This window comes from Monodon monoceros, unplaced genomic scaffold, assembly GCF_005190385.1.
Source record: "Monodon monoceros isolate NGI ecotype Baffin Bay Population unplaced genomic scaffold, NGI_Narwhal_1 Super_Scaffold_3, whole genome shotgun sequence".
Classification (NCBI taxonomy): Eukaryota; Metazoa; Chordata; class Mammalia; order Artiodactyla; family Monodontidae; genus Monodon; species Monodon monoceros.
Window position 1 is genome coordinate 32,167,725 of NW_021703780.1, and position 136,840 is coordinate 32,304,564.

The 136,840-nt window shown below is 52.6% G+C and overlaps 7 protein-coding genes and 2 pseudogenes across 14 annotated transcripts; 4 read left to right on the top strand and 5 right to left on the bottom strand.

Moving 5' to 3' along the window:
• Positions 1 to 5,020: 5,020 nt before the first annotated feature.
• Positions 5,021 to 64,367, bottom strand: PTK7 (protein tyrosine kinase 7 (inactive)). Of its 2 annotated transcripts, XM_029243143.1 has the most exons (20): positions 64,116 to 64,367; positions 28,000 to 28,287; positions 27,514 to 27,616; positions 26,956 to 27,146; positions 26,710 to 26,860; positions 25,590 to 25,738; positions 25,074 to 25,340; positions 21,374 to 21,507; positions 21,079 to 21,214; positions 20,848 to 20,967; positions 19,402 to 19,551; positions 19,134 to 19,284; positions 18,909 to 19,036; positions 17,371 to 17,574; positions 16,358 to 16,513; positions 15,508 to 15,740; positions 14,527 to 14,607; positions 7,507 to 7,658; positions 6,513 to 6,691; positions 5,021 to 6,019 (listed from the first exon to the last, which is right to left on the bottom strand). In XM_029243143.1, the coding sequence occupies exons 1-20, from the start codon at positions 64,192 to 64,194 to the stop codon at positions 5,859 to 5,861; spliced, it is 3,213 nt and encodes a 1,070-aa protein (XP_029098976.1). In that variant the 5' UTR covers positions 64,195 to 64,367; the 3' UTR covers positions 5,021 to 5,858. The 2 variants fall into 2 exon arrangements, with proteins under 2 accessions (XP_029098976.1, XP_029098977.1); XM_029243144.1 differs by lacking the exons at positions 5,021 to 6,019; positions 6,513 to 6,691; positions 7,507 to 7,658; positions 14,527 to 14,607 and adding an exon at positions 15,076 to 15,149 and having other exon boundaries at positions 64,116 to 64,344.
• On the bottom strand, positions 41,008 to 41,987 carry LOC114907457 (annotated as a pseudogene). Its single transcript, XR_003796742.1, has one exon. The product of XR_003796742.1 is annotated as a 60S acidic ribosomal protein P0 pseudogene (transcript).
• A 1,225-nt stretch (positions 64,368 to 65,592) lies between the features above and the next one.
• Positions 65,593 to 77,559, bottom strand: KLC4 (kinesin light chain 4). Its single transcript, XM_029242610.1, has 17 exons — positions 77,518 to 77,559; positions 77,037 to 77,184; positions 75,629 to 75,910; positions 74,396 to 74,626; positions 72,703 to 72,784; positions 71,886 to 72,096; positions 71,348 to 71,435; positions 70,153 to 70,254; positions 69,756 to 69,929; positions 69,337 to 69,436; positions 69,085 to 69,137; positions 68,801 to 68,871; positions 68,511 to 68,619; positions 67,774 to 67,914; positions 67,357 to 67,472; positions 66,933 to 66,996; positions 65,593 to 66,065 (listed from the first exon to the last, which is right to left on the bottom strand). Exons 3-17 carry the CDS (start codon positions 75,884 to 75,886, stop codon positions 66,015 to 66,017), a joined length of 1,851 nt encoding a protein of 616 aa, XP_029098443.1. The 5' UTR covers positions 75,887 to 75,910; positions 77,037 to 77,184; positions 77,518 to 77,559; the 3' UTR covers positions 65,593 to 66,014.
• Positions 77,560 to 77,727: 168 nt separating this feature from the next.
• MRPL2 (mitochondrial ribosomal protein L2) lies at positions 77,728 to 81,314 on the top strand. The gene is made up of 7 exons (XM_029242611.1): positions 77,728 to 77,942; positions 79,069 to 79,237; positions 79,797 to 79,938; positions 80,048 to 80,163; positions 80,240 to 80,350; positions 80,629 to 80,702; positions 81,061 to 81,314. Exons 1-7 carry the CDS (start codon positions 77,847 to 77,849, stop codon positions 81,271 to 81,273), a joined length of 921 nt encoding a protein of 306 aa, XP_029098444.1. The 5' UTR covers positions 77,728 to 77,846; the 3' UTR covers positions 81,274 to 81,314.
• Positions 81,315 to 81,864: 550 nt separating this feature from the next.
• Positions 81,865 to 96,293, top strand: CUL7 (cullin 7). The gene is made up of 26 exons (XM_029242612.1): positions 81,865 to 82,024; positions 82,864 to 83,451; positions 83,900 to 84,051; positions 84,192 to 84,689; positions 85,225 to 85,363; positions 85,461 to 85,657; positions 85,929 to 86,157; positions 86,933 to 87,170; positions 87,257 to 87,362; positions 88,369 to 88,596; positions 88,873 to 88,963; positions 89,059 to 89,230; positions 89,405 to 89,510; positions 89,819 to 89,914; positions 90,049 to 90,224; positions 90,357 to 90,490; positions 90,830 to 91,012; positions 91,272 to 91,378; positions 91,479 to 91,661; positions 93,244 to 93,404; positions 93,571 to 93,787; positions 93,902 to 94,187; positions 94,864 to 95,009; positions 95,126 to 95,252; positions 95,343 to 95,548; positions 95,774 to 96,293. Exons 2-26 carry the CDS (start codon positions 82,872 to 82,874, stop codon positions 96,095 to 96,097), a joined length of 5,082 nt encoding a protein of 1,693 aa, XP_029098445.1. The 5' UTR covers positions 81,865 to 82,024; positions 82,864 to 82,871; the 3' UTR covers positions 96,098 to 96,293.
• A 3,461-nt stretch (positions 96,294 to 99,754) lies between these two features.
• KLHDC3 (kelch domain containing 3) lies at positions 99,755 to 111,220 on the bottom strand. Of its 4 annotated transcripts, XM_029242303.1 has the most exons (15): positions 109,837 to 110,973; positions 108,670 to 108,882; positions 108,315 to 108,491; positions 108,047 to 108,162; positions 107,787 to 107,858; positions 107,464 to 107,677; positions 107,299 to 107,385; positions 107,044 to 107,152; positions 106,843 to 106,916; positions 102,213 to 102,360; positions 102,015 to 102,081; positions 101,831 to 101,935; positions 101,467 to 101,541; positions 101,236 to 101,353; positions 99,755 to 100,801 (listed from the first exon to the last, which is right to left on the bottom strand). In XM_029242303.1, the coding sequence occupies exons 2-15, from the start codon at positions 108,821 to 108,823 to the stop codon at positions 100,665 to 100,667; spliced, it is 1,653 nt and encodes a 550-aa protein (XP_029098136.1). In that variant the 5' UTR covers positions 108,824 to 108,882; positions 109,837 to 110,973; the 3' UTR covers positions 99,755 to 100,664. The 4 variants fall into 4 exon arrangements, with proteins under 4 accessions (XP_029098136.1, XP_029098134.1, XP_029098135.1 ...); XM_029242300.1 differs by lacking the exons at positions 99,755 to 100,801; positions 101,236 to 101,353; positions 101,467 to 101,541; ... (2 more) ...; positions 102,213 to 102,360; positions 109,837 to 110,973 and adding exons at positions 104,889 to 105,515; positions 106,641 to 106,719; positions 111,085 to 111,220; XM_029242301.1 differs by lacking the exons at positions 106,843 to 106,916; positions 107,044 to 107,152; positions 107,299 to 107,385; ... (4 more) ...; positions 108,670 to 108,882; positions 109,837 to 110,973 and adding an exon at positions 104,413 to 104,600 and having other exon boundaries at positions 102,213 to 102,578.
• Positions 111,221 to 111,696: 476 nt separating this feature from the next.
• On the top strand, positions 111,697 to 113,441 carry MEA1 (male-enhanced antigen 1). 2 transcript variants are annotated; one of them, XM_029242306.1, is made up of 4 exons: positions 111,697 to 111,793; positions 112,275 to 112,554; positions 112,638 to 112,740; positions 113,046 to 113,441. In XM_029242306.1, the coding sequence occupies exons 2-4, from the start codon at positions 112,285 to 112,287 to the stop codon at positions 113,195 to 113,197; spliced, it is 525 nt and encodes a 174-aa protein (XP_029098139.1). In that variant the 5' UTR covers positions 111,697 to 111,793; positions 112,275 to 112,284; the 3' UTR covers positions 113,198 to 113,441. The 2 variants fall into 2 exon arrangements, with proteins under 2 accessions (XP_029098139.1, XP_029098138.1); XM_029242305.1 differs by having other exon boundaries at positions 111,777 to 111,902; positions 113,046 to 113,436.
• Positions 113,442 to 113,557: 116 nt separating this feature from the next.
• On the bottom strand, positions 113,558 to 133,132 carry PPP2R5D (protein phosphatase 2 regulatory subunit B'delta). 2 transcript variants are annotated; one of them, XM_029242299.1, is made up of 16 exons: positions 133,008 to 133,132; positions 128,027 to 128,104; positions 118,765 to 118,981; positions 118,310 to 118,509; positions 118,101 to 118,211; positions 117,887 to 117,979; positions 117,338 to 117,468; positions 117,141 to 117,200; positions 116,926 to 117,034; positions 116,658 to 116,711; positions 116,179 to 116,349; positions 115,945 to 116,072; positions 115,196 to 115,297; positions 115,029 to 115,101; positions 114,769 to 114,885; positions 113,558 to 114,622 (listed from the first exon to the last, which is right to left on the bottom strand). In XM_029242299.1, exons 1-16 carry the CDS (start codon positions 133,032 to 133,034, stop codon positions 114,485 to 114,487), a joined length of 1,809 nt encoding a protein of 602 aa, XP_029098132.1. In that variant the 5' UTR covers positions 133,035 to 133,132; the 3' UTR covers positions 113,558 to 114,484. The 2 variants fall into 2 exon arrangements, with proteins under 2 accessions (XP_029098132.1, XP_029098131.1); XM_029242298.1 differs by lacking the exon at positions 133,008 to 133,132 and having other exon boundaries at positions 128,027 to 128,470.
• A 1,279-nt stretch (positions 133,133 to 134,411) lies between these two features.
• On the top strand, positions 134,412 to 135,215 carry LOC114907551 (annotated as a pseudogene).
• Positions 135,216 to 136,840: the final 1,625 nt, after the last annotated feature.

Below are 136,840 nucleotides of genomic sequence, written 5' to 3' on the forward strand. Positions count from 1 at the left end.
AATTGCACAGCAGCATTAGTGCCACAGCTCCTTCACAGCCCTTTATCACCGGCGGGGGAAGGGGGCACCACCCTACCCACACCACATTACTGCAGGTTCAGGAAACAACACTGCTGACGTGGATAGTTACGATCAAAAACTGGCTCATAGGTGTGTCTTCTTTGGACCATAGAATATTTTAAAATCAGGAGATTTTACATAGAAATCTGATTATCTGGCCTCTCTCAAAAAATTGGAATTTTTAGCAACCCTGGGCCTACGTGCCTGCAGGAGCCCAATATTATGGAGCAGAGTTGAATGGTGGCCAGAGAAGAGGCATCTGCTCCCAGGTTCACTATAGACTCTGCACAGCCCACTGAACTCAGATAAGTCCCCTGCCTGGCCTCCCTGGAATGTGAGTTTGGTGCTTCTCCGATAAGGCCTCAATCGCAGTAGCCCCCTGTCCATCCAGACCATGAAGGACCTCCAGAAGGGCATCAGAATTTCAGCCAGATCCCCTCATTCTACACCATTCCCACCCTGAACTTTCTTTCTCCTCATTTTTATCACCCAAATAAAATCGGAACAAAAATTTATTACTTTTTTAAAAAATTAATTTATTTTTTGGCTGTGTTGGGTCTTTGTGGCTGCATGCGGGCTTTCTCTAGTTGCAGCGAGCGGGGGCTAATCTTCGTTGCGGTGCACAGGCCTCTCATTGCAGTGGCTTCTTTTGTTGTGCAGCACGGGCTCTAGGCCGCGGGCTTCAGTAGTTGTGGCACATGGGCTTCAGTAGTTGTGGCTCTCGGGCTCTAGAGTGCAGACTCAGTAGCTGTGGTGCGCGGGCTTAGGTGCTCTGCGGCATGTGGGATCTTCCCGGACCAGGGCTCGAACCCTTGTCCCCTGCATTGGCAGGTGGATTCTTAACAACTGCGACACCAGGGAAGTCCAAGATTGCTTTTAAAAAAATTGCTATCACCAAAAAAAAAAAAAATTTGTAACACTCTAAAACTGTTTTCATTGGGAAATAACCAATTAACAACGTTGTGATAGTTTCAGGTGCACAGCAAAACGACTCAGCCATACATATACACATATCCATTCTCCCCCAGACCCCCCTCCCATCCAGGCTGCCACATAAGATTGAGCAGAATTCTACACAGGGATTCTTAACTTCACATAGAAGAAAAGAGGTCTCAATGGTGATGGCAGCATTAGGGGGAATGGAAAGGTCATGAGTCAGTGTGCCCAGGAAATTTCAGGAAAAGCCACACTGCAAACACTCATCGTGCTTTCCATCAGACAAGAGGAATGTGTTTAATTTTTACTGGCGTATAGTTGCTTTACGATGTCGTGTTAATTTCTGCTGTACAGTAATGTGAATCAGTTATACGTAAAAATATATCCCTTCTTTTTTTTTTTTTTTTTTGGCGGTACGCCGGCCTCTCACTGTTGTGGCCTCTCCCGTTGCAGAGCACAGGCTCCGGATGCGCAGGCCCAGCGGCCATGGCCCACGGGCCCAGCCACTCCGCGGCACGCGGGATCCTCCCGGACCGGGGCATGAACCCGCGTCCCCTGCATCGGTAGGCGGACCCTCAACCACTGCGCCACCAGGGAAGACCTATCCCTTCTTTTTTAAGAGTTCTTTCCCATTTAGGTTACCAGAGAGCATTGAGTAGAATTCCCTGTGCTATACAGTAGGTTCTCATTAGTTATCTATTTTACACATAGTAGTGTATATATGTCAATCCCAATCTCCAAATTCATCCCACCCCCCTCTTCAGCCCTTAGTATCCATGAGTTTGTTCTCTACATCTGTGTCTCTATTTCTGCTTTGCAAATAAGTTCATTTTTTGGACTCCTTTTATTTCTTTTTCTTCTCTGATTGCCATGGCTAGGACTTCCAGAACTATGTGGAATAATAGTGGCGAGAGTGGACATTCTTGTCTTGTTCCTGATCTTAGAGGAAATGCTTTCAGTTTTTCACCTTTGAGAATGATGTTTGCTGTGGGCTTGTCATATATGGCCTTTATTATGTTGAGGTAGTTTCCCTCTGTGTCCACTATCTGGAGAGTTTTTAATCATAAAACGGTGTTAAATTTTGTCAAAAGCTTTTTCTGCATCTATTGAGATGATCACATGGTTTTTATTCTTCAATTTGTTAATATGGTGTATCACATTGATTGATTTGCGTATATTGAAGAATCCTTGCATCCCTTGGATAAATCCCACTTGATCATGGTATATGATCCTTTTAATGTGTTGCTGGATTCTGTTTGCTAGTATTTTGTTGAGGATTTTTGTGTCTATGTTCATCAGTGATGTTGGCCTGTAATTTTCTTTTTTTGTGAAATCTTTGTCTGGTTTTGGTATCAGGGTGATAGTGGTCTTGTAGAATGAGCTTGGGTGTGTTCCTTCTAGAGGAATGTATTTTTTGCTTTATGCAAGTCTGTACCACTTGACTACTTCCATGATCAGTATTACTTCTATGCGAAAATTTTTCTCTTAAAATTAAGCAAAGGGCTTCCCTGGTGGCGCAGTGGTTGAGAATCTGCCTGCCAATGCAGGGAACACGGGTTCGGGCCCTGGTCTGGGAGGATCCCTCATGCTGCGGAGCAACTAGGCCCGTGAGCCACAACTACTGAGCCTGTGCGTCTGGAGCTTGTGCTCCGCAACAAGAGAGGCCGCAACAGTGAGAGGCCCGCACACTGCAATGAAGAGTGGCCCCCGCTCGCCACAACTAGAGAAAGCCCTCGCACAGAAACGAAGACCCAACACAGCCATAAATAATTAATTAATTAACCAAAGATAGAAACAGGGCAGAGGTAGAATAAATGGATCTTGGTGATGGCCTGCATGGGAAGGGGGTGCACAGAGAAGAGGGCTCATGATGGGTTGAGATTCTAAGTAAGGGTGACTATTCTCCACCAATAATGGGAACAGGGAACTTGGCTTAAAGAACAGGTTTGGGAGAGAGGTAAGTTCAGTTTGGGCCCAGGGAAACAGGTAGAGAGAAATGTCCTGTAGAAAAAGGGGAGTGTGAGTCTGAGGCTTGAGGTAGAGGCTGGAACTGGAGCTAATGCTTTGGGAACTGTCCACACTGAAGGGCCAGTTAAAGTCACATGAAGTAAGATGAGATTCCTGAGGGTGAGAATGTCGAGAGAGGAAGGCCAAGGACAGAAGCCAGTGGAACAGCCATCTCTGGGGCAGGCAGAAGAAGGAAGCCACAACCAGGGATGGAGAAGGCCTGGTCAGAGAAGGTGGATACGGCGTACCATCACCAAAGGCAAGAGAGGAGAATTTGAAAAGGCAGATGTGGCCAGCAGTGTTAGCCACTGCAGAGCGGTCAAGGAAGACCAGGCATCTTCCTTGATGCCTCTAAGAAGAGGCTTAGTGATAAATGACCTTCTACAGTACTGCCTTCCCAGTACTTCTGAGTGCATCCCACAGGAGGAAATAATTTTTACATCACAACATCGAGTGAATTCAATTATTGTATCCCATTTTTACACCCTGTGTTGGAATAAGATATCCACATCCTTTGCAGTCACATCCTACTAGTGCTGATGTTGGGTTTTGACATGTGACTTGCTTTGGCTGATAAAATGTTAATAGACCGACGCTTTTAAATGTGCTGGCATGATCTGGCGGGACTTCTTGTGCTCCTACTACTGCATGAGAGCATGCTCTGGGGGCCAGCAGAGTAGACCCAAACCAGACCTACCACCTGGTGCCAAGCCCGCCTGAACTCAGCTAAGTCCAGCCAAGATCAGCCAAACCTCACCAACTTGCAGATGTGTGAGAAAAATAAATTGTTGTTGTGAGATTTGGGGTTTTTATGCCGCAGCACCACCCCCATAGTTGACATAAGCTAACATACCCAAACACATATCAAATATAATAAACAAAATTTTGTAAAACAATACTTACCCATAAGGTATACAATGTACTCAGATAGTTTTTTATTGTTTCATATTTTTAAAATGATGGTTACAACCCACAATTTGAAAAGCACTGCTCTAGAGAAATTGTTCTTATGGGTTTTTCTTGTTTTTGTTTTTGTTTTTTTACACTCCAACACACCTGAGGGATGTACCACACTGTATATCTACAACAGTGGCTCAGTTACCATTTAACCTTAGGGAAACTACCTGACCTCCCTGAGCCTTGGTTTCCTAATCTGTGAAATGGGAACAATAATATCTGGCTAACAGAGTGGTCACAGAAGTTCAATAAGATAATGCATGCTAAGTGCTTAGCAAAGTGACTGGTACAGAGCAAGTATTTAATAAAAGCTGTTCTTTTCATTACTGAGAAATTTGGTGAGGAAAAGAAGGAACTAGGGCAATTCCAGAGGTCAGGACTTATCTCTTTAGGATGGGGAACCATGCTGAAGTTACGATATGGTAGAGTGTAACTGATGACACAAGGTCTAGGTAATGAAGAGGCAGGAATCAAACCAGCTGAGGGCTGAAAGCCCTGGAGCAGTGAGGCATTAAGCGCATCTCTGCTCAGCCTTATCTCCTCCATCACCTTCCTAGAGTCTTAAAGGGATTCAGAGACCTGAATCTGTCACTAACTCCTTCTCCAATCCCACTCTGACTAGTTCCCTCCTCACACTTCTATGCTCAATACCTGAGTGTGAGTACCAGGCCAGCCAAAAGAGAATAATTAGTTGGCATCAAAGAGCAACACAGGGTCACATGAACAAGAGGTGGCCTCACCTCCTCTGAGCCCACATTCTCAACTTCCCCAGGAGGAAACTCCCTGGCAGTCCAGTGGTTAGGACTCTGTGTTTTCACTGCTGTGGCCCGGATTCAATCCCTGGTTGGGGAACTAAGACCCCGCAAGCCACACAGTGTGGCCAAAAAAAAAAAAGTATTCAACTGCTCCACAAACCAGAGAGAAGGACCAGTGTCTGCCAGTTATCCCTGCCCAAGCACCCCCCAAGTCTCCGGGAAGGCACATGGCTCCTTCTGATAAGCGAGGGAAGAAGGCACATCATTTATGGGCAAAAAGTAGGGAATGAGCATCAGAAGCAGGTTGTAAAAAAGGCTTCTTTATTGAGAGCAGCGAGTGTAAAAAAAAAAAACAAAACAAACAAACAAACAACAACCACAACAATAAAGGTGTGAGGCAGGGGTGGCCCACTGTCCCATCTCCTCCAGGACCCACCCCTACGTCCCATGCCCTCCCACCCCACGCTGCAATTACATACAAAAGCCGCCCACGGTGCATACAAAAAGGGCGGGTTATATAGTGTCAAAAGCTCCTGAAAACTCCTTCATCTGCCAGGCACTTAGGATGAGAAAAGGAGAGAAGGGTGGGTAGGAGGCGCAGGTCTGGGTCAGCGTGCACATGTCCATGGCAGGGGTGGGGGTGGGGGGGGACTCGCTGGCTGGGTCCTCCATGATCCTAGTGCAGACCCCAAAGTGGTCCCCAGAGGCCAGAACAATCCAGGACTTGAGTATATTAAGGAACTCCCCTTGAAGCCAGCTCACCTCCAGCCTAGCCCTCCCCCGATGAAGTTGGCAGGTGAGTGGCAGAACTGGACCTGGTGGAAGGGAGGAGACCCAGGCCAGAAATTGGGTTTACCTGAGGCACCCACACTTCCCCTGATGGGGGAAGGGGTGGTAGAGAAAGCTGCCCAGCCCAAAGCCCCAGTCACCCAGTCTGGGTCCAAATCAGCCTCCCCAAGGGCTGAGGGTGAGGAAGAGGAAGAAAGCCCAGGCCCTGCCTGACCTCAGCAGTGCCTGTGGTGCCCGGGCGGGGCCCCTAGGGCCCAAGAGGACCAGGATCTTGCCCATCATGCTGTGGGCACCCCTCAGGAGGTCCTCCCCTGCCCACGCCATCCTGAGGCACAGCCTGCCTGGGCTCCCTCCTCACGGCTTGTTATCCGCGGGGTTGTCTCCCAGGGTGTTGGCGATCTCGCTGAAGGAGGGCCGGTCCTTGGGGCTGAGGGCCCAGCAGCGCTGCATCAGCCGGTAGAGCTTGGAAGGGCAGCCCTCAGGCTGCGGGAGTCTGGCCTTCCCAGCCTGCAAGTCTGCAGAAAGACGGTGGGAAGAGGGTCAGTCAAAATATTTAACCACCTGTCCAATACTCTGTGGAGCCTGCAGTTCCCACAGGCAGCCACGTGAGGGAGACTCTGAGGGACGCTGGCCAGTGTGGATGAGCAAGGATTCAGGGAGTTTATAGAAAGCATCTTGCAAGCAAAGGGGAGGACTCCCCTGATCCCAGCTCTCTCTGGCTGGCGGGGGCAGGGTCCAAGCAGCACAAGAAGCAGCCAATACACAGGGGCTGAAGTGGGGTCAATAGGCAGGCACCAGAGTAGCTGGAGTGAACGCTGGGGACAAGGGCTATTTACCAACCAGTATGAAGGTATTTCGGTAATCTAACAAGTGGAGTGGCCATATCCATGTACGTGCTGATACCAGCCCTGAGAGAGGAGGGCGGGGGCTGAAATGGCCCCGGGACCCTGAGCAAGCTCTCCACCTAGAGAACATCTGGAACTGTCTCTCGGAAACAGAGCTGCCTACCTGCCAGCACTTCGTCGTCTGCCTGCCCTCCGTGGGGCATTTCCCCGTGAGTGAACACTTCCCACATCAGCACGCCGAAGGCCCAGACATCAGACTTGGTGGAGAAGTCGCCCTCCAGGATGGCCTCAGGGGACATCCAGCGCAGCGGCACCCAGGCCTGGCGGAAGTGGTAGTACTCACTGTGGGACAAGAGGACACACACAGGCATGGGGGTGGAGGGGTGAGGGGCACAGCCTGGGATCCCCACCTCATCCCAGGTCTGGGTCTCATACCCAAGCTACAGCCCAGATTTTCTGTATCAAGGCATTCAGGGAAATTGGAAACATTTTTGCTTAGCAAGGGGTGGGGTGGGGGGGTTGTATACTGGATGAAATCTGGAGGCATCCACATGGGGTCTGATGGTTAAAAAATTCCCTTAAGAATCAGACTTCGCCTAATGTCAATATTTAAAAGCTAATAATCATACATACTTTCTATATTAGTTTAAAAGTGTGAAAAATGAACACGTTAAATGGAAAGAAATCTTAAAGAGCTTTACTAGTGATAACCCAATCATGACTAAAGCAACAGTCAGACAAACCAGGGTGAGTCAAAACTGGGATGACTCGAGGGGAAGTTCCCGGAGGCACTAGGTAATGTATATTCCAGCGCGATCTCTGGCTATGGGTGCTGAGCTTTAAGTCTTAGCCTTAAAAATAACTACTGAATTCAGGAAGTTACAGAGAGAACCATATGAATAGTTAAATTCTATAGAAAACTATATAAAGTGTGACTAGTTACTTTTGAAAAAGGTTTATAATTTTTTTATCCCTAGAGAAAATGTGTAAGATGAGGGAGCTGTGGTCCACTGGCTGGGACGTCTACTGCACCCTTGGGAGAGGGTGGGAAGGTTCTGCCCCTCCAGGGGCCTCCAGCTTTGGACTAAGCCCTTTCCCACCCCCCCACCAGCTGTGTCTGCCCTCTGCCCCTCGCCCACTCCACCTGTGCCCCCTACCTGTTGTACACGTCCTTGCTGAGCCCCAGGGCCGACACCTTCACCTGTCTCTGAGCGCTGACCAGGCAGTTTCGAGCGGCCAGGTCCTTGTGCACAAAGCGGTTGTTGGACAGGTGCTCCATTCCCAGGGCCACTTGGGTACACAGAGCCACCTGGAACGAGAAAGGGGGCTGTCAGAGCACATCAGGACCGGGGTACTGGCGGACCGCCCTTGACACAGCTCTTGGTGGGGTCTCAGCACCATCAATGTGATGCTGAAGGAAGCCCCAAAACAAAGGCACAACAGCCTGTTCCCTTCTCTGTAAAATGGGAATAACAGGACCTGCGCCTCCTGGGTTGTTGGAGAACTGAATTGAATGAAATAAAGTTTTCGGCCCCACTCCTATGCACAGCAGGTGCTAGATTAAGTGAGTGGCAGGTGGGGTGGGGAGACCACATAGTGACCACCTGCTGAGTGAAAAATAACTGGGCAGTAAGTATAGCTCACATCTTTATGGGCTGCTCCTCTTTTTTTTTTTTACTTCAAAGTTACATATTTTCTACTAGTTGCATTTCATAAAAAACAAAATAAACAATCATATATATCTATATATAAAATATATGTGTGAGCGAAGGTAGAGACACACACACACACACACACACACACACACACACACACACACACACTGGTTACCTCTGAGAAGGGTAGCTGGAGGCCAGAGAGAAAAGGCAGGGAAACTTTTGGTTTATATTTTGGTGTGAACTACATATAGAAAAGTTCATAAAATATGTCTACTTTCACGAATAACTAGAACGCCCACACCCAGGTAACAGTCATCAAGTTAAAAAAAGAAACCAATGATAGGCCCCCAGAAGCTCCTCACTGGCTCCTTCCCCATCACAAATCCTCCTCTCTCCTCAAGAGGTAATCACTATCCTGACTTGTACGAAAATAATGTCTTGTCTGTTCGTTACAGTTTTACCGCTGATGCGTTATGTTCCTAAACAAACAATACAATTCCATTTTGCCTGTTTTAGAGCCAGATAAGGCTGCAATCATACAAATACGTATATTCCTTTGTGCCTTGATTCTGTCACTTAACGTTGCAAGGTTCATCCTTTTTTGGGGATATCATTGTACTGAGTTCTTTCTCATCATAAACACATCATAATTTATTCCTTCTAATGTCAGTGGAAATTTGTTTCCCCCGCCCCCCGCCAGATTTTCGCTATTAAGAACAGTGCTGGGCAACTACTGAGCCCACGTGCCACAACTACTGAAGCGCCTAGAGCCCGTGCTCCACAACAAGAGAACCCACCACAATGAGAAGCCTACGCACCGCAACAAAGAGTAGCCCCCGCTCGCCACAACCAGAGAAAAGCCCACGTGCAGCAACGAAGACCCAACGCAGCCAAAAATAAAATTTAAAAAAAAAAAAAAAGAACAGCGCTGGGTGCTTCCCTGGTGGCACAGTGGTTAGACTCCGAGCTCCCAATGCAGGGGGCCCGGGTTCTATCCCTGGTCAGGGAACTAGATCCTACATGCATGCCACAACTAAGGAGCCCACGTGCCACAACTAAGGAGCTGGCAAGCCTCAACTAAGGAGCCCACAAGCCACAATTAAGGAGCCCACCGGCCACAACTAAGACACGGCACAACTAAATAAATAAATAAGAGCATGACCTCTCTCTTCCTCCCTCCCTTCCTCCCTCTTTAAAAAAAAAAACAAACAGTGCTGTTATGAATGTTCTTATGAGTGTATATATGCATGAGTTTCTCTAAGATACCTCGTGGGGGGTCATGGACTGTGAGTAGCTCTAGCATTACAAAATAATGCAATACTGTTTTCCAAAGTGTAAGAGAGTTGGGGAGATTTTTCACTGATACCTTTTAAAAGTTTTTGAGCCATGTGAATGTATTACATATAATACATTATATAACATATTAAGTGTAATTATAATTAAGAAATATTAACATTTAAAAAATATACACCAATGCACTGAACAAATATCAACTGAGCATCTACTATACACCACATACAATTGGGTGCTGATGGAATATAACAGGGACGGCAAGACTGGGCTCCTGGTGAGAGGGCAGTCTAGAAGGGAGGTAAGAATTGTACCTGCAGAAGGGTGCCACCAATTGGGGGAAGGTGAGCCATGCCAAACAGAGGTAAAATCAGAGCACCAGGAGAGTGCTTGTAAAGACCAATGGTCCCTATGCCTCTGTCACCTTATCCAATCCTTGGGAGCAACACCAAGGGACACAGGACATGTAGCATTTCCTTGTATATAAAAACAAGGCAAACAGAAATGCAAAGAGGTCCGTGTGGAAGGTTATTTAACAAGTTACTGGCCAGCTGTGTATTTCTTCCAGCACACAGACTCACTTTCAGGATCCATAAGGGAGAAGCCACCCACCACATACTAAATCACGGAGAGACAAATGTGGCTAATGACCAGTATCATGGGTGATCAAGAAAATACTAATCAAGACCTGACAAGGTATCATTTGCCACACATCTGATTGCAAAAGGTCAAAAGTCGGCCTCTAACCTACCTCCAATGGTTCCGAAAAATGCATAATAATAATAATATACAGACACAGAGAATAATAAAGCAAATGGGGCAAAATGTAAACAACTGAATCTGGCTAAAGGGTTTGTAGGAGCTCCTTGAACCATTCTTACAGTCTTTTAAGTTTGAAATAACAAAATGAAACAAACATACACACATACATACACACGTCAATAAACACATTAAAAAAATAACAATAAGTAAGTAAAAGCAGCCTGTGTGTGGACCAATGACAGTATGTCACCGATTAACCAAGATTATGGTTTATCTGATTCTATGTCCCTGAAGTTCAAAAAGGAACAAAGGTGAATGTGAGTGGTAGAAGGGCTGCTCCCACATTACCCAGGGCAAGGAGGAGACCAAGCAGTCAGAGAGAAGGGGGTGGGAACACTTGTTGTACACCTACTGTGTGCCCGGGCCCTGAGCCAAGCTAGCCGCTCCCCTTCTTGCTCTCTGTGAGGTGGGCTCCTCCTCAGCTTTGCCCACAGTCCCAGCCGAATGCCAAAGCCTGGCTCTTTCCTCAACACTGCAGCCGCCTTTCCTGGGTCACCTCACTGTGGATGGGGGCACAGGAAGGGCTGTCTGCCATTAGTGACCCCAGGGGTGGGGTGCTGGCTGTGGACTGGCCCTTCGGCATCCCTGGCTGGCTCCGAGCAGCTTCACTGGCCTGACTCCCAGGGTCATGGAAAGGCCAGGAGAGGAGCTGAGTCCAAACACTGGGAGAGGGGTCACTCCAAAAACAGATCTTCTCAGCCTGTGTGCTCTGACCAGTGAGATCCCTGCAGGCCCCACTGCCTCCACTGGAGAGTTGCTAATTGTGGTCACAACCTACTAGTATGGCATAAAACCCATTTAGTGAATCTTAACCAGCATTTTTTTTTTTAAAGGAATAGAAAATATCAGAGTGTATCACACGTGGTAAGGATAACTATCATTCATGGAACTTTTTTCATTTTTTAAATATACACGTCTGGGACTTCCCTGGTGGCGCAGTGGTTAAGAATCCACCTGCTAATGCAGGGGACAACGGTTCAAGCCCTGATCCAGGAAGATCCCACATGCCGAGGAGCAACTAAGTCCGTGTGCCACAACTACTGAGCCTGCGCTCTAGAGCCCGCGAGCCACAACTACTGAGCCCACGTGCCACAACTACTGGAGCCCGTGCGCCTAGAGCCTGTGCTCGGCAACTAGAGAAGCCACCGCAATGAGAAGCCCGTGCACCACAATGAAGAGCAGCCACCACTCATCACAACTAGAGAAAGCCCGCACGCAGCAACAAAGACCCAACGCAACCAAAAATAAATTAATTAATTTTTAAAAAGTGATACTTTAGAATATTTAAAATAAATAAATAAATATGCACGTCTGTGTTGCACTGTGATGTAAAATGTGCTCTCTTTTCTTTCTTTTTTTTTCTTTTTTGCTACTGTGGGTCTCAGTCAAAAAAAGTTTAAAAACAATGGTCTACACCTGCGCTGTCCAAAACAGTAGCCCCCTAGACCCGTGTGGCTATTTCAGTTAATTAAAACTTAATAAAATAAAAAATTCAGCTCCTCCGTCTCTCTAGCCACATGCTAAGTACTCAGTAGCCACGTGGGGCTGGTGACCACTGCACTGGACAGCACAGGTATGGAATGTTTCCACCACCTCGGGAAGTTCTATTAGGCAGCACTGATCCCAACCACGACCAGTCTGGACCCATTACATATCCAATATATCGACTGACACTGCATATGCAGACGGGCTGAACGCGGGCCACTACCAAGAGTTAGGGGAAATCTCATCTTTTTGGTGCATTTTCTTTATCAAAAGTGAAGCCACAAAATCTCCGGAGAGCTTCCAACCAAATGCATGAGCCAATGAGAAGAGGTCAGGTGAACAGGTCCACCAGGATTACTGAGCCGTCCCTGGGTGCAGAGCCAGGCACTGGATCTCCAAAGAAAAGTAGAGGTCATGCTCCCAAAAGAGCTCCCAGGCTGCCATCCTCAGGAAGCCCCAAGTGGCACTGGTGGTAAAAGGCGTTATAAACGGACACACTCTACTTCAGTCTTCAAAACGCCAGGGCAGGGGCTTCCCTGATGGTGCAGTGGTTGAGAGTCCGCCTGCCGATGCATGGGACGCGGGTTCGTGCCCCGGTCCTGGAGGATCCCACATGCCGCGGAGCGGCTGCGCCCGTGAGCCATGGCCGCTGAGCCTGCGCGTCGGGAGCCTGTGCTCCACAACGGGAGAGGCCACAACAGTGAGAGGCCCGCCTACGGCAAAAAAAAAACAAAAAAAAACGAAACGCCAGGGCATTGTCCAGCCTTGCCCCGTTGTCTGTAAGGGGCAGACAAAGGCTTTTGTAACAAGCCCTCATCAGACTTGGCTTTCCCCTCAGCCTGCCCTCTCTGCTCTGGCTCACAAGCTAAACAATCTGCTGCTAGTCATGGGAACAGAAGACAGAGGTCTTGGCCCAGTGACTAACTTGCTATCTTTCCAAAGAAGCAGTGCTTCTGGAAATACTGGCTAAGCGAGGACAGTAAAAGGGAATTCTGTTAACCCAAGCCAGTTAAGTGTTTCCTTACTGCTGGGCAAGCCGCCATCAGATGGCCACGGGATTAATTTTCAAATGCTGTTATAAACACCTGCACTTTGGTAAAGACCAGATCCACCCCTCCTTTCCAACTTTAACACCCTGGGGGCTCGCCCGAGTTCTGGCTAAGCCACCGTGATGCTTCCCTGCTCTTCCCAAACAGGCTGCTGCTTCCTATCCGGCATCTGACCGCTTAAAGCAAAGCGTTGTCCACCAGGTGTGCTAAGCTGCCCCTGCTCCTGGTCCCATCATTAGCTCGCAGGTGATCCATGGAGAGATCACAGGTTACAGTGCTCCAACTGCAAAATCTCCATCATCTTATCAGCGACTCTAACAAGCATCACCTACAATTATGCCACCACCCAGGGCCTGTGTCTTTGATTGCCATCACGATCCCACAGCTATCCTGGAATCCTCCTGAGGCTCCTCCCCGTCCAGGCACAGCACCCTCGTTCCAGCTCTAGCTGGCCAGGGAGCACCCTGCTTACCACTCCACCTCCCTTTAAAAACTGAACGTTGGGCTTCCCTGGTGGCGCAGTGGTTGAGAGGCCGCCTGCCGATGCAGGGGACACGGGTTCGCGCCCCGGTCCGGGAAGAGCCCACATGCCGCGGTGCGGCTGGGCCCGTGAGCCATGGCCGCTGAGCCTGCGCGTCCGGAGCCTGTGCTCCCCAACGGGAGAGGCCACAGCAGTGAGAGGCCCGCGTACCGCAAAAAAAAAAAAAAAAAAAGGCAGATCGTCAGACCCCACTCTCACAGATTCCGCAAGTCTGAGGTACGGTCCATAAATCTCCAATTTTTTTTTAAAGCAATGCCCTTCCCCCACCATCCAATGCAGAATATTGTCCTTGGAGAGTATGAAACCCAACTTACTGAATTTTCCCCATCCAGTTCAAGACACTTGGGCAAAAAAGTGTGGAGAGATCTTCAGCAACAGTGGTGACGACTCTCAGCCAGAGTCCCTCGGATCACGTGACGGAAATAACTTCCTGTCACCTGCCTACGCCCCTGTCCCAGCCAAAGCAACATACCTAAACTCCTCTTCTTCCCACCATTCACCTACTTCTTGTCCTTGAGACTTGAACTCGAATGCCTTTCTCTACCAGGAGACCTTCTTTGTTAACCACACTGTCTGTCCACCTAAAGGACGTGGACGTCTTCAACGTCTCTTACTTTATGTCTCTCACTTGCTTTCTGTGTCTTACCTGAAGTCTGTAAGGCACACGCCATACTCACTTACCCAAGCTCTCCCACTAGATCCTAAGTGCCCCAAGGACATGCACAGTCTCAATTTTGCATCCCCAAGGGCCCATCATGCCAGATTCACTGACTCCACACGTGCCCTGATTTGTGAGCTCTGGGGTCCTGACATCCCACCCAGCTGGAGAAGCACGTCCTGTCCTGTGGCTTTCCATATACAGCCATAGCAGACAATCCTGTGGATTCTCGGAGATGGAGGCAGGGGCACCATGTCAGGAGGCCAGTTCACACGCGGAGGATGAAGAAACACGCTCAGGGCCACGCCCAGCCCCGAAGGCCCCTAGGCGCCCAGGCTGCCTGCTGCTCCTCCAGCTCAGCGTCCAAGGCAGGCGACAGAAGTCCTGCTCCAGCGGCCAAGGTGAAGGGCAGCTCTTCTCTCCGAAAGCAACATGGCCACACAAAGGCACTCACAGGCTCCATGACTGGGACAAGTCACCTAATCTCTCTAAACCTTGGCGTCTTCACCCACAACTCGAACAGCGACATGTATCGCAGAGGATCACCGTGATCGCTGAGGTAAGTACTTACACGGGGCCTGGCCCACAGGATGCATTCAACCAGTGCACTGCTGTTAGGTAACTGCCCCGAGTCCTGGCCCACCTTGGGGGCCTCGACCCGCCCCCGTCCTCACCTTCTGCTTCGTGCTGAGGGGCTGCGACTTCAACTTTTCATCCTTGCTCTTGGAAATCCTCAGGAACTGTTTGAGGTCTCCCTGAGGAAAAGCCAAGCGTCTCTGTCAAGTCAGAGTCCAGCCGGTATCTCCAAAACATCCAACCCAGCAGGTGCTCACAAGGTACCCGCCCCAGGGGGATGGCGGGTGGGTGGGGGGGTTGAGGAGCTCTGACCTGAATGCCCAATCCCCAGCCCAGACCCCCTCCCATGGGGAGTGTCCAGTGGGAATTAAAAACTATAGGAAGTGCCTCCTAGAAGCTCTCACGTCGGAAAGGGAGGAGGACGGTCATTGCGACCCTCAGGGGAGGCCCCAGATGGGCAGGTGAGGAAGCCCCTGCCCTGAGGGAGCCAGGAGAGGAAAACCCCACAGCCCCCAACCCTCCGTCTTCACGGGGTCTTCACGGACCCCAGACAGGAAGGCTGTGTCCTCCAGACATAACGAAGAGGGGACACCAGCGGCAAAAACATGCACAAAGTGCTCACGAGCACTCACTAACGGAAAGACGAGGGTCACTCCGCCCCCTTCCTGCCCCGAGCTGGGGAGTTTGACAAGCAGCAGCTCGAAGACCAAGGGGATTAGGCCTAGATGGGCGAGGGAATGAAGGGTGAGGGGTGGAGCTGGGCGTGCCAAGCAGGGTGGAAAGAGAAGGCTAGTGGCTGGGTTAACACTGTCCCTCAAGTGGTGCGGGCTGCAGGGAAAGAAGGAAAGCCAGTTTCTGAGCAGCAGGCAGAGGGAGAAGCCGGAAGAACCTGGGCCCCACCCCCAGACCTGGGGCTGGCAGACGGGGTGCGGGTCAATGAAAGGTGGGTGTCGGAGAGCTGGGGGGACAGGAGGCTGAGCATCTCAAGGTGGTGACAGCAGGTTCCCGCGGTGCCCCCCGCCCCCCAGGTCAGAGCACTGCCCAGCCCGAGACAAGCAGAGCCCCGGCCAGCAGCATACCAGGTCCACATACTCCAGCACCATGTAGTGGGGCTCGGCCTCCCGGCACAGTCCCAGCAGCCTCACCACGTTGGCGTGGTTCAGCTTCCCAAACATCTCGAACTCCCTCCGGAAGTCCAGCTGCTGCTGCTCGTCCCGGCTCTGCAGGCTCTTCACAAGCACCAGGGTCTCTGGCACCCCCTCCTCCAAGCCCTGCGCCTTTGCCAGGAACACCTCCCCAAACTCGCTCTTCCCTGCGGGCACACGTCTGAGTCGGCCAGCAGCCTTCCCCGGAGCAGAGAAAGCCCCTGACTTGGGAGGCACCTGGCCTGTGTCACACAGCAGGGAGTCTCTCTGCTCCACCACCTGGACCGGGCGGTGGCCCCAGCTGTGTGGGCGACCCTGAGCAAACCACTTCCCCTTCTGCCCTGGGCTTGGCAGATGCTAACAGAGGGGTCAGATTAATAGTACTTTCTAGAGGGTGGTCTGTATGAGAATTTTAGGTCATTCACCATAAACAGATCTTAGTTCCACATTCTAACCTATGCTCAGAAAACATTTAACTAGCACAGATCCGTAACTTCTCAGAGTTATTCCTAAAACAAAGCTAACTTTAGTTGATTTCTTTTTAAAGGTGAGGGAGAGTCGATCTAAATAAAACATCAAGTGAATAATACACAGGAATGACAAAATCTGTGGAGGTGGGGTGTGGACAACAGGTGGGGGACACACTGGACCGGGCCTCTCCAAAGCTCCCTCCATTTCTGATGTTCTGGGCCTCAGGGACTCCAGAGCCACCAGCCCTAGCGCAGCCCCAAGACAGACCAGAGCCTGTAGTTAAGCAGGGGTGATGATGGCCAAGGCAACACACCCAGTGTGGTGATGGGCTGCAGGCTGGCCCGAGGGAAGTGCATCTTGTCACTTGTGCTGTGGCGTTTGTTGGTGGCCGCGGAGCTGGAGCCCAAGCTGGTCAAGGCCACTTCCTCTTGGATCTCTGCTGAGGGCTGTCCGTTCTGCAGAGGCCCGCCTGGGAAGAAGGGGCAGGGAGGGTGTCAGGATAAGACCTGACACTCTGGCCACCATGGCGGGGACTGCAGTTCTTTTCCACAATCTCCCACTTCCACCAAAGGGGTCCAATCCTGGGGTCCCACACAAAATCCACACACAATCCAACCGATGAACTGATGGGGCTGGGGCGAGGGAGACAGGCATCCCTTAGGGTATGACCACTTATTGACACAGCCGATTACAACTTTCAAAATGGAAAAAACTGCACAAGTCTTATCTGAGTCAATGGTCCCTGGACAGCATGGTGACATAAGGGTTTTTGCTTTCATAGGGTCTCCTACAGGCACAAAGGGAAAATCACAACAAGGGAAACCCAGGCCCTGCTCCTGAACTCCTAAACTGAGAGGGGAGACCCAGCAATGTCCCCAGGGGGCTCCCAGTCGGAGGAGAGAATGGCAGGAGGAGGGAAACAGGCAGACAGATCGCCCCTGGGGAAACTCAAAGACTAATGGGGGGAGACAAGGTGTGCAAAGAAACATGAACACATATACTTAAATTATGTCTGTGGTTTCGAACTGCAGGGAGAAGGCAGGGAAACGTAGGAGGCTGGCCCAAGAGGCTCCAATGAGCAAGATGTAAGCCAGGTTGCGCAGAAGCCAAGGCCCAGGGAATCGGCCAACTCCAGGCTTCCAGCTGGGATTGGGGCGGGGGGCGGCGGGGGAAGGGGAGGGGGGCGGTGCGGAGCGGCTCTGCCCTGGCTCCAGCAGTTCCCTCCAGCGCCACAGCGCTGTCCTCCGTGGCCACGGGAGGGCGCTCAGCACCTGCGCACAGCACCGCCTCCCTCTTCCTGGGCCTCCCTCCTCCAGGGCCCCTCACCGTTGAGGCACTCCATCTCTGGCTCCTCGCCCTCCGGCTGCTTCTGAAGCCGCTTGGCCTTGCAGCGCTTCTTGCAGTAGAACATGAGGCCCAGCACGGCAATGATGTAGGCCACGGCGGCGCCCACCGACAGCCCGATAGTCTGGATCATCTTGTAAGGTGGAGGGCTGCCCAGGCCCTCCGACTCCTCCAGCACCGGCTTGTCTGAGAGACATACAGATAGGTGTGAGCAGGGGCCGCTGAAGCAAGCCCAGCCCTACTTCTCTACTGGCCGCTCCCTACTGCACACATAAGACAACCTCCCAGACACTTGGCCTGACCAAGCCAGAGCGACCCAGGGAGGGTCACCACCAGCAATGGCGTCAACAAGGGCCAGGTCCTCAGGGCCCCACCAAGGCCAGAGGGAGCTCTGCAGGAGTTGAGGCCAGTGATTCCCAAGCTGGCTCTGCATCTGGACACGAGACCAGGGACACACCTAAGAGGCACATCTTTCGGCCCCACCACAAACCCACACTGTTTGCTAACAAGCTTCCTTAATGACCTAACATCATGAGTCAGGCTCTGAAGAGCTGCATCTGGGAACTTTTGGTTTAGAATCCCAGCCATCGCCCAGCACAGAGTGGTTCTTCTAGAAAAGTATTGGTAGGGACTTCCCTGGCGGTCCAGTGGTTAGGGCTCTGCACTTCCACTGCAGGGGGCACGGGTTCAATCCCTGGTCAGGGAACTAAAATCTTTCATGTGCGGCATGGCCAAAAAAAAAAATAATTAAAAAAAGAGAAACGTATTTGCAGAAGGGATCTTCTAGTCTAGGGGCTTTCAGTGGCCTCGGGTCCCATGGAGAAAGAGGTGTCTGGAGGGAGAGAGGCCCAAGGGGGAGGCCATGCAGGATTCCCCAACTCTCACACACACCCAGTGGCTTCAACCAAGGAGGCTGTCACTTCACCTTACTCATTTAAAGTTCCACATAAAACTTTGTCTAGAAAACCAGTTCTGCTGCTAAACCAAAAAAAGTTTGAAACCTCTCATTTAAACCACGTCCACCTTACAGACAGAGAAAAAAGCCCCTGGGGAGGAAATAACACCTGCAAGGGCACAGAAGTGGTTAACAAGAGAGGCCAGACCCAAACCCCAAGTCCCTGACCCTAGTCAGGGTGTTTCCCCTGACACACCATCCTCTCTGGGCCTCCAGGGTAAAGGAAACTTGTGCCGCTGCTTCCTGGCCTGATCCCCTCCCTGCCCCACCCAGGGACCTGTAGGGAGACCTGGGAGGAAGCATTTTAGGACAAGGGCACCATCCCGACTTCCCCGGAACAGGCACACACCCACTAGCCGTGGAATGTTTAAGGGAGAGCCCAGGTCCAGGCAAGGAACCTGAGACTGACGGTGAGGTGGCCTGGTGGAGGGGACACAGCTGAATGCCCGCGCCCACCGCAAAAATGGTTTCGTGCCTTCTGTGTACAGGGGCCGATGAGCACAAGGATGAGAAAGAAGTGAGGTGCCCCCACTTCCTGTGCAGGACACCCCTCCGGGTCCCATACCCACGACATAGAGGGGGGCCTCCGTGTGCTTGATGTTGCAGCTGTTGCCCGCGATGCAGGTGTAGCGGCCCGAGTCCTCGGGGGCAACATCGTGGATCACCAGGGAGCCGTTCTGGAAGATGTGCATCCTGCCAGGAGAGAAGTCACAGCGCTGCCCGCCAGGCCAGCTCCAGGGAGACTGGGATGCAGGAGAGGCAGGGTGGGTGTGGGAGGGAGACAGCCTACCTGGGTCCCAGCTTGGTGGGGTCCAGGATACGGTCTTTGCCCTTCCACTGAATGAGTGGCTTGGGGTCCCCCTGGGCCTCGCACCGCAGCAGGGCCGTGTGGCCCTGGTACACGGTCGTGCGCTCTGGCTCCACCTTGAAGGTGATGAACACTGGATGGGAAGAGCCCGGTGAGGGGCAGGGAGCACTGAGCAAAGGGGCTGGCGGGGTGCAGGCAGCTGTCCCACAGGGCCCGCCAGCCCCAGCCCCAGCCCCCTGCACGGTCGCACCTGCCACGGTGAGCTGGACGTGGGCACGGATCTGGCCCTGTAGCCCATTGGAGGCGATGCAAGTGTAGTTGCCAGCATCATTGCGGGTCACCCTGGAGAAGTGCAAGGTCCCAGCGTTGTCCGTCACCCACTCTGGAAGGCTGCTCCCATCTACAGGGGCAACATTGGGGAATGATGGGATGGACCAGAGTCCCATGAGTGGCCAGCAACGCCCTCAGTCACTCACCTCTACTGAAAAACACGCCATCGCTCCTGGCTATTCACAGACAAGATCTAAACGCCTGAGCCAGGCATTGGGAGTCCCTGTTACTTACTCCTTTTCTAATTTTTCAGTCTCATGTCCTTCTACTGCCCTGTGTAACGTTCCACTTCCACCAAACTGGACTTCTGGTTGGGCTTGGAATTTGCCTTGCTCTCACCCTCACTGCCTGTCACTCTCCACTCCTAGAACCCATTCCTGCTCTTTGCCATCGTCCCGCCCATTCTGAGTCCCACCCCCCCAGAGACAGCTCCCCCAGACACCTGAGCAGAGACAGCCCACTTGCTGCTCAGAATCTACAACCCCCCTCTCTCTCACTGTTAATGGGAATGTAAAAACGTTTTAAAAAACAATTTGGCCATTCGCATCAAGGGTTGTAAAAATGTGCATACCCTTTTATACATAATTATTCCATTTCTGGGAATCTTTCCCAAAGGAAATAAACCCAAGTCCAGAAAAAACTCTGCCTCAAGATGTTTACTGCAGCAATAAAAAGACAGAGAGAGAGAGAGAGAGACAGAAAGAGGCAGAGAAAGGGAGGGAGGAAGGGAGGGTGGTTAACAACCCAAATGTCCAACATTTAGGGGATATTTAAGTAAATTACAGTGAATCCAATCATTGGAATATTATTGCAATCATCAAAACCAATGTTTATGTACAAAACCACGGGGAAATGCTTGATAATGTTAAGTAAAAAAAGATAAAATTACATACAGTTATCTGCATCTTCCATTTCTATAGTAAGCATGACTCAACTCATGGAAGTATAATAAGTGAAAATTATATGTACAGTAAAACTGCTATGTAAAAACAAAAAGATGTACACAGAAAAAGGTACACACCCAGAGATGACTGATGGTGGGATTCTGCATTATTTTCTGCCCAAATTTTCTAAAGGATTACCTTTACATTGGAAAGGATGACTATTTTGAAAAGAGGGAAAGGACTTTACAGCCCTGTCTGGACCAATCCAATCATTTGTTGCCTTGAGTCGTCTTATATGTTGTCTAATGCTGTAACCTGACCTCTTTTGTGTCTGGCTTTTTTTTTTCTAACTGGACCATAAATCGGCCCCTACATTTCTTGTCTACCCCAAAGTTTCGGGCACTCAGCTGGTCCTCAGACAGGCATACATCTGACCAGTGGACTGCCTGCTGCCCCCCACCCCATGCTCACACAGTACCCACCTGCCCGGACCCACTTAATAGTGGGCTTCTCTCGGCCTGTGGCTGAGCAGGGAACCGTGGCCTCCTTGTCAAACTCCATGCACTGCTGCGGCCGGGGCGGTGGTGTGAACTTGAGCTTTTCTGTTTCAGTAGCAGAAAAGGGGAGGAATTGAGGCGGCAGGCCTGAAGATTCTGGACGCTGCTGCTCCCTCCCTGGTCCTCTCCTGCCCAGGAGGCCAGGCGCCAGCTCACCCAGCACTTGGACGCGGGCCTGGGCCTCGATGCTGCCAGCGGGGGTGCTGCTCACGCAGCGGTACCACGTCCCGTCGTACACCTCCACGCTGTTGATGCGCAAGGTCCCGTTCTTGAAGACCTCGAACCGCGAGTCCTGCAGCACAGGAGATGTGCCTGAGAGCGGGTCTCGGCCTGCCCCCCACCATCATCTCCCTGGGGGACAGCCTCGGGGTGGGGGGAAGCGAGCCTTGGAGGTGAGCATAGAGGACTCCGTGTCCCTGCCCACCCCCCCAGCAGTAATCCCTGTTCTCACCTCCGAGATGAGCATCTGGTTTCTGTACCAGGAGACTGTGGGTTTGGGTGTGGCCTGGGTCAGGCAATGCAAGTAGCCTGGCTTGCCCTCCTCCAGCTGGCTGTCTTGGGGCTTCTCCAGCCACGTGGGCACAGCTTAGAGGGACAGGGAGGAAACAGAAGGTTGACCAACACATCTGCAAAACCAACAGATCCAATCCCAAGAAATTCTAATACCCTCCCCCACAACCCCGGCCCTGAGTTTAGAAACCCTTGTCTGCTCCGGCGATAACTGCAGCCATGACCCCTTAGTGAAGGCCCATGCGCCGGTACCTTTTGAACATTATCCTAGCTAATGATCACAATATACCCCCAAGGCATTTATTTTTATACCCATTTTATAGATAAGACAACAGAGGTTCAAAGAAGTAATGGTGATTTATTAATCCATGATAGAGAGAGGATTGAAAACCCTGGTCTGCGTGACTCCAAAATCCTTGCTTTCTTTATTACACCATAACGTTCCGAGGCTCGGTCCCTGAATCTCTGTTCCGTTTTAGCCATGCTCATCCCCTGAATGATCTCATCCAGTCCACGGCCTTCAGTACTATCCAAGTGGATGAGTCCCAAATACACAGCCTGGCTCCTGACCTCCCCCCAATGAACTTCAGACCTGCAAATCCTACCGGCATTTCCAATTGGATATCTAATAGGCACTCCAGGCTTTATACGTGCAAAAGAGAATGCTCAATTTCTCCCCAAACCTGCTCATCACAGTTTTCTCTATCTCAGTAAATAGCACCACTATCCAGCCAACTGTATAAGCCAAAAACTTAGTTGACTTCTCTCTCTACGTCTCCCCCCGCCATCACATTCATTCTATACAAACCTCATCTACCTCAGCTCTAAGATGTATCCTGAATTTCACCACCTCCCACCTCCACCGCTACCACCTCTGTTCAAGCCCCTAAAACACCGCCCCTACATGATTACAGTCATCTATTAACTGTCAACTATTAACTCTTGCCCCTAACAGTCTAGTCTTCTCAGAATAGCCAGAGTCACCTTTTGAAAATGTCACTCTCACACTCAGTCCCTGCGAGGACTTCTCATCCTCTGACTTGGTGGGGCAGACTTAGCAACGATGGCTTTAAACAGTCCTCCCATCTCTTGCTTCTCTTTGTAATGTGGCGTTGCCACTTTCCCATCCAGAGGCAGGGTCTATTTCTCTACTGCCTGGAATCTGGGTGGCCTGAGACTTGCCCTGTCCAATAGAATATAGTGGACAATGTCTAAGCTAATGCCTTGAGAAGGCTTGCAGCATCCACTTTTGCACTCTTGGGACCCAGCCTCCACGTGAGAAGCCTGAGCTAGTCTGTTGGAGTGGCTGTGTGGAAGGGAACCAAGGCACCCTGGTCGATATCCTCCCTCAGCTGCCAGACTGAGCGAGGCACCTGAGGGAGGACATCAGGGAACAGCCAGCCACCAGCTGACGTATCAGCTGCCGCCAACAGCACGTGGAGCTGAACCATACCCACAGAATCAACCATGAGCAAATCAGTGGCTATTGTTTCAAGTTTTGGACTGGTTTGTTACACAGCAGTAGCTAACTGGTACACTTGTACTACAAACCAAAGTCCTTACCATTTTCTTACAAAGCTTCATATGATCCAATCTCTGCCTCTCAGACAACCTCAACCACACTCACCATCACTTATTCAACACAAGCCACACAGGCTACTGCTGTCCCTTCAATTTACAAGCCCATTTCTTGCTCAGGGCCCATCCACGTGGTTCCCTCTTTAATTTAAGCATCAGCTCAAATACCACCTTCTAAAGAAGTCTTGTCTAAACTCCCCCTGGCCCGCATGCCATCTCTCTGTCACTTACCCTATTTTATTTTTCTTCATGGCTCTGCTGCCACCTAAAATCATATATTTGTTCATTCAATTGTTTTCCTTGCTTGCTTTGTTGCTATTAGACTACGAACTCCAAAAGGGGAAGGATTTTTGTCTGCTTTGTTCATTGCTGCATTCCCAGTACTGGGAGCAGTGCCTAGCACAAAGAAGGCACTCGATAAATCTGTTGATGGAATGCAGGGATGGAGTCCTCCCTCCTCCGAACTGCACCCACTACCCCTTCGCACCTGTCCAGCCCTGCGTGCGTCACGCACTCTCTCTAATTCCACAGGTCTTCTTCTCAGGGAGCAGTGCAGGCACAGGGCACTGTTGGTGCCTGTCAAAAGACTGATCAAAGCCAGCACTCCCACTTCCAGCAAGCATATGCCTCACTTGGAGCATGTGCTGAACGCTCTTTGTCTGGGCCCACCCCCAGAGAGGCCGGGGGCAGGAGATGTGGAGTGTGGTCCCAGATTCTGTATTTTTAAAAGCATCCCCAGGACTTCCCTGGTGGCGCAGTGGTTAAGAATCCGCCTGCCAATGCAGGGGACATGGGTTCGATCCTGGTCCAGGAAGATGCCACATGCCGCGGAACAACTAAGCCCATGAGCCACAACTACTGAGCCCACGTGCCACACTACTGAAGCCCGCATGCCTAGAGCCTGTGCTCTGCAACAAGAGAAGTCACCACAATGAGAAGCCTGCACACCACAATGAAGAGTAGCCCCTGCTCTCTGCAGCTAGAGAAAGCCCGCAAACAGTAACGAAGTAACAAAGATCCAACGCAGCCAAAAATAATTAAAAATAAATAAATAAATAAAATGCAAAATTAAAAAATAATAATAAAAAAATAAAAGTGTCCCCAATGAAACAGGTGAACAACAGACCCCGACTGGAGAAAGGCTGATCATGGCTGCTTGCATTTGTCTGCACGTCGCTGTGGAAGTGTCCTGAGCGCATGTTACCTGGATGCTGCAGCTTCCCACCCAAACCAGGTACCTGAGCACGAAAGTGCATGTCTCCTAGGTTTTAGTATCTTAATGGGAATAATACCATCACAACTTACAAGTGTACAAAGCTCTCTTCATGTTTGAAATCTTTTTGAATTTTTGCAATTTACCTACTTGGAAAGATGTAGAGGTAAATGGAAGAAGGAGGTTGCAAAATGGTATGTGTGTGTGTATGAATTTGTCTCGGATATCCTTTTAAATTATCACAAACGTTTGACACAGGCATGGTGTAAATAAGTAAATCTCTATGCCTGTAGCAAGGGTATATAGGTCTTTATCATTTATTTCACAAGTCATATGTTCACTGTAGAAATTTAGAAAGTGTAACAACAAATAAAATAATTACTACCTATAACTCTGACACATCACCTTCCCCAAAAAGAAAAGGAAAAATCTTTTTTATCTACTTCACTGGTCTTTCTGGCCATCTAGTAGGGAAGGTAGTGAGTTATTAAGCCCTATTTTATGGATGAGGAAACTGACCCCTGGCAAGGCAGGTGACTTTCTACCCATGGTCATTCCATGCACTGGGGACGGAGTGGGACCTGGGTCTCAAGACTCCCACTCCGTTGCTTTGTCCTCTGCAGCCAGAGGACCACTTTACTGGCACCGCAACCTCTGTGCCTGACTCACCACTGTCCACTCCAATATCACCTCCCAATGGCTGACTGGTTCCCAAGCCGACAGGGCTCAGAGCTGAGGCGGGGCCTCAGGTGAGCACCAGGGAAGCCTCTATCCATCACACCCAGAGCCCAAGACCTCCTGGGACCTGGGCTCCCCTCCTCGCCTCGCCCTTCAGGGCAAAGGTGCTCACTGGCCACGGTGATGTTGACATCCTGTCTCCGCCAACCAGCCAGGTTGGCTGCATGGCAGGTATAGACACCAGCATCGCTCTCGGCAGTGCTAGCAAATACCAGCTCATGGCCCTGCTGGTAGACTCTGCCGTGGGCAGGCAGACGGGCTCCCGCGTGCTCCCACCACACACTGGGCTCCGGCAGACCCTGGGGGGGCGGGCAGGCCACACGCTCCTCGCTGCCAGCCGTGAACACCTGTGGCTCAAATGGTGGCATATCTTCAATCCCTGCAGGGATGGGAGCAGACAGCCTGGTTACTGTAGGGCCCAGGGTACCTGACGTTCTCCCGCAGCAAGCCTTGCCCTTTCCAGCACGAGCCCTCCCCGTGACCTTCAGCATTTCCTCTTCCAACCCCAGCATCCTCTTCCTCCCTCTGCCCTCCAAGCTGCTCTGAGTGGAAACAGGAGCCTAAATCTCTACATGCCCACAACGTTGAAGGCGGCTCCCACCTCGGCACCCCAGACCCAGGGACCTACCTGCCAGGTGGAGAGTGGCCTCCAGGATGACAGGAGGGCCCCTCTGGCCCTGGCCTACACAGCGGTAGACCCCTGCATTGCGCGGCCGGACCTGGGTCAGCAGCAGGGACCCGTTGGCAAACACCGTGGCTCTGCGGACGTGCGGGGGGCTGTGGAGGGGAGAGAGTGCTCTTTGAAAGGAGTGGCCCACAGGCCTCCTTCTGGAGGGCAGCCAGGGGAACCCCATCCTGCACAGGTCAGATATGCAGGAAGGAATCAACCAGGAACAGGGCAGAGAGAAGGAAGCCAACACGCCACTCTGGTGTGTGCGTGTGTGCCTGTGTGTGCACGTGTGTGCGTGCGCTTGTTCGCGTGTATGTGGAGGTGTGTATCCTAATTACAAGAGACGCAGCTTTGGGGCAGCCAGGCGAGCAGCAGTGCAAGTGGGAGGCAGCAAGCAATCAATGTGGAGACAGAGTCAAGATACGCCTGCTGGTAAAGCAGCAACTCCAGCACCAGAAGTCCCTCAGACGCACCAGATGGACTACTGATGATGTCCTCAGGGCTGCAGCCAGGCGGGATCCCAGCCCACAGCCTAGGGAGCCACACCTCCAAAGGACCATGGCCACACCTGGCACCACACAGGTGGTATGGTCTCTGCTCTCATAGGGCCTGGATGAGGACAGAAGTCCCTATAGAGGGCCTGACACCTCCTGGTAAGGTTCGCTTCTTCCAAAAAATGTGTGTGTGTGTGCATGTGTGTGAGTAAGGTATCCTTGCCCTCCAGGACCTTCCTGTGCAGACTGTGATCCCCGAGGTCCCCTGTGTCCCTCCATCCTTGGGTCTCTACCCCCCATCCCAGAGGACCCATGTGGGCAGAAGGGGAGGGGAGAAAGTAGCAGAACCATCGCTGGCTCACACAGTGTGTCTGTGGGAACTGGAAAAAGATGCCCTTCCTGGAGACCCTTCCCTTTGTTGGAATCATTTTGTAACAGGAAGACATTCTACTGCCATCTGCTGGAAAGTCGAAGCAGTACATGTATAGATCTATGATATCTGTGATAAGAACTTCGTTCCCTTTTAGAGAACCATACACAACTTCTATCACCATATACTGCAAAGCTGCTGCCAGATGCCTTACCGGCTGCGGTTAGTGATGGGAGTCTCATCCTCAAAGACCCACTGCAGGCTCGGGGGCGGGTGGGCTGAGAACTGACAGTGGAACATGGCCTCCTCGTTCCTTGCCACTACCACGTCCTGGGGGGCCAGTACCACCCTGGCAAAGCTCTCATCTGGGGTGAGGGAGGCACAGACACATGAGCAGGCAAGGTGGGGAGGCCCCTCCCCCATCCCCAACTCACCTTCTCCATCCCCGCCCCAGGCTCACCAGCAATGCTCAAGGTGAAGTTCTGACTGCTGCAGGCCTGGCCAAAGGCATTGTGGGCACAGCAGGAGTAGATGCCACTGTGCTCAGGGCCGGCTGGCCGGAGGGTCAGGTTCTTCTCCTTACTGCTGACTGTGTGGTTGCTCTGACCATCAGAGAGGGCGCTCCCATCTTGGAACCACTGGTAGGTGGGCCTGAGGGGCCGAGGGGGTCAGCAGCAAGGGGGCAGGGGGGTCTCAGGTGGCCGGCAGGGAGGGCCAGAATCAGAGGGTCAGGGCTAGACCCCTCAGTTTACAAATGGGGAAACTGAGGCCTGGAGAGGGACCGTGACTTGCACAAAGGCACACAATTCAGGGGCAGAATCTGGCTGAGATTCTAGATTTCTCAGCTCCCAGAATCCAGGATCACTCCACAGCACAATGCTGCCCCTTCTCTGGTGACCAGGGCCCAGTGTGGAGCAGCATGGGGCAGGGGCGGTGGCAGAGTCCACAGTTTGGGGAGACAGCTCTTGATATCAGTCCAGAATAATCCTTTCCCTCCCCACCCTCAATGTCTCCTTACCGAGGGTGCCCGTCAATGTGACAACGCAACATGACCTGGGTCTGTGGCTGGATCTCGGCTTCCGAGGCTGGATGCTTCAGGACCACAGGACCGGACTCAATCCCTGGAGCAGAGGCCATGGTTGCAGAGTGAGGGGCAGGGCAGAGCAAGGGTGAGAAAGCAGAGGAGGAGGACAAGCAGGAAACCATGGAACCTGGAGGCTCTGGAGCCAAGAGACACTGGGGCACACTGCCTCACTGCTCCTGCCATTTGCAAAAGTATCTGGCAGGTCAACGGGTTCAAGACTTGAAGGGGAAAAAAAATAAATTCTGGAAAAATTAAAACTTTTTAACTTCCTCTTATCCACACAAGCAGAGAGCTGACCCCAACTGCATTCTCCCTGCCCCATTCAACTGGAAATGGGAGAAGCTGAGGCAAAGGAGGGGTCCCACAGGGCTCAGGAGTTGAGGGTCTAGAGGGAGGGCGGGCACAGCTCCCGGCTCTCACATTTGATGTTGAAGGAGGCATTGGCACTGTGGGCCTCCTCTCCGGTGGCATCATCCCGAGCCACGCACTGGAAGGCTCCCGAGTCCTGCAGCCGGTCCACAGCTGCGAAGCTCAGGCTGCTGCCCTGGGCGAAGCGCCGCTCAGTGTCCTGGACAGGGGCCCCATCCAGCAGCCAGTACACGTGCACTGGGCCCGGGGCCTCGACCTCACAGCGGAGCAGCGCCCGGCGGCCCTGCAGCGCATCCTGGGAGGATGGCTCCTTGATGAAGACAATGGTTGCCTGGGCACCTGCAGATGGAGAACACGGGAGAGGCAGGGTCAGGGGGAGCTGCAGCCACTGTTCTAACACAGGTCACCCACTGTCCTGTGCACAGGAGACGTCCAGTAAGTGCAAGTGAGAAGGATCATGAGACCACAATTGCCAAGTGTCCACTGAGGAACGTTTACACTGTGCTGGGCGCTCCGCAGGATACAAAGATGCAGTACCCTCCAGGACGCTAGTCTGGAGGCGGACCCAGGATAAGGCAAAGCTCGTGCCAAATGAATGATGTGGGCAGTCGGTGCCTCTAGAACACCGAAGAGGGAGGGAGCCCCAAGGGCTAGGGGAAGGAGGGGATTAATGCCACGTGGGACACTCCCTAGAGGAAGAGGGCCTTGGAGCTACGGGACCAGATCATAGGAAATGCCAGACCAAGGAGCGGGGAACATTAGCAAGCAACCCTCCCACCATCTTCAGAATGCAGGACACTGAGCAAAGTTAAATCATGATCCAAAGAGCTTCTTGGAAGGATTACTGGCACTCACATACCCGCTGAGGGTCCAGCATCAGAGGTGGCCACAGGTCAGGGAGGCGGCTTTGAATCCCATCCACAGACCGCTCTGCAGCCCAGCATTCCCCAGGGGCGTCTTTGGGAGAACCCATCCCATCACAGGAGAAGCCAATATTCTCTTGAACTGGCATTATTCCCAAAGACATGCCAGGGCCACCCCCCACGTCCTTCTCTCCATCCTTAAGGATCCGTCTGTGGCCAAGGCTGGCTCTTCTGTGCTAGGTGAGAGGTGAGCTAAGTGGTCCCAGGTTTTCACCAGAATCCACTCCTCCTCCTGCATGACTACAGTTCAGCTCTGGCAGGGGTCAGGGGGGCACCCTCGGAGGAAGGGACCCTGCAATCAAATGTGGAACTATAGCCAAACAAAGGGGAAAGTGAAGAGCCTGTGCAGAGTGGCAGATGGGCTGGGGAGGCGGAGGGCAGGGCCAGGCAGGTGGCATAGTTACCAAGCAGGAATAATACACCGGGCTTTGTTCCTGGTCCATGTGGGCGCCCTGCAGAGGCCCGGAGCTGCAGAGCCCGGGACACCAGCCACCTGGGGAGTTTGGGTGGGGGGGCGGTGATGGCACAGAGTAGGATGTGCTACCCCTCCAGGAAGAAGGAACAGGCCACCTGGGGCTGCTACGTGAAGAAGCAGGCTCTGCCTCTGGCCAAACTGGGCCCAGCAAGGGCAGGAAGGAAGAGGCTAATGGGGTCCTGCCCATCCCATCCCAAACCACCGGAGACTGATCTTGGCCCAAAGAGCACCCTTCCCAGTCCCTGGGCGGAGCAGGGGGAGGGGGGGTTTGGTTCTTTAGGGCACAAGAACCTGTCTCCTCATAAAGTCAGTTTCAAGACAAGTTCAGGATCCCCCAGGGCTGGGTCCAGAGGAGGGGCTGACCCGATGTTGGTCCGCTTCCCAGCATTCCAGAGGGGCCGGCCCACAAGACACACAGAGCTGAAAGGGGCTGGGAGCTCCCGCATTACTTCTCATTGGGTTCCTGCTGGCTCTTTGGATGGGACAATTCTCCACCACGCTGGGCTACCCCACCCACTATGCAAGTTAGCAAATCTGCACCCAGTCACCCTAACAATCCAAACAACCCCGCTCAGTTCCAATCTCTGCCCAGGAGTGCGGTCCTGCCCCCGCTGAGCAACGTGGTACAACCCCTGTGTAGTACAGATGGGTGGGTCAACTGAGGTCCAGAGAGATGAAGGGATTTGCCCAAGATCAAACAGCTAATTGGTGGCAGAGCCAGGACCATAACCCAAGGAGGCCAACTCCATACCCCACCCTCTTCCCAGCCCCGCCCAGGAACTCAAGACCAATCCTGGAAGTATCTGATCTCAGAATGGGTCTCACTCCCCACAGCCAGGTGGAAAGATAGACACGCCTCCTGCAGACAACGCCAGGCTCACAAAAGCACTCAGCGAACACTAGCTGAACTGAGGTGACCTCAGAGGAAGTGTGGGGCAAGAGCTGGCGGACACAGGGGCGTCCGGAACACTTCCCGACCCCCACTCCTGACACAGACGGGCAGCCTCGCACCGAGGCCTCAGCAGGCCTCTGCAAATGTGACTCACCCAAATCTTGGGACCCTCGACCCAGAACTAAAGATGCTCATCAAAGACCCGAGAGAGATCATCCGCCTCAAAGTGTAGCTGACTCCCCACTTCCCAGCTCAGCTTCTCCAGACACAGTGGGGGCCAGGAGTCTTGTCCATACACAGCAGCGTTAGTTAAGCGTTTGCAGTCAGGTCCGACTCAATCCTGACCCTCACACTCGGTGTGCCTGACCTTGGGTAAGGAACACAGACCGTGCGCCAGCTTCCTCTGCCTCTCCCATGAGGCTGTCGTGACTTGAAAACGCAGTAACACATGTGAAGTGCCTTGGATGAGTTCGCTCAGCGGGCGGCTACCGTGATCCTTACCACTATCACCCATCCTGCCCAAGGACTCGAGTTTTAGGGATATTAGAAAGCTCCCCCCAGGCAAGGCCCAGCACCATCTCAGACCCCAGATGGGAAAGGGATAATCAGGTGGGGGGTAGGATGGAGGGAAAGGGGCTGTGGGGTTGCAGGAACCACAGACCACTTGCCACAGAAACCTAAGCTGGGAGAAGAGATGGCATGACTCAGAGGGACCCCAGCTCAGCCTCCAGCATCCCGTCCTGTCCCGGGGCTGGAGCTGCAGGAGCTGTGGTGAGACGCTGCATTCCCAGACTGCCACTCAGAGCCCCCGCCGCACCCCCAAGACAGGGCCTGGGAAACATCAAAGCCGGCCCCGCGGGGCCCTCTGTCCTGACGTCAGCTCACAGCAGGTCCTGGTTAGTGCTTGGCTGGGGCAGACTTTAGATGTAACAAAAGGCAGGGAGGGCAGCCACCAGGCCTCCTCTAAGACCCCGGCCCCTGCTCTGAGCGCACACCCCTGGCCACCAGGCTTCTCACGCAGGAGCCTGGCCCAGTGCTGTGGCACCCACGTTTACTGCGCCCAGTCTGGCCATCTGCATGGTCTGCAGGACAGGCTGGTCTGTTGTTTTGTTTGAGGGGAAACGGGCAGGCCGAGGAGCCCCTGGCAGATATGCCAGACTCCAGACAGGGAGGGGCTGGGAAGTGAGGGACTCTTCAGAAGCTTCAGCTGAATGACAGAGAAGGAGGAAGCCTCTGGGGATCGAGGCGGTACCTGCCTCGAGGTGGCACGGTCCCCAGCACATCCCTGTCCCTGCACCTCCTGACTTGAGGATGCCCCCAGGGCTGTGGTCCGGGGAAGGCCCGCTCTGGAAGCACACCGGTCCTGGGCTTCCCAAAGCCTCCCCCCTTTCAGAGTCCGGTCCTCCGTGCATGACACCTTCTACACCCTCACGGAACACCTGGCCCACGTGCTCCTCAAGGAAGCCGCTCAGCATAGCAGCAGCCAGTGGCCCTGCCGCTCCCTAGCAATGCCACCTCTGCTGGCCTCTCCCTTGACATGAAATGAGGACCCCAAGCCTACCACTCAGGGGCTGTGTGAGGCTAAGTGGGTTCATAAACGCAAAGCCCGAAGCACAGAGAGGGCATGGTGGGCTCAGGAAGCACTGGCACCGTGACCGGCAGGCAGAGTCATCTGCCCACATCAGGCACGACCCCAACAGAGCTGGCGCTGCAAATACCCAATAAGGACATTTTCCAAGCCATTTCCTTGGCTCCTCGACAGCCATCTACATGCAGACACTCACTCTGCCTGCGCCCTGGCCCCAGCCCCCTGAGAAAGGGCTGTGTGGGCAGCAGCCCAACTCCCGCCCCCCACTCACCAGCAAGCGGCTGGTCTGGTGCCCACCTTCCTTGATGCTCTCTGGGCTCCAGGCCCAGTCGACCCACGTGTATATACGTGTGCATCTGCGCACACACATGTGTAAACATGATTTGGTGGAGAGCAGAGAGCAGCAGGAAGTTTTTCTGCTCTGATAATTTCAGCTACTTCGGTCCAAGCAACCATCTGGGCCACTCAACTACCTGTCTCCCAGAGACCAGTCCTCTTGGTCTTGGAAAGACAACCCCTGAATCTGTACAGGTCCCAGAACCTGCCAAACCTGACCAGTTGATTCCATCTACCTTCTCTCCCTCCTACTAAAGAAATTCCATCCTTCGGACAGCTGCCTTGGGACCAGGCAGAGGTACCAAGATGACCCTGGGTGGCCCGGGCATGGGCATTCTGCACGGATGTGTGTAATCACGAGTGACTGTGACCTTTCTCACGCACGAGGCCAACGAGCCACAGGCAGGAAGCTGACTCCTCCATACCCGAGACTCAGTCCTTGGTTCCAGGGCCCACGTCCCTGTGGGGACATCCTGCCTCCCGGATGACCTCGAGAGCACAGGCCAAGACAGCTCCTATTGGGCATATGGTCCTCTGAGGGAGAGGTTTGCCAACTTCCTGTGTCCCATGTGGGGTGACAGCATCAGGACACAGGCCAGGAGAGACAGCCCTCAACCCAAGAGGCACAAATGCTCTGTTCCAGGAAAGAGAGCAGCCCCAGGCCTCCTCACCCACACGAGGATGGCCCTGCTCACAGGTCCCCTCCATGTGGAAACTCTAAGGACACCAAATGAGAGGCCCCAGGGGTACCAGGGTCCCTGCCCCACTTCTCCTCCCCAAGGGGCCAATGCACCACAGGACTTTGGCCTTCAGGGTCTAACTGGTGCACTTTCAGCTGCCCTGGGACACCCCAAGGGTCCACGGCTCATAGGCGTGCGTCACTTCTCTGAGGGACAAATCTCAGTCTCTGTAAGAACAAGTCGTTTGCATGAACAGCAAGCCCAGTCACCTCCCCAGTTCACCTGGGCCGGCAGGAACACAAAATGCTGCAGTGGGGCTTGTGAATCTGGGGATCTGGAATGTCCCCCTCCCCACCACCAGTCCACCACCAATATACCACATGTGCTTTTAGCACCAACAACCCTGTATGATGATAAGCCCCAGAAAATCAGGGTTCAGAGGGTTGCTGAAAATCCACCACAGCTGACTCAGAGACCCAGAGGCAGAGCACAAAGCTCTAGCTGCCCCCACCTCGGCCCCATCTCACGAGTATCTACAGAAGGCCCCAGGTTCGCTGACAGCAGCCCCGCAGCCCCCCACAAGCCATCACAGCCCTCGCTTGGAGCCACGCGGGAGGGAGCAGAGCCAGGGACCCAGCTGAGTTTTCCTGTCCTGGGATTTAACTGTAAATATCTGGAGAGGCTCCCACGTCCGGATTAGAGAAACAGAACAAAATCACCAGGGATTAGCACAGAAACAACCTAGCGGGCCAGCTCTTCTACCTTAGATGAAAACCACAACTCAGCCTTGCCCCGCCCACTCCTGGGAGGCCCTGGAGGGGGAAGATCAACCTCTGATGGCAGAAGCGGGTCCTCGTGTCCAGTATCACGTGGCATCCAAGCCCAGAGGGGCAGATACACCGGCTGGGAGATGTGCTTTAAGAAGCTCCTCAGCCAGCAGCCACACCACCTGATCCTCGAACCAGCCTGTCTTCTGCTGGGGCTCAGAGGGCCACACCTAGGACACATCTCTCGCCCTTAGTAACCCTCAGATGGCTGCGATGTCTCCAAGGAAGCGGCAATAAATTAAAAGCTCAGCCAGAGTGACGTGGTGTGATCGGGCAGAAGGAACATGGGGTAGAGAGACCTGGGTTCTAGTCTCAATACAATCCCTCACAAGTAGGGTGACCCTGACCAACCACCACCCCCTGACACCAGGTAGTTTTATTATATGTAAAATTAGAGAACTGAAAGGATGTGACTGGACAGTCACCAAGACCTAGTCCTGGATTCGCTGGCACTGAGCCTGAGAGGCAGTTACAGAAACAAAGGGCTCACTCCCCAGAGTCCCCTTCCTGCCCCCCAGCCTCCAGCTGCACAGCTGGCCCCTAAAGCCCACACACCACATGTAGGGCCAGCCCCGGGAGGGATTAAAAGTGATGCTATAAATGGCAGGTGTGCAGTTAGAGGCAGCTGGGAGTCGCAAACTGGGACCCAGCATCACTGCTGATGAGCTACTCCCATTCCTGCGGCTCAGCTTGCATCCTGCCTCCCCAGGAGATCCCGCCTCTGCCTCGGCCACACACTCGCACTGCCAGCTCACTGCCCGTGACACCCCTGATATGCCCGCCTGTGCTGTGACCAAGAGCCATATCTTCCAAGCTAGACTGCAAGCTCAAGGTGAGCTTGAATGGGCACCTTCTATGCCCATTCTCAGCTCCAAGGAGAGAGAGACAGCAGCCAGCTGTCTCCTGAAGACGCCAGTGAGCGGCCTGCAGAAATACTCTACACTGCGGGAAGGCAGTGGGGCTGCTAGACCACGAGACTGAGAAATGATCCAGGAGCTCAGGCCCAGGAAGACTTTTGGGATGCTCAGATGGTGTGCTCAAAGAGTCCGCCCTCATCATCCAAAGATGGAAAGGGACTCGCTGCAGGTTCCACAGCCATTCATCAGGCGGGCCCAGACCCAGGCCCCAACCAGGTCTTCCTCCCAGGTGCAGTGGGGAGGGGCCCAGGGACACCACAGCAAGAACAGTGCCAGGGTGAGCCCGGGGGTGAGCTTCCCACGGTCTTTCTTGGGCAAGCAGAGGGCAAACTAAATGACAGTCTGGGGACTGGTTGGACCTGACTTCATTTATTAATTTTCAAGACAGGCTCAGAAAACTCTGGGAGACTCTGTTTTCTGAGCTCTTTTTACTCATCTCTGAGGCACACACCCTAAACTCCCTATGCAGGGAGAACATGATTCCCTGCCCTTTAGGTGGAGTGGCCTCAACTGCACTCAATGAGGGAAAATCCTCCCTGGCTCCTAAAGACAGTAAAACATCTCTTTGGCCTGTTCTGTCCAATATGGCAGCCACTAGCCACATGGAGCTATTCAAATGTAACTTAATTAAAATGAAACAAAACTGAAAACTCATTGCCTCTGTTCCACTAGCCATATTTTTAGTGCTCGGGAGCCACACGTGGCTAGCGGCCACCGTACTGAACAGCGCCGATGCAGAACAGTTCTGTCCCCACAAAAAGTTCCATCAGTCAGCGCTGCCTTAGCTACTCTGACCGTCTGTTTCTTGCCGGCCCTTATTACATGGACGCATTATTTCTCATCCAAAGAACCCTCCACACAGACCAGCCTCATTTCACAGAGGAGGAAACTGGGGTCAAGGCTATCCCAGTAATGGCAGGGTCGGGAACTGCCCCTGGATCTGTCTGGCTCCCACATCTGTGTTTCCACGCTGCCACGCTAGCTGCTCTTCATTTCTTTCACTTTACTCCCTTTTATCCAAGTCCCCCCAACAACCATTCTGTCCTGTTTAAGGTAGGTCCTCTCTTTGTATGTGCTCTGGTCAAATGTGATGTTGTTTCGTGCGCAGCTATTTTTAACCCATATAAATGATCTTGCATGCTCTCTCATTCTGCCTCTCACTTTATTCCATTTAGCACTATGTTTTGAAGTGCCTTCCCTGGGGCCGTCACCTACATCCTGCTGTTTTTCCCAGTAGAAGAACATACTGTTGGGTCTGGGGAAGCAAGAAGCAAATGAAATTTTTGAAAACAAGTTAAGTGGCTGAACATAGCTGCCCACAGTTTGAAAATCAGTCTTTGAGCCTACACCCTCCTCTCTGTCTGCCCCGGCACCCTGCCCGGGCCTCCAGCACTGCACCTAGCCTCACGCTGTGCCCCGGCACGCATATGGGTATCAGCAGAGCCTGGGGAAACACGCATGCAGGCGCACCCCCCCAGCTTCTCCCGTGCCCCTTCCTCCTCCCACCAAACCCCAAAAGTGACTAAAGAGGTTGGTCCTCAGCTGGTTCCAAAGGGATAAGAGAAAGAGGCAGTCTCATACTTTTATATTTAGAAGTGCTCTGCAAACCACTTCCTGGAGCAGACAAGAGTGGGGAATGTGAGGACATCGCTTTGCTATGTGTGATGTGGAAAGCACGAGCCACCCAGGGCCTGGAGCAATGGGCTGCCTGTACCACACACCCGATGACATGCGGCGATGCCGAACACATGTGCAGGAGATGAACGTGGCCCTCGGCAGCCTGGCCATCCCCTCGGGGCCAGGGCACAAGGCAGGGCCCAGGAGTCGGAGCCGCACACGGTCCTCCAAGTGCCCCTCTCCCAGCCTTCCTTTCTTTCCTTCTCCACCTGTCTGACCAACAGCTGCTTCTGGAAACCAACCCTTCTCTCCAGGGAAAGGGTTGCTCCAGGCTTTAAGCCTCAATCTGAAACACAAAGAGAAGAATCCCGACTGAAGGAGGCGGTTTGGAAGAGCCAGTGTCTTCCAGAGGCAAGGGTGCCCTCCTCGCCTCTAGGCTGCTGCGGGGGGAGGGGGGCAGGATTTTGCACAGTGTCCACTGCCTTCTTCTGAAGGTAGACCTGCTGCTGCCATCAAAGGCCCTCCCCTCAGCCACCTCTGCTACCACGTGTGGCTGGAAAAAATGTCGGAGGGGGAAGCTATCTGGAGGTGGGGATCGACTACTGTGGCCATGGTCACTGCTCCGACATCACTCAGATGTAACTGATGCTTGCCCAGTTGGGGGAGGGCGTGGTCAGGGGACAGAGAGGGGGAGGGGAAGGCAGGCCAGCTGCTTAATTAGAGTCAAAGCATCAGGCTCCTTATAAACTTCACTTCACGGCTTAAAATATAAACTCTCCAGCAAGATGAAACCAATTTCATTCTTTTATTTCTTAACTGCATCACTGATGATTTGCTCCTTTATTGTTTAAAAGAACAAAACCAAAAGAGAGTCGTTTTTGAAAAATCAGCTGTTCTGAAAAAGCATTCTGGCTAAAGATGGCAAAATATGTATTTCAATCTCCAAATCAGTAACAACAGATGAAAAAAATACAATCTGATGAATAACAGACAGAAACAATTCCTTGTAAGTTATTTTTAAAAGCACCAAAAACTTGCAACACATTACCAGATGCTTAAAGCCTAGGGATAACTGACTTTTGGGGGCCGGGGGGCGGGGTGGTGTTATAAAACATAAAGCACACACAAATAGCTGAAGAAAAAAAAAAGCCCCTAGGAGTGGCTGATGCAATAACTGAATAGCCAAAAAAAATGACAAAGACCTAAAGTTTACTTTATGCCTACTCTGTCGATCTTGAAGTCAGGGTCTGGAAGGTACCAAGATCTGGCTTCACTTAAGTCTGGAACTGGCTGCCCCTCCATCCCAGGAGGTGCCTCTTACAGGCCTCTAAAGTCACGCAGAGAGAGAGAGAGAGAGAGAGAGAGAGAGAGAAGCAGACACTGATGGAGAAAGACAGAGGGAGACAGGAAGATGAGAAAAAGGGGGCTGGAGGGAGATTGATGGTGTGGGCGGGGGAAGGGAGGGAGGAGCAGAGGAAGGGAGGGAGTGGGGAGGGACGGGGACAGAGAGACACAGAGACCCAGATCAACAGAGAGACACGGACAAACTGAGAGACAGAGAGTAACATACAGTCCTAGAGAGACCCAGAGAAAGGGACAAGAAAAACAAAGACCCAGAGCACACATATGTGCACACACACATGTAAGCACACAAAAGGCTCCCCATGCCTGTAGAGCAGCCCCCAGCCCCACATTGACCCCAGCTTCCCCCCCCAACCCCCGGCCAAGTAAACCCCCCACAGGGCTTTCCCTGCATCTCTAGTAGGGAGGGTCCTCCCCGCTCCCTCCTGCCATCCAACCCAGTGGCCACAGGGACTCCAAACTCAAGAGAGTCCCTGGGTACAGGCCACGGGGCTGCCCAGTGTAACACCAGACACGGAAGGTTACAGCAAACCTGTAGCTGGGAGACCGGGGGAGTGAGAGGAGTCAGGAGGGGCTCTAGATTCAGACCACTCATAGTGGAGAGCCTCAAATTAGAGGCTCCTGGTAAATAATTAACCAGGAAAAATACAGTACCTTCCCTGCGCTCATCCATTATTCACCAAGATAAATGTACCATATTGTTACACTTCCTGACATCTAAAAATGGTCTGAGCCATTAGGCCAGGAGCAAGAAGACAGCAGGGCACTTTCTACCCAACTTTTTCAGAACCCCTGACCCAGCAGTCCTGGTGCTCTTGGAACACACTCTGTTGCTCCTCACACAAGGGCAAAGACGTCAACTTCCAGAAACGGCCGCAGCCTGGGCTCAGACCATGAGATCCCGAGAGCAGGCCCGCCTCCACAGCCCTCAGGAGCCCAGCAAAGTCCTAAGTAAGACGCCCCCTGTTCACCAGACCCCGGAGGGGTCAGCCCTCTCAAAGGGAAAAAAGCAACCACTGTCTGTACCTGTCTAAGAGCAATTCTGTCCCTAGGAGGTTCAAAGAGCTTGACTTTGATGCCAAATGAGTGTCACCTACAGAAAGGCCTGCATCTGACTTGCACAGACGGCTCTGAGCAAATCACTCTGTCCTTCAGGCCTCAGTTTCCCCATCTGTAAAGCCAGCTGCTCCTTATCCTGCAGGGACGAAATGCCCCCGGGGAAGTCTGAAGAGCTGCACCACTTTAAGGCCCTGGCTCACAGTGTACAGGCAGGACCGAGATGCGACAAGAGCTCAGAGTCTGGAGTCAGACTGTCTGCACTTCAGTTCTCCTCTCCCACTTACCAAGCGTATGACCTTGGGCAAGCTGTTTATCCTCTCGGTGTCTCCGTTTCTGTAGCTATAAAATGGTGCTAATAACAGTATCTACCTCCTAGGCTTGCGAAAAGTAAATTCACATGTTAACCAATGTAGCGTGTTTGGAACAGTGCCTGGCACGTATTAAGTATCATATGAGTTTGGGCTCTTAGCCATTCTTGCTCGTCATTATTATGTTCAAGATTTTTTTTTTCATCTTTTTAGGGCCTCTGTCCCATGACAACCACCTCTTACCCAGTGTAGGCCTTGGTCGGCATCCCTCTCACGCAGACCATCTGTAGCTGCTGACTGCCCTGTTTGACTCGCCACCCACTCAGTCTCTGCCATGTGGGTGTATAGGTTCTGAACAGACCCTGGGGTCCAAAACTTTGTCCCACAGCTGCCCCATGGAGCCTTGGAGCTGGCGGGTCACTTAAGCGGGTCTCCACAGGGAAACAGCTGACTGCTGGGACCTCTGCGCTCCCTGGCCCACTGCCCCGGGAACCTCCAGGCAGTGCCCAGATTAGCAGTTGCTCGTCGATTCAGTCACTCCCCCACCTTCAATATGAAGAAGAGTCAGAGCGAGTCTGTCTGGGTGAAAATATGGATCCAGACCATGTTGGAAGGAAGCAGGCCTCTGGCCTCAAGGGACCCAACGGTAGTTAGGTGAGGACAGCACAGTGAATGTTTGGGTGCCAACTAATGCCTGGAGATAACTCTTAGGGCTCAGCTTTCTGATCCCAGAAGTCCCCAATGAGAGAGGACTGGAAAATGCTTTATAAAGGAAGATATCTGACTACATAAAACAGAAGTTGTAATCAACTCTCAATGGTAAATAAGAAAATGGTTTCTAGCAATCGACAGAAAAGGGGCTGCTGGCCTTGATACACAGTTACAAATCAATCATAATAACTACTAAAATTCTAATAGTAACATGGTCAAAACAGCATGTCTTCTCAAAACAAATATAAATGATTAATAAAGATAAGAAAACATTCCAATGCACCAGTAACCTAATGAATGCAAATTGGAACATAAATGCAAATAAGAAATGCAAATCATTCTGCCCTATCAAATGAATGCCAAGTTTTTAAAATAACACTCAACACTGGTTGAGTATATGGAGAAAATGGTCCTCATGCCTTGAAGATGGGAGTGTAAATGATAATAATGTCCTTCTGGAAAGTGGTTTGGTAATATTGTACCAGTATCCTAAAAAATTCATGCCCTTCTTCCTTGGAGAAGTACCTGATTCCAGGTCTGGGCAGGAAATGTGCCAAATGAACCTGGAACATCTTATCATACGAGGAAATGAGCAAAGACAAGCAGGGCTGCATCAAAAGGTTCAGGGCCAGCTTGAAGAGGCTCCCACGAGGCCAAGAAGGGACATTATAAGCTTCATAAGGGTAAGAACCACAGGGCCTTAACACACTGGTAAGTTTAAAATCTGTGAGTTCATAGTGATGTTTAAAAAAAAAGAGCCCAGGGCTTCCCTGGTGGCGCAGTGGTTGAGAGTCCGCCTGCCGATGCAGGGGACACGGGTTCGTGCCCCAGTCCGGGAAAATCCCACATGCCACGGAGCGGCTGGGCCCATGAGCCATGGCCGCTGAGCCCGCGCGTCCAGAGCCTGTGCTCCGCAATGGGAGAGGCCACAATGGTGAGAGGCCCGCGTACCGCCAAAAAAACAGAGCCCAGAGGGGAGGGATAAATTGGGAGATTGGTATTGACATATACACACTACTATATATAAAATAGATAACTAATGAGAACCTACTGTATAGCACAGAGAAGTCTACTCAGTACTGTGTAATAGCCTACATGGGAAAAGAATCTAAAAAAAGAGTGGATATATGTATATGTATAACTGATTCACTTTGCTGTACTCCCAAAACTAACACAACATTGTAAATCAACTATACTCCAATAAAAAATTTTTAAAAAGACACCGGTAATGCCAAATCATAAGATTTAAAAAATTTAAAAAATGTTTTTAAAATTAAAAACAAAAGAGCCCCAAATCCTCCATTGGTCACCTTTGAAGGATGCTAGAAAACCAACTCATTATTTTATTTTATTTTATTTTTTGGTAAGAGACGTAAGCGTTTATTTCCTTGTTTCACAAATAAAGCCGGCTGAGTCGGCTGCTTTTTGGCGATTAGTCAAAGAGACCAAATCCCATATACTCGTCCGACTCCTCCGACTCTTCCTTTGCTTCAACCTTGGCTGGGGCTGCGGCAGCAGCAGCAGGAGCAACAGTGGTGGCAGCAGCCACAGACGCAGACGGATCACCCAAGAAGGCCTTGACCTTTTCAGCAAGTGGGAAGGCATAATCAGTGTCCACAGACAAAGCCAGGACCCACCTGTACCCACTGATGATAGAAGGGGGTACAGATGCAACAGCTGGGTAACCAGTCTGCAGACATACGCTGGCAACATTGCGGACACCCTCCAGGAAGCGAGAATGCACAGTTTCCTCTGTGATGTCGAGCCCTTCAAGGTTACAGATGCTGCCACTGTCAAACACCTGCTGGATGACCGGCCCAAAGGAGAAGGGGGAGATGTTCAGCAACGGGGCTTCACTGGCTCCCAATTTGTCTCCAATCTTAGTCAGCTGTACATCACTCAGGATTTCGATGGTGCCCATGGAGATTTTAGTGTATTGCCTAAAGCCTGGAAGAAGGAGGTCTTCTCAGGGCCCAGACCAGTGTTCTGGACCAGCACAGTGGCTTTGCAGGGCGGCAGGCGGCATGTCATTGGCCAGCATCATGTTCCTGATCTCAGTGAGGTCCTCCTTGGTGAACACAAAGCCCACGTTCCCCTGGATGTGAGGCAACGGTTTCTCCAAAGCTGGGTTGTTTCCCAGATGCCCTCGGATCACCTTGTCCATCATCGTGTTCTCGCCCATCAGCACCACAGCCTTCCCGCGGAGGGACACGTGGATCTGCTGCATCTGCCTGGAGCCCACATTGTCTGCTCCCACAGTGAAGCATTTCGGATAATCATTCAGAAGTTGGATGATCTTAAGGAAGTAGTTGGACTTCCAGGTTGCCCTGTCTTCCCTGGGCATCACGGCGGTGCGTCAGGGATTGCCACGCAGGGTTTAAAGACGATGTCACTCACTGGAGGACACCTGGCGAGAGGCTCATTATTTTAAAAACTGGCCAAGAAGCATTTACTCTCCCTTTCGTGAACAGCTATACCTCAGGGTAACCAAACAGTTAATAAGGGGCGGTTTATCTTTATAGAAGTCTCCAGCTGATAAACAGAATATCACCATTTTATAGCCCCTAATGAAATACTGGATCTAGCAATGATTATTGACGGCTGCTAATTCCAGAGAGACAACCAGATGTTATGTGCCTACTGAGAAAGTATACCTGGAAAAAAAAAAAATCTAATCTAACCCTGACGAAGCCTCCAGATCTATGTTTCATTATTAAAAAGAAGCTCTCTATGGGACTTCCCTGGTGGCGCAGTGGTTAAGAATCTGCCTGCTAATGCAGGGGACAAGGGTTCAAGCCCTGCTCCGGGAAGATCTCACATGTCACGGAGCAACTAAGCCCGTGCACCACAACTACCGAGCCTGCGCTCTAGAGTCCGTGAGCCACAACTACTGAGCCCGTGTGCCACAACTACTGAAGCCCACGCGGCTAGAGCCCACGCTCTGCAACAAGGGACGCCACCGCAATGAGAAGCCCACGCACCACGACGAAGAGTAGCCCCCGCTCGCCCCAACTGGAGAAAGCCCACACACAGCAACGATGACCCAAAGTAGCCAAAAATATATAAATAAATTTATTTTAAAAAAAGAAGCTCTCGAGAAAGAATTTGGAAAACACGGGCTGCAATAGTTAACTGTGAATGCACATTCTTCTGTTGCTCCCGCAAACGGTTAAGACCTAATATTGCTGTTGTTAATGTTTCGTGCACTTCCACCATCTTCTCCACCAGCTTCTCAGCTCCCTGAGGTCAGGGGCTGGACGCCCACTCTTCCATCCCATCCACTGTGGACACCTTGCCCATTGGAGGAGGTTGGGAAATACCAGCTGATCTGTGGTGGGTTCACTGGCCCCTGCATGATGTGAATCCAAACAGAGTTGAGCCCAATATGGGATCCTGGTCGGCAATTACATTAATTATCATTATTAATTCAACAAACATTTATTTAATGCCTACCATGTGCCAAGTACTCTTTAAGACACTGGGGATGGAGAGAGAAAAATACAATTACTGCCTTTAAGTATCTCTGTTTAGTGGGGGAGTCAGACAAGCAAACATATAATTACGATAGCGAAGGCTTACTGACCGCTTATTACGTGCCAGCCACTATTGCGAGAGCTTTAACCCCATTGTTAATGCTTACAACCACCCAGTGAGGTAGGTACTACGACCCCCGTTATGCAGATGAGGAAACTGAGGCACAGAAAGGTAAAGCCACTTGCTCAAGGTAACACAGCTAGTAAGTGACAAATGCAGGATTCAAATCTCCGGTCATCTGGCTCCAAAGGAAAACCTATCATGATCACTAGGCTTTACCACATTATCACACAGCATGATGGGTGGGTGCACGATGGGTGGGTGCACAAGGCAGGCTTTTAACTCAGAGTGAGGGTATAAGGGGGCAGAGAAGCATCCTGGAAGAAGGCTCTTCAAAACAAGATTTTAAGAAGGAACGGGGCTTGGGGACTTCCCTGGCGGTCCAGTGGTTAAGATTCTGCAATTACAATGCAGGGGGCACGGGTTCAATCCCTGGTCAAGGAACTAATACCCCACATGCCACACAGAGTGGCCAAAAAATAAAAAAAATAAAAAAAAAAAAAGAAGGAACGGGGCTTGGCAAATAGAAAAAGAAGCACAAAAACAAAACACGAACTCAGGGTAATTCCGGATGCTCAGAGTTTAAGGGATGATGAGGGGGAACACAGCAAAAGGCCACTAGGACACTGGTTTGTGAGGGGTGGAGAAGGCAAAGGAGGTGAAATATAAGTTTACCCTGCTTAGGCTGTCCCCGGACAAAAAAAAAGTCACCAATACAGTGAGTCCCTGTTTCCAAGGAGGTGGCTGTTAGGTTAGAAAATGGACTGAAGAAGCTCTTTGTCACGGTACATTCACAGAAGGCATGATTATGGGATAACGTCATACCTGGTCTATTAGTTTCCTAGGGCTGCTGTAACAAATCACCACAGCTGGGTGGCTTAAAACAACAGAAGCTTATTCTCTCACAGTTCTGGAGGCCAGAGGTGCCAAATCAAGGTGTCGGCAGGGCTGGTTCCTTCTGGAGGCTCTAGGAAGAGTCTGTTCCATGCCTCTCTCCCAGCTTCTGGTGGTTGCAGGCAATCCCTGGCGCTCCTTGGCTTGTGGCTGCATCACTCCAAACTCTGCCTCCATCATCACGTGACCTTCTTCCCTCTGTGCGCATCTGTGTCTCTTCTCTTCTTGTAAGGACATCACCAGTCACATAGGATTAGAGCCCACCTTAATGACATCTCTTTACTTGATTACATCTACAAAGGCCGTATTTCCAAATAAAGTCATGGTCACAGGTCCCAGGGCTTAGGACTTGAACATATCCTTTTAGGAGACACCATTCAACCTATTAACACCTGCTATTCTGCAAACTGCTTTTTTTGCCCTACAGCTAACCACAGGTATTTTTCCGTGTCTTTTCACATGGTTCTGGCCCATTCATTTCAACCACCGTATATTATTTCACTGTATCGGTGACCGAAAATCTATTTGTCTAACACCCTAATCATGGACATTCAGATGGTTTTCAATTTTTTGCCATTACAAACAATGCCCCAACTGAATCTCTCTGTACAGGCACCTATGCACATTGGTAATGGGAATGTTTCTTGTAGTATGACTTCCTAGAAACAGGACTCCCCCTGGACCAAAGAGAACACAATTTCAGGGCTTTGATAAATGACAAATTGCTCTTTAAAAAGGCTGTACCAATTTATGCTTCCTTACCAACACTGATACTTATTAATCTTTGCCAATTTGAGAGACGTAAAATAATACTTTGTTTTATTCTGCTACTCATTTAAGACATTTAGTCTGTTCTTAACAACATAAAGCCATCTTTTGTATGTTCACTGGTTAGCTGGTTCAACTTCCTTGTCTACTTTTTTCCTTGTTTATTTTTACTGTTATCTTTTTCTTATTAATTTGTAATCAATAAGATCACTAATATAAGGCCTTTTCTGCATTTCATGTTACACTTTTCCCCCCTGAGAATGGTCATTAAGTTACTGAATGCCTACTAAGTGCCAGGCATTGTTCTAAGTGTTGGGAATACAGCAGTGAACAGGGCAGTGAGGCTTCCTGTTCTCAAATGTTACTTAACTACTCAGAAGAAAATGTGTTTGCACATAATTTGGGCTTGGAAATAGATAGGAAGTGAATTTTCACCCTTGGGTGCAAAGCTGTCTTGGAATTCATTTAAATACTGTCCTGTTTTGCTTCGAGAGCCTTTTAGGGGGAAATCTACTCTGTTCTCCAGGTGTCCTGGAAGCACCCACAAAGGAGCAGTGTGGTTAGTGAAGGTGGAAGCAGGAACAGCTGACAGCTGTGCCCTTTCCTTGAAAGGAAGAGCCACGCCCCAGGCACCCACACCTCCTAGAAGTCCAGGGCCTTCAATGATTAAGCCCTGGTGAGCTCAGAGAGCAAAGGAAGTTTTAAGGAGGAATAACTCTTCCCCATTTCAGTGGAGGGGGTACCACTGGAGTCTCACTCCACCTCCTCCCAGAAGTTCCAGGGAGGCGTGATGTCTCCCCGAGTATGTTTGGCTCTGATCCTTCCTCTCCTGCCCACTTGGGGAGGGGGAATATACCCCCTGCAGACACACACACACACACACACCCTAATTCAGGGATGAATCAGACAAGCTTATCCTGTTGAGATTACAGCCTTGTTCCTCAACCTAGCCTTTATCTGTAATAAAGGTGATACACTAATTTCCATCTGTCTAATTCCTGTCTGTCTTTCTTTCCTCCCTACATCCACTGGTTTAAAATTCAGAGGAAAGAAGTGTGTTATTTACTGACTCCTTCAACATACAGTTTCCATTCTATTGCTTTACACCTGCGTATTTTATGGGTTTTCTTATTGTTGTTGATTTTGTGAATGGGATAAACATTTCCATTGTATTTTCGAAAAGGTTACTTGCTGATAACTAGTGAAACTTCTGGGTTTTGTGTAGTTTTGTATTTGGCCAAGTGACTCAACTCTCTTACTGATTCTAATGGTTTTCAGTTGATACTTGGGTTTCACATGTAAAAATAATGGCACCACCTGCGAAGAGCATTAACTTTGACTTTCGTTTTCTTACAGTATTATCTCAGCTACAATTTCCAGAATAATGTTAAATAGTAGAGACTTTATTATTTTAATGTAGTGACTTCTTTAAAGAGAATAGCATTAAAATTTCATTTTTTAACATTTATTTATTCTTTTTTGGCTGCGTTGGGTCTTTGCTGCTGCACGTGGGCTTTCCCTAGTTGCGGCGAGCGGGGGCTACTCTTCGTTTCGGTGCGTGGGCTTCTCATTGCCGTGACTTCTCTTGTTTCGGAGTACAGGCTCTAGGCGCACGGGCTTCAGTAGTTGTGGCACGCGGGCTCAGTAGTCGTGGCTTGCGGGCTCTTGAGCGCAGGCTCAACAGCTGTGGCACACGGGCTTAGTCACTCCGCCGCATGTGGGATCTTCCCGGACCAGGGCTCGAACCCGTGTCCCCTGCATTGGCAGGCGGATTCTTAACCACTGTGCCATCAGGGAAGTCCCTATAATTTCATTTTAAAATACGTTAGCTGTTGCTTAAGATTAAAAAAAAACAGGAATGGATGTTAATTTGTATCTAATGTCATTTTCACATCTACTGAGATAACTGTGTGACTCCTTTGACTTCTTATTTTGATGAATTACATTAAAATAAACCATCCATGCCATTTTTGGAGTAAATCCTAATTATTTATGGTACATTATCTTTAACATAGTATTTGCCAATATTTTCTTTAGACTTTCATACCAATATTTCTAAGTAGTGTATTTTCCTCTTCCACACTGTCAGTCAGCATTTGGGATCAAGGTCATATCAACTTTGTGACATGCACGGGGTGGCCATCCATCTGTTCCTTGGCTCTGTGACTGCCTATAAAGCACTACAAGGCTCGATTTTCTACATTTTTCAAAATTTCCCCTCAAGGCCCTCTGATACAACAGTTTGGTGGGGGGTGTTTGGTTTATTTTCTCACTATCTTTCAATTGCTTTTAATAGTTACTGGTCTAGTTAGTCATGCCAATGGCTCATTACATTTCAATAATTTATACTCTCCTAGCATCGATTTCTCAGCACAGCATTGAACATGGTAACCCTCTGTAACTTAAAAAATCTTTTCCATGGCAATTACCACAACTGTCATTATTAGTACACATTTTCATAAGCCCTCCCCACTAAATGGTAAGTTCCATCTCATTCCCTGCTCTAAGTCCCCAGAATCTACCAGGTACCTAGTATGTTGAAATTGGCCTCAGGAAATTGTTGTGAGGCCAGGAATGAGGTTAAAGCTTCTTTTTCCTTTCTTGCTTTGCTTATTGGCCATTTCTCTCCTTTTCTTGACTGCATTGGCCAAAGTTTTGTTTCTTTTGTTTTTTCTGAAGCAATGGAACTTACCAATTCTATATTTTTTCATTTCAAATTTATTAATTTCAAAGCTGTACTCAGAAGAAAATTAATAACCTTAAAATTCTTTCCTAAATAATAAGTGAAATAAATTAAGCTGTTGGTCTAAAGTTAAAAAAAGCATAAAATGAACTCTGTCTGTATTTCAGGTTTGTCTCATGTAAAGAACATGAAACTTTTCTAACTCAACCTTAATTTTGTCTTACCTCTGTGGGAGACATATTCCACTGAAGTTTATCATACTAACTGCTATATTTACCTCTGCTTTTATCTGGTTTATGTTTTAATACTACAATTCTTCCTTTGTTTTATGTATTGTGTTTTATTTGCCTCTTAGGATCTGCTTTTTAATTCTACTTGTATATCCTTTGTTTATTCCTTTTTAAAATCTTGAATCTATTTCTCTAATTATCACATTTTTTTCATCGTTTTCATCTCACTGTACATTTTCCTCTGGAATCTGAGAGCTCCTCAACTGCATGACATTGATTAGATTAACTGAAGTGCTGATTCAGCTCCTTAAAGTGAATACTGGAAACTGAATTCTGCTATTGCATTTTTTGTCTCCTCATACTCCTTCATTATCTCAGCCAGTCCTCTTATTACTTCTTCATCCTTCTCGGTCAGCTTCCTTTTTATCTCAGTCTGTTGCGACTCACTGGATGTTTTTATCTTAGGTTTCATGAAGTGCATGACTTCTTGACATTTTTGAGAGGGAAAAAAAGATGCTGCCTTCAAAAACTCACTTCTTTTTTCCAGCAGTATTCCAAGGGAGAAATGGCAAAGCCACAGACAATAGGATAAAAGGGGAGGGAATAGATACGAGAGTAATTAAAGGGATGGTAATAACTGGAGAAGTGCAAAACACAAATCTACAGCCAGCAATGCTCAAGGGCTCCCAAGTCTATGTCAATAAGGAGTGACAACACATGTCAATATGTGTGTCCCTGAAGCCTGCCTCCCACAAACAAAGGCCACGCCGCAACACCCCTGCACAAACGTTCCTTCATTAGACCCTCACCATAGCTCTGTGAGGTGGATATTATCATTGTCATCCTGCAGATTAAGAAATGGAATTCAGGGACTTCCCTGGTGGCACAGTGGCTAAGACTCCACGCTCCCAATGCAGCGGCCCCGGGTTCGATCCCTGGTCAGGGAACTAGATCCCACATGCATGCCACAACTAAGGAGCCTGCCTGCTGCAACTAAGACCCGGTGCAACCAAATAAATAAATAAATATTTTTTAAAAAAAGAAAAGAAGAGAAATGGAATTCAGAAGTTACAGTGCTTCCAGGACTCAAATTCTGGTCTTGGGAATCCAAGAACAACTTGAACAACCACTGAGCATCTGGGAAAACAAAGGTCAGGAACTGGACCCACCCTACCAAGCTCATCATCAAGTTGGGAGCAACAAAAAGAACACAGCTGCTAGAATGGAAAAGAAAATGGAGCAGGTAATTCAGAGCTCCATGGTGTAGAAGAGAGAACATACATGGTCCCAGAGATCAGGGGAAAAGATCTTGGTGGGCAAAGGGCTACCATCCTCCCAAGTTACCTGGAACAACCCTGGCTTATGCTGGTTGTCTTCGCATAATTATTAACAATGCCCCAGGTTGGATGATAAATTCTCCAGTCACCCCAGCAATGTCTCACATCTGAACCATGCTTACTAGTTTTCACACTTTAACCCGTGCGATTTTCACAGGCCCACTGTACAGCAGGGATTCAGAAATTTGATGAAAGCTATAAACACCCTCCCCAGAAAAATAACATAAATACAGAATGCTGTACCCAGTTGTGATATATTCCTATTCGTTGACAGAGCAGCTCCACTTCTGGGAATTTACCCTTCAGGTACACAAGCACAAGGGTACAGATAGATACAAGGATATTTGTGGTGGCACTGTTTACAAGAGCAAACCCTCAGAGACAGCCTAAAGTCCATCAGTAGGGAACAGGGGGTGGGTGGGGTCAATGTAGACAGCACTTGCTTTAGGCTAAGCTTCCCCTTAAAATGCGTAGGAGCCTTCCTGCTCCCGCTTGTGCCCCCAACTCAGCAAGGTCCCAGGGGAGGAAGCGACACGAGCAAACTCGCAGGAGGAGGCTAAATAATGAATTGTAAGTGTATGTTTTCTTTGGCCAGGGCAGTCTGGCCAAGCTCTGGGGGCTTCTGGGCAGACATTTTTCATATTTTAGCAGCTGGCCCATGCCCAAGGCAGTCAGAAGTTAAGTAAGCTCTGAATGAGCTACGCCCATCCACTCCCCGGCCCCAAGAATTCTTAATGAGGCTCTAAGGCAGCAGCCTCCAATATCACTCACCCTTCACTACCTTTTTTTTTTTTTTTTGCGGTACGCGGGCCTCTCACTGTTGTGGCCTCTCCCGTTGCGGAGCACAGGCTCCGGACGCGCAGGCTCAGCGGCCATGGCTCACGGGCCCAGCCGCTCCGCGGCATGTGGGATCTTCCCGGACCGGGGCACGAACCCATCGGCAGGCAGACTCTCAACCACTGCGCCACCAGGGAAGCCCACCCTTCGCTACATTTAATGAATGCAAATGATTCAGCAACAAAACACTTAGCCTGCAGTGAAATCCATCTCTGTGCGCCTGGTTTCTCCAGCTTATAGCCCAGCTCAGGTGGGGCCCTACCGGGAGGGCAGCCCAGCACAGCCCGGGGTGCACAGGCTAGCCCAGGCAGACCCCTGCACACCAGGACAGTGGGAGCAGGATGCAGGAAGCGCACAGCGGGGGGGGGAAGACACCCCCCCCAACCGCCCCGCCTCCACCTACCACCCCAACTACCAGATGCAGACCCTCACAACTCCACCTCTTTACGACTCTGGCTCCAGGGCAGAGGAAAGTGTGAGCAGAAAAACAAAAGGTATTTCTTTGATCTAATGAAAGAGGCTGGTCCCAGGCACCTCAAAGGCCAGTCCAGTCACCACACTTCCTGCATTCAAGGGCACTTCACCCCACATGCCCACCCCCTCCTCCTCTTCACCTGATGTCAGGTACCAGAGGAACCTGAAAAGCTCCCTTGGACTGGCGCCCTCCTCCACCAACCTCATGGAAGCAACAAAAACAGAGACAGTGTCAATAACCCAATTTACACCGCGTTTTCAGAGTTCTCTTTTGGCAGCAAAAACTGAGAGCAATTTGTCAGGAGTCTGAGAGCAACGTTTAACTAATGTACTTCCAACCTGGGGCTCAGGGGGATTTGTTGCCCCATCAGCCTGATCAACACCTCTCCCCAAGGCTGAGGCAGCGGCCTGGCCCAGAACAGACGGCTGTTAACGCAGCTGCCACAGCCGTCACCCTCAAGGCCAACAGCCGGCAGGAGCCCCAGAGAGGTCCAGGCAAGTCCTCTCAAGGCTTCTCAAACTGGACAACTAGTTACATTTAGGACAATGGAGGGCCCCGCGGGTAGTGCTCTGGGTGCTTGAGATACAAAAAGGGCTTCAAAGAATTTGTTGACCTGGTTTGAAAAGAACCCCTGCCCTCAGGACAGACGATGGGAAGATCAGCTTCCCCAGAAGTTTCAGAGTTTTATCAAAATACATTTTTATATCATCAAAAACGCCCTGAAAAGAGCACTGGAATTTTCTTAACCTCAATGCCCTTCTTCCTGATTGTTCAAGGCACATCACCTGCAACACTTTATTCTCCTTCAAAACATTCCCAAAGGAAGTAAAGAAGAGCACTGACTCCATGGAGGGGCTGAGTCTCTAGACCCTGGGACTTCTGAGTTCTTGCCCTCCAGGCGAGCCCTTAATCAGCCCCTTTCCTAGCTGGGCACACCTACCAAGGGTTAAAGTTCTGGGCAACCACACAGAAAGAATGCATTCTGAAACTCCTGTAAGGTGAGGTGCCTAAAACACGTATCTACACAGCAATCTACTAAAAAAGAAAAAAAGCTTTGCTCTCGATATCCACTAACACATACAAAAGGGACATATTTTTGTCTTTTCATGTGCCATCCAAATCCCAACCTGACAGCCAATCCATCCCACTATCAGATGAACCAAAACTCAAGCAAAGGAAGAACTCCCCAGCCTTTGGGCCACTTGGGTCCTGAGGGGGAACGGCACCACCCAGCCAATGCTCGGGTAGCACCAAGCAGAATGATTAGCACCAGCTGTCTCCACAAAGCTTAGTTAGATCAACCCCACGCAACTGTACGGCTGTGAGCGGAAGCCCATGCTACCACCCGCTGTGGGTCTCCCGCATGCCCCCCTCAGGTCTTCATCCTCTGAGCACCTGGCATTTACTGTGTCCCCTCCTCTTTGGTGCTTCTCTGTGTCCTTGCCTTGTTCATTACCCTCTTCTGGTTCTGTCTCAGTTTGCCTACCAGACAATCCATTCCTGGAGTGAGTCTCCAGTCTCCCCCATGGAATAGCTCAGCCTTTTTATGTCTTTTTTTTTTTTTGGCCGCATGGCTTGTGGGATCTTAGTTCCCTGACCAGGGATCAAACCCTGGCGCCAGCAGTAAAAGCGGCAAGTCCTAACCACTGGACCGCCAGGGAATTCCCCGCTCAGCCTTTTTAATTTTTTTTTAATATTTTATTTATTTGGCTGTGCTGGGTCTTAGCTTCAGCATGCGGGATCTTTTTTTTTTTAGTTGCAGCATGCATGCGGGATCTATTCCTCGACCAGGGATGGAACCCGGGCCCCCTGCACTGGGAGCATGGAGTCTTACCCACTGGACCACCAGGGAAGTCCCTCAACTTAGCCTTTTTAAATGGAGACTCTAGGGGAATTCCCCGCCCAGGCCCAGGTTCAATCCCTGGTTGGGGAAATGGGATCTTGTATGCCAGGTGGTGTGGCTAAATAAATAACTAGAGACTCTACCATAAGAGAGGTATTTTCTTTCCACAAGAGACTGTTTGCCCTCTTAGGGACAGCTACCTCATCTTCTGGGTATAGCTTGCTTTTTAAGGATTTAGAAGTTCCCCGACCTCCCCTCCCACATTACCTAGCATGAGGCCTTCTGTCTTAAACATCCTTTGTTATTTATGTGCCAGACTAAAAGGAAGAGAGCTTCAATTGGAAGTTACTAATAGACAGGAAGCAAAAACAGGTCTGTAACTAAATCACATTCTAACTACCTTTTATCAAGTATTCACAATAGGACAGACAAGTCCTTTGCATACACTGAATTTCAAAGATGTCACTGATTTTAAGATGCACCATTATTTATGTTCCAGAAAAAGGAAATGGTACCAGTTAAACGAAGACACAACATTACATAATTATCTCACAACCAAAGAAGTGAAACTGGGGCGGGGGAGAGAGAGCATCTTAGAGTTCGTGAAATACAGTACTAGCTCATTTAATTCTCACGAGACCTCTAATGGGATGGGCATTACCATCCCCATCTTACAAAACAAGAAACTGAGGCTCAGAGAGGCGAAGTGAACTAAGGTCTCTCGGGGAGCAAGCTGCAAAGCCAGAACTCAGTTCCTGAACAGATTTCTGAATTTCCGGGGTCGGGGCGGGGGGCATGGGGGCTGGCGCGGGGCAGCCAGGCCTCAGACAGACCAGCCTTGGTTAAGCTGCCCCGCCCCTTCAAGGGCAAACAACACTTGCTTGCTGATTCCTGAAATTAGGGTCTTTTTGCAATTGCACCTTCACAGATCCTACCTCCAAAAACAACAAAAGGAAAACAGGTTTTCCTAGCTCCTTCCTCACAAAACTGGCTGGAAATGAAGGGGGGAAGCTCTCAGCCAACTTGTTATACATAAAGCACATTTAATGAGCCTTTCAAGCTCTGGGAGTGGGAGAAGGAAGGGTTCATTGGAAATCTGATACTTTGGCAGCCAAGTGAGAGGGGCAAGGCCCTGAGCATCAACCCTGGGGATTAAACACCATCCCAAACCCCTTTGTCTGCCAGAAGGAGATACTTCCTGGGGGGCAGGAGGCAGCAATGCTTTTTATGGCAAAGCCCACCTAACAACAACCCTCCACCGGAGACCTGGCTGGGGCCTTTGTACAACCCACCTAACCATAAACCCTCTGTCCTCTCCCAAACTTGCTGGGGTTCCTCTTCCCACAAATACCTGTGACCGTCATAAACGCCCTTAAACAGCCCCCGTTTACTGCCCAGCCTGCCTGCTGCTAAATGAGGGCATTTGTTTCAAATTTGCAAATACCAAGAGCGCTGGAAACCTAAGTCCACTCCTAAAATGAAATGTTCTGCATTCCTCTGGGCCGAAGCTCCGCGCTTCAAAAGCTGCAAGAGGCCCTGGCTGTTTACTCACTGGTGGGGCTATTGGGAGAGGCATTTCCCTGCTCCCTGAGGAGGCTGCTTTGATCCCCGCCGGGTGGGAAGGGGACCGAGGGAGGTGCCACCCAAGCCCAGGCCCGGCTGGGCCCAGGCTCTCCTGCCCCCTTTCTGGGTCTCCAGTGGCAAATTCGGGGGGCCTGGGAAAGTGAGTCTCATGGGGAGGCTCAAGTAGAGACTCACCAGAGACAGAGCAGGCCAGCTCAGCGGACCTCTCGGACCATCTTCAAAAGGCCCTCGAAACAAAGGCAAAGAGAGTAAGGGAAGGCACGGAGGCTGAGAAGCAGCTGACAACACCCCAACCTCTTACACAGAAATAAAGAGGCAAACTCCCCACCCATCCCCCTTGCGACACTGCATTGGGCTGGGTGCCATGCGGGTGTTTACTAAATAAAAGCCTTTTGTTTTAAGGAGGGTTTTTTTTTGGTGGGGGGGGTAAAGAAAAGACAGAGATCCTCCTCCAGGCCCCCAGGGCTGTTCCAAGGCACAGCATTCCCCCCTCCCCTCCAAGCCCCTCCTGCAGGAGGCCCGAACCCCTACGGTAGAGGAGGAGCCCAGATCACAGGCTACAAAACTGCTGGCAAGTTGGGCATTTTTTAAATTGGTCAGTTTAACAATTGGTTTAATCTGCTAAATTAACCAAACAGAATGATTTGCTCTTTGTAGCTGCAGCTCCAAGACCAACAGCATTTCCTTTCCCCGCGCCCCCCCCCCCAAGACTGTAAGACAACCGTTTTCTTTGTCTGTGATTTGTTTTGTTATTCAGGTGGCTGGAAGTGAACTTGGGATCACAAATGCCATCCTAGCACACCACCTCTCAATGGAACTGCCAGCCTGAAGGAGCCTACTCTTTCTTCTCCCAGCTGGGAAACAGCTCATCTTTGTGGGTTTTTTTAATAGATGAGCTACAAAAGAATCAGAACACTGAAGTGTCGCTTTGCACCCTCCATGATAGAGCGTAAGTTCCCGTGTTGCAACCTGAGGACTTCAGAAGCGGAAGAACAAACTTAGCGGGATTGCCAAGCGCGTTCAACGGCTGAGCCAAAGGGAGATACACCTGGCACCGAAGAACTTACGTCTCTCAGGATGTCGAGGTCATTGTTCAACCTCTTCCGAAACCTCTTGAGAATTAAGACTTGCCTCCAAAGTCAGAAATGGAAGGAAACCTACATCCATCATGCCCCTACTATGTGCCAGGGCACGGGCACATCTATCTATACAAAAGATGTTAGAGGCAGTAAACTGAGAGCAGAGATGATTCTGTTACCACCTACGTAGTCTCCACCGTAGCATAACCCAGTATGCAACTCTCAGCAGGCACACCGGTCTGGAATGTGGCGGCACACCTGCAAGCCCGGGCCTGTAACTGCCCATGACCTTCCAGAAGCACCAGGTGGAAGAGACTCAGGACTCATGGGTTCATGAGAAAAGCTCAAATCTTGGGGATGCAGGCATAGTGTTCTGGACTTCTAGATTACATATAGTCTGATCATAACACTAAAAACTTTAAGACGTACACAAACCTCTGAATGGGCCATTGAAAACTTTAACCTGACTGTTGTAACCAAAAAGGGTGGGGGGGGGGAGAAAAATGAGCAATCCTGAATGCTGTGTCCCAAAAGATCTCTCCAGGTTTAAGTTATGGACACACTCCCTCTGACTCTAGCAGGGTTGCCTCTAAGCCCACCCAGAGAGTTATCTCGGCTGCAAAATCCACTCCCCAATATTAACCTGGTTCCAAGGCGTATGTGCAACATTTCATAGCCTCTAGTGATGACATACATACAAGGACATATGAGAGCACAGAAACAGCTCTATTACTTACCAGCTCTGCAGTCCTGAGCGGATCGTATTTTGTGCCTCAGTTTCTTTACCTGTCAAATGCCTCCCACCCCCACTCCTCCAGAAACAAACAAACAAACAAAACCCAACCACCCTCATCCTGCCTCTGTGGCTTGATAGGATGGAAAGTCAGTGCAAGTGAAAGCATTCTGTAAACTGCAAAGCTGAGTACAGCTGTCGGTTATCACAGACGAGGCTCTCCCAAAGCACACCCAACCCCTCTTCCCAACTCCAAGCCTCCCTCCAGTTGTCCTCCCTTCTGTGCAAAAGAAGAAAAGGGGTTCCCCACCCGGACACTGGTTCCTCAAATACTGAGACTGAAACGAACCAGGTAAAGATTGCTGCTTTCCCATACTCAGATAAAAACTCTCGTGTTTTTTTTTTCTCATAAGAACTCCCTCCCCAAACTCTCCAAACCTTTCATTCCCTTTGGCACCCAGGGAATGACACCCTAATTCCAGCTGATCGAGTCCAGACGCATCTGTGCCCATGCACTAGACACTCCAGGATAAAACGCAGTCCTCAGACGCAAGTGCTCTCCCAGCACTGAGGGCGAGGAGGGCAACCTTACAAGGTGTGGCAGAAGCACAGCTGGGGGTTGTGGATGGTAAGGCTGCGCTGGCCTCAACGGTCACCACAGGCAAGGTCCTCCAAGGGCTTCTCAAGTTGAGGTAGGTGGGATTTGCCCAAGGTCACACGAGCAATCTGGGGCAAATGTGGAAGCAGGGTCCACATCTCCCAAGTCCCAACCCGGTGCTCCTCACAATGTCTCCTCAGGCTAAGAGGGAGGAACACCCGTAGGGTTCCCAGAACTAAAGTCCAGCAAGACCTAGGACCCATCCGTTCCACTGAAGTGACACCACTTCTACTGCAGGAATGCCTCTGAATCAGGAATGCCCACACACTTTACCTGGGGCTGTGGGAGGCCCCGGGGTCCCAAGAGAGAGAGGACACAGGAGAGAGGTAAGCATGAAGCTCCTTAATGAAATGGGAAATAAACTGTGAGCAGCATTTCTTCCCTGAAGACAGCCAGTCTTCTTCTACATCAGTGATCACATCAGGCTAGATGCCTGAATCTGCAGGGCAGCAAAATCCTCTGGCAGGGAAAGGAGCCCAGAAACAGGCCGAGACCTCAGCAGCCACAGACATATACTGTGGAATGGGTACAGCACTGGGGGCCCAGCCTCCCAGGCTTCTCCTAGTGTATGTTATGAGCAGTAGTGCCCCACACCCCCACCACAGGAGACAGGAGAACAGTAGTGAAAAGGGCTCCTATGAAACATATTATTAGAATAGAGGTCGCCAAAATCATCTTGGCCTACCAACTGGGAAGCAAAGAGCAACTAGTTGCAAGGCTCTCATTCCAATGGCACAGCCATGTACGACCGTACAGGTTGTGCACTGCTCAAATGCCCGGCCAAGGGGGTAATACTGAAATACTGTCTGTGCTCCACTAGCCAAAGCCCTGTGTCCTGGTGCAGGGCTGCAGTCACTTGGAGGAAGGGTGCCTATTTCTAATTTGCACAAAGGCACCTTATGAGCTAGCTGCTAGGACATCCCAGAAGTCCCAAGAGCAGACAAGCATTCTCCTCGCTGCCCCACCACCACCACCACCACCAACCCAAGAAGGGGACAAAAGAGTCAGTGTCTCCTGGAGGAGAAGCGGTGCATGCCAGCGCCCACTCTGGCCACCTTAACGCCCTCATAGGAGACCACACCGCACCTCGGGAACCTCCCCATGGTTCTCATAGGAGGAGTTCCTGCAAGTTATACAGAGTAACTGACAGGGGAGACCCCCACAGCCATCCTGTGATGATAAACACCCTCCCTTGGGTATTATAAAAGTCCGCCTCGGCTGCAAGAAGCACACTTTCCTACTCACTCCCTGGAAGAACCTCAGCAGGCCGAGGGAGGTGGCCCTGAACCAGCATTCATCACCCTGGGGAGAATCTGCCACCGGGATAGAGGGAGGAAGAGTTCCTACCAGGAAACGCGAAGTGGCTGTGCCCACATTTCCGAGCTGCTGTTGGAATACTGAGACCCGTTTAGAAAATCTGTGCTTTAGAATGAGAAAACCTTTTCTAAAGCTATCGGTCAAGAGTGACCAGGTTAAGCCCTCGCAAACCATTCTAGAGAGACGGGACTGGAACGAAAGGCTGACACCTTAAAGGGAGACAGAAGGTCAGGACCGTCTCTGGGAAGAGACAGCAGGGCTGGCCAGAGGGGCTGCTTCCCCCAGTCAACCACCTTCACAGCTGCGACTGCTACACCCTAACTTCCCAGGGGCGAGCAAGGCAGGGGTCAGCATCATTTGCATTTTGCAGAGGAGAAAACTGAGGCTCGGAAAGGTTAATTAAACAGTTCAGGGTCGTGTGACCAGCAGCAGTGAGCCAATAGACGTCACTTCTCTTCCTTTATCGTGTGTGGTATCAGCAGAGACCCACCCAAGTTTTCAGACTCTTGATCCAATGCCTTTCCATCATTCTGATCAGTCACCACAGACTACAGCTACTAGCAAAGTGAATCCTTTCTCCTCTCTGAAGCCCTCCCACTGCCCCCAGTTGCTCCTGCATCATGGACTCACCTTCCTACACATTCTGGAATGTTATTCCATCTATTTAGCACTTTACCAAGTGTTGCCTCCCATTATACTTCATCTGATTCTCATCATCTTGTCTCCTTCCTGCCTCCTGCGCCACCTGAAACAGCTTCACCCAAAGAAGACACCCAAAAGCTTTGAATTGAGCCCATCCTCAACCTCTCAGCATTAATACCTCTTTCTCATCACCACACCGCCACTTTAGACAGACAAATTCTCCTTATGGCTACACAGTGGTTCTCAAACTTGAGAGTAGATAGGAATCTGCTGGGAAACTCTTTTAAAATGCAGTTTCCTTTTGAGACTTGAACTATGTGAGAGGACTGGCTATTCAAACAATACAATGTAATCTAACAAATGGGAAAATAAACTACACGTTCTGGCTCCTTCCCCAACGATTCTGATGGGCAGACCTGCAGTTAAGGCTCAGGCGTCTCAAATTTTAACCAGTACCTCTGGCTACCTGCCCTCCCACTATATTCCCCAATGGTCTCTGGACCACGTATTTGAGAAACACAAACCCACATCTTCTTAATGTGTGACTCACAAACCCTACCCCAAAGACTCAGGACCCAGTTATCAGAAGTTACATACACACCAGAGCCAGCCAGTTCATGTCCTGCACATCAGGGTCTAAGTTTCTGGCAGGGAACGTAGGATCTGCAGGACAGCCGGTAGATTGCATTCCACTCACCTGTGCGTTCACTCAGTTAATGCACACAGGGACACAAGAGCTCCGGGACCCCAAACCAAGCTGCGAGAGGGGGAAGGCGCCCGCGTAGGTCAGCCCTTCCAGCACAGCTTCCTCCCTGCCCCACTGCCGCTGTGTAGCATTACTGGGAGGGAAGTGGCCTGAACTCAGAGAAGAAAAGAGGATGGAAAAAGTGACAGACTACAGAGGGCTTCCTCAAACCACTGATTAGCTGCCGCAGCTCCTGCGCCAGCTCCACCAAAGCGCCAGGGGGCTCGGCGGGGCTGACTGTGCACTGAGCAGTGAACGCCAAGAACCCCAAGGCGGGACTCTACCTCAGCCACACGGCAGAACCCCCATACCCTCGGGACAAAGGACCAGACAGCTGGGGGGTGGGGGGCAGCGCAGGACTCAAGGAGAGAGGCAGGCCGGCAGCCCGAGGGCAAGGCCAGAGCCCACGCCAGCAACCGTGGTCCCACCACGTGGCTCTGCCGGGCAACAGAGCAGAGAGGCATGTACTGAGGTTAGGGAGAGCCGAGGGAGGCTAAGGGACGCAGGCCAAGGATACCCAGCCTGGTTTAATGACCCTTTCCTCCATCAGGAACACACCAAAGACTGAATCCCTGGTCCCACACTGCTCTTGGCTCAAATATTAGAGTCTGAACTGGCCACCCTCCCTCCCAGATGAGTCTCACAGAAGCTGTACTGGCTTAAAAACACACAACTCACCCAAACCCGCCCCACTCCAAAATATGAAATCCTCCAAAACTTTAACAACAACTGTTGCAGCCCAGTGGAGACATTGCCTCCCTTTATGAACCAAACGTATTCCTGAAAAGTCGTCCAGAGACCAAACTTCTTCCTAACAAATCCAATTTCTCCACTGGCTCTCTTTATAAATTGAGACACAAGCTCCTCTAGGAAAAGCTCCCAGAGGAACAGAGCTCCACCCTTAGTGTTGCAAATCCTCTGGAGTCACACCTTTAATGGACAAGTTGTCCTGACAAAATCTAATTCAAATTCAACCCAAAGTGAGGTCATTTTTAAGTGTATAATATCACACCGGAGAGTTCACATGAACTAAAAGTTATTTAAGCTAAGTCTTCAAATACTGTACAAGATCTAGGGCTCCTGATTCATACTGTTGCAACAGGAAAGCTCTGTACCTCGAGTTTCTATATAAGGAAGGATGCTTAGAGCAGGACTTCTGGAACCTTGGGTGCAGTCACCTGGGGAGCTTGTTAAAATGCAGTCTGGAACTCCGATTCATGCTCTCAGGGAATGCTGATGATGCTGGTCTTTGGCCCTTGGTTTTTTTGGGGGTTTTTTCAAATAATTTTATTTATTTATTTTATATTTATTTTTGGCTGCGTTGGGTCTTCGTTGCTGCGCGGGCTTTTCTCTCGTTGCGGTGAGCGGGGGCTACTCTTCGTTGCGGTGCACGGGCTTCTCATTGCAGTGGCTTCTCTTGTTGCCGAGCACGGGCTCTAAGCACGCGGGTTCAGTAGTTGTGGCTGCGGGCTCTAGAGCACAGGCTCAGTAGTTGTGGCGCACGGGCTTAGTTGCTCCGCGGCATGTGGGATCTTCCCGGAGCAGGGCTCAAACTTGTGTCTCCTGCATTGGCAGGCGGATTCTTAACCACTGGGCCACCAGGGAAGTCCCTGGCCCTCGTTCTGAGTGGCAAAGTTGTAGACAATCCAGGCCCCTATATAGCTCATGGTGGTTAAGCTGTGGCCTTTCCAGGCAGGTCAGCTCCATATGCAGAGGTGGATGCCCATGCCCAGCACTCTTAGAGAAAGCCAGAAGCCCTGCCACATCAAAACTCAGAAAACCGCCACAGAGGACAGATAGCCCAGAGACAGGGAAGGAAGATCTGGTCCCTTGACTGGGTCACAGTAGAACAGGCACAAGGAGAGGGGACAGGCAACCCCAACCCAGAGAAGTGGGAAAGGGCACAAAAGACCCCCCCACTGCCTAGCAGGCAAAGGGGCTGTTTACCTTTGCCATTGGTCACTCTGCCCTGTACCCAAATGCTTCATTCACTTTTTAATAAACCTAGATAAGGATCTACTATAAATAAGATACCACCATAATGAATTCTACAGTAAGTTAAATCCCTTCAGTAAGTTAAAATCCAAGTGGGGCAAAAATATGCAAGATGGCCTAAGAGTCCAGAGGTTCTCCAGGCATCCACCTTCTGGTAGGAGAGATGGGACAGCTTCAGGAAGGAAGTGGAGGTGGGGCTGGGCAAAAGAGATGGGGAAGGCGGCATATACCAGGAGACCGGCCAGAGAGAAAAGAAAGGTCTGCGAAACCCCGTATGTTTTAGGGGATGGGAAAGAGACTAGTTGGGCTGGAATGGAGGGTTCCAGTGAGTGGAACATGTTTATTGTTGGGGGTGACTGTAAAGCTGGAAAGGTATGCTGGCAGCACACCACCAGAGAGGGAAGAACAAGAAAGGGGCCCTTTATATACTTCATTACATTTGATCCTCAGCACAACTCCAGGAAGTAAGTCCCTTTACAGAGGAGGCAAACTGTGAGGTGAAGAAATCTGCCAGGGCCTGTCAAAGAGCCTCGAGTTGCTGTTTTGGCAAACACTTCGTCCCGATGGCCTGGGCTCTCTCCACCACTCAGCCCTGCTCTGAACGCCAGGAGTCTGACTAGATCCTTTGGCAAGTGATGAGCAGAAATTACTCTAGCCCTCCCGCCATACTTCCCAACATCTGAGAAAGCCCATCACTGATAAAAGGGCTGAATTACAGGCTGCGGAAGCCATCTCAGGACGTGACAATTCAATTTCCCCAAAGAAACAAGATCCTGGAGGAAAGAACCCAGAGTCGGGGGTGGGAAGAGGGATGGGTGGTGACCCCAACCAACCATTCCAGCGGTGAGGCGAAGAATCCCAGGTTTCAAACATCAAGCCCTCTCCTCCTCCTCCACCATGTTTATCACAACGGGGATCTCAAAGTTCGGAAAGTTCCTCAGCCATTTACAGCATAATTACCCAAACTTCAAAATGGCCTAATCCACAAACCTAGCCGGCCTAGGTCCCCTACTCCTGCCTTATTAGCAGCGGGGTCTCACTACAAATCCAGCTAATTACACAATGAGATGGAAAAATCTACTGTTTTCTATTGAAAAATCATTGCCCGCTGAAGTCATGCCATCCAGGGGTGGGTTGAGCCCCCGGATTTCACCAGAAGACAGACGGCAAGCGCCTCAGCCTCGACTGAAACTGTTTACAGCGCATGGGCAGGTTCCACACTAAGACACATTTGATGGAACTGATTTAAGGCTCTCATTAAAATGTTCCTTTGTTGAGCACAAGACATCTCCCCACCTCCAGAGGAGATTCCAGACCTCCAGTCCCCAGCCCTCAGCCTGCCCTAACTCCCCCCACCAGAACCCACCCCTTCGCTAAACACCAGTCACCGGATTAACATCGCTTAACGTCAGAGTCGTCTTCTCACGGAAGGAATTTAGGAATTTAGCATTTGTTGAACAAGAGCCCCGTCTCCACCAGAATCCACCAGAATCTTCCCCAGAACTCTAAACGTCAGCAGTGAGGGCAGCCGTATCTGGCACCCCACACACCAAAACCCAAACAGCCTGCAAACCTAGGAAGCCTGTGAGCTTGAGCTACCGGCCCATATGGCTGGGCCCCCTATGCTGGCTGTGCAAAAAACTTCCATACTTCCTCCCGGAGCAGATGTGGGTTCTGCCGTGAGCATTACCACCCCACACATCAGAAGGAACACGGGGCAGCTCCAGAAACACCTCCTCCGAATCCCAGGAACTTGTTCTTACCTCTCGGTCCTGGGTTACAATTACCTCTCCTTTTACAACTAGGGGTGTGGGAGATGTTCCATTCCATCAGCACCAAACCCCTCAACAGCTGGCAGGCCAGGGAGATGTCAGAAAAGGCAATTCTCTACCCCCACCCTCCCCATGGCCACTCTTCAAAAGAGGAGGAAAGTGATAAGCTTGGACCAGGTCTCTTGGGCAGAGTTGCCCCAGAGAGGGCTGCTGCCAGGATCATCACCAAAGATCGTGGGTTTTGGAAGGGGGCACAGGGTGCGAGGAGCATACTTCCAGTCCAGAGTGTTTGGGGTGCGCGGGTAGCTTGGGGCTTTCCTCTAAAGCACTTCAGCACCTCGGTGGTGACTCTCAGGTGTGACCAAGCCAGGAAATAAAGCGAGGGGAGGGTTCGGGTCCAGTCTGCCCTAGAGATAGGGGCCACACCCTCATCAAAATGCTGAGGCCCTCCAAGAAGACGGAATGAACTCTTTTTGCCTTTCTCCCCGTAGAAAGAGAGATTTTCTTTCCTTGCTGGGGAGAGAGAGGATGGAAATCCAGGAAGGAGCAGAACCAACCCCGTCCGCACCTTTGCAGGCCGGCCATGCCCGATTTTGGCAGCGGCCTTCACACATGAGTCACCGAGACAGCCTGGGACTCTCAGCTCCCAGATCCGACCCTGGGAGGGAGTGGGCTCAGGGCTGGGGCCGGGAGCTGGAGGAGATGGGACGGACCCTCACTCTTCTTTCCCTTCTTCCGCCCTCACCAGCAGGGCCGTCTGGGTCCCAGCCTGGCCCAGGAACTTGGAGGAGGGAAGCCGGGAGCGTCGGGCCGGCATAGGTAACAAAGCTCCGCGCTCCGCGCGCCGGTCGGTCCCGCATCCGGCCACAGGCCGGCCTCCCTCACCTAGGCTGAGCCTGCCGGGGGGACTCCATCTCCCCCACCCTCAGCCACCGCGCTGCACCCCCTAAGTGGGGGGGGCGGCGCCGTTTCTCCCCCGCAAAGAAACGCCCCACTGGAGCCCGGGAGCCGGCAACTCCCGGCAGTTCCCGAGCAAACTCTCCGGCTCGGGCAGGGAAAACTCCGGGGAGGCTGGAAACGCGTCCTCGCGGGCGCGGGGACGAGAGGGGCCCGGCCGAGTAAGCGGGGGCTTCGCCATCTCCCGGCCGCCGGGACCTCGTCCCCCGCCCAGCGAGCCCCTGCCCTACGCCCGTGTGTCTCCCCTGCTCCAGTTGTCCAAGCCCACCTCCACGGCGCCCCCTTTGGCCCTAGGGGCTCCCGCGCTCCCCCAGCTCGCCGGGACTCACCGCCCAGCAGCGGCAGCAGCAGGACACTGAGCAGAGGCAGCCGGCGAGGGCTGCTCGGGGTTCCGCGCGCGGCTCCCATCCCGGCGGGCCCGGGAAAGGGGGCGGGCGGGCGCACGGCGGGCTAGCGGTCAGCGCTCCCCGGCGGGCCCAGGAGGCCGAGCGCACCGGAGCGCGGGTACCGCTGCAGCAGCCGCAACCAGAGTCAGAGCCCGAGGCGTCCCGAGCTGGAGCCGCGCGCGCCCGGTACCTCCGTCCGAGCCGTCGCGCGCCGCCGCCGTCGCCGCCGCCGCCAAGCCCCGCCCCGCGACGCCCCCTCGACGCCCCCCTCCCCGCCGTTGTGGGGAGGAGCTCCTACTTGGGGGAGGGGTCTGGAGACGGATGGGGGACAGACAGAAGGAGGCCCCGGGGGAGTGTGGGGACCTGAGAGAGATAGGGGAGCGGATGCTGTGCCTACCACCTAGTGTGCAGGGACTCAGGGGACCTAAGGTGACTTTTGTGATTCCGTGGCTCCTGGGGAAGATCGTGGTTTCTGGGCTTTCCTGAGGGCTGTGACCAACAGTTCCCCCAAATTCTCCGGGTGGGAGGGGAAAGGGTGGGCTCTGGCTCACTTCTCAGCAACCTGAAATCCGGAGGGAGATCCAGAACAGAAGGGTGTCCTTGGTGTCCCCAAGCAAGGTAAACTGGAGATACTGTGGCGCCCCAGGAGAGAAGTAGCCTGGAGAAGAGGAGGACCAGTGCATGGCTAGGGTCTGGTTTGGCTCTGGACCAATCTGAACCCAAAGGTAGAGAGAGACTGGGCTCTCTGAACACCAGGCTGAAGGCTGTTAAACTGACAAATTCATCCCAAGTCCATCTCCAGGCAGTCTGGGCTGTGTCAGGGCATGGCCAAGTCTCCAGCTGTGGGGAGGCCCAGTACAGCCCTTGTTCCAGGCGCCCCCCACCCCCAGCACCACCACCCCCACATTCTTTCTTTGTTGTGAAAGCAGCAAGGGGTGTAGGAGGCGGGTCAGGAGGAGTCAAGCTTTGGAAGATGGGCCCCAGCTGCTGCTGGGCCTCCAGGATATGCCGAGAGGGTATGGATAGTAAGTGCCTCATCCCCCTCTGGCTCCAGAGGGCCCCCCAGGCCTGCTTAGACCTCCCTTCCCCCAAGCAGCTGGGAGGAGGAGGGGCCACCACAGAGGGCCTCACAGGCCAGGAGCAGTGGCGCCAGGACTCCAGGGTCCTGCCACATGGCCGCCACATGTCCCTGACAACGCAGTCCACAGCACCTTCTCCTTGGGTTGTGGGCCTCCCCCCATCCCCCAGACGCCTGCCTGCAGGCCCTGCTGGAGAGGATACAAACAGGGGAAGGAAGAGAGGAGAGATCCAAGAAGCAACATTCCTCCTATTGCCCCATCCATCACTGCCCCTCACCCTTCTGTGAGGGGCCCCAACACCACCCTTGCTTCCTACCCTCTTCAGTTAGGACTCAAGTGGCTGAATGGTTACCTGATTCTTTTATTTAGGTAAAGTGAAATACACGGACCTGAAGTGAGGCAGCAGAGGGAACAAGAGAGGCCAGGGCAAGGCAGGTTGGCTGGCCAGCCCCAAACCCTCTGACAGAAAAGCCAGCAGCAGGCTGCATCTCTGAGGTGCAGACCTGCTCCTTACCCACTCTGGGGCCCCTAGTAGTAGAGCTAGCTACTCTAGAGGACCACAGGGTGGGGAGAGGATGTCCTGAGGGTCCTTCCTGAGGGGGATTCCTGAGGAGGGAGCTGAGACCCTAAGGGCAGCAGCAATCTTCTGGTTAACTGCTCCCCCTTCACTGTCCCACCTTGGGGCTGGAAGAGCCAGGAGCAATAGGGAATGCTGTGAGGACTGTGTGGGGGACCCAGCAGACCTGGGGGGGCGGGATGAATGTCAGCTGCTTGAAGAGAGGTCCATACTGCTGGCACTGAGGCCTCGGGAGACCTGAAATAGACAATAGCATGCCATCAGCCCAGGGACCTCAGCCTCCCAAAGACTGTCCCCTGGAGTCTTATCCATCTCACGGCTGCAGTCTCTCTCTGGACCTAGGATGGAGCCTGTAACCTCAACCCCAAGCTCTGGGCTTTGTTTAGTCTTTGCTACAATTTCCCAGAAGGCCACAATCTGGTGGAGAAAATACCTGGAAGAACCACATGAATATTGGCATATACTTTGAATGTGTTGATACAGGTGGTCGTTTCCCATTAAAATGTCATTGCTACTTCTTTAACAGAGACTCATTTCTTGTAATATAACTTGTACAGTCTTTATACGATCTCTACAATATCATGATGTAAAAGTGCTTCGGGGTAACCTTATAGAGACTAATTCTCATCAATACATCCTTTGCATAATTTCTCACTGACGTCGCTAATGAAACAAAGCAGAGAACTCTTCTCAAAAAAAAAAAAAAATGTCATTGCTGTTTTCTCAAATGGAGATGAGTTAATGCTTTTTTTTTTCTTTTTCCCTTCTCATCTACTGCTGAGTCCCCAAGGTGAGGAGTATGGTGGCTATAGGAAGAGAGCAATTAATATCCCCAAATCATTCCTGAATTATTCATAATTCCAAAGTACCCATTTAGAGAACATTCATTCCTGTTCCCCTCCTGATTAATTTATCTGCTACTATCTCTGGCCCGAAACTGTCCCTTGGCGGTCACCACCCCCAACAAGCTGCTGGATTCCTGTCTGCCCACCTCCAATTCCCTGGCAAAGCCTTCATCCCAGATGACTCTCGACTCTCCCCTCTCCCCACTGGGCTTATCCTTTCTTTCTCACCCACCAATACACTCACGAGCACTGCTCTCACCTGGAGGGGTGCTGCACTTGGTTGGTTCAGATAGTTCAAGGAGGCCGCCCGCTTCATGTTGCCGCTACAATGGAAAAGAAAGAATCGAGGCCTCTTCTCTTCCCATGGGTGGCCCTAACGCTTGGGACTCTTGGGCACCACCACACACACTCAGATCATTGCCTCCCCCCCATCTGACCCCCCCCCCCCCCCCCAGCACACATACACGCACCCTCTTGTCTTCATCAGTCACCAGCATCTTCTCAGGTACTGTTGTCCCCGCACTGGGGCACCCATTTTTCCCACACTCTCTCTCCACAGCCACCCCAGTGACCTCCTCCATGTTTCTCTCCAAGATTCTTCTCCTCCAGAGGTGAGGGGCCAAGCGGAGTTGGAGGCCAGGGCTCACCTGCCTACTCTGCCATACCTCAGTCTCAGTGTGTACCTGGAGGGCCGGGGCTCGGTCCCCTGGAGCTTCCTCACCAGGAGTTCGCTGCTCCTACGAAGCACATCTCGGATCTTGCCCAGAGAGCCACTCCTCTGCAGGGCCCCACTGCCATCCTGGCAGAGAGGGATGGGGAACAGAAGCTAAAGGGATCCCAGGCAGACCGGCCTCTGAGTCTACTCCTGCCATTTATTCTGCACACCTCCCCCTCCCCCCAAAAGCCCAGCGACTGAAAACAAGAACCTGGTCAACAGCTGGCTTGCAGAGAGACCTCTGAGAGGGATGGGCTAACTGAACTGGGATGGGGACAACATCCCCTCCGACACGCACATCCTACACGCATCCTACAGGCTCAGAGCCTCTCACCACCACCAGCAGGAGAGGCAGGAGAGATCAAGGGGCGACGATCAGACTTACCCCTGACCACTCCACAGCCACTGAGGCATCTTCACCTCCCTCGAATTTCACACTGCCACCAAGGCCCTCCTGGGAGGTCCTTCCACTGTCACCCTCCCCAAGCAGCTCAGCCACCTTCGTCTGGCTGATAGGGTCAGTGCCCTGGAAGGAAAAGGAAGGAGCTGGGACTTCCCACTTCTGAACTCCTCAGGATGGGGCTTCCAAACGTTTTCTCACCATCAGCCACAACAAAGAAAACATTTTTCTTTGAGACTTCCCAGTACACACATACTGGAAAGGAGACACTCACCTTTTCTATTTGCAATGCGTTCCTACATAAAGATACACATCCATCTTTAGCCGAGGCCCACACTGAATTGATTTCAGGACCCACTGAGTCAAGACCCTCAATTTGAGAAACTCCGATTCAGGGTTCCCCTCAACCACAACCCTCTCACCCACACTGCCCGTGCCCCACCTCAGAAGATTCTTCACATTATCAAAAGGCAGGGCTTCCCATAACAGTCCCATTTAGTGAAGTGAACCTTGAACTTGGAGTCCTGACCACAAAGGTCAGGTAGGGGGTAAGAACACACTTAAAAAACAACCACAGTCACAAAAGAGTCTCACCTGCCTGTCCTGTCTTCCTCCTCAGCCTCTCCTCTTACCCTTCAGAGAGTCACAAGCAGCCTCAGTGGTCCTCCATCCTGTCCCCAGGGCCCTACCGTGCAGACCTCCTTCCCCTCTTGGTCTCTGACCTGTTTCCGGGAACGCAGGGCACATTCCTCCAGGGTCTCAGCTGCCTCCAGCTTTCCCTGGCGCCTGTACAGAGCTCCGAGGTTTCTCAGGGTCGTGTTTACTGTGGGGCTGTGACAGGGGAGACCAGGGAAGGAAAAGAAGATGGACTCAGAAAACAAGCAGGAGAGAGAGGGAGCAGAGCTAAGGCCGAGGGAAGGTCCAAGGGAAGAAGGGGAAGGTCCAGGAAGCCGGAAGCCGGGCTTGGATGGAGGGCATCGGAGGCCAAGCCGGCTGCTCACCCACAGCTCACCTGCTCACTTTGCAGGCCTTGTACCAGCCTCCATACTCAGCGTAGGGCGTACTGCCCTCACGGTGCCGGCTCTGCAGGAGGACAGAGGGGGAGGTGAAGCCAGAGATGAGAGTACCGAGACGCTTGGGTACAAGCTGGCATAGGGCCGGGGTGCAAGCTGGGCTGGGGAAGGCACCATGCACCTGGGGCTGGTGCTTGGATGGGAAATGAGGAGCTGGGCTGGGGCAGGAGTAAGTCAGAGGCCCTGGTAGCCTCGGGCTCCCCAGGCTGGGCCCCCCACTCACTTTGCTCATTTCCTCCCGCTCCTCTGCATGCATCCAGATGGGCTTGTGGTCGTCTGGGGGTGATACATGGGATGGGGTGGCGCAGTTAGAGAACGGAGCTGGACAGTACGGGGGAGCCAGGACCCAGAGGCCGACAGGGCTGGACTAAAGGGGTCTGGCTCCCCCTTGGGAACCACTGTGGTCAACCCCCCAACCTTTGGTCTGCATTTCCTTTCCTCCCTGCAGCTCCCTGCCCAGGCCCTCACCACTCACCATCCACAGACCCAAACTCCTGCACATGGGCACGGGTCAGGATCTCTTTGTAGAGTGTCTCAGCCTCAGCATACTTCCCTTGTTTCAGGTAACAGGAAGCCTGGGGGCAGGAAGGCAAAAACACAGGAGCAAGAGGTAGAGTAGATATAAGGTCTCGGCCAGGCCTGGGATTTCCACTTCTTGGTCTCTTTATGACTTTCCCCAGAGATCCACCTCACACCTCTTTGTCTAGCTGCAGGGTCCAGGATGTTCCCACTCCACTCCACGCCCAAGAGGCTACGGAACTTCTGCCTTCCCACGGGAAGGAAGCAGACCCCTCAGCCCCAAAGGCAGCCCCAGAGCTGGGCACAAAGGCGATGAGGTCAGTGTACCAGACTATGATGCTTCCCCTTCCCTCCTCCCACCACCTTTGCCCTCACCAGGTTGTTCTTGGTCCGGGCTACATTAGGGTTGTCCGGCCCCAGCTGCCCCTCATAGATGGCCAGTGCCCGCCGGTAATAGCGCTCCACAGCCTCATACTTGCCCTGGTTTTGGCACAACAGGGCCAGGTTGTTCAGCTGCTTTGCCACATCTGGGTGGTTGGTGCCCAGGACCTGGAGGAGTACAAAGGACAGACAGATGGCTGTGACTATGTGTGTGCTTGTGTGTGTGTGCACGTGCCCATGCAGGGAGCAGGGGGAAGGGAATGATGGAACAGGGAATAAGGCAGAGATGGGGGGTGAGACGAAAAGAAGTGAGGGGCAAGGGTAGATCAGAAGAGAGATGGTGGACGAGGGGTCACCGCAACAGGGAAGAACAGGCAGAGGGCACAGGCACCTTTTCTCGAATCTCCAGGGCCCGCTGGCACAGCGGCTCCGCCTCCTTGTATTTGCCCCTCTTGCCATAGAGCACAGCCAGATTGTTGAGTGTGGCAGCCACCTAGGAAGACAGGCCTGCCCCCATCAGAAACTGGATGCAAAGGACCTTGAACAGCAGGGCCCCGCACTGCACAACGCCCAGAGAAGCGGACTCTGCCACCCGAACCAGAGGCGGCAGAGGGGGAAGTACTGACCCCCGTGGCTCTGAGGTTCTCCATGGGGGTGGTATCACCCTCTAAATAGACTTTTAGACATTTCTGGAGGCAGGGGTTTTTTTGGTTGCCATAAATATCGGGGGCCTTTGGGGAGGCAAGGATGCTACAGATGTACTGCCTGTGTGGGACAGCTCAGGCAACTTTTGAATGTCCTGCCAGACTTTCAAACGCTGAATGTAAGCTTTGATGCTTGGTGGGATATCAAGACAGGAGTTATGTTTTCTGAGATACATCATCCCTGCCTATCATGCGTCATAACACAGGGAATTCTTTTTCCACAGTCAGCTCATTTTCAAAAATATCTTATTTCTCATGGTCTCCACTTTGACAAATCTAGCATTTGTCTTGGCATGCTATCCCTACTTAAGGTTATTTCTCTCTCTCTTATCACAGACAAATAAATCTGGTCCATTATTACTTATTCTAACACTGGATTTTAATCTTGCATGCGCCAATTCTTCTACTCTGTCATTTTTCTAATACGTACTTTTATGTAGAATGACTTACTGGTTTTACTTCTTCTAAATCTAAACTTATTCAGTCATTATATATCAGACTACTATATTATGTCTTCTAACATTGTTGTACTCAACACAACTGTTATTGTTTTGCATTTTCATCTTACTGTAATGTATTATACATATTATTTTATTATAAATTACCTTCCTTGTTTCTCTTTTATATTAATAGGGTATCATTCAACTTTTGAGGAAATTATACGGGTAGGTTGGTTACATTATCTACGAGTTAAATTTTAGGAAAATATTCATTATAAGGAGTCATTGGGTCTCAGAGAGTTGAGACCACTGGGATCAGCAGACAGTGCCTGGGAGAAATGAGTCTTCATGCCTCCCTCCTGAGAAGCCCCAGGGAGTGGGCTGAGGGAAGCAGATGAACAAGCTGAGAAAGCACAGGGGAAGGAGGGCAAGGAATACTGACAGCAGGGTGGTCCCGGCCCAAGGTGCTCTCCCGGATGCTGAGGGCATCATTCAGCAGGAGGGCAGCTTCCTTATACTTATTCTGGTCCCTGTAAGAGGACAAAAGTGGCAAGGGGTTAGCCCGAACTCTGGCCCTAAGCCATTTCCTTACTTCCTTCCCTTTGGGACAATTGAGGTACATTTAGGGATTGGGGCCCCCCCATGAGGAGACAGGAAGCCTGGTGGGAGCAGTGAGAGGGGTTCACTGACACACGCTGAGAGTTGCCATGCCCAGAGAAGGCCATAAGGCATAAGATGCAAGAGACAGAAACAGAGAAGGAGACCCTCCCCAGAGGAGAGATGAGAGAAGCAAAAAACCTGAGGGATGAGTATTCTCTGAGGTCAAGGGCTCAGGTATGAAAGAATAAGAGTCTGGTATAGAAGAAAGCCCCCAGGTGGGTGGGAGAAGAGGTTCCCTGTGGAGAGGAGGAATGAGAGCCAAAGGCGGATCAAGGCAGGAACGTGGAGGCAGGTTCGTGCGAGGAGGACGCCGTACTCACCGATACACCAGGGCTAGGATGTTGAGCATAGTGGCCACGTCGGGGTGGCCGCGGCCGGACGTGCGCTCCAGGTCCTCCAGTGCCTGCTTGCAGAGTGGCACAGCTACCTCATAGCGACCCTGGGCTGCATACTGGATCACCAAGTTGTGCAGTGTCCGCAACCTTGCCGGGATCTCATAGCCACTGTGCTGGGCACCCGGGCCACGGGACACTACACCGTCGCAGAAAAAGACAGGAGACTTCCTCAGATGACGCTGCCTCTCCCTTTGCTGTCTGCCCTCTCCACCCCACTCCAAGACTTGTTCCGTGCCTGTGCCTACCCCCCACCAGGCTCCCTGCATAGACCTGCCTCAGCTGCTACTCTTTTGACCATTCCCTTGCCCCGTGCCCATCACAATCCCATTTGTTCACCCAGTCATTCATTCATTCAACAAACTACTCAATAAGCATGAGGCATGGGCTGCCAGGAATACAAAGTTAAGAAAGACCTGGTCCTTTCCCTTGAGGAGCTCATACTCTTCCCCTCCAGGGTCACTCTTCCACTCGACTGTGAGCTCCTTACTGGCAAGACCTGTGTCGTGCTCATCTTCGTCTCCCTGGTGCCCAGCACAGTGCCTGACACAGGCTAAGTGCTTAATACATGTTGATGAATAAGGGGGAAGCTGAGGAAATCAAAGTACTGGTCCCTGGCCCATTTCCAGAGGAAGTGGAAAACCTATTCCTGGATGGTGAGCATCCTGTGTTCAGGGTAGGCCACAGCTGCGACCAGCCTCCTGACGCCCCCCCCTTCACCCTCCAACTCCAGAGGCAGACTCACAGCCATTGCTGGGGTCCTCTTCCTCCTCATTGGGGAAGAGGTCATCCAGGGAATCCTTGGAGGCATCACCTTCCTTCTCCTCCTGGAAGGGAAGAAACAGCATGTCTGGGCCAAGATAGCCTCAGCAGCCTCTTCAAGCCCCCTCTAAACCATGAAATCATTGACAGGTGGGGCCTAGTCCCTTGTTCATGTCCCTGCCCCTGGGAAGGCCAGCATCTGTCCCGCCAAGCTTAGGCCTCTCTTGTTCATAAAAAATGAGAGATGGGGACTTCCCTGGCGGTCCAGTGTTTAAGACGCCGTGCTTCCACTGCAGGGGGCACAGGTACGATCCCTGGTCCAGGAACTAAGATGCCGCATGCCGCACGGCACAGCCCAAAAAACAAAAAATAACAACAAAACAAAAACAAGAGATGCTTCGGCCAAAATGTCATGACTTTCTCTTCCTTCACATCCAGAGAGCTTCCTTCCTTCCTAAGCACCCTCACCCTCCACCTCTCTCCCCCTCAACTCTTGTAATTATAGTCCCCTGTTGATCCCTGTGTGTTTACACTGATTACATGTCTGTCCTGTCTCTCCTGAGGGCAGGGGTGTGTCCTATCTTATTGACATGTACCCAAAGTGTCTAGCTCAGCCTGACACCCTTATCTGCCACCACTCACTCTGTATGTAGTGCCCAATCCTCACTGAATAACCTTTCACACCAGGCAAAAATGCTTCACCCCACCAGGCACTGCAGCCTTGTACAAACACTTTCAACTCTCCTGCCCAGATTCACCAGTGTGTCCCATACAAATCATCCCACTTTCCCTGAGTCAGACCCCTTTCCAGCCCTGGTGCCTTATCTATGAATCTATCTCACACACACACACACACACACACACACACAGGTCTAGAAAGCTCCTCCCTCTCCCTCATAGAGGACCAAAATCCATCCCAATTCCTAAACCAAATAAATAAATAAATAAAATAAAAATTTAAAAATCCAACCTAAATCTTGCCCATCTCTGTTCCCCGCCTCTTCTGTGAATCTTTCAGACTATTCCAGCCCCCAGGAACCTATCTCCTTGGGATCCCTCCCACACTGACTGAACCACTCCTCCAGCACTGGGCACTTGCTGTTTGTGTTGTCACATACGTGTTCTCACATGTAAGCCTTGTTCCTACAGCTACACTATAAGCTCAAGAAGGCAGAAACTCTCTTTTGTAGTTCCTTACATCTACCTGCCACACATCTTCTTGCATTGCCTAAGGCACAGAGATATACAAATGCCTGTTGAGTGAGGGTTAAATTCCACACATTTTGAGAGCAAATTTTAGGACTTGCTCAACTGGGCTGTGCTTTCCCTAATTGCAGAGCTCAGGATTCTGAATTGGAATTGTCCAAATGCCTATCTGTCCCCCCCAAAAAAACCTATTATTGTCAGAGCAGGAACTCTGCCTTGTTTACTTTGCATCCCCAACAGAGTGCACTGCGCCTGACATATAGTAGTCATTTGATCAAATGGTGACTGAATGAGTGACTCTTGTTTCTCCCTTGCTGTCATCTGGAGTTGGTGTCAGGACCTGATTTCTGCCAGGTGGGGGCAGGCTGGGCAGGGCTGCTGGCCCTTATGGATGATGGAGCAATTGCCCACACGTTTGTGGTGACTCCCAGCTGTCCGCCCCCCAGCCAGCCTGGCCTGCACATGCTCACCGCAGTGTGCCCATCCTCGTCATACTGACGCAGCTGTCCCAGGAACTCTAGGTGCTTCTTTTCCTCCTCCAGCTGAGCCACGGCCTGTTCGCTGCGCTGCAGCCGCTGCTGGGTGCCCGCCAGCTCGTCCCGGAGCCACTGGTTCTCCTGGCACAGCCGCCGGACCTGAGCCCGCAGCTTCTGTTTCTCCGACTCCACTGTGCTCAGGTGGTTGGCCAAAGCCAGCATCACCTAGGTGGGCAATCCTGTGAGCGCCGGGCTCTGGATAGGAGTGTTGAGGGATAGGCGGGAGAGAAGCCGGCAAGACTGGCAGGGGCCAGGAGGAAGGGGTGGGTAGTGATGACTCTACCTTCAAAACATACCCTGAATCCAATTTCTCACCACCTCCAGAGCTACCGCCCTGGGCCAAGCCACCATCAAGTCCCACCTGGATTATGAGAATTGCCTCCTCACTGGCCTCCCTGTTTCTGCCCTTGTTACCCTAGAGTCTGGTCTCAACCCTGCAGCCAAATGATCCTTTTAAAATGTTAAACCACATCACTTCTCCACTCAAAACATTCCAATAGCTTCTGTCTCACTCAAAGTGGAAGCCAAGTCCTTACAATGGCCTACAGTTCCACAGGATCTGTCCCCTGCCTCCACCACCTCTCCAACTTCATTTTCTATTTTGCTTGCCCTCGTTCACTGTCCTGCAGTCACATTGGCCTCTGAGTGAACTCATCGGGAAGGCTCCAGGCCGGGGCCTTTGCACTTGCCGTCCACTCTGTTTAGGATGCTCTTCCCCCATTTACTGTATGACTCACTCCCTCATCTTCAAATCTTTGCTCAAATGGTGCCTTTTCAATGAGGCTTTTATTGACCACCCTATCTCAAACTGTATCCTCTCCCCATACGCCCCAGTCCCCTTCCTTGCTTTATTTTTATCCTTTTAATCTTAACAGTTATCATTGTGGCATACTGAATCACTTATTTATTCGTGTATTGTCTGCCTCCCCCAGCTAGAATGTAAGCTCCAAGATGGCAAAGGTTTATAGCTGTTCTTGTTCAGTGATGTGTCTCTAGTGTCCAGGAGAGTAGTGCCTAGCACATGGTAGAAGCTTAATACATATTTACTGGGTGAATGAATGCAAGCAATTACTAGGACAAGGGGATCCCGAGTGACCTCAAAGCCCTAATCAGACAACTGCTCCTCCATCTACCCTGGGCCACGTGGCACCACCTCCTCCCCCTCACCTGGGCCTCACTCAGCCCCAGCTCGATGTTTTCCATGGAACGGCGCAGCTGCCGGGCCTTCTCATGCACCAGCCCTTCTTCATGGCCTCCCTGCTGCAGACACTCGATGGTTTGGGAGAGGCTTTGCAGCACAGCCTGGTGTTCACTGTGGAGGGCCTCCAGCCCTTGGCTCACCAGACGCGTGCTCCCCAGGATCTCCTCCTGGCTGAGCCGGTGCCCTGCAGTCTCATCCCGCTGTCCCAATACCAGGCCCGACATCCTGGCTGGGGGACCTTGCCTGGGCTACAGAGAAACAACAGAGCTCAGGCGGGGTAAAGATTGGAAAGAGTGGCTGAGCGCCTTGGGCGGGAGGGATCCAAATGAAGGGACGAGAACCAGTAGGGGGGGATCCTGTGGTTTAATTGGAGAGAGAGGGTGACCAGTGGGGAGGCAGCCTGTGATGACACTAGACACAAAGCTAAGATCGTGGGAAAGAGAGGGGGAGACAAATTGACTTGAACGAAAAACTGTAGAAAGAACAAAGGTGCTGAGAAGTAGCAGAGGGATTTAGAACTAAGGAACACAATAGAAAAGGAGCTGGAGAGAGAGCTTGGGTTAGGAAAAGGAATCAAGAGAGGAGAGACAGCACTGTAGGGAACACAGAGGGTGTCTGAGAGAGCTGCAAAGGGAATGGAGTTAAAGCAGACCAGAGGTATGCAGAAAATACTGCAGAGTTTTCAAAAAAGGGGAAGGAATAGTTTTCAAAGTTAAACCAAGAAAGAGAGGGAGAAGAAAAGGAGAGGAGCCTTCATCACAAGACCCAGATGAGAGGGGCCTAGAGGCTCAAAGTCTTCAGGTTGCATCACCCACGGGGCTAAGCCCAGCATCTCCAAACCTGGTCAGCTCTGCCTCTTTCCCCACTAGCCTGAAACCCCAGGTCTCAGGCAGTCTTCCTACTTCCTCAAAAGGGCCTTGTTTCTCATCTTTGAAGTTTTCTTACCTGTATATAGCCCTTGGTTGTGGTGTTCAGGCAGGAGCTCAGAGGAAACTCTGTTTAAACAGCCAGGAACTCAGAAGGATCTGCCCTGCCCAAAGTCCAGAAGCCCAGAGTTCCCACCCCTTCTCTCACCACTTCACAGCTACCCAGAGGACCTGGCATGGAGCCCCACCCACGACAAACGCCCTCCCTCCCCTGCCTACAGGTCTTCAAAGACTACCAATGTCCCTCCTCCTTCCCCAAGCCAACCTCCCACCCCAAGCCTGGGGAGCTATTTTCTCCCAAGAAGGGAGTGAGATTTGATCTGAGACCTGCGGCAAGGGGCGTGTCTGGGAAAGGGTGAGGAGGAAGACCTGGTCACTCCTAGCCCAGTCATTTCTATGGTTTTGTGTCTATCATGATCACATACTAACAGGCTCTGAGAGGAGTCACCTTAGGGTACCTCCCAGACGCCCGATGATGCAGGGAAGAACGGCAAGTCTGCTGAGCGGCTGGGGGATCACAGGGAAACGCGGCGCTGGGAGCTGGTCTCTCCGGCCTGGGAATGCGGTGGAGAAGTGTCCCAGGCTGTCGACCTGCCCTGAGGCCCAGGGTGGGGATAGAGTGAGATGGGCAGGGGTGACGGGAGGTGGTGCGGATGGACGGCCGAGGTCCCCGTCACGGACGAGGACACGGGACTGTCAATCCCGAGGTCACTGAGTCAGTCTGTAGCGCAGGGGGCGGGGCAGGCCGTCTGTCCCTCCGTCTGGACGCCGAGGGGCGGGAAGAATCGCGGGGGGGGGCGGAGTTTTTAAGGCTGACTGGAGTTGTGTAAGTTCGGTCGGAGGGGCTCATTTGTTCATTTGTCTGGGAGTGCAGGAAAGAGGTAGCGGGACTTCAACTCTCAGCCCCAGAGGTACCCTCAAAGACTCACCCGCAGTCCGTCGGTCTGGCTGCCGCTCTTGCCGGTACTGCGCCTTTAAATCCATCATGGCTGCCGCTCGAGGCAATTGTTTTGACGGCTCCAAGGGGCGGGGCCTGTTCCACAGTCACGCGACCTAAGAGCCACCCGGGGATTGGCTCTACCGCGAGCAGGGAGCGTAAGAGGTGTGTGTCCAGCTTTGTCTCGGGTTCTCTGACCGCCTCTTTTAACGTCATTAAGGAGCGACAGAACGGGGACCTGTTAGAGTCATCCAGTAGCACCAGACGGCCTGGCTAAATGTAATGGTGGCGTGCTGAGCCCAGCCGAGCCTGGCCCAACTCATGGCCCTGCGGGCACTGACCCGCGCTCTTGGCTCTCTGAGCCTGACGCCCCGGATTGCCAACGTCCCCGGCCCAAGCCTGCTCCTGGCCGCCCAGGTAATCCACCTTACCCGGGAATGTGGCTGTTTCCGTTCGGGCAGCCGGAGAGGGGGCTCCAGGAGAAGCGAGGCGGGGGATGCGAGTCTGGTTAGGAGTCACGCCGGCCTGTGACCTTGGATAAGTCACTGTCAGCCTCAGCTTTCTCCTCTGTAAGTGTTGCTATCTCACAGGGTCCTTGGCTTCCTCACACAAGATACTGGAGGTGAAAGTGCTTTACAGACAAATGTACAGGTTTCAATAATAACTGACATTTATTGTCTCTCATAAGCCAAGCATAAGTAATAGACGTTTTAAATAAATGAATTCCTTTCAATCACTTTACCAATTAGTTATTATAGTCCCATTTTACATATGAGAAAACATAAGTAGTCGAAGGTCATACACCAACCATTGGAGCTAGGTAATCTGGCTTCAAAGCCTAGGCTCTTAACCATTATTATAACCATTAAGGATGAGTTACTGCTGAGATTAGAGAATTCAGGGCAAGATACCAAGAATAGGAGCCTAACATGAAGATATCTCAAGGTTCCTAGTGGGCGACTGGTGAGTTACAGAAAAGAGAAGTTAAGTCTTACCTCCCCGGACCTTTCAGACTTATGGTAGAATTTGGCAGATGCATACTTAAAAATTCAAAACCAAACCAGCCTGGGAATTCAGCAGGGAACAAGACATAAATGATCTCTCCCCTCCATTCATATCTGAAAAACTCTCAGAAACACGCAGCAAAATGGGCAGAAGGCATTGATGCCAATGGTGGTACATGGGTGTATGGAAGTTACCAGCCCTGGAGAAGGGAGTTGTTTAGGGAAGGAAAAGTTTCTTAGAGAAGAAGAGTTTTGAGCCAAATTTGGAAGAAGATGCACCAAGGGGAGAACATTCCATTGAAGAAATACTTGAGAGGTGAGAGGATCAGATGAGGAGAGGTAATCAACACACATACACCTAGATGAACATTCCGAACTGGTATTTGTGCAAGCTGTGATGGGTGGAGTTTTTGGATAGCTGGTCTGGGACTTCCAGGAGGAAGGAGGCTACAAGCTAAACTTTGTGCCCCCTCCCTTGGTTCTCTGAAGCTTTTCCTTCAATTAGCTTTCAAGTGAAAGAGATTTCTGTTTATCTCTAGGTGACAAACAATGTCCTCCTTCCGCTGCCCTCTCCCTCGATGTTGCTTCCCTGCCGCCCAGTCCTTACCTCTGTGGCCGTTAGTGCTAAGTTTGTGTCCTGGAAGAGTCGTACCAAGTATACCGTTATGCCAGTGAAGATGAGGAAGTCTGGGGGCCGAAACCACACAGGTGGGAGCAAGGACAAGAAGATTTCAGCAGTAAAGGGCAAAAACATGGTAGGATCCTAGGCCTGTATTTTGATACAGGCAGAGGAATGTAATTAAAAAGCATTTATTGGACTCCTTCTGCATGTAGTATGTGTGTAAGAGTGAGAGAGTAGAATACAAGGCAACAAACAAGTGGTCTGTGCTTCTAAAGATGATGTAGGTAGTTGAAGAAAACTGGACACACTCAGGAAGTTATATGACATTTCTCTTCACACCCTTCAAAAATTGACAATAGTTGAAATTGAACACGAGTTACATGGCTCTCAGTAAACTTACTGAATTCAGTAATTTGTAGAGATTTTATCTGGATGTTTTATACAATTTCAATATCATAATTATGTTTTTACCAAGCTCCATGTAGGTGTTCACCCTGACCCCATTGTGCTGTGCAAATTTTTATCATTTTCTGCTTGTGTCATAATGTTGGGGAGCGCTGCTCTCTGCCTAGGATGGGTCTGTTCCCAATGCTGGGAACTGACTCGTCTGACTGGGGTCATGTCCCTGCACTGTCCTGACCACAGGCCGAATCCAAGTGCACGGTATTGGTGGGGGCCACAAGCAACGTTATCGAATGATTGACTTTCTGCGGTTCCGGCCCGAGCAGCAATCCAAGCCAGGACCCTTTGAGGAGAAGGTCATCACCGTTCGCTATGATCCCTGTAGGCAAGTTTGGGATGTGAGGTGGTGGTATGGCTGAATGACTGCTCTGTGGCTTTTCAGGAGATGTGAGGCTGCCTAGATGGTCTGTTTACCTGTGCCTCACTCTGAACAGGTCAGCAGACATAGCTCTGGTTGCTGGGGGCAACCGGAAACGCTGGATCATTGCCACAGAAAACATGCAAGCTGGAGATACAATCCTGAACTCTGACCACATAGGCCGAATGGCAGGTGAGAGATGGCCGCCAGATGTGTGTGGCCTGGGAGGCTGCAAGGGTTCTCGTGCTGATGAAATTCTGTCTTTTAGTTGCTGCTCGGGAAGGGGATGCACACCCTCTTGGGGCCTTGCCAGTGGGGACCCTCATCAACAATGTGGAGAGTGAGCCAGGCCGGGGGGCCCAGTATATCCGAGCCGCAGGTATGAAGAAAGGAGCTGCTTGGGATCTTGCAGTTTGGAAGGCCAAGGGGTACCTGAGGTTGCAACTCTCTGAACCCATGGGCCCACATCTGGTCCAATGGCAGAGAAAAAGAAGGAAAAACAAGGCTGAAGAGGTGCTTGTGTTTTGACCTAAAACCTTACATGCATCCTGCTTCAGTGTTTCTCCTCCTCAGAGTGTGTGGGGTGTGGCCCCTTGGAAATCTGCCCCCCACCTCCTGCTCTGTGGAGGGTTGCAAAGCTGTTTCTCCCTTTCCCAGGGACCTGTGGTGTGCTGCTGCGGAAGGTGAATGGGACAGCCATCATCCAGCTGCCCTCTAAGAGGCAGATGCAGGTGTGTGTGGGGTGCAGGTGGGAGGGATCAGCGAGGGAGGAATTTTTGGAATGTACCTAACCTGTCCAGGATAGCTCCCAGGTGTTTTATGTTGAGAACTGCCTCGAGCTGGGTCTGTCCTTTTCTGCCATGTGACTAGGCGTGCCTTGTCAGGCTGGCACCATGATGGAGTAGGGAACAGTGCCTTCTGTTTTCAACTACTGTAGGACCTGCACTCAGGTTCAATTATGTTGTGCTTTCCCCCTCTCCTCTCCCTTCTCTCCTTGAGTGTAAGAAGTCTCCCAAGAGTCCATGCCCTCAACAATGTCAGGCTTTTTCCCCCCATGGTGAATTCCCCTCCATCTGCTTTCTCTGTCAGGTGCTGGAAACGTGCATAGCAACAGTGGGCCGAGTATCCAACGTTGATCATAACAAACGGGTCATCGGCAAAGCCGGGCGGAACCGCTGGCTGGGAAAGAGGCCCAACAGTGGGCGATGGCACCGCAAGGGGGGCTGGGCTGGCCGAAAGATCCGGCCACTGCCCCCCATGAAGAGTTACGTGAAGCTGCCCTCAGCTGCTGCCCAAAGTTGATATCCCTGGACTCTAATAAAATGGCCCCCATTTTTATCTGTTTCTGGTTTTTTGGGGAGGGAGGAGGTACACACTGGATGGCGGGGGGGTGGGCCGCGGGGACAGAAGCAAACAACCTTTGGCGGAAGGAGAAAGGAAAGAAAAGTATGGGGCAAAAACGGGCCGTTCCCCTCTCATTTCCAGTGCCCCCGCCCCACCTTGCTCCGTGCCTTTTTATGTAATGGAGGAGGGGGGAATAAATGACCTCCAAAGTCTTTTCCAATTCTGACTTTGGGAAGCGGGGAAGGCGCTTCCGGTGCCAGGAGGAGGGGGACGGAAAGGGAGGAGGAGGAGGTTCCGCGCGTCGCCGAGGTGGCACCGGCGGCTCCGCCCCGGCGCTCTCCCAGGGCCCCTAGCTTTCCGCTGGGCCTGGCGGAAATGAGCGGGCGGGCGGGCGACGGGCCCCCAGAGCTAGGCGGGCGGCGCCGCCGGTTGGGGACAGGCCCCGCCCTGCCAGGCCCCGGAGGCCGCAGACCTGCGCGCAGGCCGGGAGCTGACGGCGCCACGCCCCCAGGGCGTTCGATCCCGCGCGCCACGCCCCCTGCGGCCGCCTGTCCTGCGGAAACACGCCCCCTCCCGCCTCTACGCCTCGACCCCTTCGGGGGGCCCAGGCGGGGCCCAAATCTCCGCCAGCGCCGCCGCCATAGTCAGCGCCGCGTCCTTAGCTCGGCGAAGGACAGGCCTCACGCCGGGACCCCCATCGACTTCTGAGGTGGCCACAGCCCCGCCGCGGCCCCCCGCCCCGAGCCCGGGTTTTCCTCCGCCCACTCGCCCACCGGGCCTCGCGCCCCCGATTCCGCCGCGCCTCGGGATTCTTGTTTATCTGGCCTAGCCCCCTCCCCCGCACCTTGCCGCGCGCCCCTGGCTTCTCCTGTCTTCGACCCGGTCCTACAAGCCTCGCGCCCCTCACCCATCGGGTCTCCTGTGCACGCTGTTCGGGGCCTCACGTCGCCCCCACTGGCCTTGCTGCTTAAGCGCCTCCAATCTTGGGCGCCTCCAGCCTACCAGCCCCTTCTCCCAGCCCGTCGCGCCCTGTGCCCTCACTCCACCACCAGGTCTCTGGGTCTTTGGCCCCTGCAGACTCACTCTCCGATGCTTCAATCACTGGAGCTAGCACCCCTTCCCATACTCACTCGGGGTCTCGATTCCCAACTCCCCAAAACACACACACCCCTCTGGGCTTCGCATACCCCCTTCTCAGGCCTGCTGCCGCCTGTCCCAGGGCCCTGGGATTCACTTTAATTCTAAGGCTGCCCTGCCTCCACTGTCCCCTTTCCTCTGCTCCAAACCACCTCGCTCCATGCTGCATGCAGGGCCTTGGACCCTCCTTTTAGCCCCCAAATTTTGAGTTCTTTCAGAACAAACACCCCAGTGTTCCTCTGCTTAGGCCTGGCCCCACCCAGCATGCAGCAGGCAACTCCTGGGCCCTGCTTTACCCCACCCAGCCCGACAGCTGTTGCCACATTTGCTGTCCCAACTTCTGGGTGTCCTTGATTTTCTGACCTCCCCTCTCACTCTAGCTTGCCTATTCTCTTTTCCTTGTGTTGCCAGGTGCCAGGATGGTGGGGGAACTCCGCTACAGGGAATTCAGGGTGCCCCTGGGGCCCGGCTTGCATGCCTATCCTGATGAGCTGATACGCCAGCGAGTGGGCCATGATGGGCATCCTGAGTACCAGATCCGCTGGCTCATCCTCCGGCGTGGGGATGACGGGGAAGGGGGTTCTAACCAAGTGGACTGCAAGGCTGAGCACATCCTGCTATGGATGTCCAATGACGAGATCTATGCCAACTGCCACAAGATGCTGGGCGAAGATGGCCAGGTCATCGGGCCCTCCCAGGAGACAGAAGGGGAGGCTGGAGCCCTGGACAAATCTGTGCTGGGGGAGATGGAAACCGATGTGAAGTCTCTGATTCAGAGGGCCCTTCGGCAGCTGGAGGAATGTGAGGGCACCATTCCTCCTGCCCCTCTGCTTCACACTGTCCATGTGCTCAGCGCCTACGCCAGCATTGAGCCCCTCACGGGGGTCTTCAAAGACCCAAGGGTCCTGGACTTGCTCATGCACATGCTCAGTAGTCCCGATTATCAAATTCGCTGGAGCGCAGGCCGGATGATACAAGCCCTGGCTTCCCATGATGCTGGTGAGGGGCAGTGTGGGGAGGAAAGGGGAGCAGGAGAGGGACTGGGTCAGCTTAGCGTCTCACAGGTCCCTGTGACGGAAGCCTCTGATCTCATCATGAGAGTAAATGAGAGTATGTAAATGATTCTGTTGCCCTTGTCTTAGGATTGGAAGAAAAGGAGGTGGGAAGGTGAGTGTGGGCATCTCGGCAGAAAGGGGAGACTGAATCCTCAAGAACTTCCTATTAACTGTCTTTCTATGCAGAGGAAGAGTTTAGACTATTAGACTATTGCATATGAGACAGTAATAGGTTAGGGTAAGATAGTAAGTTTTGGTTTTTGAAGCAAATCAGCAAATCATGTCATTCTTAGTGTGTGGCAGCAGAAGGAGTGAGAGAGTAGAGCGTCTAAGAGAGATGCCTGGGAAGGGCAAGGTTAGGGAGCTGTTACTGATTGGGGTGTGGGTTACAGGGACCCGGACCCAGATCCTTCTGTCACTGAGCCAGCAGGAAGCCATTGAGAAACACCTGGATTTTGACAGCCGCTGTGCTCTGCTGGCACTGTTTGCACAGGCCACGCTCTCTGAACATCCCATGTCTTTCGAGGGCATTCAGCTGCCACAGGTATTCTGTGCGGAGTGTTGGGAGGTGGCTGTGGACAAAATCTAGGGATCAGGCCTTTGCACCTGTCCACAGAGGACAGTGTGGAAAGAGGCACTAAAGCTGGAGCAAGGGGGACATAGGCCAAAGATTGTGTCCTACAGGTCCCAGGAAGGCTGCTCTTCTCCCTGGTGAAGCGCTATTTGCACGTCACCTCCCTCCTGGATCAGTTGAATGACAGTGCTGTGGAACCAGGAGCCCAGAGCTCCACTCCCGAGGAGTTGAGTGGGGAGAGGGGTCGGCTGGAGCTGGAGTTCAGCATGGCCATGGGCACCCTGATCTCGGAGCTGGTACAGGCCATGCGCTGGGACTGGGCCTCGAGCAGACAGGGGCCCTCGGCACGGCCCTCCTGTTCCATCTTCCAGCCCCGGCTGGCAGATGCAAGCCCAGGGCACCCACCCGCCCAGGCCCTGCCCTCCCTTAGGAGGTCAAGGCGGTTTCGCCCTCGCTCTGAGTTCGCTAGTGGCAATACCTATGCCTTGTACGTGCGGGACGCGCTGCAGCCGGGCATGCGAGTGCGGATGCTGGACGATTACGAGGAGATCAGTGCCGGGGACGAGGGCGAGTTCCGGCAGAGCAACAGTGGCGTGCCCCCTGTGCAGGTGAGCAGAGCGCGGTGGCGGGCCACCGTTGGGGATCTGTCTTGGGTGGGGCATAGCTCGGGCTTCAAGCTGGGGCCTCTGGCGGGCCACTCAAAGCGAAAACCCTCAGTAAGCTGGGTATGGTAAAAGGGGGTCAGCAATTGAGAGGGGAGCCGTTTGGAGGGCTGAGAAAATCTGCCTTTAGGAAACTGTGAGGTCAGGAGAACTCTCTCCCAGGAAGAAGACTGATACAGCAAGACCTTCCCAAAGGTCAAGTTCAGGAAGACAGTGTGGTTAAGGCCAGGAGGAAGTGTGGGGCATAAGCCACCAAGGATAGGTGAGGGGAGAGAGCCTGTTCCCGTTTGGGAAAGGCATCCTTTGTGTGCGTGTACGTGTTCTCCATATACCACAGGTTTTGCTCTTTAGAGGTTTTTCCAAACCTGGCCAGGTGGTCACCCTGAGGGCTGTGAGGGCTGTGTGTCCTCATCGTCGGGCCACAGCTGGTCATTAGGTGAGCTCTCTTCCCCTTCCCTCTCTTTTTTCCCATATCCCCCAGGTGTTGTGGGAGTCAACAGGCCGCACCTATTGGGTACACTGGCACATGCTGGAGATTCTGGGCTTTGAAGAAGACATCGAAGACGTGGTTGAGGCTGATGAGTACCAGGGGGCAGCAGTCAGTGGAGCTGTGGGTGTAGGTGAGCCCAGAGGGGAAGCAGGGATCAGCTCTGTGCAGAGGAGCGGCGGTCTGGCTGGGCGGGCAGTGACGTCCCTGTGCCCCTCTCATTTCCACAGCCCTGCCCTCCTGGCGGTGGAAGCCCATGGCAGAGCTCTACGCCGTGCCCTGCGTGCTGCCTGAGGACGAGGACGCTGAGGAGAGTGAACACCTGAGCCAGGCCGAGTGGTGGGAGCTCCTCTTCTTCATCAAGAAGCTGGATGGACCCGACCATCAGGAGGTTCTCCAGATCCTCCAGGAGAACCTGGATGGGGAGGTAGAGCTGCCCAGAGACACACAGAGGTTGGGGGGCTGGACTGTGACAGAGCATTTGGAAGACTCGGGAAGGGAAGTGGAGGGTGACAGCATAAGGGCTGCAGGGGAGGGGCCTAGGATGTTCGGAGATGTTGGCAAGCTGTTTGGGAGGAGCCCCCGTGAGAGACTGGGGATGGAGAAGGTGTATGCAGAACTCCTTTCCCCTGGCAAGTGCCTCTGGAGCCTCTGCGCCGGCAGAGCCGCCTGCAGTGAGAGCTTCTCCCCGATGACAGATTCTGGACGACGAGATCCTGGCCGAGCTGGCCGTGCCCATGGAGTTGGCCCAGGACCTGCTGCTGGCTCTGCCACAGCGACTCGATGACAGCGCTCTCAGGGACCTGCTCAACTGCCATGTCTACAGGAAATACGGGCTCGAGGCCCTGGCAGGGCAGCTGGCCTACCCATCCCTGCTGGAAGCCCAGGCCCAGCCTCAGGAATCAGCAGATGCAGCCAGAGTGGAAGGTGGGGTGCCAAACAGACAGCAGCTCTGCACACTGGCCTCTGGGAGGGCACTAGCCCGGGAGAGATGTCTGTGCTGGGTTTTGTGCAATCCTGTCTGGAAGGGATGGCACTTTAGGAAGAATCTGAAATTTCGAGATAAGCAGTGAATAGAGAAGCAGACATTGTCCTCTCTCCAAAGTATGAAGGAGAGTGTCAAGTTAGAACACTGCAAGAAATTTGAAGCCTTGAAAGCCCTCATGTTGAATTTTTTCTATTGTAGAGAAAAACAGATTATTGCATGCTTACAGATATAGGGAAATGCTCTGCTATTTGCAGATAGGAAGCTCCTTTGCTATTTTAAGAATACAAAATCAAAAGTTTGTCATGAAGCTGTCTTAAAAGTACGTTAAGAGGGCTTCCCTGGTGGCGCACTGGTTGAGAGTCCGCCTGCGGATGCAGGGGACACGGGTTCGTGCCCCGGTCCGGGAAGATCCCACGTGCCGCGGAGCGGCTAGGCCCGTGAGCCATGGCCGCTGAGCCTGCGCGTCCGGAGCCTGTGCTCCGCGACGGGAGAGGCCACAACAGTGAGAGGCCCGCGTACCGCAAAAAAAAAAAAAAAAAAAGTACATTAAGAGATGCTATGAGATCCCCAAAACTTGGCGTTTAGGGGGAAGAAATGTAAAATATTTTTAGGAGAAATGAGGAAATAAGAGTTGAGAGTTATGAATGTCTCTCCTTTTATGATCTTTCACGTCACTAACAATGGCCAACTCTTGTGACTTCCCCTTTCCTGTAGCAAAAGAAGCCCCGACGCAGTGCCCCAACACTCCCCTGCAGCATCTGGTGGAGGGTTACGGTCTGGCTGGGAAAACCTTCCTGGATCTGGAGCAAGCTCTCAGCTCAGAGGGGCCGCGGGAGAGCGAGGTCAAGCCACTCCTGTTGCAACTGCAGCGGCAGCCCCAGCCCTTCCTCGCGCTGATGCGGAGCCTTGACACTCGCGTGGCCAGCAAGGCCCTCCACCTGGCCGTTCTGAGGTGAGGGGGTGGTGAGGGGCGCTGCTGGGCAGAGGGGTCTCTGAGGCAGGCTGCACATCTCTCTCCTACTGCCCCCTGCTCCCCAGAATCCTGATGCGGCTGGTGGACTTTCCCGAGGCATTGCTGCTCCCCTGGCATGAGGCCATGGACGCCTGCATGGCCTGCCTGCGGTCCCCAGACACTGACCGAGAGGTACCCCTGCCCTGCCCTGAGGAGATGCTGAGAGGGGGAGGATACCAGGCAGCTTCTGGCAAGGCAGACCCCCTGGGCAGGGCTCGAGAGGGCACCATGGAGACTTTGTGCTCTTGGTTTGGGTTTCATTTTTTAAATTGAATTGTAGTTTTAAAAATAGGTCGTACGTTCACACAGTTCACAAATCAAAACAATATAACAAGGTAGAAACAAAATTCTCACTCCCACCTGAGTCCCTGTCCTCCCAATGCCACGCACATGCCCCTTACAAATGGTAACCATTTGTATTAATTTATGTATCTTTCCTGTATTTTATTTTGCAGATATAACCCAAATGGGGGATCTTATTTGCCATATCCTTTGTTACATGAAGGATGATATCTATATTACATTAAGAGCCTCAGTGGCTCCTGTTTGGCTGGGCCTGTGAAGGAAAGGGGGGTGAAGGAGGCAGAGGGGACCATCACATCCCAGAGTCCCCTGCCACAGAGCGCTCCTGAGCACAGAAGGCTTGGGAAGCGGTCAGAGAACTAGGGTCATGGAGGCAGCGGGTGTCTGCAGCACACACCTTTGGCGGCTACCCAGATTTTAGCTCTGTGGTGGGCTTACTGAGTGTCCACACATACATCTGGCCCCTCTCGGCCCCCTCTTTGCTGTCACGTGTCTGTGCTTGGGGGCTGAGCATCTCATAACACAGCCCCACAGCTGGTTCTTGGGACAGCTGGGCCTGAAAAGAAACAACCGGGGATGCCCCCTGCACCTATTGCCAGCATAATCAGTAGTCAAGACCCCCAGGGTCCAGGGCACCCCTTGGCTTTTCCATTGCAGTTTGTTTGGTTCTCTAATTCCACCGAGCCCTCATGTCTCCTCATCCTTGTCTTTTTACTTCCTCACTCGGTGAACTGCAGTAGCCCTGGCACCCAGCACACAGTTGGTGTGTAGTCAGTACTACTGAAGACGCTTGTGGTCTGTCCCCTTTATTCACCTCCCCCTGCCTCCTTCCCAGGTGCTCCAGGAGCTGATCCTCTTCCTGCACCACCTGGCCTCGGTGAGCAGGGACTATGCCGTGGTGCTGAATCAGCTGGGAGCCCGAGATGCCATCTCCAAAGCCCTGGAAAAGCACCTGGGAAAGCTGGAGCTGGCTCAGGAGCTGCGGGACATGGTGTTCAAGTGTGAGAAGCATGCGCACCTGTACCGGAAACTAACCACCAACATCCTGGGAGGCTGTATCCAGGTCAGGAGGGAGGGCAGGGGGAAGCCTTTGGGTTCACAGCTGGGTAAGAGTATGAAACCCAAGCAGTGGCAGGGGAAGGGGCTGTGTTCCTGAAGTTGGAAGGCAGGTGAATCTAGTGAACCTGGGGGCGTTTGTTCCTGGCCCCACTTCCCCAGCTGGTCCTGCTCTGCCAGTGTTACGGAGTTAGTCCCGCTGCTGCTGGGGTTTTTCCTCCACGTGCGTTTCCATGTTCCTGCCCCCTCCCCACACCCCTTCTCTCCGATGTCCGGGCTGCAGATGGTGCTGGGCCAGATCGAAGACCACAGACGAACGCACCGCCCCATCAACATCCCCTTCTTTGACGTGTTCCTCAGATACCTGTGCCAGGGTTCGTGCCTGTCACCCCGCGTTCCCACACCTCCATGTGTTTTCCCTCCACACCTGCCAGGGCTGTGACCGCCACCCCTTCCCGCCTGCCCGCAGGCTCCAGCGTGGAGGTGAAGGAGGACAAGTGCTGGGAGAAGGTGGAGGTGTCCTCCAACCCGCACCGGGCCAGCAAGCTGACGGACCGCAACCCCAAGACCTACTGGGAGTCCAGCGGCAGCACCGGCTCCCACTACATCACCCTACACATGCAACAGGGCGTCCTCGTCAGGTAACGTGCTCCACGCCTGTGCCTAGACACACACCCACGCTGTCCTGTGACTTCCCTGCCGTTTGTCTTGGGGAAGCACCCACACCCCCCTGAAGGTGACCAGAGTCCCCTCGGCTGTGTCTGTGAGAACACGACTGGATCCGGTTCCGATTGGTCCCTCTGCCCTGCTCCCAGGCAGCTGGCTCTGCTGGTGGCTGGTGAAGACTCAAGCTACATGCCGGCCAGGGTGGTGGTGTTCGGGGGCGACAGTGCCACCTCCCTTAACACGGAACTCAACTCGGTAGGGACCCCTGTGCCATTAGCCCACCCCTCAAGGGATCCACCCTCCTGCCCAGACCCCAAAATGCCTATATTCCTCCCTGCTTTGAGCCCCATAGTAGATGAAGTCCATCGCTGTGCCCGTGTGGCAGCATCAGGCCCTGAGCAGTGAGGGTGGCATTAGGACCCCTCGGTCAGGACCTCGCACACCCCAGGGCTGGGGGGGGGGAGGGAGGGACACAGCAGGCAACAGGAGCAGACTAGGGTTCTTTCAGCACTCCCATCCACACGCGTGACGGCGCTCTCTGCCTGCCACCCCCTTGCCACCAGGTGAACGTGATGCCGTCCGCCAGCCGGGTGGTCCTCCTGGAGAACCTGAACCGCTTCTGGCCTGTCATCCAGATCCGCGTAAAGCGCTGCCAGCAGGTGGGGCAGGGGAGGGGGGGCGGCCATGGGCAGGAGGCTCTGCGGCCTGCAGCCATTGCAGATCTTGGGCCACCTCTCCAGCCCCTCCGGAGGAGGGTATGGGGCCGGCAGAAATGGGCCTTTGCACATTGCAGGGCGGCATCGACACGCGCATTCGGGGATTAGAGGTCCTGGGCCCCAAGCCCACGTTCTGGCCGGTGTTCCGGGAGCAGCTGTGTCGCCACACACGCCTCTTCTACATGGTCAGGGCGCAGGCTTGGAGCCAGGACATCGCGGAGGACCGCAGGAGCCTCCTGCACCTGAGCTCTAGGTGTGTGTGAGTGCGTGTGTACCTGTGTGCGTGAGAGGGGTAGCTGGCGATCTTAGGCTGGTGGACTCTTAGGCCTAAGGAGTCACTTAGGCCTCCAGCCCCCAACACCTTCCTCCCCACTCTTCTCCCCAGACTCAACGGGGCTCTACGTCAGGAGCAGAATTTTGCCGATCGCTTCCTCCCAGACAGTGAAGCTGCCCGAGCACTGGGCAAGACCTGCTGGGAGGCCCTGGTCAGCCCCCTGGTGCAGAACATCACCTCCCCGGGTAACTGTCCCTGCCCCTGGCCCCTTTACTATCCCGTTGCTCGGCCCTGCTCATCAGCCCCTTCTTGCTCTGGCCTAGAGCCACCTGGGTTATGCTCTTGGCCCTATGGATACCTGCGTTCATTCAGTACCCCCAAGCCCCCTCTTCACAGCCCAGGGGCCGCCTCCTTTCCCGTGTCTCCTGGCTGCCAGCTGACAGCACATGGTCAGGAGGGACCTTGCTACCTCCCTTGCCATATCGCTCTGTCCTGCTGCTCTTTCTTGGCACTCCTGTCCAGCCCAGCTTCCCCACTGCCCTGGAGACATGCCCTGCCTTGGCTTGTTTTTCCCCCGCCTCCAGATGAGGATGGTGTCAGCCCCCTGGGCTGGTTGCTGGACCAGTACCTGGAGTGTCGGGAGGCTGCCCACAACCCGCAGAGCCGCGCAGCAGCTTTCTCCTCACGAGTGCGCCGCCTCACCCACCTGCTGGTGCATGTGGAGCCCTGCGAGGCAGCCCCTCCAGTGGTGGCCGCTCCTCGGCCCAGTGAGTGCTGGGGGCTCAGGCGGGAGCTCGGTTGGGGGCCTTCCCTCCCCCAACTCACATACTACAGGTGTCTGTCCCTCCTCACCCCCCCTCCCTGCATGCTCAACCTGTTCATCTTCTGGTTTGTGTCACCCCCACCTGGGAGCATCATTTTGGGTGGCAGAATGTCAGGAAAGAACCCCAGGCTCACCCTCGAATGGGGATCCAGGAGCTGAGGGCTGCCACCGCCTTGCCTCTGCCCCTTCCCCTGTCTCCACAGAGGGCAGAAACAGAAGCCATGACTGGAGCTCCCTGGCCACCCGGGGGCTTCCTGGCAGCATCATGAGAAACCTGACCCGCTGCTGGCGGGCAGTGGTGGAGGAGCAGGTGGGCAGGAGCGGTGGAGGGGGGGCGGGGAGGGAGGGCGGAACCGTGCCGTTGGTTTGTTGGGTTGCCCTTCACACTGCCGCCCCTTCCCACCCTCCAGGTCAGCAGTTTTCTGACCTCACACTGGCGGGATGATGACTTTGTGCCCCGCTACTGCGAACACTTCAGTAATCTGCAGAAGTCAAGCTCCGAGCTGTTTGGGCCACGGGCAGCCTTCTTGCTGGCGCTGCAGAACGGCTGTGCTGGTGCCCTGCTGAAGCTCCCTTTCCTCAGAGCTGCCCACGTAAGCCTCCCATCCGCCCCTCCCCTGGGGCCTCTCCCCCGAAACTCTCCCTTCCCGTTCTCAGAATGGCCCACCCTTCCATTCCCACGCAACAAGGAACATGTACAATACTAACATAGAACCATGTTATCAAAAATTCAAAAAAAACAGGAATACCCTGGTGGTCCAGTGGTTAGGACTCTGCGCTTTCACTGCTGTGGCCCCAGGTTCCATCCCTGGTTGGGGAACTAAGTTCCCATAAGCCATGCCCACAGCCCCCACCACCCCTCGCAAAAAAAAAAGGAAGATAAAAGAAAGAAATGACCCGCTTTGTACCATCCTAATACATCTCGGCATACTTTCTTCTGCTTGTGTGCTTGATTTCACATAGTTTATTCACAAGTAGCTAAAATGCTTTATCCTGTTTTCTTTTGACCCTTACATGAAAAGCCATTTTCAGTGTTGCTGTTTGTCTTCAAATTTTGGTATAAATTCCATCCAACAGATATATCGATACTATAATTTACTCCACCATTCCTGTCATTCCACACATATTTAATAGGCACTTACAGTGTGTCAGGCACTGAGATAAGAGCTGAAGATAGACGAAATCCCTTCCCTCACAGTTTACAGTCTCCTGGAGAAGATGCACAGTTAAGCAGAGTGCCCTGGTGAGCAAAGAACAGCGAAGTGGGAGCCAGAGCATGGCTGTAACAACGTGGTGTGACCATCTCTGTGCACATAACTTACAGGAATACCTCCTTTTATTGCTCTTCGCTTTACTGTGCTTTGCAAATAATGCATTTTTTGGCAAATTGAAGGTTTGTGGCAACCCTGTGTTGTCAGGTGATGGTCAGCATTTCTTAGCAATAAAGTATTGTTTAATTAAGGTATGTACACTGTTTTTTAGGCATAATGCTATTGCACACTTAATACACTATGGTATAATGTAAACATCCTTTTGTATGCGCTGGGAAACCAGAAAATTTGCGTGACTTGCTTTATTGCGGTGGCAAACCCGCCATATCTCTGAGGTGTGCTTGTGTCTCCTTGCATTGAGTTACTATTGTTAGTTTGATTTTAGACATGCTAAATGTGAAAAAAAACAGTTTTCAGGGCTTCCCTGGTGGCGCAGTGGTTGAGAATCTGCCTGCTAATGCAGGGGACACGGGTTCAAGCCCTGGCCCGGGAAGATCCCACATGCTGCGGAGCAACTAAGCCCGTGCGCCACTCATACTGAGCCTGCGCTCTAGAGCCCACGAGCTACAACTACTGAGCCCATGTGCCACAACTACTGAAGCCTGTGTGCCTAGAGCCCGTGCTCCGCACAGAAACGAAGACCCAACACAGCAAAAATTAATTAATTAATAAACTCCTACCCCCAACATCTTCTTTAAAAAACAAACAAACAAAAAACAGTTTTCATCATTTTAGTATTGTTAATGTATGCAGTTGTTAATGATTTTATAAGAGTTTTATAAAATCGCTGACCAGTTGATGAACCTGCTGGCCATTCATATCTCCTTCCTCAGACCCTCCCCGTTCCCACTCACCTCCTCCGTTCTCTCCTTCATAGTTTTCCTGTGCTCTCCCCACTGCCCAGGTAAGCGAGCAGTTTGCACGGCACATCGACCAGCGGATCCAGGGCAGCCGGATCGGTGGGGCCCGGGGGATGGAGATGCTGGCCCAACTGCAGCGATGCCTGGAAACCGTCCTGATCTTCTCTGGCCTGGAGATAGCCACCACTTTCGAGCATTACTACCAGTGAGTGTGGGCCAAGGGAGTGGGATGTGGGGGGACGCAGGATGACGGGCAGGGCCAGCCCTTGGGGCTGGGAGGCCGGGTTCCCGGCAGGCTGGAGTCCTGGAGCGGGGGGGGGGCCATGCCGAGCCCCCACGCTGAGGCTCGGCCTGGGCTGTGCGTGCTGCAGGCACTACATGGCGGACCGTCTCCTGAGCCTGGGCTCGAGCTGGCTGGAGGGGGCCGTGCTGGAGCAGATCGGCCCCTGCTTCCCCAACCGCCTGCCCCAGCAGATGTTGCGGAGCCTGAGCACCTCGGAGGAGCTGCAGCGCCAGTTCCACGTGTACCAGCTCCAGCGGCTTGATCAGGAGCTCCTGAAGCTGGAGGACACAGAGAAGAAAGTACAGGTGGGCGCTGGGGAAGGGAATTAGCAAGTGGGAGGGTGGGAGGCACAGAGAGAGGCACGGGGCGGACCAGAGGAGCCACTGGGTTTGGGGCGCTCTGTGTTCCGTCGTCTTCAGGTGAGCCACGAGGCCAGCGGCAGGGGGCACGAGAGAGGGACCGGAGAGGAAGCTGAGCTGGAAGCTGGGGCAGCACCGGCAGCCGGGGCGGGAGAGGAGGCGGCGGCGGAGGAGGACGAGGACGAGGACCTTTACTATGAAGGGGCGATGCCAGAAGTGTCTGTGCTCGTCCTGTCACCACGCTGCTGGCCCACTGCCTCCATCTGCCACACGCTCAACCCCAGAACCTGCCTGCCTGCCTACCTGAGGGGCACCTTGAACCGATACTCCAACTTCTACAACAAGAGTGAGCAGCTGGCCGAGAGAACTGGGGGCTGGGACACCGGGAAAGAACCTGGGCTTGGGGGTGACCCCTGGGGCTGGCAGCCTTCACGGGGTAGATTTGAGGAAAAGGGCAGGAGCTTAGGTTTGGGGTGGGGCTACAGGCGCCAGATCCCCAGCCTGTTGTCTTTTCTGTCTTTAAAATAAGACCCAGGACTCCCTTTGTGGGTGGTGGGGAGGATGGAGGCAGGAGGCACCTGAGACCACCAGAGCGTGGTGGGTGTCTCGTTCCTGGTCAGTCATCGTAACCTAAGCTCCCCAGTGGGGGCTGATCCTGGGCTGGGCAGCGACAAAGGAAAGGGGGTGAGACTTAGACCCTGCCCTCAGGGAGCTCCTACACTCCTGGGGGAGACGTTTCCAGTTTGATGAGAGCCCCAGTCCTTCCTCACTTCATGGTTTTGTCTCCCTTAAAAATTGGGGAAGTCCTCGAAGGCACTGATCACAGCCTGCCTGGCACAGGGTGGGTTCCCCTTACCCAGGAGGCAGACACAGAGAGGGCTGAGCTCTGGAAGCTCAGACCAGGAACCACAGTGTCCAGAAACACTGGGCCCCAGACTCTGCAGTGATTAACGGGGACAAAGCTCCACCGATGGTGCGTCCTCACCAGCCCCCCTGACTCCCTCCTCCTCCCTGACACTCAGGTCAGAGCTACCCTGCCCTAGAGCAGGCCCCGCAGAGGCGACTGCAGTGGACATGGCTGGGCCGGGCTGAACTGCAGTTTGGGGACCAGACGCTGCATGTGTCCACCGTGCAGATGTGGCTGCTGCTGCATCTCAATGAGCTGAAGGTGGCCCAGCCCCTCACGCCTCCCTGCTCTCTCCCACCTGTCCTTCCTTTCCTTTCCCTCCACCCTTTCTGCTCCACCTCCTGGGGAGGCCCTGACGCTTCCCTTCTCTTCCTAAGGCCGTCTCCGTGGAGAGTCTGCTGGCGCTCTCGGGGCTGTCTCCAGACATGCTGAATCAGGCAGTTGGGCCTCTTACCTCTTCAAGAGGCCCCCTGGACCTTCACGAGACAAAAGATGCCCCAGGAGGTCTGTACTTAGGGCCCCGGGGCCTCTGCCCTGAGCTGGGGCCAGCCTCCTCGAGGCCCCCCCCCACCAAGTGACCAGCGCTTGTTTCAGGGGTGCTCAAGATTCGAGATGGTAGCGAGGAACCCAGGCCTCGGAGGGGCAACGTGTGGCTCATCCCAGCTCAGACATACCTGAAAGCTGAGGACGAAGAGGGCCGGAACTTGGAGAAGAGACGGAACCTTCTCAACTGCCTCATTGTCCGAATCCTCAAGGCCCACGGGGACGAGGGCCTGCACGTTGACCAGCTTGTCTGCCGGGTAGGCGGGGGTGGGCGTTGGGTGAGGAGGCTTTGCCGGGGGCAGGGGGCAGTCCACAGGAGGAGATGGATCCACATTTGAAGTCCCTGGCTCACTGTAGAGCCTGTAGTGGGTGAGGAGTGGGGTTGGGGTGCCCCTCATGGCCTCGCTGTCCTGGGGCTGGGAGCTAGAGGTACGGTAAGCTGGGCGTCTGACGTATCGTTTCTCCTCCCCGCTCCATACCAGGTGCTGGAGGCTTGGCAGAAGGGCCCGTGTCCTCCCAGGGGCTTGGTTAGCAGCCTTGGCAGGGGGTCCACCTGCAGCAGTGCTGATGTCCTCTCCTGTGTCTTGCACCTCCTGGGCAAGGGCACAGTGAGACGCCAGGATGACCGGCCCCAGACGCTGTCCTACGCAGTCCCCGTGACTGTGATGGAGCCTCACACCGAGTCCCTGAACCCTGGCTCCTCGGGCCCAAACCCACCCCTCACCTTCCACACCCTGCAGATTCGCTCCCGGGGCGTGCCCTATGCCTCCTGCACAAGCACCCAGAGCTTCTCTACCTTCCGGTAGCCCTGGAGACGGGCTCAGGGTTATGTAGGGCGGTGCTTTCTACAGAATAAAATGCAGCAGTTTGATTACTTGGCCTGTGTGGTGACCGCAAGGGAGCTGACAGGGACAGGGGCTTTCCTGGCTGGAAGGGGAGAAGAGCCCTCCGCTCTGAGGCAGTCTCATGAGGAGAGACTCATGAGGAGTCTCTCTTCGGGTGAGGATGGCAGGCTGGGGAGGTGGGTAGAGGGAGTCGGGTGTGACTGAGCATCCCCTTCCTGGCCGGGGGATAAAGTGGACCCCGGGGATGGGTCTTCATGGAGGGTATGTGGTCAGATGTGCTTTCACCTTGGCAGGGTGGAGATTCAAGCCCATCTTGCCACGTGCTGGATGGCTTGCAACTTCGGCAGATCATCCAGCAGGGCTCCATTTCACTTGTTTGTGGAAATTGGACAGTCACTGTGGGACTCATGTGTGGGAGCCTTTGACACGGTGAAGGCTTTGCCACCAAGTCCCTCTTCTGGCCACCACGCTCAGCAGTGTGGTGCACAGCACTGTCCCGAGGTAAGGCTGACAAGGGGACGGTGAGGTAAAGGACCCTTGCGGCCACTACAAGCACCCAGGACCCTAATGTGTTCCCCACGGACACTCTAGGGTCTGGGTTAGAAGCTGACCTAGAAGGATCTGCAGCTCCCACGGGCTCCTCCTCTTTGCCCCTCTCTACTCCCCTGCCTCTGCCCCGCTCTGGCTGTGCAGAGCTGCACCCCAGCTAGTTCCAGAGGCAGGCCTGTTGCTCTGTGCTGCTGATTGGCCCCCCTGGCCCCACCCACACTGAGGCAGGGCAGGTCGGGCTGGGGGACCCGGTGCCAGGGGTGGAGCTCTGTGTCTGGGCAGGGCCCTTAGCGCAGGAGGGAAGGAGTGACCCAGGCGTCCTGAATCCATGACTAGGTGACTAGGAGAAAGCTACAGAAGAGTCAGGTGGTGGGAGAGGGCACATTGGCCGGAGGGAACTGGGTGCCACCCAGGACTGACATTTGGAATAAAATCTGTAAGGGAAAAAACAGCCAGGGCTTGGGAGTCAGGATGCCCAGAATGAGGCAACAAAGCAAAGTGTGAACACAGAGGGCCCCTGCTTGCTTTGCAGTGTGGTGGCCCTGTGGTGCCATCGGTGGTTCTCACAGCAGAACTGCCCTGTTGGTCCGTGCTATTCTGAGGCAGCAGACAGACAGGCAGCAGCAGGCTGGTGCAGCAGTGGGCACACTGGAGTTGCTGCACTTTGTCACTTGGTTGCTCCTCCACCTTTGTGCCAGAGATCATGGCCTGTCTCTCTTTCACTGGCCCAGGCCACGTCCTCCTTTTTGAGCCAGCTCTGTGGGGCCAGCGCCTGTTGCTTCTCTGGGTTCTCATGCTCTTTATGAGCCTATCCTTTCCCACAGAAACCCAGAGAGCCCCCGGGCTCTAGAAGCCAGGCCAGCATGCACCACATGCGGGGACCAGGTGGGACTTTCTCCCACTGCCACCTCCTGTACTGCTGCTGCCCCACGGGCTCTGGTGTGGGCTGAGCTCCAGGCCACTAGTCTCATCCACGGAGTTTGCTCAACCCCTTATTCGTCCCACTCAGTCACAAAGTCTCCCACAGGGTACCCACCTGCTCATCTGCAAAGGACAAACCTCCAACAGTCCCTGAAGGAAGAGCACACCAGCCATGACGCCAAAACCCTGCACATTCCTGTCCGCAGTCCTGCTCCTACATTGCCCACTGTCCTCCACAGTCTAACCCCACTTTGACTCTGATCTGCCTGATCTGGTACCCAAATCCAGCCACCCAGGTGAGCAGTCCTGATTGCCCTTCTCTCACCCGCACCAGTAAAGATCTGAGCCTCCTTCCCTGCCCTCAGGACTTTCCATCTCTACAGGGCAAACACTTCCTGGCTGACTCGGGATGAAAGTTTGCTTCCCTGATCCCCTTGTGAGACCATCCTCACAGCCTCAATTCCTTGTATCCCTTTAGCTGGTTTGCACACCAAGGACCACATAATGATCCCATTTATGTGAAATGTCCCCAAATCAGCAAATCTAGAGATGGAATGTGGTTTAGTGGTTGCCTAGAGTTGGGGGGATTGGGAAGAACTGAGTGACTGCTAGAAGGTACGGGGTTTCTTTTTGGGGTGTCACAAATGTTACAAAATTGTGGTGATGGTCACACAATTCTGTGAATATACTAAAAACCACTGAATTGTACACTTTAAATGGATACACTGTATGGCATGTGAATGATATCTCTACAAAGCTGTTATCAATAAAAACCAAAACCAACCAGACCAACCCACAGCTGCAGCTCAGGGCTCTCCATCTCCTCTGGCTCCTCATTGAAGGGGAAAAGTAGCAGTTTGGAGGCTTGGGGACCAATACAGCCGTGTGGTGGACATACGTTACGGTTTCTTGACTGCCCTTCACCTGAACCCCCTTCTTGTGCTTAGAAACTCCCTACCACAAACCTAGGGAGAAGGTAGAGCCCACCTCCCACCATATGAAAGACCAGACACTTGGCTTTCCCAGCATCGCCTTTGCAGCCAGGTGACTCGATGCCTCTGCCAGGAATGCCTCAGTCTAGCGCAGAGCAGGGGGAAGTGGGGCACCTCTGGTGTCGGCACTGACATCTTCACGTCGACGCTGGTTCCCAGGTAGGGCTTACAGTGCTTTTAACTGCTCTGACTTTATCCCCCACTCCTTTTTTGGAGCTTCTCTCCAGCCTTCTTAGTGTTTCTGTGAGCCCAGGAGTTCAATAGTCTATTTCTGCTTTTATCAGCCAGAATCGGTCTTTTGGCTTTAAACTAGGATTGACACACGTGACACTGGGGACCCTGTAGCACTGGCTCCCTCACTCCCCCTGGGACAGGCGAACTATCCTGCTAGCTAGAGCCCTCATCTAACAATCACTGGGAGAAGTGCATTTTATGCATTTCTGTCATCAGAACTACATCTTTTCCCCCATCCCAGAAGCATCAAGCAATAACAGATGTCTTAGCTTCTAATTCTACCTCTTCCTTTCCCTTATAGCTGCTTTTTATTTTTTAAATTATTATTTTTTTGGCTGCGCCACACAGCACACAGGATTTTAGTTCCCCGACCAGGGGGCCCCCTGCAGTGGAAGCTGGGTCCTAACATTGGACTGCCAGGGAATTCCCTATAGCTGCTTTTTAGATGTTAATCTTTCTAATGTTCTGTAGTTTTTGTGATTTATCTAGGTCCCCAGCCCTACCGTCTGTGATTAACTGGTGTTCCTGATTCTTAGGGTTTATAAATTATCAATTATAATTCTCATCCCCTTTAACATACTCTCTGCTTCTGGAACTCTGATTTGTCTCACATCTCCTCACTCTATCCTCCGTGTTGTTTAACCTCTTTTCCTCAGTTTCCGTTTCTATCCCTGGGCTCCATCTGTGTAACTTCACATCTACTTCCAGTTCATTCTCCTTCTAGGTGTGTCTAATCTGCAGCTTAACCATAAAGTTTCTAACTTCAAATAGTATATTTTTCATTAAAAAATTTTTTTTAATCAATCTGGTCCTTTTTGATATTTTTTTCATCAGTCATAGCTTTTCTTTAAACGTAAGTAAGACATTTTGTATTTATACTTCTAACGTCTCAGTCTTTGCTGGTCTGATTCTCTTGCCTGTCGTTCCTAATGACTCTTACGGGTTTTTTTTTTTCTTTGTTTGCTTTGTTTTCACTGTAAGCTTAGATTCCTTGAAATTTTATCTGAAGGAATTCCTTGAGGCCTGGGTTTAAAGTACAATCCTCAAGAGAGGAATGCATTTGCTTCTGCCAGGTGCCTGAAGGCACTATCAACCTGAGATCACTTTAAACTGAACTGTCAGCTCGAGGATTTTCCAGTCCACACAGGCAATATGAATTCTCCACCCAAACAGTACTGAGAGCCAGCTGTGCTTACGTATTATCATGTTTTTGTCCCCACCTTCTACCTCCCCTTGCATCCAAGACCAAAGCTAAGTAGATGAGTTGTGGGATTGGTTCCGTCTTTGAATGTTCGTGTCATCTGTTCAGTTTAAATAGCAAGGGTCTCTGATCTGACTTCCCACTTTGTAGGAGCATTAGATTTATTGCCCACCCAACACGTAGCCCCTGAAATGGTAATTCTTGGCCACCCACAATAGAAGCAGAATAAAAAGATGAGTGACACGAGTGTTTATGAACTGGCTCCTACATAAAGTCCCAGTCTCAGGAGCCACTCACAGACTCTATGGCCTTCAACTGGCCTCAATGTCACTCACCAGTCCTTTTCCTTCTATACCAGAATCATTATTTTAAGGCAAGAATGGGAGGACTTGAGGACATGATGACCCAGATCCAAGGAGAAGAAGTGTGGAATGGCAGAAGGCTGAGCTGCTCTTCTTGTCCAGCCCTCAGGCAGTCCAACAGCCCTCTAGTCATCTCTGAGCCAGCTGGGTTCCCAGGCAGCTGTGACCCTTGCCCTTGAATGGGAAAGACCAGAACAGGCCAAGCCCAAATGTGTCCCCACAGATGCATTTCTCACTGGGGCAGTGGCAGAGCTGAGGACAGCTCCTCCCTACTCTTTGCTCAAAGGGAGATGTCTTCTGTCCTTGCCTGCATTTCGGCGCCTCTTTCGACTCAAGAAGCTCTCTAGCTTCTTGCTTCGTTTCAGCTCCTTGAACTTCTCAGCTAGGACCAACTGGCGCTGCTCAGCTAGAGGACAAGGAGAAAGAAAGCCAGTAAGCAAAGAAGGAAGCCCGCTTCTTTCCCTTTCCCCAGGTCAGTAATTCTCAACCACTATGCAGTGATATGTGACTCATCTGGAGTTCACCGGTGTGTGTAAGCAAGCTGACTTCTATGAATCTGCTCCTTCTCAATTCAACCACGAGCTCCTTCTCTGTGCCCTACCCACATATGTGGGGGTGGGACAGAGATAAAAACGACACTCCCTGCCCATGGTCATTAGGGATACAAGAATGGTTACAAACAACAACTCCCTACTATTTCTACTTTCCTCCAACTTACCATGGGATCCAGCCTTCATGCCCCCCTTAGGGAGCTCATGGACCCCCAACACAGTATCCTGCCTCTATGGCCACCCAACCCCTGTTCCTGTAACTAGCCTGTCATAGCTGTGCCCCACTCACATTTCTTCAGGAAGTATGGCCGATGGCCCTGCTGGGCCTGAGCCCTCCGCTCCTGCTTCAGGGCCAGGTGCAGCTCCTGCTGCCGCTTCCGTTCCTGCTGTGCCATTTCTTGCCGCTCCTGAGGAGCAAAGATGAGCTCGGTGAGACAGGTGAAGAGCGGGGACTGTGAAGCACCTCCTGCCTCGGCCTGCTCTCACCTCCCCCCCCCCCCCCGTATTCTGACTTACTCACCACTTGCTGAAGCAGCTGCTTCAGCCTCTCACGCTCCTCCCCTGAACGGCGCTTCTTCAGCTGCCTTTTCACAAGCTCCACGTTGGAAAATGAGTATGGCAGTTAGCATGCTGTAAGTGTTAGGTGAAACTCTGTGCCAAGCATTATTCTAAGAGGTTCGCATATGTTAACTCCCATAAACACTAGGAATTATCTTTCTGTGATAAGAAAACTGAAGCACAAAGAAGTTAACTAACTTGTCAATGATCACACAGCTAGTAAATGGACACGCCCTGCTCGCCCTGCTCCCCTCTGCCCGACTCTCTTGACCTGTGCTCTAGTCTCACCACTTGGAATCCCCACAGACCAATCTCACGTTACTCACATCTTTCTCTCTGGCTCGGATGTCATTTAGGAATTGATACGTTTTATCAAACACCTCAGGATTATATTCCCCTGACAGATCGTCAAAGCGGGGGTCCCGGGCTACCTTTGGAGCGAACAGAGAGAATATAAAAGAACTGTTCAGTCTCCTTGCACTGAGAAAGAGCTTACTGGCTCCTCCTCACCTTCTTACTGACGGGAACAACTTGACGCAAAAATGGCACCCGGACCTTGGCTGACATTTCCAGAGGCCTATGAAGAAATTAAACAGGTCAAGGGAACTCCAGTCTCGTCAAAGGCCTCCCACCTGCCACCCAAGAAAGCAGACACCTACTCAAGGTCCCAGCTATCCTCCAACTCCTGGGGCAGGCCTTGCTCCTCACCTGTGTTTATCTGCAACACATGCTTTTTGGACAGGTGGTCTGGAACTTTGCTTCTTAGTGCTGTTTCCAGTTACCAATTGTTTGTACGTCTTAGTCCCCACTTGGCTCTGCAATTCTAACAGCTCCTCAAATGACATGTGAGATGTGCCTGTGAAAGGTAGGTGGGGGTGGGAGGGAACCGCAACTAAGCCCAGCATCTGGCACTGCTGCAAAGGTGCCATCCCATCTTCATTCTTCATAGGTAACTGATCCTTTCCAACATCCCCTTCAGACCAATCACTGCAGGTCCTGGGCAGCACAGCTTGTAACGGCGCTACACTGACACCTAACTCCCCATCGGTTCCAGGTACCTGGGGCCTCACCTTGCTAAAGAAGGTGTTAAAAAAAAAAAAAAAAAAAGAAGAAGGTGTATATGTAAGGCTCTTTTAATCACTCCTTCACAGGTTTCCCCATAAGGACCTCTGTCTCCCTTGCTCAGCTACCATCGCCATTATTCTGGTTCAGGATACGCTCAGCACCTCTCACCTCAATCAGTACTCTAGCCTCCTCACTGCTCTCCCAACCTCCAGTCTCACTCCTCTCAAAGCTATGCTCCCCGCTTCAGCCTGGGAGAGGCATCTGAAAAGCAAAACCTGGGGAGGGGGTAAATTGGGAGATTGGGATTGACATATACACACTACTATTGATATATATAAAATAGATAACTAATAAGGACCTACTGTAGCACAGGGAACTCTACTCAATACTCTGTAATGACCTATATGGGAAAAGAATCCAAAAAAAAGTGGATAGGACTTCCCTGGTGGCACAGTGGTTAAGAATCCGCCTGCCAATGCAGGGAACACGGGTTTGATCCTGGTCTGGGAAAATCCCACATGCTGCGGAGCAACTAAGTCCGTGTGCCATAACTACTGAAGCCCGCGCCTGGAGCCCATGCTCCGCGACAAGAGAAGCCACTGCAATGAGAAGCCCGCGCACCACAACGAAGAGTAGCCCCCACTCACCGCAACTAGAGAAAAGCCCACATACAGCAACGAAGACCCAACACAGCCAAAAATAATACAAAATAAAAAAATAAAAGTGGATATATGTATAACTATTCACTTTGCTGTACACCTGAAACTAACACATTGTAAATCAACCATACTCCAATAAAAATTTTTTTAAAAAAGGAAACTACTTCAGACCTGAAGTTTTCACTTTAAGTTCTTTAATAAAATAACTTTCTCTTTCCAAAAAAAGAAAAAGAAAAAGGCAAATCTGATCTTATCACTCCCACCTCATTTCCACATACATATCCTACATGTCATGTCACTCCAGAACTCAAAATTCCCCAATGGCTTCCATCTTGCTCAGAGGAAAAGCTCTAGGCTTTGTAACAGCCTGAAGACCCCATGTGACCTAGCCCGGGTTTTGGCTCTAATCTCATCTCCTACCATCTCCTCCTTCCTACTCCTCTCCAGTCAACTGGCCTCCAAGCAGTTCCTAAGCAGGAAGGTATGCTCCCACCTCAGTTCCTTTGCACCGGACTTTGCTTGGAACACTTCCTCCAGCTGTACTGCTTGCTCCCTCACCTCCTTCAAACGGTTTCTCAAATGTCACCTACCCAGTGAGGCCTTCTGTGATTACTCAAAACTGTAACTCCTCCCCTGCTTTCTCTTCAAAGCTCTTATCACCCTTTTCAAAAAATTTACCCTTTAAAAATCTGCAATTCCGTGTTTTATTGTCTTTTATTAATTTGCTCGGTTTTTTTTAACCCCTAAAAGGTAAGCTTCATGAGGACAGTGTTGTGCTGCTTTATTTACTACTGTATCTCCAGCATCTACAACTGTGCCTGCACACAACAGATGCTCAACAATGTTGGCAAAATTTGTTGAATCCTCACCTACTAAGCCTTCCCCAACAATCCATCTCCCTTCCTGACTCTGCTTTTGAACATAACGTTTCCTCCCTGAGAAAAACCCTCTTCGCCCTTTAAAAAACTGCTCAGGATGTCCCAGGATGTCCTAATCCAGGAAGCATCCTCCCTCACTCCCCACGTTCCAGTGCGTTGGGGGGGCGCTCCCGGTGTTTGCATCTTTCAGAGAACTGAGTCTCACGGTCACGGCGTCTCCAGGCTCCGAGCCCGCACCACACGCGGTGCCACCGGCCCCTCACCCCGCCTCCGCGGCTGCCCCTCGGCCCGGCGCCGTCCCCTCACCCTTCTGCAGGTCCCCGGGCCCCAGGCCCCCGCCGTCCCGAGACCCGCGAGGAGACCCGGAGGCCGCGCATTCCCGGGAGCTTGCACTGAGCATCTGTTCCCGCAGCGCGCCGAAGACTAATGGCGCTACTTCCGCTCCGGCGGCAACCGCCCCGCCCCACTCCTTCCGGCATCTCCGGCAGGCTGAGTCCGCGAGGCTTAGTGACAATAGAGCAGATCCCGTCCAGCGCCGGGCGGGCCGCTGGTGGGCGGCCGGGGAGCCCTCCCTGGGCGGAAAAGGGCGCCCACCGTAAATAACGTTGCCCCCTCCCTTTTGTCGCTTGGCGCTGCACTCCGCGCCGAAGAGAAACTCCGGCCAGGCCGTGGCGGTATTTGGTTTCCTAATGCTCTTGGTTGAGAAGTCAGAACCTCAGCACCCTGGCCCCACTGCAAACTCCTGCCGTCCCTTGCCTATTCCACACAAAAGAGAGCACACGTTTGGAGACTTTCAATTCATTTTTATAAAATCTGAGCTGGCTGAGAGCGTCAGGGTACAGCAACAGCTCAAGGAACGGTAGGATTATCTGCTGGTCCTCCCCTCCCCAGGTCAGGGAGAAGGAGATTTCATGCCAACAGCTGCAACTCCTCTCAGCTCCCAATCAATGCTCAGGGCTCAAGCAGCGGGAAGAGGTGGAAAGAGGGGTGGGGAGGGGAAGCTCCTGAGGCTGACACTGCTTGCTTCTCCCTCCTCCCCATTCCCTTCGCTTCCCAGCAGAGCATGGCTGACCTGGGGCAGAGCAGAGGCCCAGGAGCAGTTGGAAGGAGGTGAATGGGACAGAGCACCAAGGGGAAGGGGCCCTCGGCCCAAGGAGGAAGGGACCTAGCCCTCCCCCCTGCAGCTCCCCACTAAGTTCACAGCACAGAAAACACCTCTAGTCCAACAACTCCATGTGGAGGTATACCAAGTCCAGGGTCCAAAGGGGCAGGCGGGGGAGAGATGGGCAGGGGCAGTGAAGACACCAGCAGGCTCAGGAACGGAGGCGGCAGAAACTTCCTCCTACCCGTGGGAGGAGACAATGGGGCGACTGATATTGCTGTTGGTGGTCATGGCATTCAGCTCCCACCTGGAAGGCCAAAAATGACAGGCAGAAAGGACAGAAGGGGGAGCCTCCGCCCCCGAGTCAAGAATTGCTCAAACAAAGCAATGAACACACCAGTGCCTTCAGCTTCCTAAAGCTCAACCACCCACGGCCACCTCTTCCTTACAGCCCTATGAGGGTTAACAATCAGGTCTCCACCCACCACCAAATCCACTACCACCCACTAGTCCACCTGCAAGCTCATGCGGACTTCCTGTTTATGTTTACATATTGATATTCTTGTGCCCAACACCTGGAGAAAAACATCTGTGTATACATCTCAATAAACTTCCCAACCTACCTTTCCTCCTCTGCTCAGATCCAACCAGGATGCCCCTCCCCCCCACCAGGAATGTCGGGTTTTGCTCTCAACTCCCATCCTTGTAAGGCCCTGATTCAGCTCTCCTATCCTCCCTGAGGCCTTCCCCAGCCATCCCACCATATTAAAATTAAATTCCTCTCTTTTTGACAACTGTCATTCTACGAAGTACCTCCTTATGCCAAGGCTCTACTCTACTTGGTACTAGGCACTTGCACGTGTGTTCATCTTGGGCCAGCCTGGGATCCATCTGTTCAGCCTTGTGTACTCTATCACCAAATACTGAACACACAGACCCTCAGCAAGTAAGAATTAAGCTGAACTGAATCAAGGAGAGGAAAGTGTCGCAGAATGACCCAGAAGGGCACAATTATACACAAGATAACTTTCAGTGCTTGATTTAGACCTAAGAATGGAATTCATAAGGGAAGGAGCTAGGAAGGACCTCCCTTAATTCTGGAATTAATGTGATCCAGAGGCTCCTAAACTTGTTTTTTTCTCTGCAACTAGGTTCTAAGATTTAATCAAACTTTCTCAGCGTATTAACAAAAATAACTGTATAAGCTCAGGAATTAGGAAGTGATGCCTGTGAGCTTGGTTTGAAAACTGGACATTTTTTCCATAAAACTTACCCAGCTGACAGTTTTATATTTCCTTCTATCTCCCTCTCCACAAGTACACTACAGAACAAAATCTTCTCTCTCCTGCACACTGAGACCAAGCCAATCAGGTCACGCCTGTGCTGCCCACTCACCCTCAACCAGTCCCTCCTTTCCAACCATTCACTGTACCTGATGTCATGGGGCAAACAGGACTGGTCCAGGTTATACTGAATCACAGCCAGTTTGCACAGAGTCTTCAGACTAGGGCCTTTAAAGGAGGAGTGGGGGAGAGGGAGATGGTCAAAGCCGAGGAAAGGGTCCAGTCCTGGATATCACCACCCAAAGACAGGGGCCCTGAGGGCAAATGCATTTAGGGAATAAGTGTACTTACTAAAGTCCAAAATGTGTAAGTCAGAATGATCTATGAGGTCAAATTCATCTCCCAGGCCTTCCTCAGGAGACGGACTATAGGGATCAAAAGAGAGATGAAGGAAGGAGCGAAGACTACCCACGAGACCCTCTTGCTCAAATGTCTCCCATGTTAGTCACAGGCTTAGGCCCTTCCTGGAGCCCTCCCCTCTCTCCTCCTAACCTGGTACCCCCAAAGAGGACAATCTTGTCACCAACAATACAGCAGCACTGGCGCCGGCGGGGACATGGCCCCTTCCCCTTCGGTTCAATCTTTTTCCAGGTAAACGACACTAAAGAGAAGTTTAAATGGAGGTTCAACACCTGCTAGCCCAGATATCCTCTCCACTCCCGCCCCTCACCCACTCAGGATTATTCTTTTCTTTTCCACGCCCCCTCAATTGCTCCCTGTTCCTCCCTTAAAGGCAGTGCTCTTTACCAGGGTTAAACTTCCAGAGGTCATGGAAGTGCCGGTTCAGCCTTGCATTATAGCCACCAAAAATGTACAGCTCCCCATTGTAGCCAACTGGAAGGAGAGAGGAATGTCAAGAATGTAGGGGCAATGGGGGGACGGGGACTCGGCAGGGACCTAACAGGCACTCACAGGCTGAGTGGCTCCGGCGCCCCTCAGGCAGCACTGGGGTGGGTGGACAGTCCAGCCAGGCCTCAGTCCTCGTGTCAAAGACACGGATGCGGTTGCAGTAAATCTCATTGTTGGAATGGAATGGCCCAAAACGGTCTGCACGGCCCCCAAAGACATACATGTGACTGCCCAGCATTGTGGCCGAGTGGAAGTCCCTCCAGCGTGCAGGGTTGCCCTGGGCAGGAGCAGAGATGGGAGGGGGAGGGGTCAGCTTTCACTGTTTGAGCTCCCTATGGTTCCTTAAATTGAGGGTGGGGATCTGGGAGAGAGCAAGAAGGGCCAACCTTTGTACAGATCAGGGTCCATGTCATGGTGCTGGTATCCAGCTTGTGAATGTCATTGGAAAAGCAGTCCGCCTGACAAGGAAGAGAAAGGAAGTGAAGGAAGGAATAAAAGAGAGGAGCAGGGGTCACTCTCCGACCCTCCGTCCCTCCCACCTCAGAACCTGCAAGCAAACCAAAGCCTCCCATTCCACTACTTTCAATTCCCCTTCCTCCTTCTCACTCCCACCCTAGGGAAACCTCTAGTTTCTTCCCAGACCTACCAGCTGCTCGTAGCCCCCGAAAATGTACATGGTCTTGCCCAGGACACAAGCCGAATGTCCATCCCGGGCCCCAGGAACTGTTCCTGCCACTCGGGGTGTGGACCATTTGTGAGTATCTGAAGGAGGGGAGAGGGTGGGCCCAGTAAGCAAGCTGGTGCTCCCTCCTCGACTCTGGGGCGCCTTATTCCCAGCCCCCCTCAGCCCACACCTTCCCCAGCCCCGCGAGGCACTATTTGGCAGAACACAGCCTCCAGAGACTCATACTCACTGACGTCAAAGGCATAGAGCACATTGCAGGCCCCTTCGGTGTCATTCCGCCCACCCCAAAGGAAGACTGTGTCGTCGATGAGGACGGTGGAGTGTCCATACCGCATGTAGGGTACCACGGGAGCCTGCCCGCGGGTGGCGGGCCTCACTGGGGGCAGCTTTGTCCAACGCAAGGACACTGTGGGCACAGCTCTGCTCAGCCCTGGGAGCCTCTCTTCAGGCCGTCCACATTTTCCCAAACCACATGTTCGTTTCCCCCACCCCCTCTGGCCGTGGGGGCCACCATCAAACCTCACTCGGCCACCCACTGCCCTCCCTGATGCGGGCACCCAGGGATGATCCCTGCGTTACTTTACCTGCATTGAAAATGTGCACATCAATCTGACGCAGCGTCTCGTAGTCTTCCCCAGAGCAGTAACCCCCGAAGGAGTACACCCGGTGTCCCACAGCCACTGCAGCATGGTTCACCCTGCGGGGCCCGCCCTCCAGGTGCACCGTCCACCGTAACATCCCCTGGGCCACTGGTTACAGCAACATGCCCCCCCGGCACGGCCTGCTGCCTCTGCTACCTGCACACAAGTTAGGGCCAGGGGCTCCTCAGGCAAAGCCTTTGCCTGGTTCACCGTGACTCTGCCCAGGACTAGCCTTGCCTCTAAGTGTCACCCTGGTGGCCCTCCCACACCACCCCTCCACAGCTCAGGTGGCTGGCTCTGCTCCAGGGGAGCTGCTGAGGTCAGGAAGCTAGCCCTGGCCCTGTGTTCTCTAACAGCAAAGGGTGGGGCCACTCTGACCTGACTGCCAGCTCAGACTGCTGATCAAGGGCTCAACGTGGTCGTCCCCTACTCATGGCGGCTGCACCCTGTCACTGGCTTGGCCCAAGCTCCAAGCCCCCTTCAAAGGTCAGTGAGTTCTCTTGTCTTTCTGACTCTGCTCTGCTTACTGCCTGCCACCTCTCTAAGAATCTCTGTGCTCTTTGAGGTGGGGAGAGGGATCTCAAAATACTCAGAGCTATTAATAGCCCAGCCAACCCCAGACAGTCCACTGAAAGCTGCCATGAGTGCCTCCAAGCAGAAAAGCTTTTAGGCTTTTAGAGTGGAACAGTTCCTCTATCCAGGATGGGGTGGGATTGATCCTGGACAGGGACATTCATGGATGATTAGCCCCTCGTAGGGGGCTCTTGTCAAGCAGAGCTGTTGTCATCGGGGTCACCCAGGGCCCCTCACAGGCAGGAGGGGTTCCTTTGACAGCTGTGCCTGGCATGCTGCCAAGAACTTAAGCCAGAAAGGTATGTGTATGCTGGGGATTGAGGGGGTAGGGTTTTCTCCTCTTGCCACTTGCCCAACCTAGCCATTGTGGTAGAGAACGGGCTATTTCCAGCAGCTCTTCTCCCACTTGGGTCTCTGAAAGGGGACAGGGGTGGGGGTGTGCACTGGAAAGGGAAAGGAAAGCAAAATGCCCTTGGGCAGGACAAGAAAAAGATCCAGGCATGAGAGATCATGGTCTCTTAAAGACAACCCGCTAACCTAGTGATAATGGGTACATCTGAAGGCTCTGTCAGGCAAATCCTGCAGCTGGCACTGCCTGCTCTGGCAGGCACCTGCTGGGTTTGGGTAGATCATCTGCTCCCTGTTCAAGAAGCCCTGGCAGAAGGGAGAAAAAAAAAAAAAAGAAGCCCTGGCAGAAGGAAGAGCCAGGCAGAATCTCAGGCAAAGAAAAAGCTCAAGTAAGGGAGGCCCCTCGCAAGAAAGACACACAGGTTTCAGCTGGCTTTTGCCAGCCCTCCTGCCCCTGCCCAGCCTCCCTCAACCCCCAACCCCATACTTTAAATAGCCACTCTGCCAAACCTGAAATAGCCCCTCAGGAAACCACTCTCACTTCATTACTCCTGTCCTCAATCCAAAAGCTCTTGGATCTGGGCTTGTAAGGACAGATAGGAAGGAGGTTGAAGAGCTTAAGAACCGGAGTCCATCTTCCCTCATAGCTTCCACTCCCCACTTCAGCTATATCAAGGTAAAGCAAAGAATTCAGAGGACAAGAGAGAAGCAATTCCATCCAAAGGTGGAGAAAAAAACCTTAGCTTCTCCTCCAAAAAAAAAAACAACTCAAGCTCGTGAAGAACAAGCCCCCAGGGTCTCAGAGGCTCCTCTTATCCCTGGGTCTCTCCCATCCTCCATCACTGCCGCATTCTCAAGCTTCTTCAATTCCCTTCATGTACCTATCCCCCTTGCTTTCTCTTGCAATTTTCATTCCCCGTTTCTGGCCCTTCTTGATCTCCTGAGAGCTTTGCCGTTTTCTCCTTCTTCCTTCTCCCACAACTCCAAGCTCCACCCCGACGGCCCTCCATTTTCCCTCTTCCACTAAGGGGAAAAAAGCTAATATCCATTGACCCCTTTCCGCCAGAGATATTCCTCCCTGTATATGACGCTATCCCTGTCGTCTCCCAGTCATCCCAACCTCCCCTCCCGCACAACTCCAGACACCCCCGCCCTTTTCTTCCATTATCCTCAGCTTCCCTGTTCTCCTCATAACCCGATCTTCTTTCCAATTTCCTTTAGTGCCTCCTCCGGCTACCAGGTCTCTCCCACTGGTTTCCTCACCATCCTCCCGGAGCCCTTCTTTCCCCATTAACACTTTCCTTTCCCATCATCCCCCTAGCTCCCTCCCCACCCCCACCTCTTCACTCAGAGGCCCGTCCCCCACGACTCCAGCGCTAACCATGGGCATCCCCAGCCCCTATGGTTCTCCTTGTCCCTCAACCCACCCCGGACTACCTGCCAGGCCGGGCCGGGGCGGGGCCGCGGGTCCTCGCGCTGCCTGCAGCCTAGAACCCGTTGCACGCCAACCGACGACTCGATCCCCAACGAGATAAACACAACCAGGCTCTATCCTTCCGGCGGGCAGCTGTCTGCGAACATGCAGTCAGAGCTAAGTGCCCGAAGCCTACCGGGACTTGTAGTTCACGGGGTTCCGGAGGGACGTCAGGGGCTGAAGAGTGGGCAGGAGCCTGAGGAGATTCTGGGCATGTGCAGATACGTGTCAAAAATCGCGGGGTTGGGCTTCCCTGGTGGCGCAGTGGTTGAGAGTCCGCCTGCCGATGCGGGGAACACGGGTTCGTGCCCCGGTCCGGGAAGATCCCACATGCCGCGGAGCGCCTGGGCCCGTGAGCCATGGCTGCTGAGCCTGCGCGTCCGGAGCCTGTGCTCCGCAACGGGAGAAGCCACTGTTGTGGCCCGCGTACCGCAAAAAAAAATTTTAAAAATAAAAAAATAAAATAAAAAATAAAAATAAATCGCGGGGTTTACTGGGTAATGTAGTCCTTGGTTGTCGGGGAAGAAGACGGTGGAGGCGGGGCAAGGGGCGGACTCTTCGTCCTCGCTCGCGTCAATCATGAGCGCGCGGCAGGGTTGGAGGACTAGGCACCCCGGCACGTCCTGCCGCGCCGGAAGTGAAGGTGAGAGTTTGGCAGCGGGCTCTGAGCGGGTAAGGCGCGCGGAAACGCCAGCGCCGAGAATTGGTGGGGCGGCTGGGGCCGCCGCAGCTGGGGCCGTTTGAAGGAAGCCTCTGGGACCCGAAGGGCGTTCGTCAGGCGGTACAGAGGGGAACCCCTTGGAGAGGAGAGAAGGGGGCGGGTACGCCTTGTCTAGGGGAGCTTATTTGGCGACCCGGAGTTCCTAAGTGGACTGGGGGGGAGGGGCGTCCTCGAAGGGGTGTCTTTTGGGAGGTGGCATGGCCTCTGGCTGGGCTGTTAAGAACTGGCGGAGTAAGGCGGGTGGGCCTCCGTTGAAGATAAGTCGGCTTAAGAGGTGAAGGGCCCAGGAGAGGCTTGGATGGTGGGAGGGGGGCAGGAAACTTGGGGCGTTTAAATGTTTCGTGACGTAGGAGACCACAAGAGCTGGATGAGAGGCTGAAGGTGGACTTAATTTCATCTGATCACTATTCTCCTGCCGCCCTGTTCTTGCAGCCCCTGCCCGATGGCAGCAGTAGTTCTAGGGGGAGACACCATGGGTCCTGAACGTATCTTCCCCAATCAGACTGAGGAACTCGGGCCACACCAGGGCCCTACAGAAGGCACTGGGGATTGGAGCAGTGAGGAACCAGAGGAAGAGCAAGAGGAAACGGGGGCAGGACCAGCTGGCTACTCCTACCAGCCCCTGAACCAAGATCCTGAACAAGAGGAGGTGGAGCTGGCACCAGTGGGGGATGGAGAAGATGTAGTTGCTGATATCCAGGATCGGATCCAGGTATGGTGGAGGAGGCATTGTTCCTGAGCAGGTGAAGCTGGAGTCCTTGGACTGGCCCTGAACTGTCGTCTCTGGCTCTGCAGGCCCTGGGGCTTCATTTGCCAGACCCACCATTAGAAAGCGAGGATGAAGATGAGGAGGGAGCTATAGCATCGAGCAACCACAGCTCTATTCCTATGGACCCAGGTAAAAGAGATCATTCTTTTATTCTGGAATAATAATGGAGGAAGGGAACTGGTTAGTGCCAGTAGAGGGAAGTCACAGGAACACCCTGTTCCTAAAACAAGTTTGTAATCTAAGGTTTTGCAGACTTCAGAATCCAGGTGAAATGCTATTCTTCTAGGCTGGGGGAGGATGGGCAGGCTTGCCTAGGAATAACAGGACAGATTCAGTGACCTCACTAGCCCAAAAGCTCTGGGTTAATTCAACGAACGGGGAGAGGAGCTGGTCTTACCGTTTCTACCCCCTAACTGGTCTGCCTGTGATTTCAGAACACGTGGAGCTGGTGAAAAGGACGATGGCTGGTGTAAGCCTACCTGCACCAGGGGTTCCTGCCTGGGCTCGGGAGATATCAGATGCCCAGTGGGAAGATGTGGTACAGAAGGCCCTCCAAGCCCGGCAGGCTGCCCCTTCCTGGAAGTGATCACCCTGAGAGATGCCTTATCTCCCTGCATTCCAGGCCAGAACCAGCACAGGACTGAACACATCCTGGTTGTAATGTCCATCTCCATCCTCCCCATCTCCCTTCCACGTCAAGGCAAATCAGACTTCTTCTCAGAGACCCACTTTATTCAGTTCTGTACATATGGGGACAACGGTCCAAGCCCAACCCACCTTAGCATGTATCACTTTGTGGGGAATAAAGCACCCTATGTACACAGCCAAAAGCTGCACTGCCTGTGCCCCTGGAACCCGGGTCCGGCCCCCGCCCCCAGCCCCTCGCCCCTCCAAGGTTCCTGAAAGGGACAAGTGAGAGCCTGCCCAGCATCAGCACAAACAGGGAAATAAATAGGTGTTGGGGGGAGCCATGCTTAGGGCACTCCCCCCTGCTTCCTTCTTCCTAGCTTTGGGGACCAACAGCACAGGAAAGCAGTCAGCCCCAGGATGGTCCCTTCCATGTCAGTGATCCCAGGGCTGCTGCTCACCAAAGAGGGGGTACAGGGTAGGGTGTTTGTTCATCCCCTTCTCTTGGTCCATCTGGGCCCTATATTCATCACCTACTGTCCAAAGCCTATGCTTTTCTCCTTTTGCTCTCCTATGTTGTCTTGATCAGGCAGGGGTGAGGCAATAATGCAGCCCCATCAGCCTGCACACTGCTGGGGCTGGGGGCCTATTTGTGCTGTTGGGGGTCGGCTCCCCTCCAGCTGATTCACTTCAGGGGCCAGTGGGGTTTGACATAACTTCGGTGAGAATCATCTCCTGCTGCTCCCTGTATGCTGCAGGGGCGGGAGACAGGGAGGAGACACCCGGAGTTCAACCGGGGCTGCAGGGGAGCGGGAGACAGGGAGGAGACACCCGGAGTTCAACCGGGGCTGCAGGGGAGCGGGAGACAGGGAGGAGACACCCGGAGTTCAACCGGGGCTGCAGGGGAGAGGAGAGGAGCACGTTATTCCCGTGTGTATTTCTCAGAGCAGCCGCAGGCAGCTGTGGGATAAGGAGCAGGAGGGGGCCAGGCATCCCCAAGTTGTCTGAGCGCTGAGCATTGCCACGCTCAGCCTGTCTGTACTAGCCGCGGGGAGGCATGAACACGTTTCGGGGGAGAAGAGGGACCACTCTGCGGGTGTCCCCGCTTCAAGTGCCTCATCCCCCTCCCTAGAGCAGAGAGGCCCTGCCTTGCCCCAAGTCAGCCAGTGGGGAGCAGAAGGTGGAGGGCTGGGGCAGTGTCCCAGGGCTGAGTGGGCTGTGGCCCTGTGGTGGGAGGGTGAGGAGGTCAGAGCGCCTCCTGGCTGGCAGTTAGAAACTCTTCCGCCCGCTTGTGCGCCTCCAGTGCCTTGATGGTGTACACGTCCTGAGGCAGCTCTGACTTCCGCCGAAGCAGCACTTTCTCCTTCTTGATGTCCTTTAGCATCTGTGTGGGGATGTGCAGGAGGTGAGGAATGGTGACCAAGTCCCGAGAAATCCCACTGTTTCCTGCCCTGACTCCTTGGCTCTGCGGCTCTTGTCTCCTCTCCCTCCCCGGGCTGTCTTGTCTTTCTGGTCCCCGCGCCCTCCCACCTGCACGGCCTCTGTCTCCACCGTTCTCTTCAGAAGCTGGATGTCCTCTGCCGTGGGGGTCTCCGTCTCCATCGAGTACACAGGAGGCAGTGGTGGAGGCGCTCGGAACATGGGATACTGAGAGGAAAGGAGGCAAGACAAGTGGCGAGAGCCACTTGGGAAGTCTGGGGACCCTGTTTGCTTCCTGCCCCTCCTCAGACAAACCCTCCCCCAACCCAGGCTGGACCCCTCAGTTCAGGGCAAGGGCAGAAGCACCTCACCTGGGGGTTAAGGCGAGCCAGCTCCTCAATCCTTTGCCACATCTCTTCTCTCTCCTTCATTCGGAACCGGCCCCTGAGGGAACAAAGACAGGATTGGGGTGGGCTTGAGAGAGAAGCACAGGGGGCTGGTGTGGAAGAGGAACACCCCCAAGGAGAGAGAGACTCACTTCTGCTTCTCTGCCTTGTATTGTTGTGTACAGTCATCAAACAGCTTCTGATTCATCTCCATAAACAGCTTCAGGGCATTGTAGATCAGGCCGTGGATTGTCCTGCCACCAGGAAGAAAGACGAGGTATAAGAGGCCAGAGCCTGCCCTCAGTGCCGGGACCTCAATTTGCTCTCTCCCACAAGGTGTCTGTGCTAAGAGCTTTCTCATGTACTACTCCCATCCCACCAGCCTCTGTACAGTGTAAGCTCATCGCTCTGGCCAAATCACGTGACTTGAGATTGGCAGTTCAGGCCCTTTACAAATATGAGTCTGCCTGCCCATCCTTCCTGCACCCCGTGCTCCAAGAGCTCCCTTTTCCCCACTACTTCCTTCTCTTCTAGCCCACACTAATGGCCTCCCAGCGCACAGCTTTAAACAGGAAAGCCTTTTAACAATGCTGGGATTTAATACATACTAAGAGGATCACATCAGCTTCTCACAACGTGGAATTACATCTCCAAAGCTGCAGAATATCTGACCTCAAGAAGAGATGCGACAGAGGCCACTGCTCTGCTGCTGGGTAGCACAGATCTCTCACGTGGGTATCTTTTCTCCCCGATCAGTCCCTCAAGGCCCTATTAATATGCAGTGGGCACCAGCCCTGCTTGCTGAGGGACCAGATGAGACCATTGGCTCTTGAGTCCATCCACGCCCTCCCACATTCCAAAACCAGATCCTCAGTGCCCAGTGCCACCCCAGTTCCCCTACTTGTTCCAGTGGCTCTTGGAGTTCCTGTAGAGTGCAGGGAACATGATGGGAAGGACTCGGGCAGCATTGTCACTTATCAGGCTCATGATGTACTCGTTGTTCCAGTAATAGAGGGCACGCTCTGCCACCTGGTGGGGGCAGGCGAGACTCGGTGGGGACATGGCTCGCTATGCTGAAGACCCTCCTCAGTTTTCTGGGAGGCAGGGGCTGGGATGTTCTGGGTCTGGGTCTCACCTGGAAATGGGGGCTGGAGACACACTTGGCAAGCTGGCGGAAGAGTGGTTCCATCACTTTGCTGAACTCTGAAGGTTCAATGACATCCAGAATCTCCTCTAGCTCATTCAGGAACATCACCTCCTTGGGGCTGTGGGTCTTGGGCCAGAACTTGAGAAGGCCCACGATCACCTGCGAGAAGAGGAGGACACAGGAATAAAATTCTCACTCAACACCTGTCTGGGTCTCCAGGAAGCCACCCTGCCCTCTCCCCCCAACCCCGGTGGGCACAGCTTGGGTGGCCTCAGCTAAGTGCTCGTGTTTCTCCGGGTTGGATGCTTCCTAGGTGCACAAAGGTTTTACTTCTCCTTTAGAGAGGAAACCATGTCCCCTGTCGGGTTACATCGCCCCTGAGTGCTTACAGCACCGCTCGATAGCTACCAACTTGCAAGTGCTGCTGACAGGGAGAGGCGGACCCTGGGGCGCAGCAGGGGAGTTACCGGCTCAGTGAGGCTGCTTTCCTTCTCCAGGAATTGTACTACACAGTACGCCAGCTGCAGAAGGTTGAGACAGAAAGGAGGTGAGGTGCAGGGCTCAGAAGGTCACAGAGAGGTCGGTGACAGAAACCAGACCACAGAACAGAAGGGGAGGCGTGGAGAGGAATTCCGCCCCCCGCTCCCTCTGCCGCCCCATCACGGCTGGAATGCTTCCCCTTCCCTCTTTTCTCTGCAGCCAGGGCCGGGGATCAGCAGGAGGAAGGCAGCTCACCTGAGGGTGGTAGACACTCAGAGACTTGACCTTGTGAAGGGGAAGCAGGACACGGATGAGGAACATCTTGTGCTCTTCTTTCAGGGGCAAGGCAAAGCCATTGATGATGCTGGGAGTTAGGGGAAGGTTGTCAGGACCAAAGGGCCAGGTCCAAGCTCAATGCACCAATCTTCCCGACCTTTGCTAGGCATGTGTGCCCCCGCCCCACCTCTCACCTGCCCAGGATCTCAAGGAGCTCGGCAATCCCATTGTGATGCTCCGTCTCATAGATGAACCTGAGGGAAGAACAAAGACTCTCTTGATAACCCCTGATGCCCCTCCAGCATTCTGTGGAGTCCCGCCTACCACCCTTCTCCCACCCCATCTTAGTGAGGGGCTTGCTTTGCTCCTAAGCCCAGGCTCCTGGCCTCACCTGTAGAAGATGTGGTTGATCTGCCTACGGATATAAGCCCGGAGCCCCAAAAACTTGCCATAGATGCGATGCAAGATGGTCTTGAGGAAGTCCCGCTCTCGAGGGTCCTCACTGTCAAACAGGTCCAGGAGCTGGGAGCAAGCAGGAGAGGCGGCAGTGAGGCGGGAGCCGGGGAAAGCCAGGGCTGGGGTGACTTGGGTCCTGGCCAGAGGAAGCCCTCTGAAGAGGGTGCGTGGAGACGAGTCTCTGGGAAGAGTGATTCTGTTGCACTGCTCTACCCCAGGTGATGTCTGGGAATACGTGCTGCATTCCCCATTGGGTGGGGCGGGGGCTAACAGTGTTGCTTTTTTCCTTCCATTATGCTGGAAGCTTCTTATGGACAGAGTAGGTTTGTTTAACCCCCATCGTCAATTTGCACCAGACACAGCTGAAACCCAATACAGTACCTACATTCAGCAGAAGCAAAAAGAGCAGCTTGGACTGGAGGCAGGGGACGTGGGGCTAGAGTTCATGGACTGGGAGGGGAAGGCAGGAACTTCAGGGACTCACAGCAAGGACAAACTTCTGGTCAATGTACTTCTTGGCTATGTTTGGCTGGAAATCGGGAGACTCAAGGAAACGTAAGAAAAACTCGTACACGAGCTGCGGGGGGAAAGGAGCATCACTTAGGGGCATTCCCCAAGGACTGGGAGAGCCCCCTTGCTGCAGGGCTCAGAGTGCCCCACTGCCCACAGCCAGGCCCCTGCCCCCTTTGCTCTGGTACCTGGAGATGCGGCCAGGCAGCCTCCAGGGTGGGCTCATCTTCCTCGGGGTCAAACTCGGCCCCAGTGGGATTTGAGGAAGGTGGCAGCGTCCGGAAGAGGTTCACTGAAAACTGAGGGGTAGGGAGGGCCCAGGTGAGAGCTCTCTGGGCAGGTCTGGGCTTTTCCGGGGCCCCCGTCCCTGCCCGCTTTCCCCTTTCCCTGTGCCTACCATAGTGACGGCCTCAGGGTAAATGGCCTCGGTGACAACATCGCGGCTGTGGGTGATGTACTCCACCATTTCGTTGAGCCCCGCCCGCTTCACCTCCTTGAATTTGAGGTCACTGAGTGGGTCTGACACAAAGTCAAAGAGGACGCAGCACTGGCGTAGCTTCTGGATAAACAGCTCCTCCCGCTCCTGGGTTGGTGAGTCTAGGGGCGGATGGGCCATGGTCAGGTCTCCTCTGTGGTCCTTCACTGCTATGCCCTGCTCGCCTCGCAGGGCGTTCCCCGATCCCTTCCTGTCACCATCCTGCTCCCCTGACGCCCACCCCCAGCCCCAGCGCAACTCCCCCTCACATTCTCTAGAGCTTCCACCCTCCCCCAAACACCCCCAAACCTCTATTCCGCCAACACCCACTGTCCCCTAGGTCTGATGCCGCAGCCCTCTTGACCTTTCCCAAGTACCTTTCAGGGCAGGAAGCTTCTGCAGCTCCCGGTTCTTGCTGAGGTTGAAGCGGGAGGAGCTTTGCCGTCGCTCCTTCTTGACAATCTGGGGCCCCCCTGAGTACTTGATTTTGCTGAGCTGTGTCGGGGGCGGCGTGCTGTTGCTGGGACGCTTGTTGGATGACGGCGGCTGCGGTGGCGGCTGCGGTGGCGGCTGCGGCTGAGGCTGGGGCTGGGCCTGGTCAAACGAGCGAGTCACTGGAGTGCACTTGCCAAGCTACGCTTCCCACCCCAGGCCTGGCCCACCACCCAGCCCCGGGTCCGTTTATGCCTCTATGGGCCTGGGCAGCAAGCAGCTGCCTCCTGCCCCGAAGGAGCCAAGACCAGGGTCAGACATAACTGTGGGATGTGGCCCTGGAAGGGAGCGGTCTAGAAGGCATGTCTCCCAAAGTGATGCCCGCTGCCCGTGCATCAAGAGCCTTCAAAAGGCTCACTCCCGTTCCTGAACAGGCAAAGCTAATTGATGGACTGACAGTGACAGAAGTCAGACAAGTGGCTCTCCTGCCGGGGAGGGGGTGGCAGCGGTGTGGGTTGGGGAGATGCGGGTGGTGACTGAGAAGGGGCACGAGGACCTTTCTGACTAATGGAAACATTCCGTATCTTGACTGAGTCTGGGAGGTGGTTCATAGCATAAACATATGTAAAAATGCATCGAGCAGTACAGCGAAGATGACTCTATTTTATCATTTACTGAACGTGTGACTTCAGTTAAACAAACTCCTGCCCATATCTCAGCAGTTTAACTACTAGAAATATAGATTAAGCAAAATCCTAAATATAAAAAAGGGCTTTGTGCAAAAACACTTTTTATGGTCTTATTTATAATGGCAAGTATATAAATACATGGAAATCATGGAGTTAAAATTATGTTTATGAAAACTATGTACTAAATGTAATCATACGTGGTTCAGCTGTGAAAAATGTTTACACAGTCAGAGTAATTTACCCAAAACGGGTGATAAGTATTCTGAGAGGAGGGGAAAAGTCTGCACGGAGGTATAAGACACTTGGGCCTTAATTTTCCACATTAGGAAGTCAAGAGATATCTAAAGCTCACAAATTAAGGGAAAAAAAAAAAAAAGCAGTAAAAGGATCTTATTTGGAGGTATAAAAGTCAATCTGCAAGCAAAGAGTTAGGAGGTGAATGTGGTTGCCACGAAACAACAGGAGAAGAGGGGCCGGCGACAGGGGCTGCCCTGCTCATTACAAGCCTGAGAGTATTATCTGACCTTCTGAACAATGCACCTATCACCACGCTGATAAAAATTAAAAACAAAACAAAAAGACTAAAACTATGGAATGAGAGAAAATTGCTTCCTATATGCTAAGTAAAATAAGAATACAAACCTGTATATACAAAATGAGCTCACCCATATGAAAACATGCACAGAACCCAAAATCCAGTTAAGAAAAAGAAAGAACAAGTGCATTGTGTTCATGACTATCTCCTGTAATGACAGAATGAGACATGACTTTTTCCTATTTTCCTAAATTTTTTACAAGCTGACACTGCTTTTATAATGGAGAAATAGGGAATGCCCTGGCAGTCCAGTGGTTAGGACTCTATGCTTCCACTGCACGGGGCCTGGGTTCGATCCCTGGTCAGGGAACGAAGATCCTGCAAGCTACACAGCACGGCCAAAAAAAAAAAAAAAAAAAAAAGACAGTATAATGGGAGAAATACAGCTAATTTCCAAAAGTTACTTCTTTACTTCCTCCCAGACACGGGTGTCAGAGCCCCACGAAGCCCACTTTCAGAAGCACACAAACAGGTGTTTGCAGGGCTGTCCACTCACAGGTACTGTCCAGGTAACCCCCTGCTGGGAGAGGGGAGAGGCTGAGCCACAGGACAGCCCTTCCCCCCAACCAGAGAAGAGACTGCAACAGGACCAGAGGAGTGAGGTCACATCCAGCTGGGTGCCCACACCACAGGAAAACTGGCCTCCTGTGCTCACGCCTGCCATCCCCGCCTCCTCTCCAGCCCCCTCCATAAACTCTTACTTCATAAAATAAGAATGGGAGAATATGAAACTCTCTGGGATAAGGGGCAAGGAGGAAGACAAATGTTATGCTTCGTATGCTCTTGAATTTTTTATAGAAACAATTACGTCAAGCTTGTGACCTATCTGGGGGTCAGAGGCAAGAAAGGAGTGCTGGATCCAGCCCAGGGCAGGCCTTGGGTCCAGTGTAGCTCATTACCGCTTTGGCCATCTGGCCCTCTCCTCCTCCTGAAATGAGCCCCAGACACCAATTTGACTAGGGGGAATGCAAAGAAGTGGGGCAAGAGCAGTCATCACACACCTCCCTTGCCATGACTACACTCAACCAGTGTGATTTTTCTGGTTAGACAATGCAAGGCACCCTGAAGTCTGGGGTCTCCCTTCCTGTATACGGAGGATGGATCACACCTTGGTAGAGGATGAAGGAGAGAGGCAAAAGGCCAGGGGGCCAGAGCCTGGTGTGCATCAGACTCTCTCCATTTCCCTGTCGCAGGAACAACCCAGTCCTTGTCTGTGGAGCTTAACAGTCAAGGGCACAGACTTGAGCCTGACTGCCTGGGTTTGACTACTGGCTCTGTCATTTATTAGCTGAGTAACCTCCAGGAGGTCATATAGCTTCTCTGTGCCTCATTTGTAAAGTGGGGATGGCAATAGTACTACCTCACAGGGTTGTAATAAGGATTTAAATGAACAGCATATGGCACACAGAAGTGTCTTATAAGCAGTATCTTCTACTATTGTTGTTGTTATTATTATTATTTCCCATCCCTGGATTTTAGGAATACAGCCTGGAAATTCCTGAAAGTAGCACACCTCAAATGTTCCTTAGAGTTCATTATCCTTCTTGTTTTAAAATGGGGGAACTGTAAAGCAATTATACCCCAATAAAGATGTTAAAAAAATAAAAAATAAAAAAAATAAATAAAATGGGGGAACCCAGGGAATTCCCTGGCAGTCCAGTGGTTAGGGCTCCGGCTTTCACTGCTGTGGGCCCAGGTTCAATCCCTGGGTGGGGAACTAAGATCTCGCAAGCCACGTGGCGTGGCCAAAAAAAATAAAATAAAATGGGAGAACCCAAGAAGGCGTTGCATCTTTCAAAACCCACCTTCTTCCAAAAAGCCTTCTCCGATCACTCCAGGACTTGCATGTCCACCCTCCACCCTCAACCTTCTGACACTGCTTGTCTGTTCCATTGGCTCTGGGATCATCCCCAGTGACGCCTCTTGATCACTTTGCTCATGTGTCATCTCCCCACTAGAAAGCAAGTCCCTTTAAAGCCAGGACCCTGGTTTGTGCCCCTCTGGGTCTCCTCAGCACTGGCACTGGCACCTAACAGGCATTCAGCGAATGACTGGTTATTTGATTGATGGTGGGGCGGGCGGGGGACACCAAGCCCAGGCCCATCTCCATAAGTCCCTCCTGTCCTGACCGGGGACCTTCAGAACAAAGCCCTGCACAGTGGTGGGAGCAGAGTGGGAAGGAGAAACATCAGAGATACTAGGCTGAGGGGCTCAGTGGCAACTGAGGAACAAGACTCGGGAAGAATATGTCTCTCTCCATCCTCCCAGATAAGATGCAGAAACCCTGCATCTCCATGAACCTCGCACTGAGGGGACATCCAGAGAAAGGAGGCCTTCTTCCCAAAAAGGGAAAAGCAAGACCTCAATTTTCTCTGCTAACGAGCAGAGGGTTGGACTAGATCAGTAGTCCAAACACTCTCCAAGTAAGGTGTTTTTGTTTTTGTTTTTGTTTTTGTTTTTTGCGGTACGCAGGCCTCTCACTGTTGTGGCCTCTCCCGTTCCGGAGCACAGGCTCCAGACGCGAAGTGGCCATGGCTCACGGGCCCAGCCGCTCCGCAGCATGTGGGATCTTCCCGGACCGGGGCACGAACCCGTGTCCCCTGCATCGGCAGGCGGACTCTCAACCACTGCGCCACCAGGGAAGCCCCCAAGTAAGGTTTTAAGAAACAGAGATTGCATGGCTGAAAATCATAGTTTAAAAAGCCACCCAATGAGTTGATGCCTAAGGTCCCTTCCCCTTCAGGATGGCATTATTGAAGGCTGGGGTGGCCGGAGAGCAGCTGAGCCGGCTTAGTCTGCCCCGCCCCCAGCCCACTGGGCCACCCTGGTTTTATAAGGACCATTGGCTCCCAGGCCCCAGATACAAGGAGCAGCTGAGAGACAGCTGGGTCAGCCAGCAAAGCCCTGGAAACATACTTGTCAGAAGGGAGTATAGGTGTGTGCCAGCAACTCACTTCACGTTCAACCCTTTCTCCTAAAAGCTCTAGCTTCCAACTTCTCCTTTATTGACCTCGGCTGGAGATGACAGGCAGCTGCATTCCCAGGAGAACCTTCTGCAGCCATCAGCATGGGTGGACACGGCCCAAAGGCAAGCTGGTGACCTGCCTGCTCCCACTTCTGAGACTCCACAGTGGCTGTCTCCTCTGCCTGAACAACCGCTCCTCCCACTTCTAAACTTGCAACAGGATCCAAACTCCAAGAAGCCTTCCTAGATTCGGGCCTCCTGCAATCCAGTGGGGCTTTTTTTTTTTAATATAAATTTATTTATTTATTTTTGGCTGCATTGGGTCTTAGCTGCTGCACGCAGGCTTTTCTCTAGTTGCGGTAAGTGGGGGCTACTCTTCGTTGTGGCTCGTGGGCTCTAGAGCGCAAGCTCTGTAATTGTAGCGCACGGGCTTAGGTGCTTCGCCACATGTGGGATCTCCCCAGACCAGGGCTCGAACCCGTGTCCCCTGCACTGGCGGGCGGATTCTCAACCACTGCGCCACCAGGGAAGCCCCTCCAGTGGGGCTTTGAATTTATACACCACCCTCACACTCAGGAGACTGCAACTACACTTGCCCACTCTGAACCAATTCCATTCCAACCTGACCCTAACACAGACACCGGTAATCATTAAACCCATATATTTAAACATAAAGTAGGACGTAGAAATATAAGTTAAGCACTATAGAAGGTACTGTAGTAGAAAGATGAAAGATAAAATTATCAGTGAAAAACGCAAAGATTAATGTTATAGCTTTTGCATAATGAATTAACTAGCTAAGTGAAGATCATTTTAGTTTCAAACCCTGAAAATGAGAGAGGCATTCTCTCCTGTATTGACACCTAGAGCGCTGTTGGGGTGCCCAAAGAGTTCGTTTGGGTTTTTCGTAACAGCTTACAAAAAACCCAAACGAACTCTTTGGCCAACCCCATACCCATTCTTTTTTTGTTGTTGTTTGTTTGTTTTGTTTTTTTCAGTACACGGGCCTCTCACTGTTGTGGCCTCTCCCGTTGCGGAGCACAGGCTCCGGACGCGCTGGCTCAGCGGCCATGGCTCACGGGCCCAGCCGCTCTGCGGCATGTGGGATCTTCCCGGACCGGGGCACGAACCCATGTCCCCTGCATCAGCGGCGGACTCTCAACCACTGCGCCACCAGGGAAGCCCCCCATACCCATTCTTAATTCATTTATTCAATAAACATCATGCTACACATTAGAGATTAAAAGGTGAATAAGACATGGCCCTTGCCCTCAAAGACCTCACAGTCCAGTGGGCAAGACAGACACGAAAGCGGCCATTAGTACAGGGCAATGCAAAACCAGAGTGCCGCAAAGGATTCAGGAACTCAGAGGGCTGAGTGACAAACTCTGCCTGAAGAATCAGGGAAGCCCTCCCTGAAGAGGTGACTTTTGATTTGTCTCTTAAAGGATAAACACGGGTTTAGGCAAAGAATGAAAAGAGAGAGATAAAGCAGTCCAGGCCAATGGGATGACACCAATAAGAGCCCTGAGCCACAAAAGGCTTGTCGGGTTGGAAGACGGAAAGTCCAGAGGGGCTGGAAGAACAGGGCAGGGCCAGCCCAGGAGGCCTGAGGCTGCGTATTTGAATTTGTGAGCAATGAGATGCCAAGAGGGGCTTTTAAGTAAAGGACTGATAGGACCAAAAATGTTTTTAGGGTAACAACTCTGGCTACAGTGATGTCAGGCTGAAGTGGGGGAGACCAGGATCGTTTCTTCCTCCCTCTGTCCCTGCTCCCAGAACTCAGGACAGGGCACAGCACATAGAAAAGTCCACAGCACTGAAATGCTTTTTCCAAAGACAGGCCAGGAAAGACCCCTTCCTTGTAGCAGAGTCTGACCTAATCTCTCAAGGCTCCTTTCCATTCTAAGACTCTTCTAGAATCTTAGAACCAGTCTATTAGGTCATTAAGAACACGGGAGGACTGGCCACAGACCTGGGCTGAATTCCAGCTCTGCTGTTTTACTGCTGAGTAAAAGCTACTTAACATCACTAAGCCTCAGTTTCCTCTGTAAAATGGGGCTGATGATAACAGATGACCTCAGGGACTGCTGTAGAGATTAAACGAGAAGATTATAAGATTAAATGCATGCGCACTTAGCACAGTGCCTGGGACAGACTGTACTGGGTTGAACAGTGTCCCCCCAAAATTCACATCAACCCAACATCTATGAATGTGATCGTATTTGGAAACAGGGTCTTTGCAGATGTAATCAAGTTAAAATGAGGTCATACTGGATTAGGGTGGGCCCTAGATCCAACATGACTGGTGTTCTTATAAGAAGAGGGAAATTTGGACACAGAGACAGAGGCACAGGGGAGAACGCTGAGTGAAGACGGAGGCAGAGTTTGGAACGATGGTTCTACAAGCCAAGGAGCAGATCGCAGAAAGCCACCGAAGCTGGGAGAGAGGCGCGGAAGAGATTCTTCCCTAGAACCTCAGAGGAACATGGCCTGCTGACACCTTGATTTCAGACTTCTGACCTCCACAGCTATGAGAGAATAAATTTCTGGTATTTTAAGCCACCCAATTCATGGTAATTGCTTATGGCTGTCCTAGGAAACTAATACACAAGTAACTGCTCAATAAAATAAATGTTGGCTGCTATAAATTATTAAGATCAGTTGGAGAGACTGGCAAATGCTTGACATGGGGTAAGTTTGGCTGTAAGAACCCAAAATTCTGGACTAGAAAAAGGGCAAGGGAGGGATTTCCTTGGCGGTCCAGTGGTTAAGACTTTGCCTTCCAATGCAGGGGGTACAAGTTCGATCCCTGGTTGGGAGCTAAGATCCCACATGCTTCGCAGCCAAAAAAAAAACCAAAACATAAAACAGAAGCAATATTGTAACAAATTCAATAAAGACTTTAAAAATGGTCCACATCAAAAAAAAAAAAAAGAAGAAGAAAGAAAAAGGGCAAGAGAAGGACTGTGACAAACAGCTTTTGATGACCTGGGCCTCACAGCCTGGCCCCCAACTATTCCATGTCCCACTGCCTGGGGCCACCTGGGTGCATTTCTGCAAAATCATGGAGAATTCCTGCAGCTGCCTCAGACAGGTGAGCCCTGAGCGGCATTTCATAAAACAGAGCCCAAGGTGAACATGACACTCTCCTCTTCCAGAAGGCGGTGGAGAAATCACAGCAGCTGGTCTCAGCTTATTTCTTAAGCTGCTTGAGCCTTCGTTTTCCTACCTATGAAAGGAGAGGGTTCCTTCCAGGTCTAATTTGAAGTTGGTTTGTTTGCTCATCCATTCACTAATGCATTCAAATGCTGGTGCTTCCGGTGGGCCAGGCCCTTCGGTGTGAGCGAGAGCCTCTCAGGAGCTAAGTGTTAACACAGGAGACAACTGACACACAATGAATTCCCACGGAATTGTTTCATTACAGCTGTGGTTAAGCACTGCCGTGGAGTGATGCTGGGTACCAGGGGCCCTGACCGCGTCCTGGGCATGGGGATGGGGGCAGGTGGTCAAGGAGGGCTACTTCCAGGAAATGACAGCCAATCTGTCTAGTAACTGAATGAGCAGGAGGGAGTCAGGCAGAAGGCAGGAGTGGCCCCCCAAGCTATTCCTTTCTGTCCCTTTAAATCCTGTTTCCAAGTCTCTTGCTGCTTTGAGTATCAGTTGCCGGCTCCCACCACCTTCCCTGTGGGTCCCACGCATGTCACGGCTCCTGAAGGGGAGACTGAGCCCAGAGGGTGTGCCCTCCAGAAGCATCTCCTGGTGATCTCCTGTGAACCAAGGGCGTCAGCACACAGGTGTGGGGAAGAAGCAAGCTCCTTCCCTCAGAGTTCACAGTCTGGTGGAGAGAAACACATCCAGGAACCAACAGTGCCAGCACTGAGTGACAAGGACTGGCCTAGAGACATGTTCAGATGCCAGTGTATGTGCAGAGGAAGGAGGAATTTCTCTTCTGTGGTCCTCAACTCTCACGTCTGTAAGATGGAGAAAACCTTCCCTGCTTCCTCCCATCACTCAAGTGAGGGTAAAATGATGGTCGCAAGTGTGAAAAGTGCTTGGCTCTCTTTGGAGGTGACAGGGACCAGAAGTATCCAGAAAAATCCAAATCCAGAGTTAACCCCAACCAAACACTTGTTAATCGATCTCCTCTCCATGACCTGCCCCCAATCCACAAGACCTGCTCAGAATTAGACAGCTCCATTTCCTGTTCACCTCCATCCCTCTGAACAGTTTAGCACAGGAGGGAGGAAGCACAGAAAGCAAGGATCACCAGCTTCCGGGTAACACAGGCACTTGCTCAGTGTGCTCCCAGGACCGTTCAGCATCCAAGCATCTCACTGAGCACACTCCCAAACTTCCATGGACACACTCTGGACTTCCTTAAGTCCCTCCACCCCACTGTGTGCTCTCTGCTTGCCATTTATTGCTTTACAGCCCTAGATTGCCAAGTTGCGCTGACCTCTGCTCATGCCTGTCCTTCAGCAGCTCCCATCTGATCGGGACCAAGAGAGCAGGGCCCAGCCCTGCCCGACTCAAGGACATCAGCCACTCCCAACCCCTGCCCCACCCCTGCCCCACCCAGAGCTACACTGAAGTCACCCCACTGAGCACCCATGTGCACCCGTGTACTTTTCCCTCCTCCCCAGGACTCAGTGCCCCTAGCTTTTTGCCCTAAGAGAAAAGGAATTCTCAACACTTTGGTAGACAGAGAATTGACTTTCGTAGGAATCCCTGCGGAATCGGAAAAACTGGAGGGCTTATTTGGTTCATAGCCGCCAAAGGGAAAGCCTGCCTGAGGGCAGTCTGGATGGGCTGTCCAGGCCCCTCCCTGGCTATGAAAGTGTCCTTCCCTTCTGCCCCAATAATCTCCGGCCCCCTGAGATCCCCCACCCCACTGGCCATCAAGCAGGTGGAACTGGCGCCTGCACTGTAACTAGGGCTATGCCCACGTTCATTACCTCCTCAGCGCTCTCGCCTCCACCATCCTTGCTCGAGCTGCTGGGCTTGGCCGCGCCTTTGGCAAGCTTGGGGGGCTCCTGAAGGGAGAAGAGGGAGGTAGAGTTAACAGATGCCAAGGAAGGGAGAGGCCTCATCCTCATCCCTCAGGTCTCTGTTGTAATTCTCCTCCGTCCAATTGAATCAATCAGTCAATCAGCACCACTGAGCACCTACCTTAAACCTGGGGCGGTGGGGTGGCAGGTTGGGGTACACAAAGGGAGATTCAGTCCCTCAAAGGCACCAACGAGTTCAGAATCTGGTTAGGAAGACAACTCTAACACACAATAATCCAGCATGACCATGCTCCTTCACCTCACAAGGCTGTTGTATGCGTTAGGGCCTCGGTCAAGTAAGAACCAGGGTGACGAGGCTCGAGGGAGAAGCAGCATGGAAGAAGTTGCTCAGACTGGCTCTTCTGGCTAAAGCGGGCAGAGGGGGCCTGAGGCTCTCATGCTAGAGGGAAGGGAGTCACCACTCTACCCTTGAGGCCATCTGGAAAGACCTGGAAGCCTTTTTAGGATATCACAAACAGCACCCAGACTAGAAACTGCTACTGGCATAATCAGTGGGGCCCAGGGATGCTAACAGGTATAGGAATCGTCCCGAGAACGCCTCAGTAGACAAGCACAAGGACAGGGATGGGGATAAGGCCCAGAATTGCTATAAAGAATGAGCACTAGTCCGAAGTCTCCCTTGGGAACCTAGCTGCTGGCTCAGAGCCCTGGCCTGCCCAGCATCTCTTCCTATGCTTTGGGCCAAAAAAAAGCAACTGCCCAGGGACAGGATGAGGAAAATGTGAAAAAGACTTGGGGATTTAGGTCTGACTGCAAGCTCAACACAAATCATCCATGTGCTGTGACTGCCACGGCAGCTCATGTGACCTGCCATCCAGTTAACAGACCTGTGCAGAGTGCCTGGCACCAGGGGACGTGGAAGCGCCCCGTCCTTGGCACTGATGGGGCCATTCTGGAGGATCTGGTTCAGTCGAGAGCATCACACTTTGGGAGGGACAAAGACAAATGCTAGGTTTTCTTCGGGGAATATACAACCCATAGAGGGAGTAGATTCAAAAGCAGGTCCTGAGAGCCACAGCTGCAGGAACTGGGATAGTTAACAATGGAAGGGAGGAGTCATGGCGGGTGGGGGAGCAAGAGGGATCTTTACGAATAAATGAAGGGCTGCCATGTGGACTAAAGATGCAACTTGTTCTATGTGGATCCAGAGGCCCAAGAGCCACGGGCAGAAGTGGCAGGAAGACAGGCTGAGGCTCCAAAGAAGGAAGACTTTTCTCCTGGAGCAGCTGCACAGAAACCAGCTGCCTAGTGAGGCTGTAAGCTCCCCAACCCAAGAGCATTCAAGCAGAGGTGCATTCGTGCCTCCTCCAAGGCATGATGCAAAAGGGTCCCGAGCATTAAATGCAGATCGGATCGGAGGACCTTGGAAATCACTTCTAGCTCTGAGATTCTGCCACTTGATAGCACCTGAGCCCCTTCAGTGAGAAGTGTTAAATCCAGTGATTATACCCATGGGGGCAAAAGGATTTCAGGGAGAAGAGAGCTCTGCGTAGGCTGGAGCAGGGGGAAGGCTTCGTGGGGGTGGGGAGGCAGGAAGCCGTTCCCAGGTGTGGAGCAGCTCCAGGCAGTCATAGCAGTGGGAAGGAGCCCTGTGCTCTGGGTGGCTAGGCACTCTCCCAGGGCCCACTGACCAGGCGGGGCACACTCACCCCTTGCCGAGGGGCCAGCGAGTGGTGCAGAGTGTGGGGTGGAGAGGAAAAGGATGGGGGGGGTGGGGTGCAGGCAGGACGCAACACTGAGGTGACCGTCTGCACACACCCCAGACGTGGGCCTCTCGGACAAAGCTGGCCCATCTGCACCCACGTCTCACCTCTCTCCTTGATCGTGAGCTCCTTGTTCCTTTTTGAACCCCTCCACCCACCCTGCAGCACTCAGACATATCTCTCAGGCAATGTGCAGAAGAAAGATCCCGGCTGCCTGGGGGGTGGTGTTGGGGGGTGGGCATGGGAACCAGGCCACCACCCTTGCTCCCTGGCTCCCGCGGAGCAGGTGAAATGCACACACTTCAGCCCAGCCCAGCTGTCCAGTGTTGCACGGCAATGTGGTTTAGAGCCAGCCCTGTGTTCCTGGCCCAGCTCTTACTGGCTATACAATCATGGGCAAGTTAACTAGCCTCGCTGAGCCTGTTTCCTCACCTATTAAGTGCTGACAATCAAAGTACCTAATTCCCTTTATTTTTAAAAAAAATTTTTAATTTTAAATTTTTTTCTTTTTTGTCTGTGCCGCACAGCATGTGGGATCTTAGTTCCCCGACCAGGGATCGAACCTGTGCCCCCTGCAGTGGAAGCACGGGACGACTGGACCGCCAGGGAAGTACCCCTATTCCCTTTAGCACAGTGTCTGGCACATGAAAAATGAAATATTAGTCAATGTTATTACTATTATTATGAACAAGAAGAGTGTGGGAGGGAGCAGAGGCACGCCACCACCCAGGAACCTAAAAGAGAGAAGTCTTAGATCAGAACATGAGGGAAGAGGAAGGATGAAAATCTCCCCAAGGCTTGACTCAGCACTCATCCATTGAGCACCTACTGTGTACAAGGAGATGCCAAACCAAAATGGAACTTAGTTATTATCTCAAGGGGGAAGAAAAGACTTGTCTACAATTAATTCCAGTCCAAGGGAACACAAAAGGGCCATAAGTGACCTACCGAGTACTCTGCAAATCCAGAGGAGGAGGGAGAGCTCACTCCCAACTAAGGGTTCAGGATGGGCTTCAGGGAGGAGGCCATGAGGTTAGGCCAGGCATGGGACCAGCAGAGATGAAGGAGAAAGGGGAGAGGTGATGGATGAGCAATACAGACCCTCCATCCCCACCTCCTCTCTGCCCCCACCCCTTTTAGGCAAACCCCAGTGACATCGTCAGGACTTGTCAACCACTGAAGGAGGCCAAATGCAACTAGAAATCAAAAGTGGAAAGTTAAACCTTAAAGGGGATCAGAGATGCCTGGCCCCCTGCAAACCAATCCTTCCCATACTCTTTCCCAACCAAACACTTAACACCTGTGGTCCTAGCAAGTCTTAAGAATTTTTCTTCTTCTTCTCAGTCCTCTAGTAGATGAAGGCTTTCTGTGGATGGGACAGTATCTGTTCCATCAGACTAACAACTACAGATCAGTGAGGACCTCACCAGCTTCCCCTGAATTGCCTTGCTCTCCACACTCTCTGTAGGAGCCCTTCAGCCCCTGGTGTGGCTGACTTTTGTGTGCATCACCTACCGCTAAGCTGCCCAAACCACCTCAGCATGCCTGCTCCCCAAAGACACAGGGCCTGGGTGGGGCACCCAAACCTGCCCAGCTCAGCACCCAAGGAGGTTCAGTGCCTGCTATACCACCACCAACTCAACACTCAGAATCTCAGGCCCTGAGAGGTTATGGGGACAATCCAGAATCAGAGCTGCCTGGCAAATCTCCAACAGCCCCAGGATAGGGAGTTTAACTGATAAGGTCAGAGATGGCAGCCCAGCAACCCAGCCAATCAGAGGGCAAATGAAAGCAAGACACCTCTGGGGTCATAAAGTGGGTGAGCAGAACACCAGGCCAGAGCTAGCGCCCACCATGAAGGACCGGCCCCAGGAAAGAAGAAGCTGGGGGAGGCTGGAACTGGTATCCTAGCATCCTCTGTGTGAGTCTGTACCTCAAAGGAACCACACCTCTGAGTCAGACATCAGCAACAGCAGGAAACAGAGGGTAGGGAAAGACAGGGATGAAGAAGAGGAGAAGGCAGTTCGGAGGTAGAAGAGGAAGGCGAAAGAAGGCAGCATCAAGACACAGTCTGTGTCAAGACAACAAGACAAAGGCAAGGGTGTCCAGGGGTGGCTGCCCTGTGGAGTAAGAAGGATAGCTAATCTGATACTGAGGGCAGATTCCCAATTCGAGGACAGCGTGGCCCAGGAAAGGCAGAAACCCAGCACTGGTACAAAAAAGGAAAAACGCAAAGGTTATCTTCAATTAGGAATAAGGGGAGTAGCCTGTCCAGATTAGGAAAGGTGACTGGTTGAGGATGAACCTGGGAGTGGGTTGATGCCTGTTAGAGGGGCTTTGGAACAGAGGAGGCCTTTAAGTCAGGAGACCTGATATTACAGCTGGGCCTCCAGCAGGCTGTGTGACCTTGGCCAAGTCCCTTCCCCTGTCCCCCTGTCGGGGCTTCAGTCTCCTCATGTGTATCACTAGGGATTGCACTGAATGCGCTCAGACACCCTGACGTTCCGAGGTTCCATCGGCAGAAGGAAGGGCTCAGTCCTGGTTTACAAGTTTGTGTGTGAAGGAAGAACTAGAGGGAGGGGCCTAGGCCAGATTCGGTAGAGGAGAGAGAAAGCAGAGCCGTTCTAGGTCAAGGAGCCTGGCAAGGAGGGAGAAGGGGCTGTAGGGGACGGTGGAGAAGGCAGGCCCAGGCCCAGGCCCAGGCCCAGGCCCAGGCGGGTGGGAAGAGGAGGGAAGAGAAGGGGCTGCGCGAGGTTGGAGAGGGGGCTTAGTTCTGGAGGGAGGTGCAATCTCAGATAAGCGGCTGTCCCAAACGGCAAACGGGTGGGGGATGGGGAGGGGATGGGGAAGGAATGGGGGCAGAAAAGGCAAGGGAGTAACCTGGGAGTGGGGCAGGATCTGGAGGGAGGAGGTTACCCTGGGCCGGGGGTCGGTGGAGGGAGGTGCATGTCGGGGGACTCTACCCCGGACAAGGGAGGGAGCTTTCTCAGCTGCGGCACAGGCTGGGGGTGCGACCAGCAGCCGGGGCGGAGGGCCGGCCCCGGGAGTCCTGCGGGGGCCGGACGGGAGGGTCAGTCTGGGGCTGTCCCGGGCCTGGCTCGGGCCCCTCCCAGAGCTCCGCGCAGGCCCCGAGGCGGAGGCGCGGGGAAAAGGGCCACGCTTACCTTCTCCTTCTTCAGTTTATAGGGCATCTCGGCCCGTCCGGACCCGCTCCGGCTCTTGCGGCCCCGCTCCGGCTCCGGCTTTGCTCGGCCGCGCTCGGCCCGCTCGGCTTCTCTTCGCCACCGCCTGCGCGCTGCGCCCGGGTCGAGGGGTGTCTGTGTCTCCAATTGGCCCGAACTCTTACAAACCTGCCTGACAACCAGGCGCCGCCTTCTCCGATTGGTCATTGGAACCAAGCGGCTTCCTTTTTTTCTCATTGGAAAGGAAGAGTACAAACCGCCAGGGTTCGGCTCCCAGAATTGGCTGAAGTGGGAGGTCCCGCCCTAAAGGGGGTCGAGCTTAGCGTGAGAGGCGCGGGTCAGGGGATGCCCGGGCTTTGCACCCAGTGCTGCACTTCGGCATCTGGTGTGCCTCAGCCTCGGCCGTTCTTCGCGGCCCGTTCAATTCTAAAGTGGTTCTCACTCTTTCCCCACTGCGATTCCGCCCAGTCCGAATTGAAGGAAAGAAGCCCTAAAATGAAGGGTGCCTTTCTTCGTCAGGGTAACGTAACACTAATTGCCTACGCAAAATCGGTGGAGAGAGCTACCAGGAGCCCTCGAGGGCATCCTTTCCAAGACAAGGCTTGAGGAGGATCAAAGGGGAAGCCTGGCAGGCCGGGACCGGGGTGAAATGAGATGAGAATCTAGGGTTTGTTGCAACTTTGGGAAGAGGATCCCCGTTCCTACTGCATATGCTCTAGGGTCGGGGAACCGGCTAGACCTGAGCACTTGGGAACGCAGTGGAAATGCTACCTCATTGTTGAGTGTCTCGGAAATACATCCCTTACTCCCCACCCTGCCAAAGCCAGTGTCCTAATGGATAAGATCAGTTCCGGCCCTCAAGGAGTTAAGAGTCTGGTGAAGTTAACAGCCGTGTATAACTAGATGATTAAGAAACAATGTAGTAGGGCTTCCCTGGTGGCGCAGTGGTTAAGAATCCACCTGCCAATGCAGGGGACACGGGTTAGAGCTCTGGTCCAGGAAGATTTCACGTGCTGTGGAGCTGCTAAGCCCATGGGCCACAACTACTGAGGCTGCGCTCTAGAGCCCATGCTCTGCAGCAAGAGAAGCCACGGCAATGAGAAGCCCGCGCACTGCAATGAAGAGTAGCCCCCCTTCTCCGAAAGCCCGCCAGCAGCAACAAAGACCCAACGCAAACAAAAATAAATAAAATAAATTTATTTTTAAAAAGATACAATGTACTAAATTACACAAACCTAGAGGTGGCTGGAGGAATATGTTTCAGAAAGTCAACTCCAGTAGCAGGTTGACTACTGGAGAAGGCTTAAGAATAAGCCTGTGGTTGCTCAGGATTTGTAGATTCACAGGATTGTGGGGAGGATGGTAAGGGAAAGGGAGGAGTTGAGGATGAATTCTGGAAGCCATCAGAGATGTAGGAGGTAAACTGGTGTCATAATGGCAAAGGAAGTATAAGAGGATTGGTCAATAGTGTCAGATCCCAGAGAAAGGTTGAGTAAGATCAAGATCAAACAGCATCTCAAGAGCCTGAAATTCTCAAGGGTCCTGAGGGAGAAGTTTCCACTAAGAGTGGATACAGAAGAGGTTCTCCGAGGAGTCTAAGATGTTTCAAATGGAAACAGGCCAACAGTCCCACTTCCCAAGAAGTGCGTCAGGAAGAAGCCACGTCTTTGGACAAAGGAGAATTCTCAGGACAACTTGGGTCCCATTCTGTTGGTACACCTAGCACAGTGGGACCAACCAGTCTTCCTGAGGGAAAAGAAGCCTGGGGATGGGCACCCTATGAATACGGTATGCAAGAAGAGATTTCCTTATCCATCTCAGCTTACCCTTCACCAGAGGACACACATGGGAGAGACACCCTTTAAATGAAATATCTGTTCCAAAGGGTTTATGCAGCCTTCGGACCTGCAGGTTCACCAGCGAATCCACACAGGAGAGAAGCCATACTGCTGTGATCTCTGCCCCAAGAAGTTCACCCACGACTCCATGCTGCACGCTCACAAGAGGATCCACACCAAGGAGAAGCCTTTCTGATGTGAGCACTGTGACAAAGTCTTTAGTCACAGAGGGAACCTCAACATTCACTGACACACTCACTCTGTGCTCAAACCCTACTTGTGTCCCGAGTGTCGCAGTGCCTTCCGTCAGCTGGGGACTTTCAAATGCCACCAGAAAACACATTCCAAATGACTTTCCCAGGACCCCGCACGCAGGTCCAAGTCCCTTCTGCTCCAAGAAGGGAATTCAGGATGATTTGTCACCTCCGTGATACAAAGGATGGATGACATGTGAAGAACTTAGGAGGATACTGGAACCCAATGGGGTTCCATCCACGTGTATTAAAAGGATCTTTGAGGGCTTCCCTGGTGGCGCAGTGGTTGAGAGTCCACCTGCCGTTGCAGGGGACACAGGTTCGTGCCCTGGTCTGGGAAGATCCCACATGCCGCGGAGCGGCTAGGCCCGTGAGCCATGGCCGCTGAGCCTGTGCGTCTGGAGCCTGTGCTCCGCAATGGGAGAGGCCACAACAGTGAGAGGCCCGCGTACCGCAAGAAAAAAAGAAAGGATCTTTGAGTGATGACTTATCTTTCCCTTTGGATTTTGTTTTCTACTTTAGTATAGCCTATGTTTTTTTAAATAAGTTTTTGTTTGTGTTCTTCTTTCAACAATGCATGTCGTAGTGGTTTTAAATACTTCATCATGAAACTTCGGCTGCTGCTGATTGTCTTCCTTTTAGACATGATTTCATTGTAAAATAGGATGCTCCTGGCATGGCAGCCAGATAAAATATAGGAAAACCAGTGAAATTTAAATTTCAAATAAACAAATGCATTTTTTGTCAAAAAAAACAAAAGATCAAACAACCTCACCTATATTCTGCAGTTAAGAGGTTACAGATGATCTTTGCAGGAAAGTTTCAGAAGAATGGAAGGAACGTTATAGCAGGTTGAAGAGCAAGAGGTATGGAAGTAAAGGCAACAAAATCTAGGCTCCTGGCTATCTTACAGAAGTAATATTTGGCATTCAATGACAAATGACGATTTCAAGGTAATGCAGAGTGGAAGACTTGCCAACCATTATTTGCTGGGGGAAAAGCCTAGGAGGAAAGCACGTTTATTTGTGGATGGATATTTGTGTCTGTATGGATGCTGACCCAAGCAGGATACCAGATGTATTTACCCATTCCCAAGACCTCAAGGAGCACGATAGCCATGAGGCCTGGAGCTTGCCTGCTACTGTGTAAAGGAGGCATATCTTGTTTGGACTCACCCCACCATCCTCCCAGTCCTTGCTTCCTCTGAGAGGCAGGGGACAGAGCCACATAATAATTTAGAACTATCAAATGGGAACTTCCATCCTCGTGAATTCAGGTACCTAGTACATTCTTTTTTTTTTTTTTTGGCTGTGTTGGGTCTTCACTGCTGCACGCAGGCATTCTCTAGTTGCAGCGAGTGGGGGACTACCTTCATTGCGGTGCTCGGACTTCTCATTGCGGTGGCTTCTCTTGCTGCAGAGCAGGGGTTCTAGAGCGCAGTCTCAGCAGTTATGGTGCACGGGCTTAGTTGCTCTGTGGCATGTGGGAACTTCCTGGACCAGGGCTCAAACCTGTGTCCCCTGTATTGGCAGGCGGATTCTTAACCACTGCACCACCAGGGAAGTCCGTCTTTTTTTTTTTTTTAATATTTATTTATTTGGCTGTGCCAGGTCTTAGCTGCGGCACATGGGATCTTCGTTGCTGTGTGCAGGATCTCTAGTTGTGGCATGCGAACTAGCATGTGAACTCTTGCAGCATGTGGGATATATTTCCCCAGCCAGAG

Excerpts from the sequence above, each read along its gene's own strand:
- PTK7 (XM_029243143.1), bottom strand. The coding sequence starts at position 64,194 with ATGGGAGCCGCGCGCGGAACCCCGAGCAGCCCTCGCCGGCTGCCTCTG. Across the intron at positions 20,968-21,078 it reads GGCCCGCGTCCAAGTGCTGG|AAAAGCTCAAGTTCACACCA; the intron begins GTGAGCTGGCGC and ends CTACTGAAACAG. Across the intron at positions 19,552-20,847 it reads TATTAAGTGGGTCCGGGCAG|ATGGGAGCAGCCTTCCAGAG; the intron begins GTGGGTACTGTG and ends TTGCCCCTGTAG.
- KLC4 (XM_029242610.1), bottom strand. The coding sequence starts at position 75,886 with ATGTCGGGCCTGGTATTGGGACAGCGGGATGAGACTGCAGGGCACCGG. Across the intron at positions 68,872-69,084 it reads AGCGGGAGGAAATGAGCAAA|AGCCGGCACCGTGAGGGCAG; the intron begins GTGAGTGGGGGG and ends GTCCTCCTGCAG. Across the intron at positions 68,620-68,800 it reads AAGGCCTGCAAAGTGAGCAG|CCCCACAGTAAACACGACCC; the intron begins GTGAGCTGTGGG and ends CCCCTGTCACAG.
- MRPL2 (XM_029242611.1), top strand. The coding sequence starts at position 77,847 with ATGGCCCTGCGGGCACTGACCCGCGCTCTTGGCTCTCTGAGCCTGACG. Across the intron at positions 79,939-80,047 it reads GTTCGCTATGATCCCTGTAG|GTCAGCAGACATAGCTCTGG; the intron begins GCAAGTTTGGGA and ends CACTCTGAACAG. Across the intron at positions 80,703-81,060 it reads CCTCTAAGAGGCAGATGCAG|GTGCTGGAAACGTGCATAGC; the intron begins GTGTGTGTGGGG and ends TTTCTCTGTCAG.
- CUL7 (XM_029242612.1), top strand. The coding sequence starts at position 82,872 with ATGGTGGGGGAACTCCGCTACAGGGAATTCAGGGTGCCCCTGGGGCCC. Across the intron at positions 85,364-85,460 it reads CAGTGGAGCTGTGGGTGTAG|CCCTGCCCTCCTGGCGGTGG; the intron begins GTGAGCCCAGAG and ends TCATTTCCACAG. Across the intron at positions 95,010-95,125 it reads TGCATCTCAATGAGCTGAAG|GCCGTCTCCGTGGAGAGTCT; the intron begins GTGGCCCAGCCC and ends TCTCTTCCTAAG.
- KLHDC3 (XM_029242303.1), bottom strand. The coding sequence starts at position 108,823 with ATGTTACGGTGGACGGTGCACCTGGAGGGCGGGCCCCGCAGGGTGAAC. Across the intron at positions 107,859-108,046 it reads TCGGGGGCTACGAGCAGCTG|GCGGACTGCTTTTCCAATGA; the intron begins GTAGGTCTGGGA and ends CTTCCTTGTCAG. Across the intron at positions 102,361-106,842 it reads CTTACACATTTTGGACTTTA|GCACATCTCACATGTCATTT; the intron begins GTAAGTACACTT and ends TACCTTTCACAG.
- MEA1 (XM_029242306.1), top strand. The coding sequence starts at position 112,285 with ATGGCAGCAGTAGTTCTAGGGGGAGACACCATGGGTCCTGAACGTATC. Across the intron at positions 112,555-112,637 it reads ATATCCAGGATCGGATCCAG|GCCCTGGGGCTTCATTTGCC; the intron begins GTATGGTGGAGG and ends CTGGCTCTGCAG. Across the intron at positions 112,741-113,045 it reads CTCTATTCCTATGGACCCAG|AACACGTGGAGCTGGTGAAA; the intron begins GTAAAAGAGATC and ends CTGTGATTTCAG.
- PPP2R5D (XM_029242298.1), bottom strand. The coding sequence starts at position 128,167 with ATGAGGATGAGGCCTCTCCCTTCCTTGGCATCTGTTAACTCTACCTCC. Across the intron at positions 117,980-118,100 it reads CTGCCTGGCCGCATCTCCAG|CTCGTGTACGAGTTTTTCTT; the intron begins GTACCAGAGCAA and ends TTCCCCCCGCAG. Across the intron at positions 116,073-116,178 it reads TCTCCAGCCCCCATTTCCAG|GTGGCAGAGCGTGCCCTCTA; the intron begins GTGAGACCCAGA and ends TGCCCCCACCAG.